The sequence below is a fragment of the Gossypium arboreum genome, chromosome 2 (assembly GCF_025698485.1).
Source record: "Gossypium arboreum isolate Shixiya-1 chromosome 2, ASM2569848v2, whole genome shotgun sequence".
Classification (NCBI taxonomy): domain Eukaryota; kingdom Viridiplantae; phylum Streptophyta; class Magnoliopsida; order Malvales; family Malvaceae; genus Gossypium; species Gossypium arboreum.
Window position 1 is genome coordinate 46,702,520 of NC_069071.1, and position 144,179 is coordinate 46,846,698.

The window sequence follows — 144,179 nt, forward strand, 5'->3', positions numbered from 1 at the left end:
CGCCATCATATTCGCTTTAAAGATATGGCGACATTACTTATTTGGTGAGAAGTGCCATGTGTATCCGGATCACAAAAGTCTCAAATATTTGATGACTCAAAGAGACTTAAATCTGCGACAAAGACGTTGGCTCGAAGTGTTAAAGGATTATGAGCTGGTCATTGACTATCACCCGGAAAGGCGAATGTGGTTGCGGATGCCTTAAGTCGTAAATCATTATTCGCTTACGAGTGATGAATGTACACTTGTCTGTTTCTACCCGACAATGTGTTAGTAGCTGAATTGAAAGCCAAACCATTATTGATACGTCAAATTCGTGAAGCTCGAGAAAGTCGACGATGAGTTGGTTGCAAAACGGGTGAGTGTGTTCGAACAAGGACTCGAATTTCAAATCGATGATGACGATTGTTTGAGGTTCAAAAGTCGTCTGTGTTCCAAAGAATTTGGAACTTATTTCGATAATTCTGAACGAAGCCCATTGTAGCCGAACGGCAATCCACCCGGGGAGTACGAAGATGGACAACGATTTGAAACGTCGGTTTTGGTGACATGGTATGAAACGAGACATCTCCGACTTTTTTTTGAGATGTTTAATATGTCAACAAGTGAAAGCGGAACATCAAGTGCCTTCAGGATTACTTCAGCCGACCACGATACCCGAGTGGAAATGGGATCGAGTCACAATAGACTTTGTATCCGGACCGCCATTGTCGCAAGTAAGAAGGATGCGATTTGGGTCGTGGTAGATAGATTGACTAAGTTGGCTCACTTTATCCCGACGCACGGATTTTTCAATGGACAAACTAGCCGAACTGTACGTTTCTCAGATTGTGAGATTACACGGGGTGCCTATTTCCATCGTGTCGGATAGAGATCCGAGATTTACCTCGCGATTTTGGAAGAAGTTGCAAGAAGCTTTGGGTACCAAGCTACATTTCAGCACCGCCTTTCACCCCCAAACCGATGGTCAATCCGAGCGGATAATTCAGATACTTGAGGATATGTTAAGATGTTGCATCCTCGAGTTTAGTGGTTCATGGGAACGATATTTGCCTTTGATTGAATTCGCTTACAACAATAGTTTTCAATCAAGTATTAAGATGGCACTCTACGAGGCTTTGTACGATCGTAAATGCCGTACACCATTGTTTTGGACTGAGCTCGGTGAAAGTAAAATTTTCGGGGTGGATTTAATTAGAGATGCTGAACAGAAAGTGAAAGTAATCCGTGAAAGTCTGAAGATAGCCTCCGATCGTCGAAGTCGATGCTGGTCTCGAAACGAAAAGACATCGAGTATCGTGGGAGATAAAGTGTTTCTCAAGGTTTCACCTTGGAAAAAGATACTCGATTCTACCGTAAGGGCAAGTTGAGCCCGAGGTTCATTGGGCCATATGAGATATCCGAAGCGAGTCGGTCCGGTGGCATATCATCCGATTTTGCCCCCGAACTCGAAAAGATTCACGATGTCTTTCATGTTTCGATGCTTCGACGCTATAGATCCGATCCATCGCACGTGATTAGTCCATCGAGGTTGAAATTCAAACCAATATGAGTTATGAGGAAGAACCGATTCGTATCCTATCACGTGAAGTGAAAGAGTTATGAAACAAGCGGGTTCCGCTAGTGAAAGTGTTATGGCTCAAACACGGGATAGAAGAAGCTACTTGGGAAACCGAGAACTCTACGAAAGAGCGATACCCAACCCTATTTACGGTAAGATTTTCTGGGACGAAAATTTCTTAAATGGGGAGAGTTGTGACACCCAAAATTGACCCTAGTCGGGAGGTGGTTTCGGGACCACAAAACCGAGGCATAAAAATAATTTATAATTTATTTTGATGCCTATAATATGTGTTAATTCATGTGTGACATTTTGATGTTTCGATTTAGAGTTATAAATGTGAATTTCATTAGAAAGGACCTAGTAGTAAACTTTGAAAGTATGATGGGGAAAGGTGTGATGACTAGTTGAACATGCATGCAAAAATAAGGATTTGCATGTCAATTTCCCCCAACATGAAGTGGCCGGCCATGGCAAGAGTGGATGGGCAAAACATGTCATGAAACATGTTTTGTTGGTGCATTAGGGTGAAATAATAAAATAAAGAGCATGGGCAAAGAAAGAAAAAAATGGTCTCACCCATGCTTCCCCCTTGGCCGTGAGTTGAGAGAAAGGAAAAGAAAAAATTTGGTTCATCCATTCTCATTTTCTTTGGGCTGAAAATTCTAAGAAGGAAGGAAATTTTGCTCCATTTTTAGTTTAGAAGAGATCTAGAAGGAGATTTGGCTATACTTGCATCAAGATTAAGGTATGTTGAGGTTGTGTCATGAGATTCATGCTTGTTTTGGTTGCTAACTTGATGTGCATGTTAGCCATGGTTCAAATCCTTGCTATGCCATGAAAAATGGTATTTGGCCAAGGTTGATATTGTGTTAAAGCCATTGCATGCTAAATGTGAAGCTTGTTGATGATGCATGTAATGATGGATTGACTACTCTTGAAATTTCTTTTAGTATTCTTGAGTAGGACATTGAATTCTTTGTTTAACCATGACCGAAGTTGAACGAGTATGGTTGTGATGTATTCGCCATGGTGCATTCATGAGCATGATTTATGCTTGTTACTTGATTGGTAAAAATTTGTGTTTGGATGGGTATGAACCCCTTGAGATTCGGCCTTGCACCTATATGTGTATACATGTTTGCACATGATGTATTGGCATGACATATATACTATTTCAAGGTATATATTTGCTTGTGATGATGTTCGGTTATGAAGTACATGAGAGATGTGTATTGAGCTACAATATGTAATCGTTAGTTAGTAAAATGCATGCTGTTTTTGTGTGGTATTAAGTGCATAATTGGCCTCAACATGGACATGCATATTCGGCCACATGAGGGGAAATTGGTGTGCATGCATTCGGTTAGAGGCAAGCATATTGATGCCTATTCTTGGCTTAGAAAATTCGGCTAAGAGGAATATTAACTAATGTGTTGAGTTCGATTCGTGATTTCGTACATATGCGACTTTGATGCCTAATGAGCATATATATTGGCTAGGTATCTTGAATTCCTCTTCGATGCTCAAATGATAAAACCAATTTATTTGTTAAATTAAGCTCAAGAGCAAAGGGAGCTAAATCCGATAAGGGAAGGAAAAAGTCGTCGAATAGCCGTCGAAATCGTTCGACCACGTCCGAGGTAAGTTTTGAGTATTGAAACTTAGATTTTGATTCGATTGAATGAAGTAATAAGCAATCGAAATTGTGCCTTTGTATGTGGCCATTGAGCCGAAATGATATTTTTGCTAAGTGAATTGTGCATAAAAGTTGTGTTATGAAATTGAAACAAAGATGTGTATGAATGTTCGAGTGATATCGGGCTAAGCCGAAGGCAATTGTGCGAAGTTATGATATCGGGCTAAGCCGAAGGCAATTAGGCGAGTTATGATATCCGGGCTAAGCCGAAGGCAATTGTGCAAATTGTGATATCCGGGTTATGTCCCGAAGGCCTTTGTGCGGGTTACCATAACCGGGCTATGTCCCGAAGGTGTTTGAGCAGTAGCTATATCCGGATAAACTCGAAGGTATGTGATTCGAGAACTTTGAACTTGCTGGAAAATTTTCAGTTAATGCACTTGTGAAATTCCCAACAACAAGGTATGTTTTGTGTGCTTAGCACACTATGAGTAAGTGCGTATGAATATTCGCTCTAATGATAAATGAGCTATCGGCATTAACTAGGCCGTTATTTGTGTATGAATATAAGAGTTGGGATTGTGAAGTAAGCATGTCTTTGAGAAATTGTGCATATGAATTATTGTTTAGCTACTTGAATGCTATGCTTTGGTTGTGTGTATATTATGGCTCGAAACTTACTAAGCATAAATTGCTTACTCCGTTTCTTTGTTTCTCTGTTTATAGATTTTGCTCGTTAGCGATCGGATTCAGGATCATAGAAGTTGAAGTCAACCACACTATCAAAGCCCTTTTCGGTACTCCTTTAGTTGAGTTTTGGATATGGCATGTATAGGACCACCCTCGGTTGTTTTTAAGTACTTTGTGATGTATATGTGTGCGGCCATGCGAAAATGGTTCGTAAAAGTGGAGTATGGAATTTGACCATATGTGGTTTGTAATTATATTTGGTTTCATGATGTGATTATGGTTTGGAATGAGAGTGTTGGTCACATGATCAGCCATTGGAATGGCTAAATATGATCATATGTGGACCTAAGTATGACTAGACTATAGTTGGTCCATGAGAACTACAATATAGGTAAAGCCTACCTTAAAAACAGAGGCTGCCAGCTGCAGTGACGTGGATGTGAAAAATCACCAAAATTTGTAGGAATGGTGTTAAATAGTGAATAAATTATGTGATCGAACCTTGACAAGTCTATTTTCATATGAAAGTAACGAAACGATCATATGAACAGTATACTGAGAGATATTAAAGTTCTCATGAGACAGGGCCAGAACGGTTTCTGGGTCCCCTGTCGCGACTTTGAAAATTTACCATAAATTATCCAGAATGAATTATAAGTCATGCCTTATATGTCCAGATTCCTTTTTGAGTCTAGTTTCATTAGAAACAAACGGCATCAGTATTGAAACCCTGTACAGAGAGATATTAAAGTTGTAACGCGCGAAGGTCAGTGTAGTCGACCCCTGTAACATGGGTGACTTTAACTAATAAACTGTACCAATTGGCCCGACCAAAAATTCTAGAAAAAAATCCATGGATGGATATATGAGTCTAAATTCAGGGAAAATTTACGGAATCAGTTTCCGAGTTCTGTAACTCGAGATATGCTTTTTAAGGCAACAGTGATGCAGTTTTCCAGCTTGCCTGGGAATGTCAAGTTGGTCGGTGCTATAAGTGGTTTTGGCCTGTTAACCCCTCGTGTCCGACACCTGCAACGGTCTTGGGTTCGGGGTGTTACATTTTTCTTCACCAAAGTGTTTTTAAAATTGCATTCATAAATAATTCTTTTCACAGTCCCTGTAGGTACGATAACTCAACATTTACTTGTCACTTTATTACTTGTTGTTGTGTACATTTGCACTGTAACACCCTGAATTTGGGCCTAGAAGTTTTGGGCCTTGAGCATTGGAGTGGTTGAAGGCAGCTTATAATATTTTTTTGTGCATGTAAATTTCGCTAATGAAGGCTTGTTTTAGTGGTTAAATATGTTGAGAAGTGTTGGAGAAGTCCCGGTTTAAACACGGACTCTAGCAAAAAAATTTTGGTTTAAGGTGAATCAAACCACGGTGTAGTAGGTAGGCCTTAAGAATATTGTTGGAGATATTGTGACACAAAAAGCCTTGTGGTCTAGTGGCAAAGTAGCGCCACATAAGAGGGAGGAAGGTTGCGTTATAGAGGTGGCAAGGAGGTCCAGGGTTCGAAACTCATGGCAAGCGAAGAGCATTTATTTTGCTAACAAGGGGTGGCAAGAGCTGGTGTTGAATTTAAACTCTGATAATGGAGGGATCCCACATCGGGAAGCTAACATAAGAGTGGATGTGAAGCTGGCTTTAAATAGAGGGAACCATGAGGAGAGTAAAGGCACCTTTCTTGGCTGATCCCTTTCGCTGTATGGCGTGCTCGTTTGGGTTGGGCGTCGGCTAAGAGTGCTCGGAGCGTGGATTAACTCCAGTCTCCTATCAGGTGTGTATTTCTTACTACTCTAGCTGTAGGATGGCTACTTCGGGCCGCGATGGGCCGAAAGGGGTCATGTGGGCCTAATGGGCCTACAGGCCCAATTGGATAAGTTATTTGATTGTGTAGTAAATATTGGGCTAGGCTAGGTGAATCTCATATTTGTGGCTAGATTTGGGCTAAAAGGGCCACACGAGCGTGTGGGCCCATTTGCGTCGAGAATAGGCTTTAGGCCCATTTGTATTGTTATCCATGTTTAGAATACTTTAGTTTACCAATTATTGAAATGCCCTCGACTTGTAAAATTACCATTTTACCCTCGATTCTGTAATTACCATTTTACCCTCGGTTCTGTAATTCTTGTTTTACCCTCGATTCTGTAATTCTGTTTTCCCTCGGTTCTAATTACTATTTTACCCTCGATTTATAGAATTACCGTTTTACCCTCAATTTACAGAATTACCGTTTTACCTTCAATTTACAGAATTACCAAAATACCCTTGGTTTATAAAATCGCCAAAATACCCCTGGTTTGTAAAATTACTAAAATACCCTTGGTTTACAAAATTACCAAAATACCCCGGTTTGTAAAATTACTAAAATACCCTTTGTGTATAAAATTAGAAATACCCTCAGTAGGGTAGAATTACCATTTTGCCCCTAGGGTGTTAAATGACTATTTTGCCCTTGTGGGCAAGTGAGTGACTTGGACAGTGTGATATAGACAACTTTGGAGGAGTAGCGAGGCTTGGAGTATCGACTTGGATAAGCTTGAATCGTATTATTGGACCCGTGAAGGTAAGCAACTTATGGTCAATAAGGGTTCTTTGGCCGAATAAGGTAGAGTGGATTTTGAGGTTGTTAAGCATAACTTGTATGCTAAAAATGGTGATGAATAATTGTAGGACATCGTAAGGGATCTCAAGAGCGCTTGTCGTCATGGCCGGTGTGTCTGAACACCCTTTCTTAGTTCAATTCGGTAAAAGCCGAAATGCTAAAATTCGGCATTTCATGGTCATGTGAGTATGCGAATGCTCTCAAGGCATAGAGTAATTGTTAGATCTGGCACCGCAAGGTGGTAAGCACGTTCCGCGTGACGTTTTGGCGTATTTGGAAAAAGGGCTCGATGGGCCAAAATTGGGCCCAATGGGCTTCTGAGACCAATATGGGTAAGAGATGGGCAAATTAGCCTGTTAGGTAGATGGTGGAATCAAACTGCATAAAACTGATAAAAATTACTGATTTAGCTTGTGTAGTAGCGTAGATCACGAAATTACCCCTAAAGAGCAAAATTACCGATATACCCCTAGGGTTTAAATTGGCTGAACTGCATGATTGATCAATGTTGTATTTTGCATGATATGCTTTTATTAATATCTGTTGCATGGGGTTGGGGTATTAATGGAGGAAGTATCTGAAAGTGGTTCATCCACGTCTTGGAGGCTTTGCCTCAATCGACCGAATTTTGAGTGTTCTGTTTAACTGTGGTGTGTAGGGTGGGTGGGTTGAGATATTCCCACAAGGTGTGTAGAAATTTGATGCAGGCGGTGTAGCGGTTGGTGGGTTGAGTAGTCTCCCGGATGGGCTTGCATTCATTATTCTTGTTGTTATTCATGTTCTTGAACTAGGCCTATGGGCCATCTTGTTATGTAAAAGGGGCTAAGGCCTTGCTATGTGATTCAAAAGGGCTTGACCCTCTGTACTATTATTTGAATAGGGCTTAGGCCCAATGGGCTCGAGCTGAATTGGGCTTTGGATGGGCTTCAGATACACTGAGTTTCCAAACTCACCCCCTTTCCTTAACCTTGCGGTGAGCCTTGATGTGGGGACTTGGTAGGAGAGGATTGAGTGGCCACGGTGATCATCTTTGGGCTTTTAAATAAGTGTTGGTTTTCATTTAATTTCCTTTAATTATTATTTATTTTTGGGTTGTAATAAGGCCAATTTTAACTTTCCTTTTATTTCTTTTCTAATTATTTTAATTTTAATAACTTTAAAAATTGGTTAATAATTATTCAAATGGGCTAGACTTATGACGTGTTTTCAAAATGATACTTGTTTTCAAAATATCTCAAGACCACGATTAATCGATTTATCAAAGACGCCCACTTAAACAAATTTAAACTCGATATAACAAAGTGTGGCTATGGTTGTGGGCATGTCTAGGATTGGATCCAATTAAAGAGCTTGGTACTTAAGCAGCCTTCATGGCTCACCTCCTCTGTCTCGGATACCTACCTGGTGCCCAGCTTCTATACACTTTGTTAACTCAACAAAATATATGGTTTTAAAACACTAAAATAGAACGTGGGTTTTCAACTCCAATGTGGCACGTCAGATTCGGTCATAACGTCTAGGCTGGGTTTGGGGTGTTACATTTAGTGGTATCAGAGCCAGGTTGCAACAACTCGGCTGTGGATCGGGTCCGAAAATCATTTAAAAAAAAAATCTTCAAAGATGTTCAAAGTTTTTCTATTGAACTAGGGTAAATCAATAGTTTTAAAATGAAAGTGTTTTCAAATGAAATCTTTTTATTTTCGGTAAACAAAAACATGGTTTTTAATTTTACATGGATGATAAGGAAGTGGCACATGAATCCCGGCACCAAGTCTGTAAGTGATCTTTTTCGCTTTAAATATTTATATAGAATTGTCTTGTAAATAATCTTGTAGATAGTCTTGAGCCTTAGAGATAGAGCTATTGATGATGTAGTATTAGGACTACAAGGTGGGAACCGTAGCTAAATTATGATTGCGCCAAATAACTCGAAACTTTATCTTTTCATAAGACATTTCGTAATAAATAGTGGAAACAGATAAACTAATGTCATAAAATTCGTAATCGATAAATCGTTATGAGTACAAGGGCTACTCGAGGAAGAGGCCGTGGTCGAGGCCGAGGTAGCACTCAAAGTGGATGTGCATCATCGAACACATGCCAGCTGGCGGGGCACGACCACCACCGGTTAATGAAAATGGGCAGTATGATTGGGTCGCAGGGGATGACGCTTTGTCTCAAGCGATGTTAAAGATTTTGGAAAGGGTTGCTGGAGCTAGCACCGGGATAGTGATAGTAGGATCGAGTGCTTGCAATGATAGCGTAGTGGGGTAGATGTTAGATGACTACCCTGTTAAATGGAAATTTCGAGGACGAAATTTCTTTAAGGGAGGTAGAGTTGTAACACCCTGAATTTGGGCCTAAAAGTTTTGGGCCTTGAGCATTGGAGTGGTTGAAGGCAGCTTATAATATTTTGTTGTGCATGTAAATTTCGCTAATGAAGGCTTGTTTTAGTGGTTAAATATGTTGAGAAGTGTTGGAGAAGTCCCGGTTTAAACACGGACTCTAGCAAAAAATTTTGGTTTAAGGTGAATCAAACCACAGGTGTAGTAGGTAGGCCTTAAGAATATTGTTGGAGATATTGTGACACAAAAAGCCTTGTGGTCTAGTGGCAAAGTAGCGCCACATAAGAGGGAGGAAGGTTGCGTTATAGAGGTGGCAAGGAGGTCCAGGGTTCGAAACTCATGGCAAGCGAAGAGCATTTATTTTGCTAACAAGGGGTGGCAAGAGCTGGTGTTGAATTTAAACTCTGATAATGGAGGGATCCCACATCGGGAAGCTAACATAAGAGTGGATGTGAAGTTGGCTTTAAATAGAGGGAACCATGAGGAGAGTAAAGGCACCTTTCTTGGCTGATCCCTTTCGCTGTATGGCGTGCTCGTTTGGGTTGGGCGTCGGCTAAGAGTGCTCAGAGCGTGGATTAACTCCAGTCTCCTATCAGGTGTGTATTCTTACTACTCTAGCTGTAGGATGGCTACTTGGCGCGATGGGCCGAAAGGGGTCATGTGGGCCTAATGGGCCTACAGGCCCAATTGGATAAGTTATTTGATTGTGTAGTAAATATTGGGCTAGGCTAGGTGAATCTCATATTTGTGGCTAGATTTGGGCTAAAAAGGCCACACGAGCGTGTGGGCCCATTTGGGTCGAGAATAGGCTTTAGGCCCATTTGTATTGTTATCCATGTTTAGAATACTTTAGTTTACCAATTATTGAAATGCCTCGACTTGTAAAATTACCATTTTACCCTCGATTCTGTAATTACCATTTTACCCTCGGTTCTGTAATTCTTGTTTTACCTCGATTTACGAATTACTGTTTTACCCTCGGTTCATGTAATTACTATTTTATCCTCGATTTACGTAATTCACTGTTTTCCCTCGGTTCTGTAATTACTATTTTACCCTCGATTTATAGAATTACCGTTTTACCCTCGGTTCTAATTACTGCTTTTACCTTCAATTTACTGAATTACCAAAATACCCTTGGTTTATAAAATCACCAAAATACCCCGGTTTGTAAAATTACTAAAATACCCTTGGTTTACAAAATTACCAAAATACCCCTGGTTTATAAAATTACTAAAATACCTTTTGTTTATAAAATTACCGAAATACCCCTGTAGGGTAGAATTACCATTTTGCCCCTAGGGTGTTAAATGACTATTTTGCCCTTGTAGGCAAGTGACTGACTTGGACAGTGTGATATAGACAACTTTGGAGGAGTAGCGAGGCTTGGAGTATCGACTTGGATAAGCTTGAATCGTATTATTGGACCCTGTGAAGGTAAGCAACTTATGGTCAATAAGGGTTCTTTGGCCGAATAAGGTAGGGTGGATTTTGAGTTTGTTAAGCATAACTTGTATGCTAAAAATGGTGATGAATAATTGTAGGACATCGTAAGGGATCTCAGTGCAGTCGTCGCGAAACAGGTGTGTACCAAACACCCTTTCTTAGTTCAATTCGGCAAAAGCCGAAATGCTGAAATTCTGGCATTTCATGGTCATGTGAGTATGCGAATGCTCTCAAGGCATAGAGTAATTGTTAGATCTGGCACCGCAAGGTGGTAAGCACGTTCGCGTGACGTTTTGGCGTATTTGGAAAAAGGGTCTCGATGGGCCAAAATTGGGCCCAATGGGCTTCTGCACCAATATGGGTAAGAGATGGGCAAATTAGCTCGTTAGGTAGATGGTGGAATCAAAGCGCATAAACCGATAAAATTCTCGATTTAGCTTGTGTAGTAGCGTAGATCACGAAATTACCCCTAAAGAGCAAAATTACCGATATACCCCTAGGGTTTAAATTGGTGAACTGCATGATTGATCAATGTTGTATTTTACATGATATGCTTTTATTAATATCTCATTGCATGGGGTTGGGGTATTAATGGAGGAAGTCTTGAAAGTGGTTCATCCACGTCTCGGAGGCTTTGCCTCAATCGATCGAATTTTGAGTGCCGTTGTCGCAACTGTGGTGTGTAGGGTGGGTGGGTTGAGATATTCCCACAAGGTGTGTAGGGTGGTGTGCAGGCGGTGTAGCGGTTGGTGGGTTGAGTGGTCTCCCAGATGGGCTTGCATTCATTATTACTGTTGTTATTCATGTTCTTGAACGGGCCTATGGGCCATCTTGTTATGTAAAAGGGCTAAGGCCTTGCTATCAGATTCGAAAAGGGCTTGACCTCTGTGTACTATTATCTGAATAGGGCTTAGGCCCAATAGGCTCGAGCTGAATTGGGCTTTGGATGGGCTTCAGATACACCGAGTTTCCAAACTCACCCCTTTCCTTAACCTTGCGGTGAGCCTTGATGTGGGGACTTGGGTAGGAGAGGATTGAGTGGCCACGGTGATCATCTTTGGGCTTTTAAATAAGTGTTGGTTTTCATTTAATTTCCTTTAATTATTATTTATTTTGGGTTGTAATAAGGCCAATTTTAACTTTCCTTTTATTTCTTTTGAATTATTTTAATTTTAATAACTTTAAAAATTGGTTAATAATTATTCAAATGGGCTAGACTTAGGACATGTTTTCAAAATGATACTTGTTTTCAAAATATCTCAAAGACCACGATTAATCGATTTATCAAAGACGTCCACTTAAACAAATTTAAACTCGATATAACAAAGTGTGGCTATGGTTGTGGGCATGTCTAGGATTGGATCCAATTAAAGAGCTTGGTACTTAGCGACCTTCATGGCTCACCTCCTCTGTCTCGGATACCTACCGGTGCCCGACTTCTATACACTTTGTTAACTCAACAAAATATATGGTTTTAAAACACTAAAACGGAACGTGGGTTTTCAACTCCAATGTGGCACGTCAGATTCGGTCATAACGTCTAGGCTGGGTTTGGGGTGTTACATGCACATTTTTGTCATTCCAGCGACATCGCAACCAGTATACTCAAATATCCAAAAATTTAGAGTGTGTCATGACATCAAACCCTGTTGTCGCAACAATTGTAAACTACAAGGGATGTCACGACATAGAACCCTTGTGTTATGACATCGCTATAATTTTTCTGCAGGTAACCCGACCTGACAAGCGCAACCCAACAGATAAAACCTTATTTTACCCTTCTCTTAACGATTAAAACACTTCATTCTTAACCCAATTTAACACTTATTAACCCTTAATCCTCTTAAATCTTTCAAAATTCCTTAAACCCTAAAGTTTCAAATCTAATCCTCTTCTTTTTATGTTACGTGAAATACTTCAACGGTTAAACTTCTTTAGTGTGGAAAAGGAGGGGACCAATCAAAGGAACGGTAACCTAATACGTACAATAAAGAACTCGAGGATTTTTTTGAGGTTAAGGGTTCCTAACTCAAGTTTGTTACTGTTTCATTGAATTTTACTTAACTTTTTGCTTGAATTATTAGTTAACTTTTTGCTTGAATTATTAGTTTAATCATGCCTCCTAGAAGGATTAGGTGAACTAATGAGCCGGAACCATCTATGAGTTAAAATCCCACTAGTTTTCCAAATCTGAATGTTGAAAAATATTTCAAAGAACTTCAAGGAAAGACATTCATTCAAGAAAGGGGATTTGAACCATCTATGGTTCTTTGTAAGGAAATATGGCCTTTAGTTAGATATCATAGGTGGGAACATTTCTGGACAATCCTAAAAGATAATGTTGTGGTCTCAGTCGTTCAAGAATTTTATGCGTTTTTATGGTACTGAGAGTCTAGAAACACTAAAGGCCGCATATGTGTAAACTCAAAATTATATAAGGTTTTTCTATATGTTTTTACCACCTTTTTACTTAATTATTATGTTTATCTCAAGTAATTATTATTGAAATAAGTGAATTTTACTTAAATAGTAATTTTAGACATGAAATTAGAAAGTATGTAATTACTTGATTTTCAGACATATTTTATATTAATTCATGTTAATTTATTAATGTGTTTATTTTTCCCTAAATAGGTAGGTATGGAGACATGAGGTACAATTTATCCATATGGACGAAAAGACCATGCAATTTGGGCATAGGAATTGACTATTTGACCTAGTAAAGAAAGGTGACAAAAGATGGACATGTCTGTTAAGTTTTGGACTGAAGAACTGTCCAACAAAGGGAGTTAAAAGCCTAGTTTTGACAATTGATATTGGCTACGCAAAAATTGTTTTTTGAATGTTTAAGTAAAGGTAATTGAAGTTGGAAAACAATCAAAATCCAGCCCAACAAGTTACCTGTTGAAACCATCCACTACATAGCTATCTTTAGTTTGAAATTCAAATTCAAAATGGAAGACTTGGTCGCCCCTTTTTCTTGATACATGGTTGGCCAAATGAGAGAGGGAAGGAAGGTAATTTTAAACTATTTTTAGTAAACTCAAACCCTACTCCTCACCTATAAATTCCTTACCATCCTTCACTTCTAACACATCCCTTATTCCTCATTTTCTTTACATTTCTCTCTCACTTTAGTTCTCTCAAATCCCTCTTTCTTTTTCCCTTGCATAGCCGTCCATCCCTTCTCCATCTTTAGCCACAAAAGCTTTGTCAAAAGCACTCTTTAGTGGCTACCTTTTAAACCCTTAGCAAAAGAAGCTTTAATTAGAACAGAGGAGCGCTTCAATCAGAATAGATCCAAAATGCTGCTGAATTGAATAGAGTTTACTCTTTCCTCTTGTTATTTATTTTAAACATGTTTGCTTTGAGTTTTATGCTTTTGACATCAACTATGGAGTTTTAAATCCTGTTTACTAGGATAATTATATTAAGTTAATGAGATTTATTTAATTCATGTTAACATGTTTTGTGCCTTATTCGATTATGTTTTCAATTAATATCATGTTGCATTTCATTCATACATGATTGGGTGTACTCGAATGAGCGATCCTAACCATACGACGACTAGTAAATGAATAATTGAAATGTGCAATGCTTAATTTAGGTTATTAAACCCGACTAAGTTAAGGTTCATAATATCTGTAGTTGGCTTTATTATCTTTCATGGTTTTTAGATTTTTGTAATTAAAATATTGCAAACATAAATGTTGTTGTGACCTTGCATAAATGTTAAGAAACCCTTAGTCTAAATGATCAGTAAAATGCATATTTAGCTAAGTGAAAGATCCAAGAGGACTTAATTTGGTTTCCAAACCCATAAGAGATCGAGTTGCCATGGATGTAATTTCGATCATGTTAGCATGATGAAAGTAATTGAATTAATTAATATAATTATCCTAGCTAATTTGAAGTTGATTATTTTTTATTGCTAAAGCCCTCATTCATACATTTAGGTAAAATTACATTTAGATTAGAAATTGCATAAGGACCACTCTTTGCATTTAATTTAATTTAATCATCACCATCCAAATTTATTGAGTTTTTTTTTAAAAAAATCAATTTGTTAATTATAATTTTACTATTGATTTGATTAAGCTGATACAATCCCTGTAGAGATGATAACTCGTTTTTACTTACTTATTACTTGAACGACTACATACACTTGCGTAAACACATTAAAAATTGTTACAAGTTTTTGGTGTCGTTGTTGGGGACTGTTGCTTTAATCATTTTTTTGTGAAATTATTTTTACAATTTGGTTTTTATATTTTATTTAATTATTTACCCTACTAATTTGTTCTTTATTCTTTATTTTTTGTGATTTATTCTCAAGTGTTTTATAAGCATAGATCAAATCATTGATCTATTACCCGTAGACCTTGAAACCGAGAAGACTTTTAAAAAAAGAAGACGCGAGAGATTTTCTGAAAGACAAGCCAAGATGGACCTTGGAAATTAAAATAATGGACAAGGTAATGGGGTCAATTAAGTGCACAACCCAATCCTTATTACTCATGATAGGGATCGTGCCATTAAACAATACGCTATACCACTCTTTAGTGAGTTAAATTCAAGAATTAGAAAGTCAAAATCAAGGCAACCCTATTCGAATTAAAACCAGTGATGTTTCAAATTCTCCAAACGGTGGGCCAGTTCAGTGGTATGCCCACAGAAGATCCACACTTACACTTTTGATTATTCATGGAGGTAAGTGATTGTAACAGTCCGTTTTTAGTCTAATCGAAATAGTGGTTTTAGAACCACAAATTTGAAGTTGAAATTATTATTTTATTATTATTTTAATATTTACGGCATGATAGTATGAATGTGTGAAAATTTCGTTAAGAAATTTTATCGTTTGGATGTTCAATTTGATAATAAGCACTAAATCGTGTAAAGTGTAAAACTTGTGGGCTATTAGTTAAATGTGTCTAATAGCTATGGTTTATTAAAGTGAAGGTCCTTAAGTGATAAATAATCCATTAATATGTTATTGGACTTTTATGATGATTGGTATTGTTGAAATTTGATTTATATTAAAAGGGTAATTAGGTAAATTAACAAATAAGTGATAAATAATTAAAGCAAAACATAAAATTTTGTTTCATTCATCTTCCTTAGCCGAATGAAGCATGAAGAAAATCCATTTTAGGGCTTAAATCTTTCGGTCACTTGCAATCTCAATTGTAACTTCGTTTTTGTCCCGTTTTTAATGATTTCTATGTTTTTGAGGTCGTTGCAACTAGGTCTACCTAGCCTAGGGACTAGTTTGAAAAATTGTTATAGATTTTGAATGTTTCCATTGATGAATAAGCATGAGTTTTGAAGTTTCTTGATAGTTATGAATGCTTGTTGATAGTTATACAAGTTTTGTAAAGTGATTTTTGAGAAAAATGCAAATTAGGGGCTAAATTGTGAAATGTATAAAATGTGTAGTAAAAATCTGAAATAATGAAAATTATGGGCTGTTATTGATATAGTGATAATTCAACTAGCTTAAGTGTAATTAAAATTTCAGGAAATTTCATTTTACGAGCTAAGGACTAAATTGTAAAAATGTTGAAATTTTAGGGGAAAAAGTATAAATGTGCTTTAATGTGTGTTTTGGATTAAATTGAACAGTGAGATAATCAAATGAGCTGAATTTGATTTATATAGATCAAGAAAAGCATAATTTGGAATTAGATCAGGGAAAAGAGAAAGTACTTGATTAGTCGACCAATTTCATTGTTTCTGAACCCGAGGTAAGTTCGTATATTATAAATTTTAATACAAATGTATTTCATATGCTTTGATATTGCATAAATTGTGAATACGAGACTATGGATATGATCGATAGTGAATCGACGACGATTCGACATTCAAAATCCCGGTTGAACCTTAGGAATAGTTTATGATACTAGTAACATGTCATTAGGGGATACTTTGAGTTGGCTTCGGGCCATGATATTAGTACTTCAAATATAAGCTACCTTGATTTGGCTTCGGGCTATGATATAGGTACTTAGTGTGCAAGACTCTTGAGTATCCAACTTCTATACCAAATGGTTCAATGAGTAAATGGAAGATGTGATTGAGTATGAGAATGATATGAGATGGTACAGGTACGCACGTGAAATGTATAAGCTTTGGTTCGAAAAAACTTGTGAACAATGTGATTGATATCATAATTGTGCATATGAAAGGTTTGTTAGCTAATATATGATAAATGTTGATTTATTCAAATTCTTGAATTACAATCTTGAGATTGAATTAAATTTATTGTATACAAGCTTACTAAGCTTTATAGCTTACTTTGTTTATTTTCCCGTGTTTTATAGTGTTATCAAGCTAGCTCAGATTCGAGGATTGTTGGAGATCGCGTCACACTATCCACCTATCACTTGGTACCTATGAACTTTGGTATTTTAATTATATGGCATTTGAGTCATTTTGGTATATGTAGCATGATTTTGGCCACTTGTGTTGGCTTATAAATATTAAATGTTTGGTTTAGTGTTAGCCATGTAAGTTGGCTTATTTTGGCAATTATGTTGTATGTATATATGTATTAATGCCTCTTAGTGATGCGGTTCATGATTGCTTAGTAATGGCTTGTTGAATGCAGCTTTCATGGTAACTAATGGTTGATGAATTGGGAATGTTTGTACTTGTGGTTTTAGGCTAAGAAATGCTTAGTTGAAAGGGTACATATGAATGCTTTGGAAATGTGAATTGGCATGATCTGAGTAGTTAAAATATGGTATTATAAGCGTGTTAGATGTTAGTATTGAAATGGTATTTATATTTTAGTCTTGGCTGTGGTTGTATTGGTTGCTTGTAAATGCTATGAATTGTAACACCCCAATCCCAGCCTAGACGTTATGGCCGAATCAGTGACATCACATTGGAGTGGCCTTTGAAAACATAGTCTTATTGAAAAGGTCCATTTGAATTAAACCTTGTTGTGATTTTTATGAAAAGCTAATTTATTTTTTTATTGCCAACTTACCAGTTCGTTTAGAAAAACATGACTCATACTAATCGTTATTACATTTTAAAACCATTGATCGTTGCTGAAGCTTTGAAAACAAGTTACGCAGGATGGTAGTTGAAAATCATTTACCCTCTTTTTAGAAAATCGAGTCCTATCATTATCAGATATAACCCAATTCAATAAGTCCCTAATTAAAGATAAAATTTAAAACGGCCTTTCCTGAGTCCCTTGTAGCATCGACCCACCTAAGGATTACCTACACAGATAAATAGTAGAGTGGGTTTATGAAAACTCAGTGTGTATAATCCTATTTATCGAACAGTAAGTTATGCAGTGTAAAACAGTCTGGGCCTAAGCCCATATCAGTCGCAATATCAATATGGGCCTTAGCCCCATACAGTAACAGTGTCAGACATGCATATATATAGATCCTACCTAACCATCCTCTACACTCCACTCCGTCCAGCCTTACACTCCATGTGGGGAATAAATCGACTTACCCATCCCTACACTCTAGAATAACGTACCATTTTCAGCACTATCAGTATTTGTAGTAGAGCTGCTAGAAATAGGCTTATTGTAACACCCCAAACCCGGCCCGAACGTTATGGTTAGATCTGGCGCATCACATTGAAGTGTTTTAGCGAAAACCTTGTTTTCATTGAAAACCCTTCCTTGAAAATAATATGAAACCTTAATAAACTTATTAAACTCTCTTTTCAATCACAAAAACCTGTTTATAACATGTGATTTTATGAAAACCTATGAAAACCTGTCATTTCGAAATTTAGTTGCGGAAACGTTGAAAACATACTATGATTTGGGAAGTCTATGTTCAATTTCTCGTAATTACAATGTAGAAAAATAATAATCCAAATAATAACAAAATGGAAGCCTTATTACATTTCGGTCTAAAAAGTACTTAATAAAATAGAAACTTATATGCCTTTAAAAGAAAAACAAGCCAAAGTTGTCTTGCTAGCTAGCCACCCAGAGTCCCTCCAAACATCGAACCTTCTACTGAACATCACCTGAAAATAAAATAAAAGAGGGAGTAAGTTTTCGCAAAACGAGTAACAAAGTTTTCGCAAAACGAGTAACAAGCATTCAAGAATCACCATACATCAAACATGCAATGTAATGCAGTGCAATCCCATCCCAATAATCCATCCGCTACACACCATCTCCGTCCCCCGTCATATCATGTAGGGATATAAATATCGACCCACCCAACCGACACATCAACAGTAGCCTGGTTGCGGAACTACCTTCATTTACGTATTGGGCTTAAAAGCAGTCAGTGGATCCATGATTGTCAAGCAACCATGCGATCCTCATATACTTCCTCCATTCCATACTTCCCAACCCATATGCAACCTAAGTAGAATATCATATGTATGCAGCAGATATGCGTGTTACATCCATAAAATTTACATTCAACACCTAGGGGTATTTTGGTCATTTTTGCCCTCAGGGGCATTTCAGTAATTTTCTCTTTAATACGGTTTCCACTTACCTCGGCCCGTTAACAAATCCCGTGAGCTAAGATGAATGAAGACTATGCACCAGGTAGGATTCCAGAGAAGAGGAGGTGAGTCATTAAAATCGCTTAAGTACCCAGCTCTCCCTAGATCCAATCCTAAACATGTATATACCCGTTGCCACACATTAACCCTATAACTTGTGCACGGTCTCAATAATTTAATTAAGTTTTATGTAGTCATCTTATACTAAGCCCAAAACCCCTACATACATGCATATAGCCCACTAGGCCCAATCTTATTTATATGGCCCATCCGGCTCAATTCACGTTCATGTGGCCCATCAGGTCCAATTCACATTCATATGGCCTATTAGGCCCAATCCCATATATATGGCCCATCCGGCCCAAATCACATTATATTCATGCTCACACACAAATTTTATATCACATATTATCACTTATCAAATTTTGCCTATTACAGGCCCAACAGCCCATCGGGCCCATTTAGCCCATTCTAGTGCATTTGGCCTATTCACAACCCAAGTCCATGGAATCACCCATGGGCCTCAGGCAACCTATTGGTTTCCTCCTCACGAGGTGTTTGCACACTCACCAGACTACTACAGCCAAACTTTTAGCTTTTTGGCATTTCGGCTTTTGCCGATCTACTAGTGTGTGCAGTGTATGTATGCACCTGGTAAGCAAGTGTGCTACGATTCCCTTAGTCACCAACCTGCAAACGATATCACCCTTCAATTAATTTCATGCTTAATACATATCTTTACTAAACCCGAAACCTCACCTTAACCTTACCTTGCACGATAAGTATAATAGCCCTTTCTTAAATCACTAACCACGATCAACTCCTAGATCTGCACCAATCTAAACCATTAAAGCCAAATAATAGGGGACTCGTATCCAACACAAGTCCCCTTACCTTAACTATGAACATTCGGTCACCTTAGCCAATGGGAGAGGAATACTTAGCAAAATAGAAAACACCTAAAGAGAAATTTCAGCAGAGAGCTAAGATCCAAGATCCGATACTAATTCCCTACCACGGTTGATTAGAAAGAGTGAGGAAAGAACAGGGTAATAAATTTTTAGCAAAACCGATTGGAAGAACAAACACTTACACTAGATTCAGTCGAAGAGTACTTGGCCCTTGGAAGATTTGGGTTTTCGGCATTCAAACTTAGTATAATGAATAAGGTTTATTTGGTACAGATTAAAGAAGAAGAGTAGAAGAAGGAATCGGCTAAGCAAAACAAAGAAAATTGTGTAGAGAAAGAATAGAAATCAGCACAAAGAAAAGATAGTAAACAAAAGGGTTTTCGGCTTTTAGGGAAAAGGGTTTCCGGGAACATGGTGAAGAAAATTCGGCATTAGCCTAGAAACCCTGCATTCGGCACTTATTTATAGCCCCTATAGCCGAATTGCCTGGCCCTCAATTCCCCATTCGGCTCCATCTCTTCCCCTTTCTCATCTCCTCGTTTTTCTCCCTGATAACCCCTTGATCCTTTCCTTCATTTTCTCTTCTGAACACTCCCCTTGGAGTCCATCTTCACTCCATTTCCAACCTTCTAGAAGGCAAAAATTAAACTTCTAAAAACACTAAGCTAGGATTCGAACCTTGGATCTCCTTGCTAGCTACTAACACCACCTCCCTACACTCTAAGTGGCATCACTTAGCCACTCTTCCACAAGGCTTTTTTATGCCATTTCACTTATCTTTATTTAAAATCCCAACTACTTGCCAACAAGGTCCTTTTAATTATTAAACTATAATTTCTTCTACCCCTAGATTCAAACTCAAACCTTGACCAAGACCTACTATCGTGTAATTAACACTTAACCGGAATTGCTAAGCACAAAAAGAAAAAAAATTCAAGATTTCGGGATTTTTGGCTACCCCTAAAAGAAATTTCGTCCTCGAAATTTTACCTGATTCAAATAGTTGAGAATATTGGTGTCGCATCACTTTCTCAGGTTCCCAAGTAGCCTCCTCAGCCTTGTGATTCCGCCAAAGCACTTTGACTAATGGAACGGACTTCCTTTCCAGTTCTTTGACATCTCGACCAATTATTTGTATGGGTTCTTCCTCGAAAGTTAAGTCCAGCCTGACCTCGATTTCGTCAACCACCACGACATGTGAAGGATCCGAACGATACCAACTCAGCATGGAAACATGGAACACATCGTGGATCTGGATCTGTTCAGGAGGTAATTCTAGCTAATAAGCGACTGGCCCAATCCGCCTTATAACCCGATATGGCCCAATGAACCTTGGGCTTAGCTTACCCTTCCGTCCAAACCTTAATACCTTCTTCCAAGGAGAGACCTTAAAGAAAAATAAGTCCCCCACTGCAAACTTTATTTCTCAACGCTTAAGGTCAGCATACGACTTCTGCCTATCTGAGGCCTCCTTCAACTGATCTCGGATCAATTTCACCTTATCCTCAGTATCGGCTACTAACTCAGGGCCCAAAACCCTTCTTCGCCCATACAGTGCTTCGTATGGAGCATCCCAATGCTTGCTTGATAGCTATTATTCTACGTGAATTCGGCTAACGGTAAATAGTCCTCACAGCTACCTCGGAACTCAATCACGCATCCCCTCAACATATCTTCCAATACTTGGATCACCCTTTCTGACTGTCCATCAGTTTGAGGGTGGAAAGCCGTACTAAAGTTCAACCTAGTATCCAACGCCTCATGCAGCTTCTTCCAAAATTACGAAGTGAAACATCGGTCCCTATCAGATATTATAGATACTGGCACTCCATGCAAGCTTACAATCTCTGCCACATACTGCCTAGCCAGCTATTGCAATGAGTAGTCGGTGCGAACCAGTATAAAATGGGCAGACTTGGTTAATCGATCCACTATAACCCATATTGAGTCTTTCCTAGCAGGCATCAAGGGTAGCCCGCTAACAAAGACCATAGTTATCCTTTCCCACTTCCAGAGTGGAATCTTTATTGGCTGAAGCAATGCTGAGGGAAACTGCTGTTCCGCCTTCACCTTTTGACAAACCAAGCATTTACCTACGAACTCCATAACCTCGCGCTTAAGTCCAGGCCACCAATAAAGCTCACAAAAATTCTGATACATCTTGTTTCCGCCAGGATGCATAGCATAGAGACCGCTATGTGCTTTCCGCAGAATGGACTCCCTTAGATCATCATCCTTTGGTATACACATTTTTCCACGGAAACACAATACTCTTCATTATTTATCCCAAAGTCTGATGTCTCCCCACACTCCACTTGTTGAAAACGAACACTTAAAGTCTCATCCACTAATTGCTTACTCCTTATCTACTCGACCCACACCGACTTTACTTGAAGCTTAGCTAACAAGCTACCATCATCCAACAAGCTTAAACGGGTGGGCATAGCTCTAAAGTCTGATTTAGCCCTAGAACTCAACGCGTCGACAACCATATTTGCTTTGCTAGGGTGGTATTCAATCGTACAATCATAATCCTTCAATAATTCCACCCACCTACGCTGCCTAAGGTTGAGCTCCTTTTGGGTAAGGAGGTACTTCAAACTCTTGTGGTATGAATAAATTACGCCTTTTTCCCTGTATAAGTAATGTCCCTATATCTTTAGTGCAAAAACCACTGCAGCTAGCTCCAAATCATGGGTTGGGTAATTCACCTTGTGAGACTTAAGTTGTCGTGACGCATACGCAACCACCTTTCCTTCTTGCATCAATACACAACCTAAGCCCACACGCGACGTGTCACTATAAATGGTAAACTACTTCCCAGGCACTAGCTGAATCAACACAGGGGCTTCTGTTAAAACTTTCTTGAGTTTTCCAAAACTCTCTTACTGCTTGTCCATCCAAACAAACGGTACCCCCTTCCTCAACAATTTAGTTAAGGGTGAAGCAATTACTGAAAAGCCCTCAACAAACCGCCTATAGTATCCTACCAAGCCTATATGTAACACCCCATACCCGAGTCCGTTACCGGAGTCAAACACAAGGTGCATACGGACTTAACTTAATTATTCCACAGTCCATTTAAAAATTTCCAGACTAGCTGGTTACTGCATCACTGTCGCCTTAAAAATCATATCTCGAGTTCCAAAACTCTAAAACTAATTCTGTAAATTTTTCCTGAAATTATACTCATATATCCATCTGTGGATTTATTTCTAGAATTTTTGGTCGGCCCAATTGGTACAGTTTATAAGTTAAAGTCTCCCCTGCTTCTGGGTTCGACTACTCTGACCTTCATGTCTTACTACTTGGATATCTCCCTGTACAGAGCTTCAATACTCATGCCGTTTGTTTCTAATGAAACTAGACTCAAAGGGGAATCTATAAATATAAGTCATGACTTCTAATTGTCTCTGGGTAATTTATGGTAAATTTTCAAAGTCGAAACAGGGGATCCAGAAACCGTTCTGGCCCTGTTTCACGAGAACTTTAATATCTCTTAATATACTATTCATATGATCATTTCGTTACTTTCATATGAAAATAGATTCATCAAGGTTCGATTACATATTTATTCACTATTTAATTCCATTTCTACAAATTTTAGTGATTTTTCAAATCCACACCACTGCTGCTGTCAGCATCTGTTTTCAAGGTAAACTTTACCTACTTCGTGGTTTCCATGGACCAACTAGAGTTTTGTCATACATAGGTCCACATATAATCATATTTAGCCATTCCAATGGCTGATCATTTTCCCAACACTTCCATTCCAGTCCATAGTCACATCATGAAACCATACATATATACATAAACACAAATGGTCTAATGCCATACTCCACTTTTACGAGCCATTTTCGCATGGCTGTACACACATACATCACAAAACGTACTTGAAAAACAGCAAAGGGTAGTCCTATACATGCCATATCCAGAGTTCAACTAAAAGAGTACCAAAAGGGCTTTGATAGTGTGGATGAATTCGACTTCGATGATCCCGAATCCGATAGCTAACGAGCAAAATCTATAAAACAGAGAGCCAAAGCAACGGGGTAAGCATTTTAATGCTTAGTAAGTCTCAAGTAATGAAATCAGCTTTGACTAAAGTATTACATTCACATAGCTAAATGAATCACTTTATTCATACACATTCTCATAATCATACTTACTTCACACTTCATCAACATATACACACACAAGGTATCAACCTATCTAAGAGCTGAAAGTTCGTTAATCGATTGAACGAATACTGTTTCAAACGAATCGACCTTTCCGATGCACATGCAAACATACCTTATCGTTTGGGTTTTTCGAGCGTATTAATTGAATTTATTGCAGCACAAAGCGCTCACCTTCAAACCAAGTTTCTTCGGAATTTAGCCGGATATAACCACAAGCACAATTGCCTTCGGGTCTTAACCCGGGTATAGCAACTCGCACAAATGCCTTCGGGTCTTAGCCCCAATATAACAACTCGCACAAATGCCTTCGGGTCTTAACCCAGATATAGCAACTTCGCACAAATGCCTTTGGTCTTAACCGGATATAATCACTAGCATAAATGCCTCCGGCTTAGCCCGGTATCATTCAATTGCTCACGCACACATATATCAATAATCACGACACATCCATATTTCATTTTCGTTACTAAGGCTCAAACACAAAACATTTATCAAACCTTTCCAATTTCGGCTCAATAGCCACACACAAAGAGTATGATTTCAATTGACTTTACAACGTAGTCCCTACGCACATTCGGCTATCCGCCATAATATGACAAATCATTTCAATATAATTCAAGTAGGATCATTACTCGAAGACTTACCTCGGACGTGGTCGAGCGATTTCGACGGCTATTCGATCACTTTTTCCTTCCCTTTATCCAACTGTGGTCCTCTAAGCTCTTGAGCTAATTCACACAAATTTAACTTATTAAAATCTTATTATGCTAGCTTATGGCCGAATATGACAAGGAGTTTAAATGGTCATATGGCCACCCTTTAGCTCGAATACCCAATGGTCATGCACATTTTTAATTACATCAAGCAATTCAATACAATTCATTCAAACATCAAAGAGAAGCTCAAGGTACTTGCCCATATATCCATTAGACATTAGAGTCACATGTGTACGAAATCACGAATCGAATTCAACATACTAGCTAATATTTCCCCCTTAGCCGAATTTTCTAAGTCAAGCTAAAGCCATCAATAGGCTACCTAAGGCCGAACATACACATCAACATATGTACTCATTCATGTGGCCGAACATACACATCTATGTTGAGGCCGATTGCAACACTTGATGCATTCTACAAGTATGGTCACTTGTATCGACTAAACACCATTTTGTTTCAAGTTCAAAACTAGGGTAATACACACATATACACTAGTAAATCAAACACTAACATTTGTACCTCACCTTACTACCATTTCTCATTCAAATAACATGAACAACGACCATAGTTTTCTTTTACTTCCTACCATGGCCGAATGCCATACAACACCATACCATTTCAATTTTGGTCATGGTTGAACAAGGAACATAATGCCTCACTCAAAAATGCTAAAAAGAATATTTAAGAGTCATCAATCCACCATCCCATGCATCATTACAAGCTTTACTTTTAGCATGCAAATGACATCCACAAATCCACCTTAGCCGAACATTATCTCCATGACATAGTGAAGATTTGAACCATGGGCTAGTTAGAACTCAAGCTAACTACTAAAACATGCTTGAATCTCATGGCACAACATCAAACTTACCTTAATAGTGACCTAGGATAGCGAATGCTTCACCCTTCTTCCCTTTTTTCCTTCAATTTTTCAGCCAAAGATGTTCAAAGATGAACACTTTTTTTTGTTTTCTTTCTTACCTTCACGGCAATGGGGAGGGGAGAAGCCATCACACACTTTTTTTTCCATACTCCTTATTTTATTTATTCCAACATAAACCACTTACAAAACATGTTTCATGACATGTTTTGCCCATCCCCCTTTGTCATGGCTGGCCACTAGTTCTTAAATGGGGAAATTTGACATGCAAACCCCTCATTTTTGCATGCATGATCAACTAGTCATCACACTTTTCCCCATCATACTTTCAAAGTTTACTACTAGGTCCTTTCTAGTGAAATTCACATTTATAACTCTAAATCAAAACATCAAAAATGTCACACATGAGTTAACACACATTATAGGCATCAAAATAAATTTTAAATTATTTTTATGCCTCGGTTTTGTGGTCCCAAAACCACGTTCCGACTAGGGTCGTTTTAAGGCTGTCACACTATAAAACTTTGAATTTTCGATACCGACTTGGGTGTTTTCCAGTCTAACACTGCTTTAATTTTTCAGGGATCCACCTTAATCCCTTCGGCTGACACCACATGTCCTACAAAAGTAACCTCCCTTAGCCAAAATTCACACTTACTGAGTTTGGCATGCAACTGCTTCTCCCTCAAAGTTTGCAACACAATCCTTAAGTGCGTATCATGCTTATCCTCATCCCTTGAGTACACCAAGATGTCATCTATAAAGATTACCATGAACCGATCCAAGTAGGGTTGGAAAACTCAATTCATGAGATCTATGAAAATGGCAGGTGCATTCGTCGGCCTGAATGGCATCACTAAGAACTCGTAGTGCCCATAACGAGTCCTGAAAGCTATCTTATGAACATCTGCCTCCTTAACCCTCAATTGGTGATACCCCGAACTCAAGTCGATCTTCGAGAAAACAGAAGCTCCCCTAAACTGATCAAAGATCATCGATTCTCGGTAGAGGGTACTTGTTTTTAATAGTTAACTTGTTTAACTGTCGATAGTCGATGCACATTCGTAAGGTTCCATCCTTCTTCTTCACGAATAACACCGGTGCTCCCCATGGAGACACACTTGGTCGTATGAATCCTCGATCCAACAATTCTTGAAACTGTGCCTTAAGTTCTACCAACTCCTTTGATGTCATCCGATAAGGAGCGATAGACACCAGAGCCGTCCCAGGTAACAACCCGATTCCAAATTCCACTTCTCTGCTGGGTGGCAACCTAGGTAGCTCCACGGGAAAAACATCTGAAAATTCCCTAACTGTTCTCAACTCCTTAACAGTAGGGCTCTTCGCTTCCATATTACTAATATAAGCCAAAAATGCTTCGCATCCCTTCGTACTAACTTTTTAGCCCTTAACGCAGAAATCACATTCGATAAATAGTTCCGGCATTCACCAATCACCACCACCTCCTTATCCTCCGCCATTCTTAACACCATTCACTTTGCAGTGCAATCCAAGGTGGCTCGGTGCTTCACCAACCAATCCATACCAAAGATTAAGTCAAACTCACTAAACGGTAACTCCATCAAATCCGCTAAAAAGGTAACCCCTTGCTTGGGCTACTAAGGGTACCTCTCTAAATAACTTATTCACTCCTATTGACTGCCTTAACGGACTTATCACAGTCATCTCATTCGTAGTAATTTCAAACATATCACCCAAAGATTCAGTCATATTGCACGCAACATATGGATGCGTTGATCCAATACTAATCAATGCTGTGTAAGGTAACTCATATATAAAGAACATACCCATTATCACATCTGGGGCATCCCCGTCTTCTCGGTGATGAACAGCTTAAACCAAAGCTGACTGTCTCACCTCAGCATGGCCTGCATTTTTACTTGGTGCTCCACGTCCTCGTCCATTATCGTTACCACCACTGGCCTGCCCACAACCCCTTGGTAGCAGCTGACCACCCCTTCGTGGCTGAGCACCACCTTGGCCCACTACTGGCTCTCGACCTAGCATTCGAGGGCAATCCTTGATCCTATGCTCCATAGACCCACAAGCGAAACAAGCTCCCATCCTCTTCCAACGCTCGCCTCTGTGCCTTCTCCCACAATCAGCACAAGGTGGTACCCCTGGATTAGCAGTAGGGGCCCTGTTCTAACTGGTCCAACAACCAGTGTCTCAGCCTCCCTCTTATTCTTACCCCATTCTTTCTCCCGATTTAAGCGCTCAGTGCACTTTACCTTATTCGCTATCTTTGCTTTCTCCACTAATTCTGAGAAAAATCGCTTCCTTTGTGGAGCTACTAATACCTTAAGGCTATCTCTCAGTCCGTCCTCAACCTAACGCAACGCTTATAGTCCGTTGCCACCATTACTCTTGCATACCTACTATGGCGTAGAAACTCTGCCTCATACTCCGCAACCGATTTGTTTCCTTGGGTCAAGTTCAGGAACTCTTTCCTTCTAGTATCCACATAGCTTGCACCCACATACTTCCCTTGGAATGCAGCTTTGAAGAACTCCCAAGTGACCTACTCAGTTGAGTGCCCTCTTTCACTGTCAGCCATCACTGGTAAGCTTCTTCCCTTAGCAGTGACAGTGCCCCTTTTAGCTTTTGTTTAGGTGAACAGTCCAGATCTTTCATTATCCTTTCCATGGCCTCCAACCAATATTCAGCCACGTTAGGAGCCACACCAGCCACGCCCTTAAAAATCTCAGCCATGTTTGATCGAAGTTGCTCCGGAATGGACCCCCGATTTCCCGTGCCATTATTGGGCACAGCGATCCTCTCTAAAATCCTTAGCATTGCCTACGATAATGCATCATCCCCCATGGCCCGATCGTACTGCCCAGTCCTAGCTACGGGTGAGGCCGAAGCCTCTTCTACTCCAATATTGGACACATGGCCCGATGCCGATGATTCAGCCCTAACACTTCCGCAACCTCGGCCACAGCCTCTCGCACCTATTCTAACACTCATCGCTGATGCACGTATTTTCTAGATTAAAAATTTTATGAAGTTTTAGTTAGCTCAATAATTAACCCGATGTTTTATGAAAGTGATTTAAGAGAAGATTGTTTTTTGAAAATCCTCTACAGTTTCAGGATCCTACAGGCTTCAGTTCCATTCTAACATAATCATCTAAAGTAGCCCTCTAACTATCTACTATATAACAATTTAAACAAACTTAATAATAAGTATACTTATTTGGTTCGATGTCAGAGACTTGGTGTGCCGCACAGCAAGATTTCCCTTTTTTTTTTCTAGATCGTTAGGATTCAAAATATTTTTAAAATCCAAGTAATAAGTAGAAAAAAGAAACAAAATAATAATAAGGCCCACTTCACAGCCTGAGTTTTGCAACCTGGCTCTAATACCACTAAATGTAACACCCTAAACCCGGCCCGAACGTTATGGTTGGATCTGGCACATCATATTGAAGTGTTTTAGCGAAGACCTTGTTTTCATTGAAAACCCTTCCTTGAAAAAAATATGAAACCTTAATAAACTTATTAAATCTCTTTTCAATCACAAAAACCTGTTTATAACATATGATTTTATGAAAACCTATGAAAACCTGTCATTTCAAAATTTAGTTGCGAAAACGTAGAAAACATACTACGACTACGATTTGGGAAGTCTATGTTCAATTTCTTGTAATTACAATGCAAAAAAATAATAAATCCAAATAATAAAAAAATGGAAGCCTTATTACATTCCGATCTGAAAAGTACTTAATAAAATAGAAACTTATATGCTTTTAAAAGAAAAACAAGCCAAAGTTGTCTTGCTAGCTGGCCACCCAGAGTCTTTCCAAACATCGAACCTTCTACTGAGCATCACCTGAAAATAAAATAAAAGTGGGGGTGAGTTTTCGCAAACTCAGTGTGCACAACCCTTGACGAGTAACAAGCATTCCATAATCACCATGCTTCAAACATTCAATGCAGTGCAGTGCAATCCCACCCCAATAATCCATCCGCTACACACCAACTCAATCCCCCGTCACATCATGTGGGGATATAAATATCGACCCACCCAACTGACACATCAATGGTAGCCCAGTTGCGGAACTACCTTCATTTACGTATTGGGCTTAAAAGCCATCGGTGGATCCACGATTGTCAAGCAACCATGCGATCCTTATATACTTCCTCCGTTCCATACTTCCCAACCTATATGCAACCAAAGCAGAATACCATATGTATCAGAAAATATGTGTGTTACATCCATAAAATTTACATTCAACACCTAAGGGTATCTTTGTCATTTTCGCCCTTAGGGGCATTTCGGTAATTTTTTCTTTAATACGGTTTCCACTTACCTCGGCCCGTTAACAAATCTCATGAGCTAAGATGAATGAATACTATGCACCAGGTAGGATTCCAGAGAAGAGGAGGTGAGTCATTAAGACCGCTTAAGTACCAAGCTCTCCCTAGATCCAATTGTAGACATGCATATACCCGTTGCCACACCTTAACCCTATGACTTGTTGACGGTCTCAACAATTTAATTAAGTTTTATGTAGTCATCTTATACTAAGCCCAAAACCCCTACATATATGCATATGGCCCACTAGGCCCAATCTTATTTATATGGCCCATCCGGCCCAATTCACATTCATATGGCCCTTCAAGCCCAATTCACATTCATATGGCCCATTAGGCCCAATATCATTTATATGGCCCATCTAGCCCAAATCACATTATATTCATGCTCACACACAAATTTTCTATCACATAGCATTACTTATCAAATTTTGCCTATTATGGGCCCAACAGTCTATCGGGCCCATTTAGCCCATTCCGGCCCATTTGGCCTATTCAAAACCCAAGTCCATGGAATCGCCCATGGGCCTCAGGAAACCTATCGATTTCCTCCTCACGAGTGTTCGCACACTCGTAAGACTACCGTGGCCAAATTATCGGCTTTTCGGCATTTCAGCTTTTCGACATTTCAGCTTTTGTCGATCTACTTGTGTGTGCAGTGTATGTACACACCTGGTAAGCAAGCGTGCTGCGATTCGCTTAGTCACCAACCTACTAACGATATCACCCTACAATTAATCGCATGCTTAATCCATATCTTTACTAAAACTAAAACCTCACATTAACCTTACCTTGGGCGATAAGTATAACAGCCCCTTTTTTAAATCACTAACCACAATCAACCCCTAGATCTGCACCAATATTAACCATTAAAGTCAGAATAATAGGTGACTCGTATCCAAGACAACTCCCTTTACCTTAACTATGAACATTCGGCCACCTTAGCCGATGGGAGAAGAATACTTACCAAAACCGCAAACACCTAAAGAGTAATTTCGGAAGAGAGCTAAGATCTGAGATCCGATACTAATTCCCTACCACATTTGAGTAGAAAGATTGAGGAAAGAATAGCGTAATAGATTCTTAGCAAAACCAATCAGAAGAATAAACACTTACACTGGATTTGGTCAAAGAGTATTTGGCCTTTGGAAGATTTGACTTTTTGACTTCCAAACTTAGTATGGTGAATAAGGTTTATTTGGTACAGATTAAAGAAGAAGAGTATAAGAGGGAATCGGCTAAGTGAAACAAAGAAAATTCTGTAGAGAAAGAATAGAAATCAGAACAAAGAAAAGAGAGTAAACAAAAGGGTTTTCGACTTTTAGGGAAAAAGGTTTCCGGTAACAGGGTGAAGGAAATTCAGCATTAGCCTGGAAACCCTGCATTCGACACTTATTTATAGACCCTATAGCCAAATTTCCTGGCCCTCAATTCCCCATTTGGCTCCATCTCTTCCCCCTTCTCATCTCCTTATTTTTCTCCCTGATAACCCCTTAATCATTTCCTTAATTTTCTCTTCTAAACACTCCCCTTGGAGTCCATCTTCACGCCACTTCAAACCTTCTAGAAGGCCAAAATTAAACTTATAAAAACACTAAGCTAGGATTCGAACCTTGGATCTCCTTGCTAGCTACTAACACCACCTCCCTACACTCTAAGTGGCGTCACATAGCCACTCTTCCACAAGGCTTTTTGATGCCATTTTCCCTTATCTTTATTTAAAAGCCCAAGTACTTGCCAACAAGGAACTTTTAATTATTAAATTATAATTTCTTCTACCCCTAGATTCGAACTCAAGACTTAACCAAAACCTACTATTGCATAATTAACACTTAACCGGAATTGCTAAGCACAAAAAGAAAAAAAATTTAAGATTTCGGGATTTTTGGGTTTCGGGATTTTTGGGGCATTACACTTATAGCCTCTCAGTACACTTCCTCCAATATCATATATCCCACTCCATGCAATGCAACAAAATATGGATGCACATACAATAATCATGGCATGCTCAAATAGTCATATATCATACAGGGGTATATCGGTCATTTACCTCATAGGGGTATAATAGTCATTTTAACAGGTTAGGATTAAGGTATATTCACCGACCCTATAGTAGGTCCACAGTTGTCTCGAGCGACCAGTGCAACTATAACAGTCAAACAGTAACAAATGGGTCCAAGCCCATAATACGAACCATGTGGGCCCACATTCTTGTATGGCCCAATAAGCCCTAATAATGGCCTTGGCCGTGCATACTACACAATCGGCCCAATAATCTCCACACATCTATACGGTTTGCCTGTACACGGCCCACAATCCCGTGGCCCCCACATGGCCCATCTCGGCCCAAGGTGGCCCAAACTGACCCATGCTCATGAGATCGCTCATGGTGGTCTCTACAGTCACATGCTCGCATTTATGCACTTAGATGACCACATGAACATGCGTTCACTCGTCTGGCATTGATGATAACAGTTTTTCAATTTTTGTTGTATAACGATCGAGGCAGTATGATTACACACCTAATAACGAAAACAGCACGAAACCACGAGCCCTCCCAACCTATTATATCAAAAGCTTTGGTTAGATGCCTAACATCCAAGTAGAAACAAGCCTTAATCAAATTCTTTATCATAAGATTACCTTTCAATTCCTAGATCAGTCGACTTAGCTTGTTTATCTTACTTTGTTCCAAAAGCCCTATCCTTACTCCTTAGGAATAACCTGCAAACCAATCGAGTCTTATCCATGATCCCCCAAAAGAATAGTCTAAAAATTTGACGGATGTCTACTTACCACAAACGCAGGAACCAGATTGGAAGGAAGTACAATCGGCTCTAACCCACACAAGTCAAAGGTACATGCAGACTAGAAGAAGCATCCCTAACAAAGTTCGGCAAAGGAAAGCAATGTCAGACAAACGATCCCCCTATAGAAAGAACTAGAGAGAGAGTGTGTGAATCATAAGTACTTACCAAAATCAAGAACACAGACAGAAGCCAAAACTGGAAGGGAATAGGTATGTACCGAAATGATTGTAGATTAGAATAGAAAAGAAAGACGAGAGGAAGAGAACCAATGGGAAAATCATCAAGTGAACAAGAGGGAAAAAGTGCGGTTGACCAAGAGAAGAAATTGGTTCAGAAAAGAGAGGAAGAAGGAGAGTTGATGAGACTTACCTAAGCCGAACCCAAAAGCAATAGGAAGGACCTCAAGAAGGGGATAGTATTCGGCATCCGCAAAGAACAATCACTACAAAGAACCAAGTGATCAAAACCAATTCCGACAATATAGAATCAAAGGGTATTTTCAAAACGAACACACAACTAGGCTTCAGAAACAAATGAAAAGAAACCCCAAATCACAAAAACCTGAAAGAAAGAAAGTAGGGAGAAAAGCACAAAGAAACAATCGGCTATCCCAAAATGGCTAGCACAAAATCAGCACTAGCAACCCTATTACCGAATTACCACAGTGGGGAATCCCACTTTCAGTCAACCACTAACACCACAACTCCCCATTTCCTTAATTCTCTCCTATTTTTCCTCTTCACCAATTCAAACTGATAACTCCCTCACCCACTCCCACAATTTTCTCTTCAAATTTGGCTATCTACTCTCACACAACCACTCCACTGTCAGAGTGTCAGCCAAACTCTACCACCTACCTTGGGAGAGAAACAATATTTTATTCTCTTGTGCCAAGGGTAGCTCGAACTCAAGACCCCTAGGCAAAAACCACACGCCACAAGCCACCTGACTAACAAGCCCTTCATGTCTTGCAACGCTCTTATTAATTTAAGAGTTCACTAGCCGTAAACAAGGGTTGTTCAATAAAAAGCCAAAATTTTGCTAAAGCCTAGGTTTGAACCTAGGACCTCCCACACTTCTCAAGACACCTAACCATTAACACAAGCAAGCCAATATGCGCAAAACACACAAATTAAATTACTAAAGATTTGGGGTGTTACAAGTCTACCCCCTAAAAGAAATTTCGGCCTCGAAATTTACCTGATCAAAATAGGTGAGGGTATTGTTTTCGCATCGCCTCTTTGTGTTCCCAGTAACTTCCTCGGAGCTGTGATTACGCCATAGCACCTTAACCGGTGGAACCCGAGTCCCTCGCAGCACCAATTCCCCTAAGGATTACCTGCGCAGATAAATAGTACAGTGAGATTATGAAAACTCAATATGTAATCCCTATTTATCGAACAGTAAGTCATGCAGTGTAAAATAGTCTCTGCCTAAGACCATATCAGTCGCAATATCAGTGTGGGTCTTAGCCCCATATAGTAACAGTATCAGACATGCCTACACTTCCTCCAATATTATATATCCTACCCAACCATCCTTTACACTCCACACCGTCCAGCCCTACAATCCATGTGGGGAATAAATCGACCCACCCATCCCTACACTCCAGAATAACGTACCGTTTTTGGCACTATTAGTATTTATAACAAAGTTGCCAGTGATAGGCTTATAGCCTCTCAGTACACTTCCTCCAATATTATATATCCCACCCTATCCAAGGCAACATAATATGGATGTACATACAATAATCATGGCATGCTCAAACAGTCATATATCATACAGGGGTGTATCGGTCATTTACCTCATAGAGGTATGACAGTCACTTTAACAGGTTAGGATCAAGGTATATTTATCGGCCCTACAGTAGGCCCACAGTGGTCTCGAGCAACCCATGCAACCCTAATAGTCAAACAGTGACAAATAGGCCTAAGTCCATAATACGGCCCATGTGGGCCCACACTCTTATGTGGCCCAATAGGCCCAAATAATGGCCTTGCCAGTGCATACTATAGAGCCGGCCCAACAATCTCCACACATCCATTCGGTTTGCCCTTGTGGGGCCCACAATCCTGTGGCCCCATACAGCCCATCTCGGCCTAAAGTGGCCCAAACTGACCCATGCTCACGAGATCGCTCGTGGTGATCTCTATAGTCACATTGTAACATCCTATTTTGGGCTTAGTCGAAACAGTGGTTTCGGGACCATAAATCTGATGAGAAAACGTTATTTTTATTATATTTTTATGGTCTACGATTTCACGAAATGATTTCGTGAAAATTTTGTTCGAAAATTTCAATGTTTGGGCACTCAATTTAGTAAAAATGACTAAATTGTAAAAAGTGAAAAAGTTGAGTTCTACTTGTTAGAGGTATCAAATTGTTATGAGATTTTAAATGGGAGGTCCTTAAATGATAATTAAACCATTTTATAACTTGTTGGACAAAACTGGCCTTGATTGGGTAAAATTTGAAAGAATAGTAAAAAGGGCATTTTGGTTATTTAGGGGTAAAATGAATTAAAAGACAAATTTTAAACTCCAAATGTGTCCCTTTCTTCTTGCTATAGCATAATGTACCAAGAGCAGCCATGGTTAGGGTTTGGCCAAGCTTCCAAGCTTAATAATCAAGGAAATCGAGATTTGGGCTTAAATGGGGAAAATACAAGGTTATGGACTAGAATGGTAAATTGTCATTTCTGGATCTGAGGTAAGTTTGTACATAAATAATTTATCGATTTTTTTATTTTATTATATTTTGTTATCATATGAAATGTGACTGCCTATAGAATGATTATTTGTTGTAAATTGCAAATCGGAAAAGGACTAAAAAAAAATTTGTAACATGTTGGAAAGTGAGGCATTTCCCAATTGAGCCTTCGGAATAGAAAATATAGAATGATCTATTGTGAGGTCACGTATGTAATACTAAGTGCAGGCTACTACGTGTACTGGATAATTGGTCGCATGTGCAGTACTAAGCGCAGGCTACTATGCGTACCCGATAACTTCGATCACATGTGTAGTATTAAGTGCAGGCTACTACGTGTATCAGATGGTTAGGTCATGTGTGTAGTACTAAGTGCAGGCTACTACGTGTACTAGATAATTGGTCGCATGTGTAGTACTAAGTATAGGCTACTATGCGTTCCAGATAGCTTTGGCTACAAGTGTGAAAATATGTGCAGGCAACTGAGTATCAGTTAATACTCTGAAGAGTTCAACGGGAAAAACGATTAAGTAAAAATACATGTGAACATGATTATATGATGAATAAGTGCATGTGTATGTTTAAGATAATTTTGAGCAATATGCTCGATATTTGAGTAAACTTCGATAAGACAAAATGGATTAAGTGAAATTATGTAAGAGTGAATTTTAGTAGTAAAACAGTGTTGGACAGCAGCAGTTGTGTGACTTTGAAAATTCACCAAAAATTGTGTAAGTTGAATTAAATTTCGAATGAATTAGGAATTAAATCTTGATGAGTCTATTTTCATACAAAGGAAACAGGGGGAGCAAAATAATCGTATATTATGTGATATTCTAATTTTTGTGAGACAGTGTCAGAATAAATTTGAGATCCCCTGTTCTGACTTGGGAAAATTTTTAAAAATTGTAGAAAAATAATTATGGGTTATAATTTATATTATTAGAATATTTTATGAGTATAATTTTAATAGAAACAAACAAGAACATTATCTGAGTCTCGTACTATGAGATAAATAAATTTTAGTGGAGAAAGGTCGAAGCTGTAAAACAACAAAATAGGGGAGATTTTGAATAATAAACTGTACTTATGTTCTTGACCAAAAATTCTGAAAATTTTATGGTGGAAAGATATATGAGCCTAGCTTCTGGAAAAATTTACGGATTTTAATTTAGAGTTCCGTAACTCTAGATATAAATGATTTAGTGACTGTGACTCAAGAAAGCAGCTTAACCAGAACATGTGTAAATGTACAATTGGGTTAGTTCTACTATGGAAAGCATGTTAGTAAATTGCTTATTATTATTTCATGCGAGCTTACTAAACATAAAGCTTACCCCTTCCTTTCCATTTCTTTTAGTGTTGTCAGGTTAGCTCAGGGTTGGAGATCGTCGGAGGTAGCATCACACTATCAAGCCAACACCTTGACAGTATAAACACATATGCTAGAATTATCAAGTGAGTGGCATGTATAGGGACCTAGTTTTATAACATGTGTTATTATAATTTGGCCAAATATATTGGTCTTTAGTGAGCTAATGATTTTGACTTATAAATCTAGCTATTTATGTTATGTTTGATATTGGTGATGTGCATATGCTTGTTTGCCATGCATGGTTGGTAATATGTTATGTGTTGTTGTGAATGTTTAAGTCCATTAATTCCTCGAACCCTATCTCGAAGTTGGATACAGGTGAGGGGTGTTACATTTTATGGTATCAGAGCTATGGTTTAGTCAGTTCTCAGACTAACCTATCATGTGTAAAAGTCCAACTATACATGTCACCGATCTGTGATAGTGTGATGTCTACCGACGTGTATGAGAGCCACTTTGTTTAGACAAAGGTACTTTCTAACCGAGATACACTGACCATGTTGAATGTGATACTAAAATATTCGAGTAAAGTATAGTCATGACGAACTGAAACTTGGAAAGGTATGAATGAGGATTCATGAAATGTGTACATGGTGAAATGAGCTTATGTATGATTATTAGATAATTCCATGATGTATATGATCGATTTATTTGAACAAATGCATGTCTTTGAGTAACTTATCAAAAATATTGATCAGATGAATATTCATGTATATTGGTTGGGATGATTATGATTGGTAAGCTCGTATAACTTAAGTAAATGTATTAAATTGCTTGGACTGATATATATGATTGTAATGATATGTATATGATGATGTGTAAGATGAAAGTTTAGACTGTGATATACTTATCCATGTTTGTTTGGCCCTTATATGATATTATGTGCTTGACTTGTCTGAATTAATGAATGGATAAGTAATATTATCTAGGAAACATTGAAATACATGTACAAGTACACTTGTTTAAATGAGATAACTAGAAAGTGAGTGTAAAATCAATATGAATGTTAGTTACACGAAATGAATGACATGATTGAAATAAGATTGCTATGATGAAAACTGTGTTACATGTATATGAGAGTTGAGTCAGAGGACCTACGACCCCCTCCCCCTTACCAAAGTGGTGTTTTATAAGGGAAATTCCTGAGATTTATGTTGAATGAGTTTCTAGGTGAGAAACCAAAGAGTTCAATGATGAAATGGTTATAAGCATGATTAGAGATTGAGAATGGGTTGATAAGTACAGACATGAGCTAGAAAGATATCGGATTGACCGAAAGATTGTTTAATTTTCGCAACATCGCAGTTAGCGAAAAAGGTTAATTTTGGTAAAACGATCTATCCTGGTATGATGTCGAGAAATGTATTGATTGAAATTCCATCATGAATTGGTTTTCTTAGTAAAGGGAATATTATGGAATTTGGGACGATAGAAATAGTTAAAGGAATAATGTTCGAAATATGAAATATTCAAGCATGGTAATTATAGTGAACAGTTTATGACTGTCTCTATTGAGATATTGTATGAGATTACCTGATACTGGAAATATTATTGGGGCTATCTAATCCCTGATGCATTCTTATATTATGAAAATGTTCCTTAATCTTAACGTTAGACGAATATATTGTCAGTCTGATTGGGTTATGATCTGCATGGTTCTGTTTTTTCTCTGGTATTTTGTTATATTCTGCCTATTGAGAATCGATGAGAAATTGTGTATGGTGGATTTCCTTTCTCAAGAAAGTTAATCAGAGTTAATCTATTCAGTTGAGGCATCAGTATTACTTATGTTAATGCATTTGTTAAGGTATTCGATTGGTATGATGAGTGAATTTGGAATGATACATGTTGAATCGTTCTATTGACTAGAAGAGAGAATTTCTTGAAATATCAATTATGGATGAATAAGGTCGACTTGATTGTTCAATCTGTATGGAGTATATGTCTAGAATTTAATGAGATGTGCATACTTGAGAATAAGATTTTATTTCTTCACGGGTAAAAAGACGAATAGTCTAATTAAGAAGTATATGTTTCCTAGAAGAATTATATACAATAAGAAGATCTGATATTGATAATGTGAATATAATCTGGGTATTAAAAAAATGCTGAAACGATCATTGTTTATCTTTGAGTACAAATTCTTGAAATGTTGAAAGTTTAAAGATGTATAGCAAGAATCATCAGAATTATTTTTTTCGTTTAGGAATTAGAATGGAAATAGAAAAGGTTAATATGGATTTTCTTGTCTGGATCATTCCTGTGAAGTGATATGTAGCATTGTTAAACGTATTGAGATGTGTAAATTATGTTAGTATACCCGAATGTCTGCTCACCAGATTCATAGAATTTCGTGTCTTTATGAATTTTGGATATCATGGAATTTTAATCTCCACTAATCGGATTAAGATTCGAGTTTCATATCATGATTTCTTTGGAAAGCCAGAAGAGGCTTGAAATAAAAAGTAGCTTAGCGTTGAATTGACAAATAATTGGACTGTGTGAAATTATAAAGATTATGAGGTTGAGATGAACTGACTAGTTTTACTATTCGAATCCAAATGGATTCGGGTGCGAATGTATATGTAACATGATGGTATGGATCTGACTTTTGAGTACATGAGCTTTTTAGTAGAGATTAAGTTTCAGTAAAAGTATTGTAAAGTGAATACCACTTATGATTTTTGTATGTAAAATTTAAAGAGACAGGTAGTAAAAGTTTAGCCTAAGTGAAAGCTCTTTGACATTGATTATAGGATTAAGGAATCCAAGTGAAAAACCAAAACCACTTTTTTGGTAAGATTTTTGGGGATGAAAATCCCTAAAGGGGGCAGAAACATCCTGATTTTGGGCTTAGTCGGAACAGTGTTTTTGGGACCACAAATTTGATGAGAAAATTTTCATTTTTGTTATATTTTTATGGTCTACGATTTCACGAAATGATTTCGTGAAAATTTCGTTCAAAAATTTCAACGTTTGGGCACTCAATTTAGTAAAAAGGACTAAATTGTAAGAAGTGCAAAAGTTGAGTTCTACATGTTAGAGGTATCAAATTGTTATGAAATCTTAAATGGGAGGTCCTTAAATGATAATTAAACCATTGTATAACTTGTTGGACAAAAATGGCCTTGATTGGGTAAAATTTGAAAAAATAGTAAAAAAGGCGTTTAGGTCATTTAGGGGTAAAATGAATTAAAAGACAAATTTTAAACTCCAAATGTGTCCCTTTCTTCTTGCTACAGCAGAATGTACCAAGAGCAGCCATGGTTAGGGTTTGGCCAAGCTTCCAAGCTTAATAATCAAGGAAATCGAGATTTGGGCTTAAATGGGGAAAATACAAGGTTATGGACTAGAATGGTAAATTGCCATTTCTGGATCCGAGGTAAGTTTGTACGTAAATAATTTATCGATTCTTTTTATTTTATTATATTTTGTTATCATATGAAATGTGGCTGCCTATAGAATGATTATTTGTTGTAAATTGCAAATTGGAAAAGGACTAAAAAGAAATTGTACCATGTTGGAAAGTGAGGCATTTCCTAGTTGAGCCTTCAGAATAGAAATGATACGAATGATCTATTATGAGGTCACATGTGTAGTACTAAGTGCAGGCTACTACGTGTACCGGATAATTGGTCGCGTGTATAGTACTAAGTGCAGGCTACTCTGCGTACCCGATAACTTCGATCACGTGTGTAGTACTAAGTGCAGCTACTACGTGTATCAGATGGTTAAGTCACGTGTGTAGTACTAAGTGCAGGCTACTACGTGTACCGGATAATTGGTCGCATGTGTAGTACTAAGTACAGGCTACTATGCATACCAGATAGCTTTGGCTACAAGTGTGAAAATATGTGCAGGCAATGAGTATCAGTTATTATTCTGAAGTGTTCAACGGGAAAATCGATTAAGTAAAAATACATGTGAACATGATTATATGATGAATAAGTGCAGGTATATGTTTAAGAAAATTTTGAGCAATATGCTCGATATTTGAGTGAACTTCGATAAGACAAAATGGATTAAGTGAAATTATGTAAGAGTGAATTTTAGTAGTAAAACAGTGTTGGACAGCAGCAGTTGTGTGACTTTGAAAATTCACCAAAAATTGTGTAAGTTGAATTAAATTTAGAATAAATTATAGAATTAAATATTAATGAGTCTATTTTCATATAAAGGAAACGGGGGGAGAAAAAGAGTTGTATATTATGTGATATTCTAATTTTTGTGAGATAGTGTCAGAATGAATTCGAGATCCCCTATTCTTACTTGGAAAAATTGTTAAAAATTGTAGAAAAATAATTATGCTATATAGTTTGTATTCTTAGAATCTATTACAAGTCTACTTTTAATAGAAACAGATGGAACATTATCCGAGTCTCGTACTATGAGATAAATAAATCTTTGTGAAGAAAGGTTGAAGCTGTCAAACAGTGAAACAGGGGAGACTTTGAATAATAAATTGTACTTTTTTTCTAGACCAAAAATTCTGAAAATTTTATGGTGGAAAGATATATGAGTCTAGCTTCTGGAAAAATTTACGGATATTAATTTGGAGTTTCTTAACTCTAGATATAAATGATTTAGTGACTATGACTCAAGAAAGCAGCTTAACCAGAACATGTGTAAATGTACAATTGGGTTAGTTTTACTATGGAAAGCATGTTAGTAAATTGCTTATTATTATTTCATGCGAGCTTTTTAAGCGTAAAGCTTACCCCCTCCTTTCCATTTCTTTTAGTGTTGTCAGGTTAGCTCAGGGTTGGAGATCGTCGGAGGCAGCATAACACTATCAAGCCAACACATTGACAGCATAAACGCATGCTAGAATTATTAAGTGAGTGGCATGTATAGGGACCTAGTTTTATAACATGTGTTATTATAATTTGGCCAAATATATTGGTCTTTAATGTGCTAATGATTCTGACTTATAAATCTAGCTATTTATGTTATGTTTGATATTGGTGATGTGCATATGCTTGTTAACCATGCATGGATGGTAATATGTTATGTATTGTTGTGATTGTTTAAGTCCATTAACGCCTCAAACCCTATCCCAACGTTGGATATGGGTGAGGGTGTTACACACATGCTCGCGTTAATGCGCTTAGATGACCACACAAACATGCGTTTGCTCGTCTGGCATTGATGATAACAGTTTTTTGGCTTTTGCCGTATAACGACTGAGGCAGTGTGATTACACACCTGATAGCGAAAACGCCAGGAAACCACGAGCACTCCCAACCTATTGCATTAAAAGCTTTGGTTAGATTCCTAACATCCTAGCAGAAAACAAACCTTAATCAAATTCTTTATCATAAGATTACCTTTCAATGCCTTGATCAGTTGACTTGGCTTGTTTATCTTACTTTGTTCCAAAAGCCCTACCCTTACTCCTTAGGAAAAACCTGCAAACCGACTGAGTCTTATCCATCATCCGCCAAGAGAATTGTCTAAAACTTTGACAGATGTCTACTTACCACAAACACAGGAACCAGATTGGAAGGAAGTACAATTGACTCTAACCCACACAAGTCAAGGGTACAAGCAGACTAGAAGAAGTGTCCCTAGCAAAGTTTGGCAAGGGAAAACAATGTCAAAAAAATGATCCCCCTATAGAAAGAAATAGAGAAAGAGAGAGAGTCATAAGTACTTACCAAAATCAAGAACACAGACAGAAGCTGAAACTGGAAGGGAATAGGTATGTGCTGAAACAGTTGTAGATTAAAATAGAAAAGAAAGATGAGAGGAGGAACCAATAGGGAAATCATCAAGTGAATAAGAGGGACAAAGTGCGGTTGTCCAAGAGAAGAAATCGGATCATAAAAGAAAGGAAAAAGGAGAGTTGATGAGACTTGTGCAAGCCGAACCCAAAAGCAATAGGAAGGACCTCAAGAAGGGGATAGTATTCGATAACCCCAAAGAACAATCACTTCAAAGAACCAAGTGATCAAAACCAATTCTGGTAATTTAGAACCTAAGAGTACTTACAAAACGAACACAGAACTAGGCTTTAGAAACAAGTGAAAAGAAACCCCAAATGACAAAAACCCAAAAGAAAAAAAATAGGGAAAAAAGCACAAAGAAACAATCGGCTATCCCAAAATGTCCAGTACAAAATCGGCACTAGCAACCCTACGATCGAATTAGCATAGTGGGGAATCCCACTTTCGATCAACCACTAACACCACAACTCCCCACTTCCTCGATTCTCTCCTATTTTTCTTCTTCACTAATTCAAATTGATAACTCCCTCACCCATTCCCACGATTCTCTCCTCAAATTCAGCTATCCACTCTCACTCAACCACTCCGCTCTCAAAGTTTCGGCCAAACTCTACTACCTACCTTGCAAGAGCAACAAAATATTATTCTCTTGTGCCAAGGGTAGCTCGAACTCAAGACCCCTAGGTACACACCACACGCCATAAGCCACCTAAGTAACAAGCCCTTCGTGTATTGCAACGCTCTCATTAATTTAACAGTCCACTAGCCATAAATAAGGGTTGTTCAATAAAAAGTCAAAATTTTGCTAAAGCCTAGTTTTGAACCCAGGACCTCCCACACTTCTTAGGACACCTAACCATTAATGCAAGCAAGCCAATATGCACAAAACACGCAAATTAAATTTCTGAAGATTTGGGGCATTACATGAATTCTGCAAATTAGTTTGATGTAGGTGTATGCCAATTTGGTTGGCAAAATGGCTTGGTAAATAGCCTATTTTTGTCAACACAGATAAAGACACGGGTGTGTGTCTCAACCATGTGTGACACAAAGTTATGTTATATGGCCATCTGTCCCCTAGTGTTAAAATCAAGTAAGTATGCTCCACACGACCTCGCACACAGGCGTGTGACTTGGCCGTGTGGCATAAGTTAGTATATCCTATAAGTTTGGCACGGCCTAGCACATAGCTTGGTACAATGGTGTGTATGGCCATTTTTAGGGCACACGGGCTAACCACACTGGCATGTGTGTTGGCCATGTGACCCGAGTCAGAGAGTTACACGGGGTCAGACACGGGCTGGGACATAGCCATGTGCTCCCATTTCGAATGTAACACTGGCGTGTCTGGTGGCCGTATGAGACACACAGGTGTGTCACACGGGCGTGTGTCCCCTGTTTTTGAGAAAATTTCTTAAGTGTGCAAAAAGTTTCCAAAATTATTGGTTTAGTCCCGAACTTTTCGCAATGTATGTTTAGGGCCTCGTAGGCTCGTATTAGGGACGAAATGTTTGGTTGAGAATGAATTGTATATGAATTGACTAAATGTATGTGAAATGGATGTTTTAAATGTGTCGTAAGTTCAGTTATGCTCTGTAACCCTATTCTAGCATTGAATACGGGTGTGGGGTGTTACAGTGATTCTTTCAAGATTGTTGGTGTGATTGAAGACACATTAAGGTTAAAACTATTTCCATACTCATTGAGAGATCAAGCACAAGCATGGTTAAATTCATTGCCGCTAAGTTCAATATCTACTTGGCAAGAATTCGCAGAAAGGTTTTTAGTAAAGTACTTTCCACTGAACAAAAATGCAAAGTTGTGAAATCAGATAACTACTTTCCAGCAATTGGATGACGAATCTTTCTATGAGGCATGGGAAAGATTCAAGGAATTACTTTATAAATGTCCTCATTACGAGATTCCTCAATGTATCCAACTGGAGACGTTTTATAATGGTGGCAACGCACATACAAGTTAATGGTAGATGCTTCTGCGAATGGTGCGATTCTGTCTAAGTCTTATAACGAGGCTTATGCGATCGTTGAAATGATTGCAAGCAATAACTACCCAGGACTGAAAAATTGAGCAGTTTCAGAAAGACGAGTAGCCAAAGTGCATGAAGTGGATGCACTGACCTCATTCTCTACTTAGGTATCTTCTATTTCCACTATGTTAAAACAATTTACCACTAATGGTTCGAATAATTTTGCAGCTCGATCACTAAGTCAATATGAAGTAGTTTCTTGTGTGTATTGTGGGAATGGTCATTATTTTGAGAAATTCCCTTCAAATACCAACTCAGTGTACTTTTCCTGGAGTAATCAATGAAATGGACTGAATAATAATCAAATGCAGTATAAACCCAACCAAACTGAACAAGTCTTAAAACCACTTCAAGCTGAATCATGAAACAGTTTGGAGGACTTGTTGAAGGTGTACATGGTGAAAAATTTCACCTTGATCCAAAGTCAAGCAGCAATGCTAAAAAATCTAGAAAACCAGATAGGGAAGTTAGTTATTGAGCTTCGTAGTAGACCACAAGGAGCCTTGCTGAGTGACATAGAAAATCTGAGAAATTTGGGTAAAGAGCATTGCAAGGTGGTCGAGTTATGAAATGGTAAGATTTTGGAACCTAAGACGGTTATGGTTGAAGATGAGCCTACTAAAAAAGAGGAAAGTCAACCAAAAATTGAAGTTCCTACAGTAGAAAAATTAGATGCTGAAAAATTTGACGAGGTAATCCCTAAACTAGTGAATTCTGAAAAGCTAACACCTACTTTTGCAGATATACCTCCTCAGAAAAGTTGTCCGTATCAACTTAGAGTTCCATATCCTTAAAGACTTCAATAGAACAAGCAGAAACAATAGGTAGAATTCAAGAAGTTCTTGGATGTTCTAAAGAAACTACATATTAACATTCCATTAGTAAAGGGTTTAGAACAAATGCCTAATTATATGAAGTTTAAGAAGGATATCTTGTGAAAAAAGAAACGACTGAGTGAGTATGAGATTATCGTTTTGACGAAATTGTGTAATACGTTCTTACAGAACAAACTACCTCCAAAACTGAAGGATCTTAGAAGCTTTACGATACCTTGCAACATTGGAGAATCATATTGCGGCAAAACTTTGTGTGAGTTAGGAGCAAGCATCAACTTAATGCCCAAATCTATTTTCAAACTATTAGGAATAGAAGAAGGAAATCCCACTACTGTATCACTTCAACTTGTGGATCGATCATTAGCATATCCCAAAGGAAAGGTCAAGTATGTTTTGGTAAGAGTTGATAAAATCATTTTTTCTGCTGATTTAATTGATTTGGATTTTGAAGCAGACAAGGCAGTTCTGATCATCCTGGGGAGACCTTTCCTAGCCACAGGAAGAACGTTGATAGATATGTAAAAAGGAAAAATCACGATGCGAGTTCAAGATGATAAGGTAACATTTAATGTTCTAAAAGTGATGAAGTTTCTCACTTCAAAGAAGTGTGTTCAGTAATGAAAGAATTAGAAACCTTAGTTTCTATGGAAAGCAATTTTGAAGAAGACTTGTTGGAGAACACTTTAGGGTTTGAACCATTTAAAGATGAAAAAGGTAATGAAGGTTTGGCTTTGATGAAAGCCAATTCGATAAGTTATATTCAACCACTGTGATTCAAACTGCTAGATTTAGAAGTTTGAGAAATTGTACAACCCAAGTCATCAATATAGAAACTACCTAAACTCGAACTAAAGGTAGTTCTATCTCACTTCTATCTCACTAAAAAGGTAACTAAATGGTTAGATGCAAGAATTATTTACCCCATTTCAAATAGTTCTTTGGTAAGTTTGGTGCAATACGTACCCAAGAAAGGTGTGATCATGATTGTCGAGGATGAGCAAAATGAGTTAATCTCGACGAGAACTATCATGGGTTGGAGAATTTGTATTGACTATAGAAAGCTAAACAAAGGCACTCGTAAGAATAATTTTCTTTTACCTTTAATGGATCAAATGCTAGATCGATAGGAAGGTAATAGATTTTATTGCTTTTTGGATGGATATGGGGGATACAATTGAATAGTTGTAGCCCCGGAACACCAACATAAAACTACTTTTACCTATCCATACAGTACATTTACTTTTAGCGAATGCCTTTCAGCTTATATAATGCACCTGCCACATTTCAGTGATGTAAGATGGCAATTTTCATTGATATGGTTGAAAATTATGTTAAGGTTTTCATGGATGATTTCTCTGTTTTTAGTAATACTTACAGTATTTTTTCTGAATAATTTGGCTCAGGTACTTAAAAGATGCAAGGAGACTAATCTTGTCCTTAACTAGGAGAAGTGCCATTTTATGGTTAAAGAGGGAATTGTCTTAGGGCCCAAAATTTCCAAGAGAATCAAAGTGGATAAAACAAAGGTGGACGTAATTGAAAGATTAGCACCTTTAGTTAATGTGAAAGGAGTTAGAAGCTTTTTAGGCCATGCTGGTTTATTTATATATGCTTTTAGAAAAATATGTTTTTTATTTTAACAAAGCATGTTTAGAAGCTATTGAAAAATTGAAAAACAAGTTAATTTTAGCCCCAATAATTATCACATCTGATTGGAACATGTGTTTTGAGTTGATAAGTGGTGCAAGCGATTTCACTGTCGAAGGTGTGATGGACCAAAGAAGGAACAAAGCCTTTCATCCTATCTATATGCAAGCAGAACTTTGATAGGGGCCATATGAATTATACGGTAATTGAAAAAGAACTTTTTTCTATAATTTTTACTTTTGACAAGTTCCGTTCAAATCTTATAGGTACCAAAGTTACAGTATTTACCTAATATGTTGCCTCTAAGTATTTACTCAAAAAGGAAAGATGTTAAACTGAGGCTAATTCGATGGATACTTTTACTCCAAGAATTTGACCTTGAGATCCAAGAAAGAAAATGTGTTGAAAATCAAGTAGCCGATCATCTATCGAGGTTGGAACAAAATGAGGTAACTTCTTCACTTGTTCTAATTAATAAGAATTTCCCTGATGAGTATATCTTTGAGGTAAGACAAATCTATGGAACACTTTGTTTTGCTGATTTTGCCAATTACTTAGCACATGGAATAATTCCTCGAGAAATGACGTACCAATAAAGGAAGAAATTCCTTCATGATAGTTGGTACTAATTTTAGGAGAACCCATTTTTGTTTAAACAATATGCAGATAACATAATTAGGAAATGCATAGTTGGGAGTGAGATTAACGAAATTTTGTACCACTTTCATTCATATCCGAGCAGGGGACACTTTGGTGGTTCACGAACAGTAGCAAAGATTTTACAAGCTGAGTTCTTTTGGCCTACATTGTTCAAGAATGCTTATGCATATGTGAGAAACTACGGTAGATGCTAAAGATCTAGGAACATATTAAGGAGGAACGAGATGCCCTTGACAAAAATTTTGGAGATAGAACTTTTCGATGTATGGAGCATTGATTTCTTAGGTCTGTTTCCTTTTTCGTATGGTAACAAGTATATTTTAGTAGCTGTGGACTATGTATCCAAGTAGGTTGAAGATGAGGCATACCCAACTAATGACACTAAAGTAGTAATGCGATTCTTACATAAGCATGTATTTACACTATTTGAGACTCCTAGAGCTATAATTAGTGATGAAGGATTTCACTTTGTAAATTAATGGCTTAACTGGTTGCTTGACAAGTATGATGTGAAGCATAAGATTGCTATTGCCTATCACCAACAATCAAATGGGCAAGTTGAAAGGGTAAATCGAGAAATCAAAGGTATACTTGAAAGAGTAGTGTGCCCTAATAGAACAGATTGGTCTCGAAGGCTCAATGATGCACTATGGGCCTATTAAAATGCTTTTAAGACACCGTTATGATTCCCTATCGACTAGTTTTTTGAAAGGTGTGTCATTTGCCACTTGAATTGGAGAATAAAACTCACTGGGCTTTAAACAATTGAATTTTGATCTTAAGCAAGCTAGTGAGAGAAGGATGTTACAACTCGATGAGTTGGAGGAGTTGAGGTTATTTTTATACGAGAATATCAAGATGTGTAAGGAAAAATATAAGAAATGGCAGGATAGATGTATTCAGCCTCGTGAGTTCAAAAAAGGTGAAAAAGTGTTTTTGTTTAATTCGAGGCTAAGGTTATTTCTTGGAAAGCTCAAATCAGGGTGGAAATGACCTTATACCATTCACAAAGTTTATGCATATGGAACTGTAGAATCGTACGACAACTATGGAGTCCAATTTTTAAATAAATTTTGGGCTCAAGGCTAAAATAGCAAAGAGAAAAAATTTAACCCATGTTGTCCATAGGACTTTTGTCACCATATTTCCCTCCATCTCACTTGTCGCCTGGTAACTAAAAATTAGCTAAATTTTAGCTAGAAGACTACCTTGCCGTCCAAGTATCTTAAATTAACTAAATTTTAGCTACAAAATTATCCTAATTCATCACTATATAAATCCCTTTATACCTTTATAATTTTCACAAGCCTTCAAGCTATTAGCTCAAAACCTAGCCACCCATTCTTTTTCCTCTTAGTCATCAGCCTAAATCCTGAAATTTCTCCCTAAAATTTCTTCTTTGTCGCAAGCCCCTAGTATTGCCGTCGTACGACCGTTGCTGGAGTAGCTCATTCAATACTGCATCCTATCGTCGTAGCAAGCTTCACGCCACCGCAAGTCCGTCGCTACCACAAGTCGATTGCTGCCACAACACCTTGCTCCTATACTTTCATGATTTATTTATCCATTTTTTTGCCAATTTTTTTCTTATTCTTCGAGAAAAATGTCTACATCTCGCAAAAGGACTAGATCTTCCAAGACCTCTGCTGAAAATCCCATTGTGATTCAAGATGAAGAAGTGAAAGAGATGTTTGATTCAATCTTTAAGAATCAACCTATGATGCCGAAAAAAAGGTTTCAACCTGGAGAGCAATGATAATATAGTTGTGGCCTTACCTATTTGAAAGAATATTAATGCCCTCAATTGGAATTTTTTTTGTAATGCACGATCATTGCTGGAAGAAGAGTTAGTTCAAGAGTTCTATGCAAATTTCACTAATCCAGATGCTACTGAAGTTCTTGTTCACAAGAAAATGGTACCCCTAACTTCTAAATCCATAACTGATTTGTTTAACTTACCTGATGTTGAAGAAGATAGGTACTTTGCCATGATGACAAACATTAGTTGGGATTTTCTTCAACAAGTTCTTAATTTTGTGACAAATTCAGGATCCCAATGGATTATAAGGAAGTATGGTAGTCATTCTTGTTGAAGGGAATATTTAAAGCCATTGGCTAATGTATCATTTTACTTTTCTCAATGGAGCAAATTCTTTTGTTGTATGCAATTATGACAGAAAAATCTATTAATGTTGGGAAGATCATTCTTAAGGAGATCCATGATTGTACCAAAAAGAAGACCGGAAGTGCTTACTTCCTATCATTGATCACTTCACTTTGCTTAAGGGCCCAAGTTAAGACAAAAGCAAACTTGAAGGGCCCATATGTTTAAGGTTGCATTACAACCCATGATCTTGAAAGGTTAGTGGAGCATATCCATGAACTAAACCCAACTGAACCAAATGAGTTGATAGAACCAAAAACAGATGAGTTATCGAACAAGTCTAAAACTGAAGCTAACTCAGTTACTAAAATAGAAGAGGCAGAATTAGAGGAAGAACTGAATGATACTGAACCAATAAAGGAACCAGAAACTTCTAAACCAAAAGATGAGCCAAATTATAATGAGCCGGTTGAACCAAGTATTGATCCTGAGTTGACTATTCCTGTAACACCCTTACCCGTATCCGTCGCTGGAACAGGGTACGAGGTATTAACAAATCATAGTACATACTATTTAATAAAGCCGAGACAAAAATATGGCGTGCAATTAGATCATGAATCATTATAACATATGCCTTTAACAATACTAGCCAATTTCAAAGGCTTCATACAAAATAATCGGTCAGATACTATAATTAATATTTTAAACCTAGACAATTATGACACTTAACAAAATAACTAAGTCTGCTATACATGCCATAATTCAAAATGTTCAGTTCAAATACCCAAAAGTATTGATAGTGTAGGCGAGATCTTCAACGATCCTTGACTCTGTGCAAGTCGGGCGACACTATAAGACAAAAGAGAGAAAAGAAAGTAAGCTTATAGCTTAGTAAGCAAGTATGTAAATAATGAATAAAGAATTTAATATGTTTACACAATAACTCAAGATTATCTACTTTTTAATTTTACTATTTACTCCACTTAGGTCAAGTTGTCTCTCCTGCGTCATATTCACTAAATAAATCATAACTCGAGTTACAAAACTCGAAATTCAAATCCGTAAAATTTTCCTCAAACTAGACTAAAATTACTTCTTACTAAAATTTTTCTAGAATTTTTGGTACAGCCAATTAGTACAGTTTATTAGTTAAAGTTTCCCTTGTTATACAGCTCAACTGATCTGACCTCTGTCCACTACGAATTGAATTTCTCCCAGTACACAATTAAAATATCCATGAAATCTGTTTCATTTAAACTAGACTCAATAAGGAATTTATAAATATAAACTATATTTCTTAATTTGTTTTGTACAATTTTTACTGATTTTTTAAAGTTAGAGCAGGGGATCACATAGTCATTCTGAGCGAGTCACACACAAATATAAATATCTCAAAATATAGAGTTCCTTTACTTGCTTTGTTTCTTTTACATGGGAATAGACTAATTAAGCTTTAATTTCATATCTCATTCAGCCTCTAATTAAATTCCTAATATTTTTGGTGATTTTTCAAATTCACGTCACTGTGACTATCCAAAATAGTATTATTGCTAATTCACTCTTTCACACTTTCTTTGTATTAATCTCATTTTAACATGCATATCACAATTCATTTTCACCACATTTCATACATCACAAGTATAGGTCCCTGATTACAATGTCACCTTAAAACCATCCGTTGAACAATTTGGATCAATCCTCGATACTTGATGGTTTCAACACACAGCCCCACCATCATATTTCATATAATTTGGCTCTCTTGTACACATGGTGAACACTTAGTACCACCCATGTGACCTAGCCAATTTATCTCATAGCTCTCTTGTCTACATGGTGTCCTTCACTTGGAATCACACATGCGACCTAGCTATATTTATCTCTCCTGTAGCTCTCTTGTCTACATGGGATACATCCCGTATCACACATGTGACCTAGCTACTACATAGTATCTCGTAGCTCTCTTGTACACATGATGTGCACTCAGCACCATACATCTGACCTAGCTACGCTCCATCTATATTATTCAATCTTTCCGAATGTTCAACCGGGATTTTTCTCTCTATTACTTATTTCCATTCTTCCAATAGTCGATTTATGCTAAAAAAATCAGCTAAATATATATAATAGGCTGAAATATAAAAATGTAAATGAATTTAATGTATTATTTACATACAAACTTACCTCGGTGCAAAATATGGAAATTTTGCAATTTAGTCCAAAACATTTTCCTTCCCCTGTTCGAGGTCGATTCCATGCCTTTCTTGGTCTATAACAACACATTTACCTCATTTAATACTCATACTATTTATTTCAATCCAAAAATCATATTATTGAAAAATTACATTTTTGCCCCCCAACTTTTACAAAATTACAATTTTTCCCCTAGGCTCAAAAATTTAATTTCAGCCCTTATTCTTATGTTTTATGACATGCTGATCATTTTTATCTTCTATGACAACATCAAATTCTCACTCTAACATGCACTTATGAGCATTAGGTATTTTTACCAATTACACCGTTTTGCTCGTTTTCGCTAAAAATCGCTTAGAAAAGATCATTCTCCTAACCTCAAACATTCATATTCTACCATCAAACATCAAAATACATGCATATCATTCATGGGTAAATTTTTAAACATAAACCCTAACTCGAAATAATGGTAGAAATAGGTAAACCGAGCTACGAGGATTTCAAAAATGTAAAGAACATTAAAAATGGGGCTTGAATGCACTTACTATTGAGCTTGAAAGCTTGAAACAAACCTTAGCTATGGAGAACATGCAAGTTTTGGCCAAGCTAAATGAAGATGAACACATTTTTGTATTATTTTTCCCATTTTATTTCATTTATTATGCAAATGACCAAAATGCCCTTACTACTAAACTTTCTAAAAATTCCATCCATGTCCAAATTTTTGTCCATATAAAGTATAATGGTCTAATTGCCATTTAAGAACCTCTACTTAAAACCCCCATTTCAATCAAGTACTTTATGAACAAGAACACACATATTTTTCACCTATTTCAATTTAGTCCTAAATGTCAAATTAAACACCCAATCGATAAAATTTCGCAACGAAATTTTCACACGATTATGCAATCATAATATAAAAACTAAAACTTAATCAAAATAATTTTTTTTTCAACCTTGAATTCGTGGTTTCGAAACCACTGTTCCATTTTGGCCCTAAATCGGGCTGTTACAATTCCAGTACCCACTTCTTCAAACACTGTGAAGAAATTAGAATTATCAACTATGATGGATATGATGAAATTTCTGCATAACCAACAACAAGCTTGTGACAGCCCAAAATTGACCCTAGTCGGAATGTGGTTTCGGGACCACAAAACCGAGGCATAAAAATAATTTAAAATTTATTTTGATGCCTATAATATGTGTATGCTCATGTATGACATTTTTTGATGATTGATTTAGTGTTATAAAGGTGAATTCCACTAGAAAGGACTTAGTAGTGAACTTTGAAAGTACGATAGGGAAATGTGTGATGACTAATTAAAGCATGCATGCAAAATAATGGACTTGCATGTCAAATTCCCCCTTTTATAGGTGGTGGCCGGCCATGACATGGGTTATGGGCAAAGAAAACATGTTGAAACATGTTTTGTTAATGGAGCATGAAAGAAATGATTAATAATTAGATGTGGGAAGAGAAACAAAAAAAAAAATGTGTGTGAGAGTGTAGCATTCCCCCCCCATTGCAGTGTAACTAAGAAGGAAAACAAAAATTTTTGTTCATCCTTGTTCTCTCCTTTTGGCCGAAAATGCTAAGGGAAGAAGAGATTTTTGCTTCATTTTATTTGTTTAGAAGAGATCTAGAAGGAGATTTGGCTAAACTTGCACCAAGATTAAGGTATGTATGAGGTTGTGTCATGAGATTCATGCATGTTTTAGTTGCCAACTTGATGTTCATGTTAGCCATGGTTCAAATCCTTGTTATGCCATGGAAGTGGTATTTGGTCAAAGTTGATATTGTGATAAAGCCATTGCATGCTAAGTGTGAAGCTTGATGATGATGCATGCAATGATGGATTGTCTACTCTTGAAATTTCTTTGTAGCCATCTTGAGTAAGACATTGAGTTTTCTTTTGTTTAACCATGATTGAAGTTGAAAGGGCATGATTGTGATGTATTCGCCATGATGCATTCATGAGCATGGTTCATGCTTCTTGCATGTTAGTTAAAATTTGTGTTTTGGATGGCTAGGGACACCTTGAAATTGCCATGCACATATATGTATATATATGTTTGCACATGATGTTTTGGTTATGAAGTAAGTGATGAATATGTTTGTTTAAAGAAGAAAATGTTGAAGAATGCTTGTGAAATTGCAAGTACATTCGGCCTAGTACATATATGATGTGGAAATCTTGGAATTTATTGTTGAATTGGTGCAAGTATGACTAAGTATATTCGGCCTTAGGTAGCCTATTGATGGCCTTAGCTTTTCCTTGATGCTTGAATGAATTGTATTGAATTGCTTGATGTAGTATAAAATGTGCATGACCATTGTGTATTCAAGCTAAAGGGTGGCCATATGACCATTTAAACTCCTTGTCATATTCGGCCATAAGCTAGCATAATGAGGTTTTAATAAATTGAATTTGTTTGAATTAGCTCAAGAGCTTAGAGGGCCACAATTGGACAAGGGGAAGGAAAAAGTGATCGAATAGTCGTAAAAGCCGTTCGACGACATCCGAGGTAAGTCCTCAAGAAGTGACCCTACTTGAATTATGTGAAATGAAATATGGATGTGTAATGATTATTGATTTATGTGTGTATGAGTATTTGAATGATACCCGGGCTAAGTCCCGAAGGCGATTATGCTAGTGATTACATTTGTGTTTGAGCCTTAGTAACGAAAATGAAACATGAATGTCTAATGATTATTGATGTATGTGTGCATGAGCAATTGAATGATATCCGGCTAAGTCCCGACGACATTTATGCTAGAAATTATATCCGGTTAAGACCAAGGCAATTGTGCTAGTGGCTATATCCGGCTAAGACCAAGGCATTCGTGCGAGTCGTTCTATCCGAGCTAAGACCCGAAGGCATTCGTGCACGTGGTTATATCCGGTTGTATTCCGAAGAAGCTTGGGCTGGAGGTGAGTGTTGGCTGCTGTAATAAATTCCATTAGTACGCTCGAAAAGCCCGAAGGTATGATTATATGTGCATTGGAAAAGTCGACATGCTTGAGCAACATTCGCTCAATCGACTAACAATTTCAGCTATTGAATTGGTTGATACCTTGTGAAAGTATATAATGATGAAGTGTGAAGTAAGAATGATCATGTGAATGTGTATTAATGAAATGATGCATTTGGCTATGTGAATGTATTGCTTTAATTAAAGCTGATTTTATTCCTTGAGACTTACTAAGCATAAAAATGCTTACCCCTGCTGCTTTGGCTCTCTGTTTTATAGATTTTGCTCGATAGCAATCAGATTCGGGATCATTAAAGTCAAGTCATCTACACTATCAAAGCCTCCATTTTGGTATAAATTTTGGTTGAACTTTGAAATGGCATGTATAGGACTACCCCTTGTTGGTTCAAATATGTTGTGATGTATATGTGTACGGCCATGCGAAAATGGCTCGTAAAAGTGAAGTACGAACTTAGACTATTTGCGGTTTGTATATATATGGTGTCATGATGTGATTATGGATTGGAAATGGGAGTGTTGGTCACATGATCAGCCATTGGTATGGTTAAAATGATCATATGTGAACCTATGTATGGCAAGACTAGTTGGTTCATGGAGACTACAAAATAGGTAAGACCTACCTTAAAAACAGATGCTGCCAGCTGCAGTGACGTGAATGTGAAAAATCACCAAAATTGGTAGGAATGGTATTAAATAGTGAATAAGATATGTAAATGAACCTTGATGAGTCTACTTTCATATGGAAGAAATGAAACGGTCATAGGAGTCACATGTTAAGAGATATTAAAGCTATTGTGAGACAGGGCCAGAACGGTTTCTGGGTCCCCTGTTGCAACTTTAAAAATTTACTATAAATTATCCAGAAATAATTAGGAGTCATGCCTTATATGTACAGATTCCATTTTGAGTCTAGTTTCATTAGAAATAAACGGCACCAGTATTAAAGCCCTGTACAGAGAGATATTCAAGTTGTAACGCGTGGAGGTCAGAGCAGTCGATCCCTGTAACATGGGTGACTTTAACTAATAAACTGTACCAATTGGCCCGACCAAAAATTCTAGAAATAAATCCATGGATGGATATATGAGTCTAAATTCAGGGAAAATTTACGAAACCAGTTTCCGAGTTTTGAAACTCAAGATATGATTTTTAAGGCGACGGTGACGCAGTTTTTCAGCCTGACTGGAAATGTCAATTGGTGGGCGAAATATGTGGATTTGGCTTGTTAACCCCTCGTGTTCGACACCGGCGATGGTCTCGGGTTCGGGGTGTTACAAAGCTTATTAGAAATATGCAAAAGTTAGAGATGATTATCTAAGGAATACTTTTAAAAATATCTCTAACAATTTCATTCATAAGTTCCCAGATTATATCTTTGAGTTATGGAAGGAAGATGATAAAGAAGGCGAGGATGAAACATAAAAGGAGGAAGACGAGGAGGATAAGTCAAATAAATAAAAGGGGGAATTTATTATATTTAGTTTTTATTTCTTTTTAGGTGTTTATTTTTATTTCCTGGTTAGAATTTTTTTTTCACATAATAAAATAACAAGCATGAATAAAATAAGCTCAATGCCTCTCTATAGAAAATAAAGTGATGTGGTAATAAGAATGAGCATGTCTAGGATTGGATTGTGAGAAAGACTTGATACTTAAGCAGTCTTTATGACTCATCTCTCTTTTCTTGCAACCTTACCTAGTGTTCAGTTTTCATTCATTACTTTGTTTTCGCAATGAGGACATTGCTTGTAACACCCTCACCCGTATTCAATGCCAGAATAGGGTTACGGAGTATAACCAAAATTGTAAAACATTTAAACAGTCAATTCACATATAATTTCACATTTCATGCAAACATTATTCGAACTCAAGCAAAATGTCCCTATAACGAGCCTACAAGGCCCTAAACATACTTTGGGAAAGGTTAGGAACTAAACCGATAGCTCAAGAATTTTTTACGAAACGTAGAAAATTTTCTCAAAACAAAAGACACACGCCTGTGTGGCCAGGCTGTGTCTCTCACATAGACAACAGACACGCCCGTATCACAGGCCGTGTGGACATTTGAAATGGGAGTATATGGCCGTGTCCCAGCCTATTTCCTACCCCGTGTAACTCTCTAACTTTGGTCACACAACCAACACACACGCCCATGTGGCTAACCCGTGTGCCCTAAAAATGGCCATACATGACCGTGTTCCAGGCCATGTGCTAAGCCGTGCCAAACCTATAGGGTATGTTGACTTATGCCATACGGCCAAGGCACACGCCCGTGTGTGAGGCCGTGTAGGGTATACTAACTTGGTTTTTCATTCAACACCAGGGGACACACATGACCGTGTGTCGTACACAGCTGAGACACGTGTCTCTGTCTCTACCCGTGTGGACAAAAATATGCTATTTACCAAGCCATTTTGCCACTCAATTTGGTACACACCTACATCAAACCAATTGGCTCCAACACAAGGCATAAATAAGCATCTTATTAACATTTTTCAAGCATAATTCATACCATCTCAACACCAACCAATACAAACACATCAAAACCACAATATACCATTCAATTTCATACCAAAACTCACTTGAACAACACATCTACATGCACTATTCCATCTAAACATTCTTTTGCCTAGAACCACAAGCATACCAATCTCAAATTCAACCATTAACTACTCAAACTAATAATCCACAATCAACCTTTCACCAAGCAATATAAACCATATCACAAAATGGCATTAGCTCACACATATATATATCACCAACTAAGCCAAATAGGTTAATTTACATGGCCATATACATAACATTTAAAAGCCAACAGAAAAATGGCCAAATGCATAACAACACATATTCCAAAATGACCAAAGTCCCTATACATGCCATATACTTGAAATACCAAAGTTCATAGGTACCGAGTGATAGGTGGATAATGTAAAACGATCTCCGACGATCCCCAAATTTGAGCTAGCTTTGATAACACTATAAAACATGGGAAAAATAAACAAAGTAAGCTATAAAGCTTAGTAAGCTAGTATGAAATAAACTCAATATAATCATAACTACATAATTCAACAATTGATTATAGATACATAAATTCACATCAACTAACAAACCTTTGAATTACTCATTCACAAAACTATATTCTTTCTTCACCATTTCTTCAATTCAAAGCTAACATGGTTTATGCAAATACCTGTACCATATTGTACCAATTTCATTCTTAACCACATCATTCATTTACCCATTGAACTATTCAAAATAATATTCGGTTACTCAGGAATCTTACACGATAAGTACCTATACCATGGCCCAAAGCCAAATCAAGGTAACTTCTATCCGAAGTACTAATATCATGGCCTGAAGCCAAATTAGCCGATATTCATGGCCCAAAGCCAAATCGATATAACTTGCACCCAAAGTGCTAATATCATGGCCCGAAGCCAACTCAATGTATCCCCTAGTGACATGTCACTAGTATCCTAAACTATTCCTAAGGTTCAACTGGGATTTCAAATGTTGAATTACCATCGAGTCAGTGTCGAACTTATCTGAAATCTTGGATTTACAACTTGTACAATATCAAGGCATTTAAAATATGCTTATAATGAAATTTATCACATATGAACTTACCTCGGATGTGAAAATGATGAAATAGGTCGATTAGTCGATAACTTTAGTTTTTGTAACGCCCCAAATCTTACGTATTTATTTTTGTATGTTTGTATTGCGTAAATTCATGCTTGCTTCAATGGTTAAGTGTCCTGAGAAGTGTCTGAGTAGTCCTAAGTTCAAGCCTTGGCTTAGGCAAAAATTTTGTTTTAATAGATAAACCTTTGTCTTTAGTCAGTAGACTTTTAAATGAAAATGGGTAAAACATGATAGAAAGGGCCTGCTGGTCTAGGGGATAAGCGGCGTATGGTAGTTACTTAAGGTCTGAGGTTCAAATCCTCGTGGGCATAGTGGAGTGTTTTCTTTTTCTTCCGTGCCATGGGAGTGTTGTGGTTTGACCGAAATACTAAAGTGGTTGAGGGGAAATTGAATTGAGTAGTTGAGGGATCAGTTTGAGTGATTTGAAGAGAGATTTTAGGAGACATTATGGGGATTTGAGTTGGGAGAGAGTTGGTGCCAAAATGGTAATCTGCCCACTCAGAATTCGGCTTTGGGTTGGTGAATTGCTCTCCATTTCAGTGACTAGTAACATTTTGGTTCTTTTCTCTCTACTTGGAAGCTAAATAGTGTCTAAGGTTCTTTCGGGTATCTCTTTTTTTTACTTTATACGAATTTGTTCTCCCTCTCTTTTCCTCTCAACACTTTCGAGTTTGGCAAGTTCCTCTCAGTTTTTTGGTTCTTTTTGTGGTCTTTCTTTGACAGATTATCTCGGCTTCTCCCCTCCCTCAATTGATTCTTGGCTGGCCGATTCTCTTCTTCTTCTTCCCTCTCTCTCAATCAGCTTCTTCTTGATCGATTGCTTCTCTTTCTCTGGCTCTATCAAATGGTTGTACTTGACCGAATACTACTGCTTCTCATACCCTCTCTGTGCCAATTTTTCCTTCATTGCTATCTATTGTTTCTGTAGTCATTCCTATTCATTGGTTTTGCATTTTGGTAAGTCTGACTTTTCAGTATGGGTGCGATTCTTTATCTTTCTCCCACTTTTCCATATTAGTATTGCACCTAACATCTTCCTGTGCTACCGTTCTCTAATAGGGGTGCAATTGTTCCATTTTGCCTTTATCATATTGTGTACTTTCGGCTCTTATGTGGGTGTAGGCCGATTATTCCTTTCTTCTAATCTTGACTTTGCATTTTTTGTAAGTGACAATTCATCTAGTTCAAACTGTTCATTTGATTAATGGCTGATAAGGTTCAGTTGGAATGCAGGTAACCCTTAAGGCCTAGTGATTAGTCTCTTGTAACGGATTAAGTGTGCAAGCCTTTATCGACCGATCTAAACAAGTGATAGGTAATCTTTTGGATAAGTGTTTTGGTTAGGATTTTTGTTAATTCGATTAGTAAGCGATTAACCGAAGCTTGTGATTGAATATAGGTTAGAGTGCTCGTGGACTATTTGCACACTTTCACAAACAAGATGTGTAAACACTATCTAATCTATGGAAATCGGCAAAAGCTAGAATGAGCAAACGATGATGCTACACGGGCGTGCACTTGCTTGTGTGGTGGTCAGTGTGACTAAACATGGGCGTTTGATCGATGAGTCCAGCCATGAGTGATTTCATGGGCCAAGGTCATCTTGGGCCATTTAGGGTTGAATTGGGCCATATGGGCTCCACGGGCACATGGGCCCAGCACGGGTGAACCACACAAGCATGTGGAGAATATTAAGCCAGGCTATGTAATCCACACGACCAAGGCCATTTTTGGGCTATGTAGGCCACACGGGCATGTGGGCCTACATGGGTCGCAATATGGGCCGTGAGCCCATTTTCACTGTCTAACTGTTAAAGTTGCACAGGTCGCCCAAGACGACTGTGGACCTACTGTTGGGTCAGTAAGTGTACCTAGATCCCCTAATTGATAAAATGACAAAAATGCCCCTACAGGGTAAAATGACTGATATGCCTCTATGAGATGTATGATTATGTTTGAACATGCCATTTTATATTGATACATGTCTGATATTATGACATGATGCATGATATGTTGCATGGGGATGGGATTTATTGTGATTGGAGGAAGCGTACTGTACTGCCAGCTCTGCTACAAATACTGATTAGTGCTGCAACCGGTACTACTTGGAGTATAGGGATGGGTGGGTTGATTTTATCCCTACATGAAGTGTAGGGTTGGACAAAGATGGAGTGTAGAGGCTGGTTGGGTATGATTTATTGATTGCATATCTGGACTGTACTGTTATTGAGATGGGCTTAGGCCCACACTGATACTGATACTGTAATGGGCTAAGGCCCTGGCTAAAACTGAACCTTGACTGAATTGGGCTTAGGCCCAGACTATATATGCTCTCTGATTGATTATCTGACATGGGATTACACACTAAGTTTTCATAACTCACCCATCTGTTTATCTATACAAGTAATCCCCAGGCCTGGCAGGTCGGTGCTGCAAGGGACTCGAAGGTGGCCACACAACTGCATGAACTTTCTTATTGAGTTTTAAATTACAAATAGTTTTATTTTGGGTGTTTTTAATGTAATAAGGCCTCTATAAGTTTTAATCTTTAAGTTTGGGGTTTTATTTATTTTAATTTATATCTGCTAGTAGTACGATGCGAGTTTTCAAAAAGATAAATGTTTTTCCAAATCAACATGTTTACGCAACATGTTTTTAGAAGCTTCCGCAAGAAATCATATTTTAAAATTAATAACAAATTTAATATAGGTAACTTTTGTCAAACGACTTAAGCTTTGAAAATAAACGAGATATCCTTAAATCTTCACTAAGATCACAAAGAGGTTAAATATAGAACGGGTTTTTCAATGATATTATACTTTGCGGAAAACACTTCAACGTGACATCGCCAGATTCGGCTATAACATCTAGGCCAGGTTTGGGGTGTATCTGAATTCTGCTTTGCTTGAACAATTAAGCTCCAAAGTGATCGAACCCTAAAATAAAAAAAATAGTTTTCTTCTTCTTCAATATTCGATTAATGAAGATGATAGTGGAGCTTTAATTTGGTTTTGTTTTATTTATTTTAAGTTAAATTACCAAATTACAACTATAACCGTAATAATAAACCGTTTAAAACATCCATTCTATGCCCATAAATGTCTACTCACAAATAAAATGGTCTAATTACCACTTAAGGGCCTTAACTTTAAGGTTCTATAACTATTAAACATTTTTAACTATTAGAACTCAAGTTTTATGCTTTACCCAATTTAGTCCTTTTTATCAAATTAAGCACTCAAATGATAAAATTTCTTAATACAAAATTTCACACAATCATATTTTCATGCTATAGACATTAAAATAATAATAAAATAATTAATTTCACATCAAATTTGTGGTCTTGAAACCACTATTTTGATTTGACTAAAAACGGGCTGTTACAACTCTCCCCCTTTAGGGATTTTCATCCCTGAAAATCTTACCAGTGAATAGGTTAGGGTACTGTTTTCTCATAGCTTCATCAGGTTCCCATGTAACCTCTTCAACATCGTGTCGTTGCTAAGGTATTATCACTAGAACTATGCCTTTATTTCTCAACTGTTTAACCTCACGTGCTAGAATTCTAATCGGTTCTTTGTTGAATGTCATATCAAGTTGAATTGTAATTTCTTTCAGAGAACTTACGTGTGAAGGATCCGATCTATATCGACGCGACATTGACACATGAAACACATTATGGATCTTTTCTAACTTAGTCGGTAAAACTAGCCGGTATGCCACTAGACCTATTCTTTCAATGATCTCATACGGTCTGATGAAACGTGCACTCAACTTGCATTTGCAACCAAATTTAAGTATTTTCTTCCATAGAGATACTTTCATAAACACTTTATCACCAATCTGAAATTCAATGTCTTTTCGTTTCAAATCCGTGTATGATTTTTGTCGATCTGAAGCTACTTTTAGACTGTCGCAAATTACTTTCACTTTTTCTTCAATCTCTCAGATCAAATCAACCCTGTGAATCTTTTTCTCACTAAGTTCAGTCTAGTACAACGGAGTTCTGCATCTACGACCATACAAAGCTTTGTACGGTGCCATCTGTGTGCTCGATTGAAACCTGTTGTTATACGCAGATTCAACCAATGGAAAAAATTTCTCCTAATTACTTTCAAACTCTAAAACACAACGTCGGAGCATATCTTTGAGAACCTGAATTACCCTTTCAAATTGTCTGTCAGTTTGTGGATAAAAAGCTATACTAAAATTTAATCTCGTACCCAAAGCTTCTTGTAATTTCTTCCAAAATCGCGATGTAAATCTCGGATCTCTATCCGAAATAATGGAAACAACACCCCGTGCAATCAAACTATTTTAAAAAGGTACAATTCAGCCAATCTATCAAGTGAATAATCAGTAAATACCTGAATGAAATGCACCGAGTTTGTTAATCGATCAACGACAACCCAAACAACATCTTTCTTTTTCAGAGTCAAGGGTAATCTCGATATGAAATCCATCGTAACTCTATCCCATTTCCACTCAGGTATCATTATTGGTTGTAGAAGACCTGAAGGCACTTGATGTTCGGCTTTCACTTGCTGACAGATTAAACATCTCGATACAAACTCTGAAATATCTCGTTTCATGCTTGACCACCACTATAACTGTTTCAGATCATTATACATATTAGTACTTCCAGGATGAACGGATAAACAATGACTATGTGCCTCTTGTAAAATTTTCATAATCAACTCTAGATTTTTCTGCACACAGACTCTATCTCGGAACATTAAAAAATCATCAGATCTGATTTGGTACTCTGAATCACTAGTCAACTCGCATTGCTCTCTTATAGCCTGCAATTAACTATCACATTTCTGAACTTTGCAAATTTGCTGAAGAAATACTAGTTTAGCCTTTAACTCAACTAAAATCGAATCATCATCAGATAATATCAACTTTATATTCATTGTTCTCAAGGCAAACAATAATTTTCTACTCAAAGCATCTGCGACTACATTAGCTTTCCCCGGATGATAATCGATTACTAATTCATAGTCTTTTAGTAGCTCAAGCCATCTTTGTTGTCATAAATTCAAATCTTTCCGAGTCATTAAATACTTCGAACTCTTGTGATCAATAAAGATGTGACATTTTTCAATGTATAAATGATGATGCCAAATTTTCAATGCAAAAACAATAGCAGCTAACTCTAAATCGTGCGTCGGATAGTTCTTTTCATGTGGCTTCAACTGTCTCGAGGCATAAGCTCTCACTTTACCTTCCTGCATCAAAACACAACCCAAACCATTCAGTGACATATCATTGAAAATCACAAACTTTTTACCCGACTCAGGTTGAACCAACACTGGAGCCTTAGTTAACAATGCTTTCAACTACTCAAAACTTTGTTGACATTTCTCGGACTATTCAAATTTTACATCTTTCTTTAACAACCTGGTCATTAGTGTATGTAACACCCCGTACCCGAGTCCGTTACCGGAGTCGAACACAAGGTGCACACAGACTTAACTTAATTATTTTCACAGTCCATTTAGAAATTTCCAGACAAGCTGGTTACTGCATCACTGTCGCCTTAAAAATCATATCTTGAGTATCAAAGCTCGAAAATCAGTTTCGAAATTTTTCCCTGAAACTAGACTCATATGTCCATCTACATATTGTTTTCTAGAATTTTTGGTCAGGCCAATTAGTACAGTTTATTAGTTAAAGTCTCCCCTGTTACAGGGATCAACTACACTGACCTTGGCGTATTACGACTTGGATATCTCCCTGTACAGGGCTTTAATACTGATTCCGTTTGTTTCTATAGAAACTAGACTCAAATAGGAATCTATACATATATGGCATGACTCCTAATTATCTCTGGTTAATTTACAATGAATTTTCAAAGTCGGAACAGGGGACCCAGAAACCGTTCTGGCCCTGTTTCATGAGAACTTTAATATCTCTTAACATATAACTCATATGGCCGTTTCGTTTCTTCCATATGAGAGTAGATTCATCAAGGTTCATTTACATAATTTATTCACTATTTAATTCCATTCCTACAAATTTTAGTGATTTTTCAAATCCACACCACTGCTGCTGTCAGCATCTGTTTTCAAGGTAAACTTTACCTATTTCGTGGTTTCCATGGACCAACTAGAGTTTTGTCATACATAGGTCCACATATAATCATATTTAGCCATTCCAATGGCTGATCATTTGCCCAACACTTCCATTCCAGTCCATAGTCACATCATGAAACCATACATATATACATAAACACAAATGGTCTAATGCCATACTCCACTTCTATGAGCCATTTTCGCATGGCTGTACACACATACATCACAAAACGTACTTGAAAAACAACAAAGGGTAGTCCTATACATGCCATTTCAAACCTCAACCAAAATTGTACCAAAAGGGGGCTTTGATAGTGTGGGAGACTTCGACTTCCAAAAATCCCGAGTCCGATAGCTGACGAGCCAAAATCTATAAAACAGAGAACAAAGAAACGGAGTAAGCAATTTATGCTTAGTAAGTTTTGAGCAAGGGACTCCAGCACACCAAAAGCATAGCATTCATATAGCTAAACGGATAATTTCATATGTACACATTCTCAATATCATACTTACTTCACACTACCAACCCTTATGTTCATACACAAAGATCAACTTAGCTAAAGGCGGTAGCTCGCTTATCAACCGGCGAATACTTATTTGTAAGGGCTCAACTAATTCAAAGCACATACGAACATACCTCATTGCTGGAATTTTTGCAAGCGTATTAACTGAAATTTTTACAGCAAGATTGCTCATTCCCGAATCACGTACCTTCGAAATTTAACCGGATATAGCGACTCGCTCGATTGTCTTCGGGACATAGCCCGATTATAGCGATTCGCACAATTGCCTTCGGGAATTAGCCCGGATTTAGTAACTAGCACAAATGCCTTCAGGACTTAACCCGGTTTTGGTAACTCGCACAAATGCCTTTGGGAATTGACCCGGATTTAGTCACTTAGCACAAAAGCCTTCGGGACTTAGCCCGGATACCATTCGAATAACCAAGCACATATATCAACAAATCATAACACATTCTTATTACATTCTCATTACCAAAGCTCAAACACAAGACACTTATCATATTTACAATTTCGGCTCAATAGCCACACACAAAGAGCATGATTTCGATTTGCTCAAAACATGATCTAATCAAATCATAATTTAAGCTCTATTACTCAAGAACTTACCTCGGATGTTGTCGAACGATTTCGATAGCTATTCGACCACCTTTTCCTTCCCTTTATCGGATTTAGATCCCCTTTGCTCTTGAGCTTAATTAAATAAATAAATCGATTTAATCATTTGAGCATCGAAAAGAGGAACACAAGGCACTTAGCCCACACTTATACATTAGACATTAAAGTCACATACATGTGAAATCATGCATCAAACTCAACACATTAGTTAGTACTCTCCTTAGCCGAATTTTCTAGGTCGAGATAAAGCCTTCAACATGCTTACTTATGGCTGAACAACACATCAACCTATGTACTCATTCATGTGGCCGATTATGCATGTTGATGTTGAGACCAATTACATGTTTAATACCACACATGAACGGCATACATTTTACTAACTAATGCATTACATATTGTAGTTCAATACACATCTATCATTTACTTCATAACCGAAACATCATCATAAGTAAATATATACCTTGAGATAGTATATATGTCATACCAATACATCATGTGCAAACATATATACATATAGGTGCAAAGGCCGAATCTCAAGTTGATTATAACCAAATATAAACATATATCCAAAACACAAATCTTACCTACCATGCAATAAGCATAAATCATTCTTATGGATATACCATTGCCGAATACTTCACAACACCATACCATTTCAAGTTTGGTCATGGTTAAACAAAGAACTTAATGTCTCACTCAAAAATGCTAAAAAGAAAATCCAAGAGTCATCAACCCACCATCACATATCATCAACAAGCTTCATATTTAGCATGCAATGGCATTAACACAAAATCCACCTTGGCCGAATATCATCCCCATGACATAGCAAGGATTTGAACCATGGGCTAATAAGAACATCAAGCTAGCAACTAAAAACATGCATGAATCTCATGGCACAACCTCAAACATACCTTAATCTAGACACAAGTATGGCCAAACCTCCTCCTAATCCTCTTCCAAACCAAGCATGAAGCAAGAACTCCCTCCTTCTTCCTTAGAATTATAGGCCAAGAGAAGCAAAAATGATGAACATTTTTTTTTCTTTCTCTCCCTCAACTCACGGTAATGGGGGGGGATCACACCTTCTCTCTTTTCTTTTCTTTTTTTCCATTTCTTTATTCCTAACCTTAGTTTATTGTTTTTCCATAATGCACCAACAAAACATGTCTATGACATGTTTTGCCCATCCTCCCTTGTCATGGCCGACCACCACTTATAAAAAGAGGGGTATTTGACATGCAAAACCATTGTTTTGCATGCATGATTCAATTAGTCATCACACATTTCCCCATCCTACTTTCAAAGTTTACTACTAGGTCCTTTTTAGTGAAATTCACATTTATAACCCTAAATCAAAACATCAAAAATGTCACACAAGAATTAACACATATTATAGACATCAAAATGAATATTAAATTATTTTTATGCCTCGGTTTTGTGGTCCCAAAACCACATTCCGACTAGGGTCGTTTTAAGGCTGTCACAGTGTAGCAATCAACAAGAACCCTTTTACAAAACTTCGATAGTAGCCAGCAACCCTAGAAAGCTTTTGACTTTAGATACATTTATGGGTGATTTCCAATCAATAACTATCGAAATCTTACTTGGATCAACTCTTATACCTTCCGTTGAAACAATATGTCCCAAAAATTTGACTTCTCGGAGCCAAAAATCACATTTACTGAATTTAGCATTCAGTTGCTTATCTCTCAAAGTTTGCAACACAATTCTCAAATGCTCAGCATGCTCAAATTCATCACATGAATAGATCAGAATGTCGTCAATGAACACAACAAAAAATCTGTCTCAATACGGTCTAAATATTCGGTTCATCAAATCCATAAAAAGGGTAGGAGCATTAGTTAAACCAAAAGGCATAACAAGGAATTCATAATGCATGTACCTCGTTCTGAAAGCAGTTTTTGGCACATCCGAATCTTGAACTCAAAAATGATAATAACCAGACCCCAAATCAATCTTCGAAACACTATTGTAACGGATACTTGCTCTTTATCGTAACTTTGTTGAGCTGTCAATAGTCAATACACATTCTCATTGACCCGTCTTTCTTCTTTACAAACAATACTGGCATACCCCAGGGTGAAAAACTAGGTCGTGCAAAACTTCCATCTGTTAATTCTTGTAATTGAGATTTCAATTCTTTTAATTCTGTCGAAGCTGTACAGAGCTATCAATATTGGTGAAGTTCTCGGTACTAACTCAATAGCAAACTCAACCTCTCTGACCTTTGGCAACCCAAACAACTCTTCTGGAAACACATCTGACAACTCACATACTATCCGCACTAAGCAGATAAGATCACTACAGGTAATCCACTTGAGTCATCTGATTCAATTCGAAGGATTTCACCATTCTGACATTTCAGTTCAATAATTCATACCCAAAATCCCATCAAACTCATCAAATGGTAAAAGCATCAAGTCAGCTGGAAAACAGTAACCCTGAGTCATTAAAGGACAGTTCTTGCAAACTTTATCAACTAGAACATACTTGCCCAATGGATTTGATAGTTTAACCATAAACTCAGTAAATTCAATAGGAAATTTCTTAATAGACACTAAATTCTCACAAACATATGAATGCATCAATCCAGGATCAATTAAAGCAATGACATTAGTGTCGTAAAGAGGGAATGTACTGGTGATAACATCTGGTGATGATGTATCTTTGCAAACGCGAATAGCGTAAGCTCTGGCTAGTGCTCTAGCCTCGGATCTCACAACTGAATCCCTAGTTCCACTGTTGCCACTAGACACATTCCCTTTATTTTGTGGTGGTCTCCCTCTCACAGTCGTATTGCTCGATCTTGCGTTCTGAAATTTATCTTTCTCAGATAACTCTAGGCAATCTCGAATAAAATGATCTAGCGAGCTACATTTGAAACAAGCTTTATAACTCTTATTCCAACACTCTCCAAAATGTCGTCTCCCACACTATTGACACTCGGGTTTATTGTTTCTCACACTACCAATGCTTGAGATAGAAGTTGCTTGAGCTTTAGGACTCACATGTTGATTTCCACGATCTCTATTCTAGTATCCCATTGATGCATTTGATCGGCTATACGAATCTCGAGATTTCTTTGATGAAGAATGATAAGGTTTATTCATCAATCTTTTTCTCGAATCTCTAGCCTTTGAATTAGGTTTCCTATTTTCTCAGCTAAAGTCTTTGGCTTTACAAGCTCAGTCAACTAATACAACAAATTCTTTCAAATCTAAGATCCCGACCAAAAGTTTAATGTCTTCATTCAAACAATTAACAAACCGCTTGCACATGATCTCCTCAGTAGAAACATACTCTTAAGCATATTTGCTCAACCGCACAAATTCTCTCTCGTACTCAGTTATGGTCATACGGCCCTATTTCAATTCTAAAAACTCTTTGTGCTTTTAACCCAGAAACTGTTGACTTATGTATTTCTACCTGGAATCAGATTCAAAGAATTCCCAAGTGACCTGTTCTCTAGGTACCACAGATACTAGAGTATTCCACCACTGGTATGTGGTGCCTCTCAATAATGAAATGGCACACTTTAAACTCTCAGCTGGAGTACACGACAGTTCATCACATACCCGAATAGTGCTTTCAAGCCAAAATTTAGCTCTCTCGGGATCGTCATCAACAATAGCTCTGAACTCTTCGGCCCCGTACTTATGGATTTTATCAACCGGAGGCTTATTTAGTTGTTAGACTTACACAACTTGAGGGGCTACAGGGATCAGTTGAGGATTTGCTAGGGTTGGAGGTTGTTGAGCAGCCGAATTTGTCCGAACATACTACGTGAAACATTCATTCATCATTTGGAAGAAGGCTTCTCGAGCCTCTCTTCCCTGGCTACCCGATATGGGTCTAGATTCAGAAGGCACTGTCCCTTGAATGGGAGCTAGTGCATTACTTTCAATCTCATCAGCTACAACTCGATTGCGATTCATTTACTATATGAAAACACATTTTAAAATGTCAGGAGTCATCACACTATCACAATTTATATATGGCATGTCTAGCTAGACTCTCACACACGCTACGTTAGTCCTAAAATCGATTAAATCATAGCTCTGATAAAATTGACTAAACCGTAGCTCTGATACCAATAAATGTAACACCCCTCACCCGTATTCAATGGCAAAATAGGGATACAGAGTATTATCGAACTTATAAAACATTTAAACAGTCAATTCACATATAATTTCACATTTCATGCAAACATTATTCAAACTCAAGCATAATGTCCCTATAACAAGCCTACGAGCCCTAAACATACTTTGGGAGTGGTTTGAGACTAAACCATAGCTCAAGAAATTTTTACGAAACTTAGAAAATTTTCTCAAAATAGAGGACACACACCCGTATAGCCAGGCCGTGTCACTCGCACGACTAACAGACACACCCGTGCCATAGGCCGTGTGGGCATTCAAAATGGGAGCACATGGTCGTGTCCCACCCTGTGTAACTCTCTGACTTGGATCACACGATTAACACACATGTCCATGTGGCTAACCCGTGTGCCCTAAAAATTTCCATACATGCCCGTGAGCTAGACCGTATGCTAGGCCGTGCCAAACTTATAGGGTATACTGACTTATGTCATACGGCCAAGTCACACGCCCGTGTGTGAGGCCGTGGGACGTATACTAACTTGGTTTTTAATTCAACACGAGGGGACACACGACCATGTAACATGACCATGTGTCACACAGGGCTGAGACACATGCCCGTGTCTCTACCCATGTGGACAAAAATATGCTATTTACCAAGCCATTTTTCTACCCAATTTGGTACACACCTACATCAAATCAATTAGCACCAAAACAAGGCATAAATAAGTATTCTATTAACATTTTTCAAGCATAATTCATACCATCTCTATAACATCCCTAACCAGTATCCATCGTTGGAATAGGGCTACGAGGTATTTTTGGTCAATTACAATATGCAACATACATTTCTCATACATGAATTTATTATCTCATAAACATTAATCAAACATAATCATATTGTCCCTTATAAGGCTCTACGAGGCCATAAAACATGTTTGGAAAAGGTTTGAGACTAAGCTGATAACATTTAAAAACTTTAGGAAACTTAGAAAATTTTCATGCATACAGGGTTCACATGCCCTTGTGAACATGTCGTGTGCCTCACATGGCCACCAGACACGCCCATGTCACAGGCCGTGTCGAAACAGGGCATACATACTTACTTGCATCACACAACCGAAGACACGCTCGTGTGCCATGACCGTGTGAAATCTGGAGGATATACTAACTTGGGTCATACGACCGACCACACACCCATATGCCAGCCCGTGTGCCACACACGGTTAGTAGACACGGCCGTGTGTCTAAGCCGTGTAACTCCCTAACTTGTTTAACTAAGTTACACCAGGCACATGGTTGAGACACACGCCCGTGTGGTCAACCATGTGGGGCGAAATTAGGCTTGGTTTAAGTGACATTTCTCATCCTCCTCAAGCTTACCTATACCACATCATTTCATACCATTTTAATACATTCAAAAACAATCAAAGCATGCTATTTCATACACATTTCATGTCATCTATAAACAATCCATTCAACCCTTAAAATCATAACCAAAAACTTACCACATCAATATGTCATAACCAACATTTTTCACCTAACTTCCTTATAGATATTCTCACCTTATTATCAACTAATTCATGCCACAAAACATACCATTTCATCATCTTAAAACTAAACCACAACATGCCATTTCTCAACCATGATACATCATTGACAATTAGCCAAATCAATTAACTATCTAGCCGACACATAAACCATAACAAACTTGCCAAAACATAAGGCATTATATGCATCATATATCCCTTATCAAATTCATAAATTAAACCAACTCAAATGGCTAAATAAACACCCACATTACATCATTTCACAAGCCAATACACATGGCTAATATCATAACTCAAAACTTATCATCATCTTACTAGCCTATACATGCCATATACCAAATTTACAAAGCATCCAAAAATACCAACAAGTAGTTGATAGTGTGATGACGATTCCCGATGATCCCCAATGTCTGAGCTAGCTTCGATAATTTATAAAACAGGGAAAGAACACACAAGGTAAGCTTTAAAAGCTTAGTAAGCCATATACAAATAAAATTACCACATGAATTAACACCATTTCCATCAAATAGGCAAACTATGAATAAACACATATGAAAAGGCACATATAAGTTCACAAACCTTTCCTAATGCATATATATTCAATATCACATGTGAATTCATCAAACACTTCCCTTTTCAATACTCATAAGAATCTCGCACGTACCTGAGTCACTTAACTCGTTCACACATTCTTTCTTGACTTGACTTTGCTAGTTGAATCTTTCAGAATAATTAAGGATACTCAGAAATCACATATAGCTCGTACAATGCCATATCCCAGATATAGTCTTACATGTTATCACTTGTTGATGCCAATGTCCCAGACATGGTCTTACACGAAACCATATAACGATACCATTATCCCAGACATGGTCTTACACGTAATCACAATACAATGCCAATGTCCCAAACATGGTCTTACAGGTAATCACATCTCGGTAATCCTAATGTCATGACATTTGTATCCTATACTATTCCTAAGGTTCGTACGAGACTTTTGGATATCATAACTTTGTCGATTCTTGCTCGTATTTGCTCATTCAACATTCATAGCAATTCAATGAGAAATAAACATTTATAAACCAATTTAAAGGTATTTATTTGCATATAAACTTACCTCGTATATACGATGAACGGATCGGATTGACTACTCGACAACTTTCAATTTCCTCTGATCTAAATCTGATTTCTTTCTTTCTTGATCTATATACATTCATAATTTACTCATTTATTCATCAAATCATTCAATTTGGTCCACAAACACATATTTTGGCATTTTTACACATTAGCCCCAAAGTTCCACATTTTTACAATTTAGTCCCTATTTCACAAATACACAAAATTCATGCAATTTAATACCTTCCCAAGCTAGCCGAATTTTCCTTGTGCACATATCAACCCATATTTATCATTTATTCACACATTAGCCCACACATTTTCACAATTAAATCCCTAATAGTCATTTTTACTCAAAATCACTTAACAAAATATGATAATCTATCAACAAATATCCAATTTTCATCATCAACTATCACAAAACTCATGGATTCATCAATGGCATTTCACAAAATCACCAACAATTTAAAAATTAAGGTACGGGCATGATCTCAAAAACATATAAATCATTAAAAATTAAGCAAAAACAAACTTACAATTAGCAAAAGCAATGGCCGAATCTTCAAGCCCTAACAATGGTGTTTTTCACCTCTTGTTTTCGGCTAGAAGAAGAAAGATGGACTAAATCTCTTTTTGTTTCTCATTTAATTAACCTTAATAACTAAGTTATTATTTTAACCTTAATTAAAACCATTTAAAAACATTCATTTAATGCCCATTTATGTCAAATTCCACTATCAATGATCTAATATCAACATAAGGACCTTCCATTTAATAAATCATATCAATTAAGCATTTTAAACAGGTAGAATGCAACTTTTGCATTTTACGCGATTTAGACCTTTTTCTCAAATTGAGCTATTAAACGATAAAATTAACTCATGAAATTTTCACATATATTTAATCACTTGCTGTAAACACATAAAATAGTATTAAAAAATTTTTTTGACCTCAGATTTGTGGTTCTGAAACCAGTGTTTTGATTTAGCTAAAATCTGGTTGTTACAATCTCAACACCAACCAATACAAACACATTAGTACCACAATATACCATTCAATTTCATACCAAAAATGTGACAGCCCTAAATTGACCCTATTCGGAAAGTGGTTTCGGGACCGCTAAACCGAGTCACCGAAGTATTTGAATGTGATATTTATTGTCTAGAATATGTGAATATGAATGTGTGAAAGTTTTAAGCTTTGATTTAGTCGATTGCATGTGAATTTAGTTAATAGGACTTATGTGAGAAAATTTAGAAATGTGCTAGGCAAATGTAAGTGGCCTATTAATGCATGTTATAAAGATGATGGGTTTGCATGTCAAATTACCCAAAATTTGAACTAGTGGCCGGCCATGCTATGGGTTAAAACCTATTATAAACATGTTGTGCTAATGTTTTATGTTAGAAATAATAAAATAAAAAGGCTTAGTAATAAAATAATGAAAATTGGGGCGGTGATGAAAAAAAAAAGAAAAGAAAAAAAGTTCTCATTTTGTTCTTCTTGACCGAAAAATCAAAGGAAAGAAAGGAAGAAAGGTTGAAGAGGTTCGGCCATGCTTGTAACTAGGCTAAGGTATGTTTGATGTTGTTCCATGAGATTCATGCATATTTTTAGTTGTTAGCTTGAGTTCTACCTAGCCCATGGTTTAAATCTTTGCTATGTCTTTGGAGATGATACTCGGCCATGGGTGTTGTCTTCTTGGTTGGTGTTTGATGTTATGGTGATGAGGCATGAAGATGATTGAATTTGAGTGCTTAATAAAAGGATTGAATGTGAGTGTGTGTGAGAATTTGAAAAGGATGGGTCTTAACAACTTCATGAAGTATTCGACCATGGTGCTAAAATGTTGTATTGTGTTTAAACTTAGAATTTTAGTCATATGGATGTGTCTTGTTGTATGAGTGCTTGAACAAACTATGATTAAATGGATGCATAGATTCAAAGTGGGAAGAATTGGCTATTATGCTTGATACTAATGCCGAATATGAGAATGTTGTACTTGAAAAAAAAAAAGAAAATGTAGGTGAACATGACAAGTATATTCGGCTTAGGGCATAAGGATATGAAAATTTTGGGTATTTATTTTTGATTGTGTGTGCATGACTATGGATAGTTGGCTGCCAAAAATATTATGAATACGTGGTGTATGTTAAATTTATTAAGCTACAAAACATTATACATGTTCGGCCAAAGTAAATTATTTGAGTAAAGTATATCTTGGTGGTACATTTCGGCTAGTATAAAATGTTTATGGATGTCGTATGACTATGTTTGATTTGGGAAGTAAATTGTTTGATTTAGCTCAAGAGCCTAGAGGATCAAAGTTGGATAAGGGGAAGGAAAAAGTGATCGAATAGCCGTCAAAATCGTTCGACAACATCCGAGGTAAGTCTTTGAGTAATGGAACTTAGTTTATGATTTGATTAAGTTATGACGTATAAGCATAACAAATAAACAGTGATATAATGATTTTACTTGAATTATATGTCGAGATAATTAGTTATACCTATGACGGGTAGTCGAATGTGCATAGAGATCATGTCATAAAGCAAATCAATTTATGCTCTTTGTATGTGGCTATTGAGCCGAAAATGGGAATGATTGATAAGTGTCTTGTGTTTGAGTTCTAGTGATGAAAATGAAATATAGATGTGATATGATTTATTGATATACGTGCATGAATATTCGGATGATAACCGGGCTAAGTCCCGAAGGCATTTGTGCGAGTTACTATATCCGGGCTAAGTCCCAAAGGCAGTTGAGCGAGTAGCTATATCCGGCTAAATCCCGAAGGTACTTGGTTTGGGAATGAGCGATCTTGCTGTAATAATTTCAATTAATACGCTCGTAAAATCCCAACGATGAGGTATGCTTCGTATATGCATTGGACTAGTTGATTCCTTTTAAATAGTATTCGTCATCGATTAATAAGCTTAGGCCTTTGGTTAAGTTGATCCCTTATGTATGAATATAAGGGTTGGAAATGTGAAGTAGGTATGATTTTGAGAATATGTGTATATGAAATTATCCGTTTAGTCATATGAATGCTATACTTCAGTTGTGCCTAATTTCATTGCTCAAAACTTACTAAGCATTAAATGATTATTCCGTTTCTTTGATTCTCTGTTTTATAGATTTTGGTTCGTCAGCTATCGGACTCGGGAGTGTCAAAGTCGAAGTCACCCACACTATCAAAGCCCTTTTGGTACTGTTTTAGTTAAACTCTGATAATGGCATGTATAGGGCTGCCCTTTTGTTGTTAGTCAAGTACCTAGGTATTGTAGATATTTGGATAGCCATGCAAAAATGGCTTAAATATTTTGAGCATAACATTATAATCATTTTGTATATATATGGTTATTGAGAGGTGTGGAAATGCTTGGAAATGATTAGCCATTGGAATGGTTAATCACGATCATATTTTCGTGCTATGTATGTTAAAGGGCTAGTTGAATCATGGAAATTATGAAATAGGTAAAGTCTACCTTAAAAAACAGATGCCGACAGCAGCAGTGATGTGAATTTGAAAAATCACTAAAAATAGTAGGAATAGAATTAAATATTGAATAAATTATGTAATCGAACCTTGATGAGTCTATTTTCATATGAAAGTAACGAAACGATCATATGAGCCGTATTTTATGAGATGTTTAAGTTTTCGTGAAACAGGGCCAGAGCGATTTCTGGATCCCCTATTCCGACTTTGGAAATTCATTATAAATTAACCAGAGATAATTAGAAGTTATTCCATATACGTATAGATTCCTTTTCGAGTCTAGTTTCTTTAGAAACAAACGGCATAAGCATTGAAGCCCTGTACAGGGAGATATCCAAGTCGTAATGCATGAAGGTCAGAATGGTCGAACCCTATAACAGGGGATACTTTAACTAATAAACTGTACTAATTGGCCCGACCAAAAATTCTAGAAAAAATTTTTGGATAGATATACGAGTCTAGTTTCAGGGAAAATTTACGAAATCAGTTTTCGAGTTTTGGAACTCGAGATATGATTTTTAAAGTGACTGTGATGCAGTTAACCAGCTTGTCTGGAATTTTATAATGAACTATGTTAATAAATGGAATAAGTCTGTTAACACCTCGTGTTCGACTCCGGCAACGGTCTTGGGTACGGGGTGTTACAATTTTATTGGTATCAGAGCTACGATTTAGTCGATTCTAGGACTACCGTAATACGTTTGGGTCTAGCTATACATGCCATTATGTGATTATTTGATAGTGTGGTGATTTCTGACAATTGAAAATGTGTTTATTTATAGTAATGGATCCCGATCCCAACTGAGCGGTTGCTGATGATCTTGAGAGTGTAGCGCCTGCTCCCGCACAAGGGACAATGCCGGCGGACTCTCAACCTATTGCTAGTAATCCGAATGATGAAGCTAGACAAGCTTTTTATAGCGTGATGAATGATTGGTTCAACCAATACATTCGAACTAATACTACTGTTCCAAAACCCCATTCCGACTAATACAACCCCTTTTGCAATACCTCCGAGAATCGACCAAATAAGGTCAAATAAGCCCCGGTTGTGAATCCGAAAACACGGGCTCTTGAATTTAAAGCTACGGATAGCGACGATGCCGAGCAAGTGAATTTAGGTTGGACAACACTATTCGGTACTTGATGAACTATCTTGTACACGATGAATGCCTAAAGTGTACTATCTCCTTGCTACGTGATTCTGCCTACTATTGGTGGAATACGTTGATTTCTGTTGTGCCCAGAGAGCAAGTAACTTGGGAGTTTTTCCAAACCAAGTTTCGGAAAAAGTATATCAGTCAAAGATTCATTAATCAAAAACGGAAGGAATTTCTTGAACTTAAACAAGATTCCATGTCGGTTACTGATTATGAACGAAAGTTTGTAAGGCTTAGCCGGTACGCTCGAGAATGCATTTCTTTTGAAGCCGTGATGTGTAAACGTTTCGAGGATGGACTAAACGATGATATAAAGCTGTATGTTGGCATTTTAGAAATCCGAGAATTTGTGGTACTTGTCGAACGAGCTTGCAAAGCCGAAGAGCTCAGTAAGGAGAAAAGAAAAGCTGATATGGGAGCAAAGGAGTTTCGTAAGAGATCTTCGGGAAAGCTCGTTCAACAGTCATCGAAGAAATTTAGAGATGACTTAGGCCGGTCTAGAGACACTTCGGGTTTTTCTAGACGAGATCGTGATCGACCCCCTGTGAGTACACGAGTCACTTCGGTCGCCAGTGTTGGAAATGATCGTCGAGACAGAACGGAGTGCCAGTATTGTGGTAAATGGCATTCGGGGAGTTGTAGATTCCATGACCGCTCCTGTTACAAGTGCGGATCAGTTGACCACTTTATTAAAGATTGCCCGAGATTGTCTGAACAGAATGTAAATCAGAGTGGGAAACCGGGTGCTACCACTACTCGGGGTAGACCATCTAGGAATACGGGCAATGCTAGTGGCGGTCAGAGAGGATCTAGAGATGCTACAACCAGATCTGAGGCTCGTGCTCCTGCTAGAGCTTATGCTATACGCGCACGCGAGGATGCTTCCTCGCCAGATGTTATTACCGGTACTTTTACTCTCTTTGATACTAATGTGATTGCTTTGATTGACCCTGGTTCTACTCATTCTTATATATGTGAAACCTTAGCATCCAGTAAGACTTTACCTGTTGAGTCTACTGAGTTTGTAATTCGGGTGTCAAATCCCTTGGGTCGTTACGTGCTTGTCGACAAAGTGTGTAAGAAATGTCCCCTAGTAATCCGAGATTCCTGTTTTCCGGCCGATTTGATGCTTTTACCGTTTGATGAATTTGATGTTATCCTCGGTATGGATTGGTTGACCGTACTTGATGCAATTGTAAATTGCAAAAGAAAAACCATCGATTTGAGGTGTGTAAATAACGAGATAATCCGAGTTGAGTCTACTGACTTAAATAGGTTGCCACCGTAATATCATCGATGTTGGCTCGTAAATATGTAAGAAAGGGTGTGAAGCATACCTTGCGTATGTACTTGATGACAAAGAGTTAGAAAAGAAGCTGAATCTGTGCGGTGGTTTGTGAATATCTAGATGTTTTTCCGAAGAATTCTCGGGTTTACCACTGCTCGGGAGGTAGAGTTTGGCATCGAGCTTGTACAGGACTACACCGATTTCGATAGCTCCGTGATCGTATGGCACCAATGTAATTAAAGGAATTGAAAGCTCAGTTGCAAGAGTTGATGGATAGAGGTTGCACTCGACCAAGTTTCTCACCTTGGGGTGCACCAGTATTGTTTGTGAAAAAGAAGGACGGAACCATGAGGTTGTGCATCGACTATCGTCAGCTGAATAAGGTGACAATAAAGAATAAATATACGATATCGCGCATTGACGATTTGTTTGATCAACTAAAGGGAGCCTCGGTGTTTTCAAAGATAGATTTGAGATCGGGTTATTATCAGTTGCGAATTTGAGATTCGGATATACCCAAAACTACTTTCAGAACGAGATACGGTCACTACGAATTCTTAGTGATGTCGTTTGGGCTCACTAATGCCCCCGCGGTATTTATGGATCTGATGAATCGAATCTTTAGACCGTATTTAGATCGGTTTGTAGTTGTGTTTATCGATGATATTTTGGTCTATTCGAGAAATGAAACCGATCATGCTGAACACCTGGGATTAGTGTTGCAAATTTTACGGGATAAGCAGTTGTATGCTAAGTTCAGTAAGTGTGAGTTCTGGTTAAGAGAGGTTAGCTTCTTGGGACATGTGGTATCTGCATCGGATATTCGAGTTGATCCGAGCAAAATTTCAGCCATACTTAACTGGAAGCCTCCGAGAAATATTACTGAAGTTCGGAGCTTTTTGGGACTTGCCGATTATTACTGACGGTTTGTAAAAGGTTTTTTGATGATAGCCACACCAATGACGAAACTACTTGTAAAGATGTTAAGTTTGAATGGACGTAAAAGTGTCGAAAAGTTTCGATCAATTGAAAACTCATTTGACGGAAGCTCCAAGATTAGTGCGCCCGAATCGGGCAAGGAGTTCGTCATTTACAGTGATGCATCCTTACTTGGGTTGGGTTGTGTATTGATGCAAGAAGGTCGAGTTGTAGCTTATGCGTCGAGACAATTGAAACCACATGAGAAAAATTATCCAACCCATGATCTCGAATTAGCTGCCATCGTATTCGCTTTGAAAATATGGCGACATTACTTATTTGGTGAGAAGTGCCATGTATTTTCGGATCACAAAAGTATCAAATATTTGATGACTCAAAGAGACTTGAATCTGCGACAAAGACGTTGGCTCGAGTTGTTAAAAGATTATGAGCTTGTCATTGACTATCATCCAGGAAAGGCTAATGTGGTTGCAGATGCTTTGAGTCGTAAATCACTGTTTGCTTTACGAGCGATGAATGTACACTTGTCTGTTCTATCCGACAATGTGTTAGTAGCGGAATTAAAGGCTAGACCATTGTTGATTCATCAAATTCGTGAAGCTCGTAAAGTCGATGATGAATTAGTTGCAAAACGGGCTGAATGTGTTTCGAATATGGAATCGAGTTTCAAATTGATGATGACGATTGTTTGAGGTTCGAAGTCGTTTGTGTGTTCCAAGAAATTCGAACTTATTTCGATGATTCGAACGAAGCTCATTGTAGCCGAATGTCAATTCACCCGGGAGTACGAAAATGTACAACGATCCGAGACGTCGGTTTTGGTGGCGGTATGAAACAAGACATTTTCGATTTTGTTTCAAGTGTTTAATATGCCAACAAGTGAAAGCGGAACATCAAGTGCCTCTGAGTTTACTTCACCGATCATGATACCGAATGGAAATGGGAATGAATCACGATGGATTTTGTATCTGGGTTACCATTGTCGGCGAGTAAGAAAGATGCGATTTGGGTTATTGTTGATAGACTGACTAAGTCGGCTCATTTTATTCCCGTACGTACGGATTATTCATTGGATAAACTAGCTAAATTGTATGTTTCTCAGATTGTGAGATTACATGGGGTACCCATTTCTATTGTGTCGGATAGAGATCCGAGATTCACCTCGCGATTTTGGAAGAAATTGCAAGAAGCTTTGGGTACCAAGTTGCATTTTAGCACAGCTTTTCATCCCCAAACCGATGGTCAATCCGAGCGGATAATTCAGATACTCGAGGATATGTTGAGATGTTGCATCCTTGAGTTTAGTGGTTCATGGGAACAGTATCTATCTTTGATTGAATTCGCTTACAACAATAGTTTTCAATCAAGTATTAAGATGGCACCTTACGAGGCTTTGTACGGTCGTAAATGCCGTACACCATTGTTTTGGACCGAGCTCGGTGAAAGTAAAATTTTCGGAGTTGATTTGATTAAAGATGCTGAGCGGAAAGTAAAAATAATTCGTGAAAGTTTGAAGGCAGCATCGGATCGTCAGAAGTCGTACGCGGATTTGAAATGAAAAGACATTGAGTATCAGGTGGGAGATAAAGTGTTTCTTAAAGTTTCGCCTCGGAAAAAGATACTCAGATTTGGGCGTAAGGGCAAATTGAGTCCGACGTTCATCGGGCCATATGAAATATCCGAACGAGTCGGTCCAGGTGCGTATAGATTGATTTTACCCCCTGAACTTGAAAAGATTCACGACGTCTTTCATGTTTCGATGCTTCGACGTTATAGATCTGATCCATCGCACATAATTAATCCATCAGAGGTTGAAATTCAATCCGATATGAGTTATGAAGAAGAACCGATTCGTATCCTAGCTCGTGAAGTGAAAGAGTTACGAAACAAAAAGGTTCCTTTAGTAAAAGTGTTATGGCTCAAACACGGGATGGAAGAAGCTACTTGGGAACCCGAGAACTCTATGAAAGAACGATACCCAAACCTATTTACCGATAAGATTTTCGGGGACGAAAATTTCTTAAAGTGGGGGAGAGTTGTGACAGCCCTAAATTGACCCTAGTCAGGAAGTGGTTTCGGGACCGCTAAACCGAGTCACCGAAGTATTTGAATGTGATATTTATTATCTAGAATATGTGAATATGAATGTGTGAAAGTTTTAAGCTTCGATTTAGTCGATTGCATGTGAATTTAGTTAATAGGACTTATGTGAGAAAATTTAGAAATGTGCTAGGCAAATGTAAGTGGCCTATTAATGCATGTTATAAAGATGATGGGTTTGCATGTCAAATTACCCAAAATTTGAACTAGTGGCCGGCCATGCTATGGGTTAAAACCTATTATAAACATGTTGTGCTAATGCTTTATGTTAGAAATAATAAAATAAAAAGGGTTAGTAATAAAATAATGGAAATTGGGGGGGTGATGAAAAAAAAAAGAAAAAAGGTTCTCATTTTGTTCTTCTTGACCGAAAAATCAAAGGAAAGAAAGGAAGAAAGATTGAAGAGGTTCGGCCATGCTTGTAACTAGGCTAAGGTATGTTTGATGTTTTTCCATGAGATTCATGCATATTTTTAGTTGTTAGCTTGAGTTCTACCTAGCCCATGGTTTAAATCTTTGCTATGTGATGGAGATGATACTCGGCCATGGGTGTTGTCTTCTTGGTTGGTGTTTGATGTTATGGTGATGAGGCATGAAGATGATTGAATTTGAGTGCTTAATAAAAAGGATTGAATGTGAGTGTGTGTGAGAATTTGAAAAGGATGGGTCTTAACAACTTCATGAAGTATTCAACCATGGTGCTAAAATGTTGTATTGTGTTTAAACTTAGAATTTTTAGTCATATGGATGTGTCTTGTTGTATGAGTGCTTGAACAAACTATGATTAAATGGATGCATAGATTCAAAGTGGGGAAAATTGGCTATTATGCTTGATACTAATGCCGAATATGAGAATGTTGTACTTGAAAAAAAAAAAGAAAATGTAGGTGAACATGACAAGTATATTCGGCATAGGGCATAAGGATATGAAAATTTTGGGTATTTATTTTTGATTGTGTGTGCATGACTATGGATAGTTGGCTGCCAAAAATATTATAAATACATGGTGTATGTTAAATTTATTAAGCTACAAAACATTATACATGTTCGGCCAAAGTAAATTATTTGAGTAAAGTATATCTTGGTGGTACATTTCGGCTAGTATAAAATGTATATGGATGTCGTATGACTATGTTTGATTTGGGAAGTAAATTGTTTGATTTAGCTCAAGAGCCTAGAGGATCAAAGTTGGATAAGGGGAAGGAAAAAGTGATCGAATAGCCGTCGAAATCGTTCGACAACATCCGAGGTAAGTCTTTGAGTAATGGAACTTAGTTTATGATTTGATTAAGTTATGACGTATAAGCATAACAAATAAACAGTGATATAATGATTTTACTTGAATTATATGTCGAGATAATTAGTTATACCTATGACGGGTAGTCGAATGTGCATAGAGATCATGTCATAAAGCAAATCAATTTATGCTCTTTGTATGTGGCTATTGAGCCGAAAATGGGAATGATTGATAAGTGTCTTGTGTTTGAGTTCTAGTGATGAAAATGAAATATAGATGTGATATGATTTATTGATATACGTGCATGAATATTCGGATGATAACTGGGCTAAGTCCCGAAGGCATTTGTGTGAGTTACTATATCCGGGCTAACTCCCGAAGGCATTTGTGCGAGTCACTATATCCGGGCTAAGTCCCGAAGGCATTTGTGCGTCATGAAGTTACTATATCCTGCTAAGTCCCGAAGGCAGTTGAGCGAGTAGCTATATCCGGCTAAATCCCGAAGGTACTTGGTTTGGGAATGAGCGATCTTGCTGTAATAATTTCAATTAATACGCTCGTAAAATCCCAACGATGAGGTATGTTTCGTATATGCATTGGAATAGTTGATTCCTTTTAAATAGTATTCGCTCAGTCGATTAATAAGCTTCCGGCCTTTGGTTAAGTTGATCCCTTATGTATGAATATAAGGGTTGGAAATGTGAAGTAGGTATGATTTTGAGAATATGTGTATATGAAATTATCCGTTTAGTCATATGAATGCTATACTTCAGTTGTGCCTAATTTCATTGCTCAAAACTTACTAAGCATTAAATGCTTATTCCGTTTCTTTGATTCTCTGTTTTATAGATTTTGGTTCATCAGCTATCGGACTCGGGAGTGTCAAAGTCGAAGTCTCCCACACTATCAAAGCCCTTTTGGTACTCTTTTAGTTGAACTCTGATAATGGCATGTATAGGGCTGCCCTTTTGTTGTTAGTCAAGTACCTTGGTATTGTATATATTTGGATAGCTATGTGAAAATGGCTTAAATATTTTGAGCATAGCATTATAATCATTTTGTATATATATGGTTATTGAGAGGTGTGGAAATGCTTGGCAATGATTAGCCATTGGAATGGTTAATCACGATCATATTTTCGTGCTATGTATTTTAAAGGGCTAGTTGAATCATGGAAATTATGAAATAGGTAAAGTCTACCTTAAAAAACAGATGCCGACAGCAGCAGTGATGTGAATTTGAAAAATCACTAAAAATAGTAGGAATGGAATTAAATTTTGAATAAATTATGTAATCTAACCTTGATGAGTCTATTTTCATATGAAAGTAACGAAACGATAATATGAGCCGTATTTTATGAGATGTTTAAGTTTTCGTGAAACAGGGCCAGAGCGATTTCTGGATCCCCTGTTCCGACTTTGGAAATTCATTATAAATTAACCAGAAATAATTAGAAGTCATTCCATATATATATAGATTCCTTTTCGAGTCTAGTTTCTTTAGAAACAAACGGCATAAGTATTGAATCCCTGTACAGGGAGATATCCAAGTCGTAATGCATCAAGCTCAGAATGGTCGAACCCTGTAACAGGGGAGACTTTAACTAATAAACTGTACTAATTGGCCCGACCAAAAATTCTAGAAAAAAAGTTGTGGATGGATATATGAGTCTAGTTTCAGGGAAAATTTACGGAATCAGTTTTTGAGTTTTGGAACTCGAGATATGATTTTTAAAGTGACTGTGATGCAGTTAACCAGCTTGTCTGGAATTTTAAAATGAACTGTGTTAATAAATGGAATAAGTCTGTTAACACCTCGTGTTCGACTCCGGCAATGGTCTTGGGTACGGGGTGTTACAAAAAATCACTTGCACAACACATCTAGATGCACTATTCCATCTAAACATTCCTTTGCCTAGAACCACAAGCATACCAATCTCAAATTCAACCATTAACTACTCAAACTAATAATCCACAATCAACCTGTCACCAAGCAATATAAACCATATCACAAAAACATTGTCTTAGACATATATATATATCACCAATTAAGCCAAATAGGTTAATTTACATGGCCAAATACAATATTATATACATAACATTTATAAGCCAACACAAATGGCCAAATTCATAACAACACATATTCCAAAATGACCAAAGTCCCTATACATGCCATATACTTAAAATACCAAAGTTCATAGGTATCGAGTGATAGGTGGATAGTGTGAAGCGATCTCCAACGATCCTCGAATTTGAGTAGCTTGATAACACTATAAAACAAGGAAAAAATAAACAAAGTAAGCTATAAAGCTTAGTAAGCTCGTATGAAATAAACTCGATATAATCATAACCACATAATTCAACAATTGATTTTAGATATATGAATTCGCATCAACTAACAAACTTTCCAATTACTCATTCAGAAAACTATATACTTTCTTCACCATTTCTTCGATTCAAAGCTAATATGATTTATGCACATACCTGTACCATCTTGTACCAATTTCATTCTCAACCACATCATTCATTTACCCGTTGAACCATTTGGAATAGAAGTCGGATACTCAGGAGTCTTACATGATAATTACCTATACCATGGCCCAAAGCCAAATTAAGGTAACTTATACCTTAAGTACTGATATCATGGCCCGAAGCCAAATTAGCCGATATTCATGACCCTAAGCCAAATCGGTATAACTCGCACCTGGAGTACTAATATCATGGCCCAAAGCCAACTCAATGTATCCCCTAATAACATGTCACTAGTATCCTAAATTATTCATAAGGTTCAACCGGGATTTCAATTGCCGAATTACCATCGAATTATTGTCGAAATTATCCGAAATCTCGTATTCACAACTTATATAATATCAAAGCATTTAAAATACACTTATAATGAAATTTATCACATACGAACTTACCTCAGATGTGAAATTGATGAAATAGGTTGATTAGTCAATAACTTTAGTTTTCCTCCGAACTAGATCTAAATTTTGCTTTTCTTGATCAATTAAGCTCCAAGTGATCGAACCCTAAAATGAACAAAATAGTTTCTTTCTTCTTCAATATCTGGTTAATGAAGATGATAATTGAGCTTTAATTGGTTTTGTTTTATTTATTTTAAGTTAAATTACCAAATTACCATTATAACCTTAATAATAAACCATTTAAATGATCCATTCTATACCCATAAATGTACACTCACAAATAAAATGGTCTAATTACAACTTAAGGGCTTTAACTTTAAGGTTCTATATCTATTAAACACCTTTAGCTATTAGAACTCAAGTTTTACGCTTTACGCGATTTAGTTCTTTTTATGAAATTAAGCACTCAAATGATAAAATTTCTTAACAAAAAATTTCACAAAATCATATTTTCATGCTGTAGACATTAAAATAATAATAAAATAATTATTTTGATATTAGATTTAGGGTCTCGAAACCACTATTCTGATTTGACTAAAAACGGGCTGTTACATTGCTTCTTTTTTTAAATTACTTTTTGATAAGGTATAATTATCCTAGCTCATTTAAGGTTGATTGTTTTTTATTGCTAAAGCCCTCATTCATACATTTAGGTAAAATTGCATTTAGAGAAATTGCATAAGGATCACTCTTTGCATTTAATTTAATTAAATCGTCACCATCCAAATTTATTGACTTTTTTTATATCAAATTGTTAATTATAAGTTTGCAATTCAATTGATTAAGCTTATACAGTCCTTTTGGAGACGATAACTCATTTTTACTTACTTATTACTTGAACGACTACGTACACTTGCGTAAACACGTTACAAATCGTTACAATATGGTATACAGTACTTGTGCAGGGGAAAAAGGTGTGTGTAACCCCTCGAGTTAAATGCTACTTTTATAATGCTCCATACTATGAAAATGATTTTATTTATGAAACTGATTTAGAATATTTTTGGGACATAGATATGGATAATATTATAAACTTTTTAACTGAAAGGAGGGGCGAATAGAAATATCACTCAGATAGCAGTATTCAAGCGTCCTTTCATCAAGCTATTATGTTTCTAGAGGCTAAAATGTGGATTCAATTTTTGTGCACGTGAATAGTTCCTGCTTTAAATGTTTTTAATGTTAATACCTTTCGATCAGTTTTACTATATGCAATATTGTAGGAAAACCAGATGTGTATTGGCAAATGGATCTACCAGAACATGAAGAGATGCATTAGTGGCCAAAAGGTGGGAGTTTTCTTCCACCATATAATGATAAAGGTGGGTGTATCTATGACAACCACTGAGCAGTCACTGAAACCTTCCTGAAGTATTATCGAGGACACCTTATTCCAAAAGTACATTGAGCTATGAGCCAAACAAATAGAAGATTAGAACAAGCAATAAAAAGGCATGAAGGCTACACCAGTTTCGTCAAAGAGGTAAACACAAGCTCAAAAAGAAATTGGTGAAAGTAGTCATCCAAAGAAAGATTGGATGATACAATGGATGCAAGAATCGAGGCCAATTTTCCAAGAATTTACTAGGCAGAACAACATCTGAATCCCCAATTATACACCTGTATTTTCGGGCCAACAAATCTAGAATGAGAAGAAGAGGTGCATGAAAGCGAAGAGGGAGGAGAGGATAAAGAGGATGATGGAAGTGAGGAAATGGATTTTGAGGTGGGAGATTGAACAATTTTAATTTTTTTTTAAAAATACGTTTATTAATTTTTGGATAATTTTGATTTAGACTCTGTAATAGTGAAATTAATAGTAGATTTTTAGTTATATTGCATATTGTTTTCTATGTAGGATCTTGATACGAAGGAGACACAAACAATTTGAGTTTTACACGATCAAAGGAGAAAGCACCCATAATTAGCAATTGGAGTGACCATGATAATTCAAGTAACTTCTTTCCTCATTATGGGCTGCACATTGAGGACAATGTATCAACTCAAGTGTGTGTAGGGGGTAACATAGAAATTTTTTTATTTGTTTTCAATTTCTACATTTTTCTTTGATTTTTCTTGTCTTTAGTGTCCTTGAGCTTGTAGAAATTCAAGTGATTGGTTAGGAGCATGTACATAGGTTGTTTATGTTTGCAAATAAAATTGGCTTGATGATAGGTGATTTTAAATTTTTTATTGTTAGACTACTAAGTTTTATATGCTATACTATAAATAGGCATTAAGCAATCAACTGTACCAAAGGATATAAAAAATACAAGGAAAGAAGCATGCTAGTATGAATTATAAATGGCTGAATTTCAGTTTGTTTGGTTGATTAAATTTATGCATCTTGAGATATTAAGGGATGAACTAAGGCATTGTTTGGAACACATCTAGAGCAAAAAAGTTGACCTACTCAATTCAACTTTAATACCAATTTTTGAGCCTATTGACACTTTTTGATGAACCTAATTACAAACCCCGAGCCTAAAAATGTTAATTTGTATATGCCATTTTTCTTCAGTCCTACACTGCTCGACTATAGACATTTGGCCATACGTATTGAGGGTTAAGTAGATACATTACAGTGGAGTTTGTAAAAACAGAGTGAATAGGAAAGATTGGTGTGATATGGGAGCTATAGGTTAGCTTGAAAGTGCACAACAAAAGAAAATTTCAAAAAGCAAAAGTAGTACGACTAGAAAAATTCTTGAAACAGTTAAAAGGCACTCATAAGTGAGATGCATTGAAAAATATAAAAGTGACAAAGTCACGTGCATAAGAAAAACCCGTTCATTAATGCATAGAAGCTCATAGGCTAGCCATAATTAATATGTTATGCTATGATTTCCTATATGGAGAAACAAAGAAGGTGAGAGATTGAGAAATAAGGTGGTAAGTGGGTAAGGGTCTCTAAGGGGGAAAAAATAGGGGTTGATATGATGTGCCAAACTATTTTTGTGTTTGTAAAACTCTTAATGCTTACCTTTTTTAACTTCATACCTGTCCTGTAACTGTCCATTTTTCAGTGAAATCGGAACAGTGGTTTCGGTACCACAAATCTGATCCGAAAATAATGTTTATTTTTATTTTATAATATGGTTCGTATTATGATAGACATGTCGTGTGACAATTTTGATATAAAAATTTTATCGATTAAGTGCTTAATTAAGAGAAGGACTAAATCACATAAAATGTGAAAGCTGAATTCTAGTAATTATAAGGATTAAATAGCTATGGAATTCAAATCTAGAGGTTCTTATATGGTAATTAGACCATTAAAGAAAAGTATGTAGATTTTTGGTGACTCAGCCGTGGGAAAATTAGAAAAGACTAGGGACTAAATTGGAAATTGAAATAATTTAATTAATTAAAAGATGATAAAAAGAAATATCATCTTATTTTGTCATCTTCAACCCCAAATTAATAGAAACCCTAGGAGAGAGAAAAACTTTCAAGCCTTAATTGGGTAAGTTTTCTTGTCCCATTTTTAGTAAATTTGATATTTTTTAAGTTGGGATAGCTTAATCTATCTATTTGGGGGATTAATTTGAAAATTTATCAAGGTATGAAATTTGGGTCATGGATGAAGATACTGAAAATTAGAAATTTGTAGTAGAAAATGAAATGTTGTTGATAGATAAACAACTTTTACAAAGTGATTTTTTATGAAACATTATTTAGGGACTAAAATGTAAAGTTGTGAAATTTGATAAAAAATTCTGAATTTTTATGAATACATGTGCTATAAATTTTGTAATGAGGTTTTGGTTAGGCTTGGAATAGGGAGTAAATTGCAAAATTTTCATTTCCCGAGCCTAGGGACGAAATTGGAATTTATGGAAAAGTTAGAAGCAAAATGGTAATTTTGACCAGAACATAAATTGAGACCAAATGAGTATGAAATATGAAAAATTGATGATTAAAGCTATTTATATAGATCTAGACAACTCACATTCGAGGTTAGATTAAGGAAAAGAAAAAGTTTTGGATTAGTAGATTATTTACGGGAACACGTGTCGAGGTAAGTTCGTCTAACTTAATCAAGTGTGTAATTATGTTAATTGAATGTTTTGCGTGTATGTAATATGACTTATATTGGAATGCATTACTTGAATGCTATAATGGACGATTTAACGCATGCTTGAAATGGTGAAAAGGGGGTTAAATTCCGATTGAATATTGAATTCTGGTGAATATATGTGTTTTCTCGAGATGGATGAGGTCTTGCATTTGTTGAAGACGGGATTTAGCTCAGATGAATAATCCTATTGACCTAATTATAGAAAGGATTTAGCCTGAATTGGTAATCCTGATACAATACCTCTCGAGTATATGTTATGATTAGGGTTTAGTCTGGATTGGTAATCCTAATTGAGCCCTTTTGAACATACGTTATATAAAAAATTTAGCCTGGACTGGTAATCTTGTTATACAATATGTGGCTCAAGAGCGTGTTCCTTGGTTTAATGCCCTAATGGGTACCCTTGGATAAGAAATTCACAGAATATTGAATCGAACACCTCGAGTGTACTACTTGAGCATCCATTAGAATTTCAATAATTCAACAGACACAACTCTTGACATGGTATGAGAATTTTGAGATGAAATGATAATGACTTGAAAGAATATTGCATGATGAGCTCATCTATGTTTATTTGATTGATATGAAGGTTTTGGTGACTAACATGTTTGATTGAATGCATGTGTTTAGGCAGTTTTCCTAATGGATGGAAAAATATGATATTGTATGCTTAGATTCCATAAATGGGATTAGTAAGTTTAGTTTTTTTTTACGAACTTACTAAGCATGTAATGCTTACTCCGTTTTATTTTCCCTGTTTTATAGTGCTCGGAAGCTCGAAAAGTTTGGAGATCATTGGAGAATCGTCACACTATCAACTTTATTTTGGGGTATACATATAGTAGAATTATTTTGGTATAATGGCATGTATAAGACAACTTGACCGAAAATGATGTTTGTAATCTAGCCATTGGAGTGGCTAGTAATGGTTATTCTGATATACTTGTAATGTCATGCTATGGTAGCTAAATATATATGTTTAGTGGTTGTTCAAATTTTGCCTAACATATGGAATATACCAAGGTAAGATTATAAACATATATGCATGTAATGATATGCCTTTTTGAATGATGGAATTTGCTTAATTTGAATGCTTGAATTGGTTGGTATTTGGATGTGTGTTTTAGTGCAGGAAAGTGGTAAATTTGGGTGACAAATGAGGCTAGGTAATGGCTTTATTTTGTCCACAAAGGCAGACACACAGGCGTGGGTCTAGACCTTATGTGACACATGGCCTGGTAACATGGGCGTATATTTAGACCATGTGTCTCCTCCACCTTAATTTTGAGAAACAGAATGCCCAGAATTGAGCACACATGCAAAGACAAGGGCGTGTGTCTCAGCCGTGTGTGCTACATGGCCTAGCACACGAGAATATGGTATGGTCGTGTGTAACACCCCAAACCCGGCCCGGACGCTATGGCCGTATCCGGCGCGTCACATTGAAGTGTTTTAGTAGAAACCTTGTTTTTATTGTAACCCTTCCTCAAGATATGAAACCCTAGTTAACTTATGAAAACTCTCTTTTCAGTTACGAAAACTTTGTTTATTTGATTTAAGAAAACTTATCATTTAAAAATCTAGTTGCGGAAATGTAGAATAACATGCTATAATTTAAGAAACCATGTTTAACCTCTCATCATTACATCGCATAAAAATAATGACCCAATAATAATAAAAAGGAAGCCTTATTACAATCCGGACTGAAAAGTACTTCAAAAATAGAATCTCGTATGCTTTATAAAAAAAACATAACACAAGTCCATGTTGTCTTGCTAGCTGGCCATCTAGAGTCCCTTCAACATCGAACCTTCTAATGAGCATCACCTGAAAATAAAATAAAAGAAGGGGGTGAGTTTTCGCAAACTCAGTGTGTACAACCCTCGACGAGCAACAAGCATTCCATAAACACCATACATCAAACATATAATGCAATGCAATGCGACGTGATCCCATCCCAATAATCCATCCGCTACACACCGGCTCCGTCCCCTGACACATCATGTAGGGATATAAATATAGACCCACCCAACCGATACACATCCATGGTAGCCGGGTTACGGAACTACCTTCATTCACATATTGGGCTTAAAAGCTGCCTGTGGATCTACGATTGTCAAGAAACCATGCGATCCTCATATACTTCCTCTGTTCCATATTCCTTATCCCATATGCAACCTAAGCAGAATTTCATATGTATGCAGCAGATATGCATGTCTCATTCATAAAACTTACATTCAACACATAGGGGTATTTTGATCATTTTTGCCCTTAGGGGCATTTCAGTAATTTTTCCCTTATTATGGTTTTCACTTACCTTGGCCCGTTAACAAATCCCGTGAGCTAAGATGAACGAATACTATGCACCAGGTAGGATTCCAGATAAGAGGAGGTGGGTCATTAAGACCGCTTAAGTACCAAGCTCTCCTTAGATCCAATCCTAGACATGCATATACCCATTGCCACATCTTAACCCTATGACTTATCCACGGTCTCAACAATTTAATTAAGTTTTATGTAGTCATCATATACTAAGCCCAAAACCCCTACATACATGCATATGGCCCACTAGGCCCAATCTCATTTATATGGCCCATCCGGCCCAATTCACGTTCATATGGCCCATTAGGCCCAATTCACATTCTTATGGCCCATTAGGCCCAATCTCATTTATCTGGCCCATCCGACCCAAATCACATTATATTCATGCTCTCACACAAATTTTCTATCACATAGCATCACTTATCAAATTTTGCCTATTATTGGCTCAATAGCCCATCGGGCCCATTCAGCCCGTTCCGGCCCATTTGGCCTATTCACAACCCAACTCCATGGAATCTCCCATGGGCCTTAGGAAACGTATCGGTTTCCCCCTTACGAGTGTTCGGACACTCGTAAGACTATCGTAGCCAAACTTTCAGCTTTTCAGCATTTTGACTTTTCGGCATTTCGGCTTTTACCGATCTACTTGTGTGTGCAGTGTAAGTACACACCTGGTAAGCAAATGTGCTACGATCTCCTGATACCCAAACCTACAATCGATATCACCCTTCAATTAATCGCATGTTTAATACATATTTTTACTAAAAACCAAAACCTCACATTAACCTTACCTTGAACACCAATCCCTAATAGCTTTTCTTTTATCACGTACTCCCTAGATCTGCATTAATATTACTTATTAAAACCCAAATACTCGGGGACTCGCATCCAACATAATTCACCCACTTATTTCACTTAAGACCATTCGGCCAACTTTAGGCAATAAGAGAGAAATACTTACCAAAACCGCAAAACACCTAAGGAGCAATTTGGCAGAAGCTAAAACCCAAGATTCGATACTAATTCCCTACCAAAGTTGATTAGAAAACGTGAGGGAAGATTAGCGTAATAGATTCTTAGCAAAACTGATTGAGAGAACAAACACTTACACTAGATTTGATCGAAGTAAAAGGAGTAGTAGTTGCACCAAGGGTACTTGGCCAAAGAGGTGTTCAGCCCTTTGCGATTTTGTATGAAAAAAGAGGGTTATTCGGCTCCAAGGAAAAAGAAAGAAAATTCGGCAATGAAGTAGAGGAAGAATGGAAATTGGCACAGGGAAGAAAAAAAAGAAATAGAGGGTTTTTGACTTTTAGGGAAGAGGGTTTTCGGTAAGAGGGTGAAGGGAAATTCGGCATTAGCCTGACAACCTCCCACTCAGCACCTATTTATAGTCCCTATAGCCAAGTTCCTCAAGCCCAAGTTCCCAATTCAGCTCCACTTGCTCCTTACTTCTCATCTCCTTGTTTTTCTCTCTGATAACCTTTTGGTCCTTCCCTCAAATTTCTCTACTGAACACTCCCCTTGGAGTCTATTTTCACGCCACTTCCAACCTTCTAGAAGGCCCAAAATTTAACTCCTAAAAATACTAAACTAGGATTCGAACCTTGGATCCCTTGCTAGCCACTAATGCCACCTCCTTACACCCTAAGTGGCGTCATTTAGCCACTCCTCCACAAAGCTTTTTGATGCTATTTTCCCCAATCTTTATTTAAAAGCCCAAGTACTTGCCAACAAGGTCCTTTTAACTATTAACGGAAAATATTCTTTTCCGATAAGTTCGAACTTAAGCTTTGGCCAAGACCTACTATTACCTGCTTAACCAAAAATACCCAACACATTTTTATCAGAACCGAAAAAAAGAAAATTTAGGATTTCGGGATTTTTGGGGCGTTACAACTCTACCCCCTAAAGGAAATTTCGTCCTCGAAATTGTGCCTAATTCAAATAGTTGAGGATCATCGCATCACTTCCTTAGGTTCCCAAGTAGGCTCATCAGCCTTGTGATTACGCCAAAGCACTTTGACTAATGCAATAGACTTCTTTCTTAGTACCTTAACATCACGTCCAGTTATTTGTATGGGCTCTTCCTCAAAATTTAGGTCTGGCCTGACCTCGATTTCCTCAACTGCTGCGACATGTGAAGGATCTAAGCGATACCGCCTCAGCATGGACACATGAAACATGTCATGGATCTGGCTTAGTTCAGGAGGTAACTCCAACTAGTAAGCGACTGGCCCAATCTGCCTTACAACCCGATATGGCCCAATGAACCTTGGGCTTAGCATCCCTTTCTATCCAAACCTTAATACCTTCTTCCACGGAGAGATCGTAAGAAAAACTAAGTCTCCCACTGCATACTCTATCTCACGTTGTTTAAGGTCAGCATACGACTTCTGCTTATCCGAGGCCTCCTTTAACTGATCCCGAATCAATTTTACCTTATCCTCAGTATTGGCTACTAACTCAGGGCCCAAAACTCTTTGTTCGCCCAATTCCATCCAACATGTTGGAGTTCGACACCTTCGCCCATACAGTGCCTCGTATGGAGCCATCCCAATGCTTGCTTGATAGCTATTATTGTACACGAATTTTGCTAACAGTAAATAGTCTTCCCAGCTTCCTCGAAACTCAATCACACATCACCTCAACATATCTTCCAATACTTGGATCACCCTTTTTGACTGTCTATCAGTTTGAGGGTGGAATGCCATACTGAAGTTCAACCTAGTACCCAACGCCTAATGCAGCTTCGTCCAAAATCGTGAAGTGAAACGTGGGTCCCTATCAGATATTATGGAGACTGGCACTCTATGCAATCTCACAATCTCTGCCACATACAACCTTGCCAGCTTTTGTAACGAGTAATCAGTGCGAACTGGTACAAAATGGGCAGACTTGGTTAACCGATCCACTATAACCCATATCAAGTCTTTCTTAGTAAGCGTCAAGGGTATCCCATTAACAAAGTCCATAGTGATCCTTTCCCACTTCTAGAGTGGAATCTTCACTGGCTGAAGCAATCCCAAAGGCAACTGATGTTCCACCTTCACCTTTTGACAGACCAAACACTTTCTTACAAACTCCATAACCTCGCGCTTAAGTCCAGGCAACCAGTAAAGCTCCAGCAAATTTCAATACATCTTGTTCCCACCAGGATGCATAGCATAGAGGCTGCTATGTGCTTTCCGTAGAATAGACTGTCTTAGATCATTGTCCTTAAGTATACACATTCTCCCACGGAAACACAACACCCATTCACTATTTATCCCAAAGTCCAATGTCTTCTCATTCTCTACTTGTCTAAGACGATCACCCAAGGTCTCATCCACCAATTGCTTACACTTATCTGCTCGACCCACACTGACTTTACTTGAAGCTCAGCTAACAAGCTACCATCATCCAACAAGCTTAAACGGGCAAGCATAGCCCTCAAGTCTGACTTAGCCCTACGACTCAATGATTCGGCTACCACATTCGCTTTGCCAGGGTGGTATTCAATCGTACAATCATAATCCTTCAATAATTCCACCCACCTACGTTGTCTAAGGTTTAGCTCCTTTTGGGTAAGGAGGTACTTCAAACTCTTGCGGTCTGAATAAATTATACACTTCTCCCTATATAAGTAATGCCTCCATATCTTTAGTGAGAAAACCACCGCAGCTAGCTCCAAATCATGGGTTGGGTAATTCACCTCGTGAGTCTTAACTTGTCGTGACGCATACTCAACCACCTTTCCTTCTTGTATCAATACACATCCTAAGCCCACATGCGACGCGTCACTATAAACCGTAAACTCCTTCCCAGGCACTGGTTGAATCAACACAGGGGCCTCAGTTAAAACTTTCTTAAGTTTTCCAAAACTCTCCTACTATTTGTCCATCCAAACAAACAGTACCCCCTTCCTCAACAACTTAGTTCAGGGTGCAGTAATTATTGAAAAGCCCTCAACGAACCACCTATAGTATCCTACCAAGCCCAGAAAACTTCAGATTTTTGATATTGACTTGAGTGCTTTCTAATCTAACACCGCTTCAATTTTTTGAGGATCCACCTTAATCCCTTCGGCTGACACCACATGTCCTAGAAAAGTAACCTCCCTTAGCCAAAATTCACACTTACTGAATTTGGCATACAACTGTTTCTCCCTCAAAGTCTGCAACACAATCTTTAAGTGTGCATCATGCTGATCCTCATCTTTTGAGTACACCAAAATGTCATCTATAAAGACTACCACTAACCAATCCAAGTAGGGTTGGAAGACCAAATTCATGAGGTCTATGAAAGTAGCAGGTGCGTTCGTCAACCCGAATGGCATCACCAAGAACTTGTAGTGTCCATAACGAGTCCTAAAAGCTGTCTTGTGAACATCTGCCTCCTTAACCCTCAATTGGTCATATCTTGAACGCAGGTCAATCTTCAAGAAAATAGAAGCTCCCCTAAACTGATCAAAGAGATAATTGATTCTCGGCAGAGGGTACTTGTTTTTAATAGTTAACTTGTTTAACTGTCAATAGTCGATGCATATTCACAATGACCCATCCTTATTCTTTAAGAATAACACCGGTGCTCCCCATGGGGACACACTTGGTCGTATGAATCCTTGATCCAACAATTCTTGAATCTGTACCTTAAGTTCTACCAACTCCTTTAGTGCCATCCAATAAGGAGTGATGGACACCGGAGCCGTACCAGGTAACAACTCGATTCAAAATTCTACTTCTCTGCTGGGTGGCAACCCAGACAACTCCTCAAGAAAGACATCAGAAAATTCCCTAATTGTTCTCAACTCCTTAACAGTAGGGCTCTTAGCCTTCGTATCACTAATATAAGCTAAAAAGGCTTCGCATCCCTTTCGTACTAACTTCTCAGCCTTCAACACCGAAATCACATTCAACAGGTAATTCCGGCATTCACCCATCACCACCACCTCCTTATCCTCCGCCGTTCTTAACACCATTCACTTTGTAGCGCAATCCAAGGTGGCTCAGTGCTTCAGCAGCCAATCCATACCTAAGATTAAGTCGAATTCGCTAAATGGTAGCTCCATCAAATCCGCTAAAAAGGTAACCCCTTGGACTAATTAGGGTACCTTCCTAAACAACTTATTCACTTCTACTGACTGCCCTAACAGACTTATCACAGTCATCTCGTTCGAAGTATTTTCAAACATATCACCCGAAGGTTCAGTCCTATTACATGCAACATATGAATGCGTCGATCCAATATCAATCAATACAGTATAAGGTGACTCATATATAAAGAACATACCCATTATCACATCTGGGGCATCCCCGTCTTCTCGGCGATGAGCAGCATAAACCAAAGCTGGCTGTCTCGCCTCAGCATGGCCTGTATTTCCACCTATAGCTACTCGTCCATGTCCATTGCCGTTACCATTTCTGGCCTGCCCATGACCCCTTGGCAGCAGCTGACCACCCCTTGGTGCTTAAGCACCACCTTGACCCACTACTAACACTCAACCTAGCATTCGGGGGCAATCCTTGATCCTGTGCTCCATAGACCGACAAGTGAAATAAGCTCCCATTCTCTTCCAACACTCGCCTCTATGGCTTCTCCCACAATCAGCACAAGGTTGCACCCTGGGATTAGCAGCAGGGGGCCCTGCTCTAACTAGCCCATTAACTTTGGCCCTAGCCTTAGGCCTCTGTCCAACATCAGGAGTCTCAGCCTCCTTTTTATTTCTACCCCTTTCTTTTTCCCGATTTAAGCGCTCAGTGCGCTTAACCTCCTCCGCTATCTTTGCCTTCTCCACTAACTCTGAGAAAACTCACTCCCTTTGTGGAACTATCAGTACCCTGAGGCTATCTCTAAGTCCATCCTCAAGCCTAACGCAACGCTCATAGTCTGTTGCCACCATTACTCTTGCATACCTACTAAGGCGTAGAAACTCCACTTCATACTCCGCCACCAATTTGTTTCCTTAGGTCAAGTTCAAGAACTCCTTCCTTCTTGCATCCACATAACTTGCACCCACATACTTCCCTTGGGATGCAGCTTTGAAAAACTCCCAAGTGACCCGCTCCGGTTGGGTGCCCTCTTTCACTGTCAACCACCACTGATAGGCTTCTTCCCTAAGTAGTGACACTGCTCCTTTTAGCTTTTATTCTGGTGAACAGTATAGGTCCTCTATTATCCTTTTCGTAGCCTCCAACCAATATCCAGCCATGTTACGAGCCACACCAGCCACGCCCTTAAAGACCTTAGCCCCGTTCGATCGAAGTGGCTCTAGAATCGACCCTCGATTTCCAATGCCATTATTGGGCCCAGCGACCCTTTCCAAAATTCTCAGATTACTTGCAACAATGCATCTTCTCCCGCAGCCCGATCATACAGCCCATTCCCAGCCACAGGTGAGGCAGGAGCCTCTTCTACTCCAACATCAGACATATGGCCTGATGCCGACGATTCAGCCGTAACACTTCTGCATCCTCGGCAACGGCCTCTCGCACCTCTTCTAGCACTCATCGTCGATCCACGTATTTTCTGGATTAAAAATTTTATGAAGTTTTAGTTAGTTCCATAATTAACTCGATGTTTTATGAAAGTATTTAGAGAGAAGATTGTTTTCGAAAATCCTCTACAGTTTCAAGATCCTATGGGCTTTAGTTTCATTCTACATAATCGTCTAGAGTAGCCCTCTAACTATCTACTGTATGACAGTTTAAACAAGTTAAAGAATAAGAGAAATTACTTGGTTCGATGCCGAAGACTCGGTGTACTACTCAGCAAGACTTCCCTTTTTCCAAAATATTATAATTCAATCAAATATATTTTTTTAAACACAAAAAGAAATCAAGAAATAAGGCCCACTTCACAGCCCAAGTTTTGTAACTTGGGCTCTAATACCACTAAATGTAACACCCCAAACTCGGCCCGAATGCTATGGCCGTATCTAGCGCGTCACATTGAAGGGCTTTAGCGAAAACCTTGTTTTCATTGTAAACCCTTCCTCAAGATATGAAACCCTAGTTAACTTATGAAAACTCTGTTTTCAGTTGCGAAAGCTTTGTTTATTTGATTTAAAAAAACTTATCATTTAAAAATCTAGTTGCGAAAACGTAGAATAACATGCTATAATTTAAGAAACCATGTTTATCCTTTCATAATTACATCGCATAAAAATAATGACCCAATAATAATAAAAAGGAAGCCTTATTACAATCTAGACTGAAAAGTACTTTAATAAAATAGAATCTCGTATGTTTTTTTAAAAAAACAGAACACAAGTCCATGTTGTCTTGCTAACTGGCCATTTAGAGTCCCTCCAACGTCAAACCTTCTACGAAGCATCACGTGAAAATAAAATAAAAGAGGGGGATGAGTTTTCGTAAACTCAGTGTGTACAACCCTCGACAAGTAACAAGTATTCCATAAACACCACACATCAAACATACAATGCAATGCAATGCGATGCGATCCCATCCCAATAATCCATCCGCTACACACCAGCTTCGTCCCCCGACACATCATGTGGGGATATAAATATCGACCTACCCAACCGATAGACATCTATGGTAACCCGATTGCGGAACTACCTTCATTCACATATTGGGCTTAAAAGCTACTGGTGGATCCACGATTGTCAAGCAACCATGCGATCCTCATATACTTCCTCTATTCCATATTCCCCATCCTATATGCAACCTAAGCAGAATTTCATATGTATGCAGCAGATATGCATGTCTCATTCATAAAACTTACATTCAACACATAGGGGTATTTTGATCATTTTTTCCGTTAAGGGCATTTCAGTAATTTTTCCCTTATTACGGTTTTCACTTACCTTGGCCGGTTAACAAATCCCGTGAGCTAAGATGAATGAATACTATGCACCAGGTAAGATTCTAGAGAAGAGGAGGTGGGTCATTAAGACCACTTAAGTACCAAGCTCTCCCTAGATCCAATTCTAGACATGCATATATCCGTTGCCACACCTTAATCCTATGACTTGTCCACGGTCTCAACAATTTAATTAAGTTTTATGTAGTCATCATAGACTAAGCCCAAAACCTCTATATGCATGCATATGGTCCATTAGGCCCAATCTCATTTATATGGCCTATCCAGCCCAATTCACGTTCATATAGTCCACAGGCCCAATTCACGTTCTTATGGCCCATTAGGCCCAATCTTATTTATCTGGCCCATCCAACCCAAACCACATTATATTCATGCTCACACACAAATTTTCTATCACATAGCATCGCTTATCAAATTTTGCCTAATATGGGCCCAACAGACCATCGGGCCCATTCAGCCCGTTCCGGCCCATTTGGCCTATTCACAATCCAACTGCATGGAATCTCCCATGGGCCTCAGGTAACCTATTGGTTTCCCCCTTACGAGTGTTCGCGCACTCGCAAGACTACCGTAGCTAAACTTTCAGCTTTTCGGTATTTTGACTTTTGCCGATCTCCTTGTGTGTGCAGCGTAAGTACACACCTGGTAAGCAAGCCTACTGCAATCTCTTTAGCCCCAAACCTACAATTGATATCACCCTTCGATTAATCGCATGTTTAATACATATCTTTACTAAAAACCAAAACCTCACCTTAACCTTATCTTGAACACTAATCCCTAATAGCTTTTCCTTGATCACGTACTCCCTAGATCTGCATTAATCTTACTTATTAAAACCCAAATACTAGGGGACTCGCATCCAACATAATTCACCCCCTTATTTCACTTAAGACCATTCGGCCAACCTTAGCTAATAAGAGAGAAATACTTACCAAACCGCAAAACACCTAAGGAGAAATCTAGTAGAGAGCTAAAACCCGAGACCCGATACTAATTCCTTACCAAAGTTGATTAGAAAAAGTGAGGGAAGAACAGCGTAATAGATTCTTACCAAAACGGATTGGGAGAACGAACACCTATACTAGATTTGACCGAAGTAAAATGAGTAGTAATTGCACCAAGGGTATTCGGCCAAAGAGGTGTTCGGCCCTTTGCGATTTTATATGGAAAAAAAGGGTTATTCGACTCCAAAGGAAAAGAAAGAAAAGTCGACAATGAAGTAGAGGAAGAATGGAAATCAGAACAGGGAAGAACAAAAAGAAACAAAGCGTTTTTGGCTTGTAGGGAAGAGGGTTTCCTGTAATAGGGTGAAGGGAAATTCAGCATTAGCATGACAACCTCTCACACGGCACCTATATATAGCTCTATAGCCAAATTCCTCAAGCCCAAGTTGTGACAGCCCTAAAGTGACCCTAGTCGGAAAGCGGTTTCGGGACCGCTAAACCGAGTCACCAAATTATTTGAATATGATATTTATTGTCTAAAATATGTGATTATGAATGTGTGAAAGTTTTAAGCTTCGATTTAGTAAATTGCATGTGAATTTAGTCAATAGGACTTATATGTGACACTTTTGAAATGTGATAGGTTAATCTATAAGGATCTATTAGTGCATGTAATCAAAGGGGTGGACTTGCATGTCAATTTCCCCCATTTAATTACTAGTGGCCGGCCATGACAAAGGGTGATGGGCAAAACATGTCATAAAACATGTTGTGTTAATGGTTTATGTCAAAGTCGGGATTTTTGAAGTCAAAGTCGCCCAGACTATCAAAGCTCCTTTTGGTATACTTTTGGTTGAACTTTGAAATGGCATGTATAGGACTACCCTTTTGTTGTTGGTCATGTACCCTTCGGTTTTGTGTAAATTTGGATAGCCATGCGAAAATGGCTTAAATATACTTTGATCATAGCATTATAATCGTTTTGTATGTTGTCCGTCGAGAGGTATGGAAATGTTGGTAACGGTTAGCCATGGGAATGGTTATTCATGATCACTTTTGGTATATGTATGACAAACTTTAGTTGATCTATGGAGGATCATGAAATAGGTAAAGTTTACCTTAAAAATAGATGCTGGCAGCAGCAGTGATATGGATGTGAAAAATCACTAAAAATAGTAGGAATGGAATTAAATAGTGAATAAATTATGTAATCGAACCTTGATGAATCTATTTTCATAGGAAAGTAACGAAACGTTCATATGAACAGTATATTATGAGATGTTAAAGTTTTTGTGAGACAGGGCCAGAACAGTTTCTGGATCCCCTGATCTGACTTTGGAAATTTATTATAAATTAACCAGAGACATTTAGAAGTCATTCCATATATGTATAGATTCCTTTTTGAGTCTAGTTTCTATAGAAACAAACAGCATCAGTATTGAAGCCCTGTACAGGGAGATATCCAAGTCGTAATGCATCAAGGTCAGTGTAGTCGCACCCTGTAATAGGGGAGAATTTAACTAATAAACTGTACGAATTGGCCCGACCAAAAATTCTAGAAAAAATTTTTGGATGGATATATGATTCTAGTTTCAGGGAAAAATTACGAAACTGATTTTTGAGTTTTGGAACTCAAGATATGATTTTTAAGATGTGACGCAGCTTAGCCAACCGCCTGAAATTTTAAAATGGATTTGTGAAAGCAAGTGATTTAAGTCTGCAAACCCCTCGTGTCCGACTCCGGCAACGGTCTCGGGTACAGGGTGTTACACAAGTTCCCAATTCAGCTCCACTTGCTCCTCACTTCTCATCTCCTCATTTTTCTCCCTGATAACCCCTTGATCCTTTCTTCAAATTTCTCTACTGAACACTCCCCTTGGAGTCCATCTTCATGCCACTTCCAACCTTCTAGAAAGCCTAAAATTAAACTCCTAAAAATACTAAGCTAGGATTCGAACCTTGGATCCCTTGCTAGCCACTAATGCCACCTCCCTACACCCTAAGTGGCGTCGCTTAGCCACTCCTCCATAAGGCTTTTTGATGCCATTTTCCCCTATCTTTATTTAAAAGCCCAACTAGCTGCCAACAAGGTCATTTTACCTACTAACACATAATTTTCTTTTCCTCTAAGTTCGAACTTAATCCTTATCCAAGACCTACTATTACTTGCTTAACTGAAAATACCCAGCACATTTTTATCAGAACAGAAAAAAAAAAGAAAATTCAGGATTTCAGGATTTTTAGGGCATTACACCGTGTGCACAAGTTAGAAAGTTACACGGGGTCAAACACGGCCTGTAGCAAGGGCGTGTCTCAGGGTCACACGGGCGTGTCCCTTGGACCACACAAGCGTGTGAGCCCTTCACCTTGGAAATTTTTTGTAATTCTGCGAAAAATTCTTAGAGCTCCCGATTAAGTCCCAACTTGATTCTACTGCTCGTATTGGGCCTTGAGGGTCCAATTAAGGGACGTTTTGTATGATCTCGATTAATAAATAATAATTTACATAAATTATTTAAAAAATGTTTTGAAAGTTTCGGTAATGCTCTAAAACCCTGTCCTGATGATAGATACGGGTTAGAAGTGTTACATGTCCTAAGCCTTAGAATGTTACAAGCTAAAAAGTCCTATGTGACCTAAATATCCTCATGCATGATTGTAATTTATATTGAACAATCGCATAAATGACCATTTGTATTTTGATCTGGTAATCAAAGTACTTGTATGATTTATTGATGGATCCATACAGGTGGGACCGTTAATGTTTGTATTCATTGTAATTTACTGAACTTAGATGTTGTGGTCAAAATTGGTAACTCAGTTATTCATCATGTCAAAGTTATTTGTGAATATGAAATACTTAGTCATGTGCTCCAAAGCCAATACTTGTATGATATTTACTCAAGGGACGTCTTTTCTATTTCTTATTTTTGTTTATGTTGTTTGAGGATAATCAATGACTTAAGTGTAGGGAAGTTTGATCTGCCGTATTTCGGTGTAGTAAATTAAACTAATTTCTGCGCTTTAGAAGCTTGAAAGAAAACATTTTCATTAGGTATTGATTATGTTTTTCTAAGTTTTTGTTAAGTTAATAAAATGTGAAGATTGAATCTTTTAGGGTGATCTACCATAACTCAGTGCAGGAGATTAAACTACTTTTCACATTTAAAGAGCTTGAATACAAGCATTTTCATTATGTTTTAATTTAGTTTCTTTAGTTTTATTTACATTCAATAAAATGTGTACATCGAGTCTTTTATTAACCTTAAAGGCCGAATGAGGCCTAAAAGGGAGCTAGCGTACTTTGTGAGTGTGCAGGAGACTATTAAAGGGCATTTTGGGTCAATACTGGATGTTATATCACAACATGGGGAATCCGATGTTGCAACATAGAGAGATGAATAGAGAAAGTGAGAAGTTGCCTTCAATGTCATGACACAGGCTAAAGGTGTCGGGACATACCCTTAAAGATGGCTACAGAGGGACATGCTGGTTGCTTCGTCACGACATAGGTCCTAGTGTGTCGCGACATCGACTTTGTAACAAGATTAAAACACAAAGTAGGGGTGTTTTGGTCTGTACAATTGAACCTAAAGCTCAAGAATGTCAGGTACCCTAGTGCTATGGACGATGACTACTTGAAAGCTATAAATAGACGTCTTTGGCACACATTATGGACACCATTCAATTAGCTTAGATTCTTTCATTAAGTTTAGATTTGTTCTCTTTCTTTCTTAGGATTTTATAATTTCAATTTATTTGTTTTCTTTAAGAGATCTGATTGTAAAGGAGATCAATTTATGTGGATTTGCTCTATTCATCAATATCAATCATACTTTCTTAAACTCTCTATTTTAGTTCATTCCCTATGATTAATTCTTCCATTCTTTTCATGCTGTTTATGAAAGCCATGAGGAACTAGTCCTTCTATGTAGGATTAGTGAGTGGAGGCATGATCTCTTAACTGTTTTGTAGGGGTACTCAATGGATCAACTATTTGGAAAAGGGAGAACGTGAAATAAATCATAGGCTCGATAATCCTGGGAAGTTGTCAAGGTGGGAATTAACCAAAAATTGGTATTTCCCATTCGTGAACCTCTTTACCCCAAGACAGTTTGGACTGTAAGGTTAGAAGATAAGTAGTTCTTGCTGACTCATTATGTTAGTTAAAGATCAGAAGATCCTGCTAGAGTAGCAACTAGTTGGTTGATGAGGAACCTGAGACGACAGTTAATTGTGATTGTCGAAGCAAGCTAATCACCCATCCTCAGATTGGATTCACTTTATCTATCTCTATCTCTTGAAACTTTTATTCTTTTTATTTTATGTTAGTTTATTCTATTATTTTACAAACCCTAAACATATTTCTTATTTTACTCTTGTCCTATAACTAACTTAAAGTATTAATTAGATCTTTAATTATTTAGGTTAAGATTGATTTAGTCCTCGCCTCCCTAGGGTATGATCCTCAAAGTACTCACCTATTTCATTGTAAAATTTATACCACAACTCGACCCATATACTTGTGGATACCACCTTATAACTCTCTATTTTATTGTAGTATTCACACTATGGATGTTAGTACTTCTGTAGGTAGTCAAATTGTTGGCTTTTTTGTCGGTGAGGCAACACCACTAAGTTAGTTATAATTTTTGGATTTTAAAGATTAATAGGGAAAATTTTAAGTTGTAGATACAATTTGTTCTAACAATGTGTCACATTAACATTATTCAGGTTTTAGGGATGTTATTCGACACAACTTGGTTGCAACCTAACATATATCGACCTACTATTCACAATACCCATTTTGAACTAAATCCAACTTTATTAACCTGGATCACTTGTAATGTCAGATTTTTCGATTATACTAATAAAGATCCTATATCATTCTTGAGGAAATTTGTTCATATATGCTACACTGTTAGCTATGCAAGAATTCCACCAGAAACTATCAAATTGCTGCTGATTCCGTTTGCGCTAGAGGGGGAGGAAAAATTGTGGATGGAAACACTCCCTCTAAGCACTATTACTACCTAGGCCGATTTTGAGCAACTATTCCTTCTTCGAGCATTGCCAATGAATAAAGTATTAAGTATTTATATACAATTATTTTATTTTCAGCAAGGTATTACTAAAATCTTAGTGCAAGCAATGGATAGATTCAAAACAATCTTTAGATCTATACTAGATGCATACATTTTACAGTTCAGCTTCAACATTTCGATTACGGTTTGGATAGTCAAAATAAATGAAAATTTTATATTGTGACTAGGGGAAGTATTTGTGTAACACCCCTTACCCGTGCCCGAGATCGAGACAAGGTACAGGGCATTACTGTGCACGAACATGACATTTTTGAAAAATTTTCAGGCTATAAAATTTTATTCCAAATTAAAACCAATCAATCATATTTATAATATCCCTAGTATGGACCTACGAGGCCAAAAACATACATTAAGAATGGTCCAGGACTAAACCGAGAACTTAAGAAAGGTTTTGGAAAATTTCCTAAGTTAAGCCTCACACGCCCGTGTGGAGGCAATGCACACGCCCGTGTGCTTTGGGAAATGCCCGTGTGCTTTGGGACACGCCCGTGTCCCTTACTCGTATGGAATTAATTGAATTTATTTCTCATTTCGAACCTATAGGGGTTTTCACACGGCCGAGCACACGCCCGTGTCCCTGACCTGTGTACTTCACATGGCCTAGACACTCCCATGCTGTCACCCGTGCCCAAAAACTTGAACATGCTGTTTATGACATCATCATGCATTAAGGGTCACACAGCCAGGACACACGCCCGTGTGCTAAGCCGTGTCCTCCACACGGTTGAGACACACGCTTGTGTCTCTACCCGTGTGTTTACTACCATGCATTCTAACCTAAAAATTTTAGGTGCAGGGGACACATGGCCATACCACACGCCCGTGGGGCTGATCGTATGTCACACACGGCCTAGACACACGCCCGTGTGTCTATCTGTGTGGACCCTTTTGGAGGCTACAAATCTAAGCCCATGGTCACCCTTAATAACCACTCATATTAGTGAATCTCAATGAAGATTAACATGGTCTAAATATGCCCAAGTACTACCATAAATTGTCTATTGCATGTTAACCTCATCTTATCGGTTATGTACATGCTAATTTATCCTCTTTGTATTTTGGATTTACATCTTATTCAAGAACACATTTAGACTTGGCTCATTGTTATAACTCATTACCAATTATGACCTAGCCATCCAAAGTGATTTGGCCACCTTTCCATTTATAAGATACCACATTTGATCATCACTAGAACATTTATCCATAAAAGAACATAATTAGTAGGTCATAGCCTACATCAAAATGAGCCATGTCTTATGGCCATATACAAAAAATAAATAAATAAATATGTTCAATATTTAAGCCCTTACATAGGCCAACCAATAACACATATCACAAAATAACCAAAACCTATACATGCCATTGAAACAAAATAAAGTATCTATATACCAAAGCAAAACAAGTTGATAGTGTTGACAATGCTCCAATCGTCTTCCAATCTTCATGAGTCCACGAGATCTGTAATACAGGGAAAGAAGAGGGGGTATGCATTAACATGCTTAGTAAGTCTAGATAACGGAAAAGTAAATTTACCAGTATTTAACATGAAATCATACAAGACATTCAGGCCAAACTTTCATATTAAAATTTCCTATCACATGTACTTAACCATCAAGTTAGTCTCATGCCAGTACAAAGTAACATCTTTCATAGATGAGCTCATCAATTCACACATGTCTATTCCCATTTAACATTTTAATCCCATCGAATTTCTTGGAATATCGATGGATATCTCATTTACCATCAAATCACCAAGTGATCCTTTAAATACACACTCCTGTGAACCTCACTTTTATGGCAAGATTACCAGTACAGGCTAAATCTCCCACAACATAACTCACAGAGTAATGTCAGGATTACCAGTCCAGGCTAAATCCCTTACAATGACATGTACTCTTACGAGTTCATGTCTGAATTACCAGTCCAGGCTAAATTCAGATCCTATTCGGATTACCCATTTGGGCTAAATCCGTCAAAGCACGCATATTCTTCAGAATGCTAGATCACTATAGGATCGTCCGTCCGGGCTAGATCCTTTATACCATTATTTTGTTTTCGAGTAATCCACCAGACATCCCCTTTTATTCAACTGGGACATTTCATCATAACATTAATAGTTCATGAGTTGTCATACAAAAATTCATACATGTACATACATCTTTAATGTATTTTAAAGATAGTTTACATTCGAGTTACACGAACTTACTTGGTAATTGCTTAGGTTTTGTATTTCAGTTATTCCGAAACTGTCTGTTTTCCATGATCGATCTCTGAAATCGGTTTCTCAAGTCTATGTCAATGAAAATAAATTATTAATACCTCATGTTATTTATTTCGACCTAAAATTCACCCCGGGAAAAATGACCATTTTGCCCCTAACATTTCAAAATTTTACAACTTCGTCCCTAAGCTTGTAAAATGAAATACATGCAATTCCTTAGTTCCCCGAGCCTAGAAAAACATATTATAAACTCATACTAGTCCACATTTTCCTCTATTTCGCATTTCTACCACATATTTTGTACCTTTTGCAAAAAGGTCCTTTTAGGGGCTTTTCATGAAAATCACTTAGGAAAAGATGTTTAACACACAGCTAACTTTCATTTCCCCCCATAAATCATAAAAAAACAAACATGTCACACATCGATCATTTTGCATAGGTAGAAATGGAGAGAACATGTTACAAGGATCTCAAAAATATAAAGAACATTAAAAACGGGGCTATGAGTCACTTACTATTGAGCTTGGAAAGTGAAGAAACCCCAGCTATGGTGTCCTTTGAAATTTCGGCAGCAAGAGGGAGAAGAATGGCTGATTTTTTCCTTCATTTTCCCTTTTTATTGATTTTATTGTCAAAAGACCAAAATGCCCTTCCTTACTAAATTCCAGAATTTTCCATGCATGCCCATTTTTGTCCAAAAACTTAGAAATTGGGAAAATTACTCTTTAAGACCTTCTAATTAATAATCTAAAGAAATTTCATGCAAATTGCTTCTAGAATCCACTTTTTGTAATTTATTCAATTTGGTCCCTAATTTCCAATTGGACACCTTACACTAAGAATTTCTTCATGAAACTTTAACACGTGCTTACTTTCATATTCTAGGCCTCATAATAATCATAAAATAAATATTTTTACATCGGATTTGTGGTCCAAAAACCACTGTTCCGACTAGACCCAATTTTGGGATGTTACATTTCTCCCCTCTTAGGGACTTTCATCCTCGAAAGTCTTACCAGTAAACAGGTTCGAATATTGACTTCTCATAGATTCTTCAGGTTCCCATGTGGCTTCTTCCGCTCTGTTTCTGTGCCATAGAACTTTTACCAATGCTATATTCTTATTCCTTATTTGTTTGACTTCTCGAGCCAAAATTTTGACCGGTTCTTCACCGTAGGTCATGTCCGGTCTAATCTCAACTTCCGACGGCTAAATAACATGTGAGGGATCTAATATATATCTCACACATAGACACATGGAAAACATCATGAATCTTTTCCATTTCGGGTGGCAAGGCTAACCGGTATGCTAAAGGCCCAACTCGTTCAGTAATCTCGTATGGTCCAATAAACCACAGGCTCAATTTGCCTTTCTAGCCAAATCTCAAAACCTTTTTCTAGGGAGACACTTTTAAGAATACTTTATCTCTGACTTGAAACTCAATGTCTTTCCTTTTTAAATCGGCATATGACTTTTTCCTATCCGATCCCACTTTTAAACAATTACGGATCACTTTAACCTTTTCTTCGGTTTCCTTGATCAAATCAACCCCGTGGATCTAGTTTTCCTTGAGTTTCGTCTAATACAATGGAATCCGACACTTCCGGCCATATAACACCTCATAAGGTGCCATCTTTAAACTCATCTAGAAACTTTTATTGTAGGCGAACTCTAACAATGGTAAATATTTTTCCCAACTACCCTGAAATTCAAGAACGCAGCATCGTAACATATCCTCAAGGGTCTAAATCATCTGCTCAGACTGACCATCGGTCTGTGGGTGGAACACCGTACTAAAACTCAACTTTGTACCCAAGGCTTCTTGTAGTTTCTTCTAAAATCTCAAAGTGAATCTCGGGTCTCTATCTGAAATGATTGACAATGGTACTCTGTGTAACCTCACAATCTCAGATATGTATAAGTCAGCCAATCTATCAAGAGAGTAATCTGTTTGTACAGGAATAAAGTGAGCCGACTTCGTTAGTCTATCCACTACAACCCAAACAACATCTTTCTTTTTCGGGGTTAATGATAGCCCAGTCACAAAATCCATGGTGATCCTATCCCATTTCTATTCAGGAACATCATAGGCTGTAATAAACCAGAAGGCACTTGGTGTTCAACCTTGACTTGCTGGCATACCAAGCATTTCGACACAAATTCAGAGATATCTCTTTTCATACCATTCCACTAGTACATGGTCTTTAAATCATTGTACATCTTGGTACTTCTCGGGTGAATTGACAGATGACTATCATGTGCTTCTTGCAAAATTTTCTAAATAAGCTCATATCTTTGGGTACATGGACCCTATCTCGAAACATTACACAACCATTGGAATCAATCCGAAAATCTAATTCGACTCCCGTTTCATATTGTGCTCTTTTGACTTGCAAGTCACTATCATTGATCTGATCTGTGCAAACCTCTTGGAGAAATATCGGTCTGGCTCTCAACTCTGTCAAAACTAAACCATCATCAGATAACACCAAATGCGTGTTCATAACCTTCAGAGCAAGCAAGGACTTTCTGCTCAATGCGTAGGCAACTATATTCGCCTTACCGGGATGGTAATCAATTACAAGCTCATAATCCTTAATCAATTCTAGCCACTTTCGCTGTCTCAGATTCAATTGTTTTTGAGTCATCAAGTATTTTAGACTCTTGTGATTAGTGAATACACAGCAAGTTTCATCATACAAATAGTGTCTCCAAATTTTTAAGGCAAATATAATAGTAGCTAGCTCTAAGTCATGAGTCGAATAATTTTTCTAGTATGGTTTCAATTGCCTCGAGGCATAAGCTATCACTTTTCCCTCTTGCATAAGTACACAACCAATTCCATTTAAGGATGCATCGCTGTACATCACAAATTCTTTTCCCGATTCAGGTTGTACCAAAATTAGAGTTTCTGTCAGTAATGTCTTTAATTTATCGAAACTTTGTTGACATTTTTTCGACCATTCAAACTTAACATCTTTTTGCAGTAACCTTGTCAATGGAGTTATGTTCATTGAAAATCCTTTCACAAAGCATCGGTAATAATCTGCTAAACCCAAAAGGCTTCTAACCTCTGTTACGTTCTTTGGCTGCTTCCACTCAACAATAGCAGAAATTTTATTCGGATCAACTCGGATGCCATCACCTGACACAATATGACCGAGAAATCTGACTTCTTGAAGCCAAAACTCACTCTTGCTAAACTTAGCATAGAGTTGCCTATCCCGTAAAGTCTGTAAAATAGTCCTTAAATGTTTAGCATGTTCGGACTCATTCCGGGAATAGATCAAAATATCATCTATGAATACTACTACAAACTTCTCCAAGTACGGTCGGAATACACAATTCATTAAATCCATAAACGCAGCTGGGGCGATTGCTAGACCAAAAGGAATGACAAGGAACTCGTAGTGGTCGTACCTTGTCCTGAAGCCAGCCTCAGGCACATCTACCTCCTTAACTCGTAACTGGTAGTAACTGGATCTCAAATTTATTTTTAAAAATACGGTAGCTCCCATCAACTGATCGAACAAGTTGTCAATCCTTGGCAAGGGATACTTATTCTTAATAGTCACCTTATTGAGCTGCCGATAGTCTATGCACAACCTCATCGATCCATCTTTCTTTTTCACGAATAAAACGGGAGCACCCCAAGGTGAAGAGCTCGGTCTTCCAAAACCCTTGTCAGTCAATTCTTGTAACTGTGATTTTAACTCCTTCAACTTAGTAGGGGCCATTTTATACGGAGCAATAGAAATGGGCACCGTTCTGGTACTAGCTCAAGACTGAATTCCACCTCTCTAACAGGAGATAACCCTGGTAACTCTTTTGGGAACACAGACTATCTGTACTGACTCAATCTTCAATTCAGATTCTTTAGTATTCAATATGAACGAAAGGTAAGCTTCATATCTTTTCCTCATATACCTTTGAGCCATCATTGAAGTAATCACAGTCGGCAGTGTGTTCAACTCATTCGAATCAACCTAGAGAATGTCACCATCTGAACATTTTAGTTCCATGTACTTGCTACCGCAGATCACGGACTATTAACCAATCCATACCAAGTATTACATCAAATTCGTCAAATGGAAAAAGCATAAGATTTGCTGAAAACAATGTCCTTGAATCATCAAAGGACAATTCTTACAAACTTTATCTACTAATACTGACTTGCCTAGAGGGTTTGACACCTTAATTACAAACTTCGTTGATTCCACAAACATGTTCATACTAGATGCATATGTAGGAACGGGTTGATCCCGGATCAATTAAGGCAATGACATGAGTATTATGAAGTGAAAATGTACCCGTAATGACATCGAGAGTTGAAGCTTCCTCTTTAGCACGTATCGCATAAGTCCTTGTCGGGGCCTCAAATTTTGCAGTCGTATCATTGACAGCATTTTAACTACCACTTGCACTTCCAGGATGTCGTGGTTGTAACACCCCGTACCAGAGTCCGTTACCGGAGTCGAACACAAGGTGCACACAGACTTAACTTAATTGTTTTCACAGTCCATAAAAAAATTTTTCCAGACTAGCTGGTTACTGCATCACTGTCGCCTTAAAAATCATATCTTGAGTTTTAAAACTCAAAATCAGTTTCGTAATTTTTCCTGAAACTAGACTCATAATTCCATCAACATATTTTTTCTAGAATTTTGGTCAAGCCAATTAGTACAGTTTATTAGTTAAAGTCTCCCTGTTGCGTGGATCGACTACACTGACCTTTGTGAGTTACGAATTGGATATCTCCCTGTACAGGGCTTCAATACTGATGCCGTTTGTTTCTATACAAACTAGACTCAGAGAGGAATCTATACATATATGGCATGACTCCTAATCATCTCTGGTTAATTTACAATGAATTTCCAAAATCGAAACAGGGATCCGAAACCGTTCGCCCCGCTTCACGAGAACTTTAATATCTCTTAACATATAACTCATATGACCGTTTCGTTTCTTCCATATGAAAGTAGATTCATCAAGGTTAATTTACATAATTTATTCACTTGTCATGTTCACCTACATTTTTCAAGTACAACATTCTCATTTTCGGCATTAGTATCAAGCATAATAGCTAATTCTTCCCACCACTTCATCAATGCAATCATACCATCACAAATCAACTTAAAATAACCATATCTAATAATCAAATACCTATAGCATTGCACATTTCTCACATAGCAAGTACAACTAAATTCATTATTAATATATATATATATATATATCTAAACACTTAACTACAAGATTTAATCACCATTATCAAATCATAAAACGACTTATAACCATCATCTATATTTACTTCACATAAACCGAAATAACCATTACATCATCTTTAAAACACTTAGCATTTTACCCATTTAATCAAGCCAACTCTCAAGACCATTCCATCACACAAATTATACCATAAATCATACTTACAATTTCAGTTAATGCATGACCGAAACTCACCATCACTAACATCATTATCAAACCAAAACCAAAACACATCTATGGATGAGTAGAGTTTGAACTAATCGTCTCAAACATGCATAGATTTTCAAGAATCATTCAATACATACCTCATTCTAGCCATCTTCTAAGCCAAAATCAAAGCAACCAAACTTTCCTCTCCCTCCCTTTAGGCTACGGCAATGGAGGACAAAGATCAACCAATTTTGATTCAATTTTTCTATGACCCAATGCACATACCTTGGATTTTAGCTTGCTATCTTGCTGAAATTCTCAAAGAATATTTCTTCTTTCTTTCTCCAACATTCGGCAAGAACAAGGTGGGAATGTATGGCTTTCTTTTATTTTTTTTCTAATACTTATTTCCTATTATAAAACCATGTAGTCATTATAATATTAACACAAAATGCATGTTTTTTGTATCCCATACCATCATGGCCGCCACTTCCTCTAGAGTGGGGAATTTGACATGCAAGTACAATTATTTTGCAACATGCATAAATAGGCCACTTACATTTGCCTAGCACATTTCTAAATTCTTTCACATAAGTCCTATTTAATAAAATTCACTCACAATTAACAAAATTCGAACATGAAATATTCACACATACAAATTCCACATACAATAAGCACAGAATATAACATCTAATTATTTTTGTGACTCGTTTTTGTGGTCCCGAAACCACTTTCCGACTAGGGTCACATTAGGGGTGTCACAACTCTCCCCCACTTAAGAAATTTTCGTCCCCGAAAATTTCTACCGATGCATAGTTTAGAATAACGTCCTCTTATTGAATTATATTCATATAAACACTAGCTCATCGATAGCAATTGTAATTCATTATTGATATCACATCGATCTATAAAATCATTTTCTTATCTCAAAACAAATGCATAAACATTTCTACAAGTATGCACATATATCTCATTTCCTTGATTTCATAAGCAATAATCACTTAATTTAATTCACAATTGCATTTCAAACACATATCAAGCACATACTAACATGTATAATTCACATCATCAACCCTGATTTGTAACCCACATTTTCATCTATGTATAAGTCAGTAACTCGCCGAAAATACACATATACTCAAACATCCCAATAAATATCCTTTAAAACTCCATCGTATCTCAATATTCAACTTCCACACACGAACATTTAATTCTTTCAAAGACATACGAACATACCTCTTTGCTGGAATTTTTGCAAGCGTATTAACTGAAAATTTTACAGCAAGATTGCTCATCTCCGAATCACGTACCTTCGGGATTTAACCGGATATAGTGACTCACTCGATTGTCTTCGGGACATAGTCCGGTTATAGTGATTCGCACAATTGCCTTCGGGAATTAGCCCGGATTTAGTCACTTAGCACAAAAGCCTTCGGGACTTAGCCCGGATACCATTTGAATAACCAAGCAAATATATCAACAAATCAATACACATTCTTATTACATTCTCATTACCAAAGCTCAAACACAAGACACTTATCATATTTACAATTTCGGCTCAATAGCCACACACCAAGAGCATGATTTCGATTTGCTTAAAACATGATCTAATCAAATCATAATTTAAGCTCTATTTACTCAAGAACTTACTTCACATTACCAACCCTTATGTTCATACACAAAGATCAACTTAGCCAAAGGCCTAGTAGCTCGTTTATCAACCGAGTGAATACTTACTTGTAAGGGCTCAACTAATTCAAGCACATACAGCTCTTACAATGCCATATCCTAGATATGGTCTTACATATTCTCACATATCGAGCCGATGCCATGTCCCAGACATGGTCTTACACACTATCTCAAATCAATGCTTTCGTCCCTGCACGAGGTCTTACTTGAATTCCATTTCACACACTTAGTGCCCATCGACCGATCTCGCACTCATAGTGCTCGGTTAAAGGATTTACACACACAGTGCCTCCAATCATTCACACACATAGTGCTCTTATTCATTCGTTATTACATATTGAAATGACTTATCCAAGTCGATAAACATCATGTATGTACACTTTTAAACATATCATCTCATTTAAATTTGAATTAGTATAGTAATGAACACTTAAACTTTGCTCAAATTACAAGACGAAGCCTACTAGGCACGAAGGCCGAATACACGTCACCAAACATAATTGCTCTTGGGACCTAGCCGGATACATCACTAGCACGAATGCTCTTGAACTTAGCGAATACATCACTAGCATGAATGCTCTTGGGACTTAGCCGGATACATCACTAGCATGAATGCTCTTGGGACTTAGCCGGATCATCGTCGAGACCTTTAGCTCGGATGAGATCTCCACACAAAGCCAGTAATTTTAATCCGGACATAATCTCTCGTACATAGCCATCGGTCTTTACCTGCACATAATTTCTTCATATAGTCAGCAGGTCTTTAAACTCTGATTCACATCATGAGTCTCATACATATTTATTCACATGTTATCATGTTTCACATGGCACAAATCACATTTATAATTTAATCAATTCATTCACATGTAAACATATAACATGATTCTTGACTTTAAGTCGTAAATATCATTCAAATCAAATACATGTATGCTTCTTTTACTAAACTTTCAGCTCAATAAGCAATCACACAAAAGCATATATCCCCAATCTCTTCCTTTGTTCATTTCTCTAATAACCTTATTATGATAAGGACAATGGGACATCATTCATCTATCATACATGTATTTCATGGCATTTTAAATTAAATACCAACTTCAATTACTCAAAACTTACTTATGTTATACCCTTCTCAATATTGACACACCATAAGCATGTCTCAGTCTTCTCAATACCATCTGCTACAACTCGATCGGGATCGGAATTCATTACAATAAATAAACACATTTTCAATTGTCAGAAGTCACCACACTATCAAATAATCACATAATGGCATGTATAGCTAGACCCAAACGTATTACGGTAGTCCTAGAATCGACTAAACCGTAGCTCTGATACCAATAAAATTGTAACACCCCGTGCACCGAGTCCGTCCGCACGAGTCGAACACAAGGTGCACAGAGACTTAACTAAATTGTTTTCACAAATCCATAAAAAAATTTTTCAGACTAGTGGTTCTTGCATCATTGTCGCCTTAAAAATCATATCTTGAGTTTTAAAACTCGAAAATCAGTTTCGTAATTTTTCTCTGAAACTAGACTCATAATTCCATCAACATATTTTTTTCTAGAATTTTTGGTCGAGCCAATTAGTACAGTTTATTAGTTAAAGTCTCTCCTGTTGCGGGATCGACTACACCGACCTTCGTATGCGTTTTAATTGGATATCTCCCTCTGCAGGCTTCAATCTGATTCCGTTTGTTTCTATAGAAACTAGACTCAGAGAGGAATCTATACATATATGGCATGAATCATCTCTGGCTAATTTACAATGAATTTCCAAACTCAAACAGGGGATCCGAAACCGTTTCGCCCCGCTTCACGAGAACTTTAATATCTCTTAACATATAACTCATATGACTGTTTCGTTTCTTCCATATGAAAGTAGATTCATCAAGATTAATTTACATAATTTATTCACTATTTAATACCATTCCTACTATTTTTAGTGATTTTTCACATTCACATCATCTTCTGCTGTCAAGATCCGCCTTTAAGGTAGGCTTTACCTATTTCATGATTTCCATGGTTCAATTGGCCCTTTTTGCATACATAGCACAAAGTGTGATCATGATTAACCATTCCAATGGCTAATTGTTTCAAAACAATTCCATACCTCATAGTGATCAACATACAAACGATTATAGTACTATGCTAAAAACGTATATAAGCCATTTTCGCATGGCTATCCAAGTTTACACAAAACCGAAAGGTACATGACCTACAACAAAAGGGTAGTCCTATACATGCCATTTCAAAGTTCAACCAAATTTGTACCAAAATGGGGCTTTGATAGTGTGGATGACTTCGACTTGATGATCCCGAATCCGATAGCTAACGAGCAAAATCTATAAAACAGAGAACAAAGAAACGGAGTAAGCAATTTATGCTTAGTAAGTTTTAAGCAAAACAAAGTGTTCTCAATCACTATCATTGGTCATTCATTTCAACTGTTCGATGAAGTTAATCTAGAGCTTCATCTCGATCTATAATGTCATTAAATGCAACACTTGGCGCCACATATATACTTCGAATAATAATGACCTAGATGGTCAAATATTTCCAAAGCACATGCTTCATCGATTATCGACTTTCAATAATCCTTTCCACTTGTTCATAATCACATCCATACTTAAGCTTACAAATCATAATCCTTACCTCTTTGATAATCGATAATTCACCTCGAAATCACTCCACCGATGAGTAAGTGATACGTGCACTGAACATCTTAAATACATAATACTTATTTGATGATAACTTAATGCAGATACTCAATATCAAAGTCTTACTTGAATCCTAGCATTTAGTCGCGGGTCTTTAAAGCTCGGACATAGTACGAGCACGAAGCCTCTGGACATTAATCAGATAATATTCTCGCATAAAGCTGCGGGGTTTTAACCCGGATATAGTACTGACACAAATGCCCTTCGGGACTTATCACATTTATACACTTTCACATTCATCACATCGGCCATTAGGCCTTATCACATATATATACACTTTCACATTCATCACATCGACCATTAGGCCTTATCACATATATACACACTTTCACATTCTTCACGTCTACCATTAGGCCTTATCACATATATACACACTTTCACATTCATCACGTCGGCCATTAGGCCTTATCACATATATACACACTTTCACATTCATCACATCGGCCATTAGGCCTTATCACATATATACACACTTTCACATTCATCACATCTACCATTAGGCCTTATCACATATATACACACTTTCACATTCTTCACATCGGCCATTAGGCCTTATCACATATATATATCTCATACAAATTTCATATTTTTCTTGTACATCAATTTCAGCAATAGCCTATAAGCAACTCAAATAGTTTCATCAAGTTTACAACAACATCACATATTCACTACAAGCAGTTTTCCTGAACAACAGTCACTAAGTTGTTTATAACTGGAGCTACAAAACTCAAAACCAATTGCCGTTAATTTTCCCCGAATGTAGACTCATGTATCTTCCACCCATAAAATTTTCAGAATTTTAGGTTTGGCCAATCAATACCAGATTTTTCTTAAAGTTTCCCTGTTTCACTGTTTGACTAATCTGACCACCCTTCACTACTGAATCAAATTTTTCATTGTACGGAATTCATAATGTGTTCTATTTGGTTCCATTTGAAACTAGACTCATTAAGGAGTCTAAGAATATAAATCTTATCTTATAACCATTTTTGTACAAATTATAATGATTTTCCAAAAACAGAATAGGGAATTTCGGAGTCATTCCGACACTGTCCCGCACAACTTTAAATATCTCTTTATAGGAAATTTCTTTGCTCACACGGCCTCTTTTATAAGGAACTAGACTAATTAAGCTTTGATTACATACTTTATTCAGCCTATAATTCCACACCAACAATTTATGGTGATTTTCTAAAATCACGTTACTGCTGTTGTCCTAAGCAAAATATTACAATTTGCTCTTAAATTTCCAAGTCCAAACACTTATGAACTTACCATTTGAGTTTTAAACATATCATGACCACAACATATCTTATTAAATCAACTCATTATGTCCTATTTTGATTGAATTTACTCAACGTTTGATCACTTAAAACTTACCTCGGATGTTGCCGAACGATTACGACGGCTATTCGATCACCTCTTTCTTTCCCTTATCCAACTTTGATCCTCTAGGCTCTTGAGCTAGATCAAACAATTTACTTCCCAAATTAAACATAGTCATACGACATCCATATACATTTCATACTAGCCGAAATGTATCATCAAGATATACTTTACTCAAATAATTTACATTAGCCGATCATGTATAATGTTTTGTAACTTAATAAACTTATCATACATTATGTATTCATAATATTTGTGCAGCCAATTATCCATGGTCATACACACACAATCAAAAATAAATACCAATTTTTCATATCCTCTAGGCCCTAAGCCGAATACACTTTTCATGTTCACCTACATTTTTCAAGTACAACATTCTCATTTTCGGCATTAGTAACAAGCATAATAGCTAATTCTTCCCACCACTTCATCAATGCAATCATACCATCACAAATCAACTTAAAATAACCATATCTAATAATCAAATACCTATAGCATTGCACATTTCTCACATAGCAAGTACAACTAAATTCATTATTAATATATATATATATATATCTAAACACTTAACTACAAGATTTAATCACCATTATCAAATCATAAAACGACTTATAACCATCATCGATATTTACTTCACATAAACCGAAATAACCATTACATCATCTTTAAAACACTTAGCATTTTACCCATTTAATCAAGCCAACTCTCAAGACCATTCCATCACACAAATTATACCATAAATCATACTTACAATTTCAGTTAATGCATGACCGAAACTCACCATCACTAACATCATTATCAAACCAAAACCAAAACACATCTATGGGATGAGTAGAGTTTGAACTAATCGTCTCAAACATGCATAGATTTTCAAGAATCATTCAATACATACCTCATTCTAGCCATCTTCTAAGCCAAAATCAAAGCAACCAAACTTTCCTCTCCCTCCCTTTAGGCTACGCAATGGAGGACAAAGATCAACCAATTTTTGATTCAATTTTCTCTATGACCCAATGCACATACCTTGGATTTTTAGCTTGCTATCTTGCTGAAATTCTCAAAGAATATTTCTTCTTTCTTTCTCCAACATTCGGCAAGAACAAGGTGGGAATGTATGGCTTTCTTTTATTTTTTTTCTAATACTTATTTCCTATTATAAAACCATGTAGTCATTATAATATTAACACAAAATGCATGTTTTTTTGTATCCCATACCATCATGGCCGGCCACTTCCTCTAGAGTGGGGAATTTGACATGCAAGTACAATTATTTTGCAACATGCATAAATAGGCCACTTACATTTGCCTAGCACATTTCTAAATTCTTTCACATAAGTCCTATTTAATAAAATTCACTCACAATTAACAAAATTCGAACATGAAATATTCACACATACAAATTCCACATACAATAAGCACAGAATATAACATCTAATTATTTTTGTGACTCGTTTTTGTGGTCCCGAAACCACTTTCCGACTAGGGTCACATTAGGGGTGTCACAGTGGTGGTCTACCTTGAGGATTAGGAACATTAGGCTTTGGGGCTAAATCCACCTCTTTATCGACTCATTCCGGGCACTCTTTAAGGAAGTGGTCAAGGAAACCACATCTAAAACATGCCCTACTCTTCATTCGACATTCCTCAAAATGAAACTTGTTGCAGCTTTTACATCTCAACTTTTGATCATGTATACTCCCCACACTAGTTACCTTAGAGGAGGAAGACATTGGGTTGTGTCATTTAAAGCTTCTTGTTTTTCCCTAATATCCCACCGATGCAGTGGAGCATTCTTGTTGACTTTTCAATTTCTTCGTAGGAAAGGAGTGCGTTTTGTCGCTAGATCTCTTACTCGAAGCTCTAGCTTCTCTCTTTACTCACTTTCTTTCATTATTCAATTCCTTAGCCTTCTTGGCTCGATCGACTAACGTAGCCAACTCCCTTATTTCAAGAATCTCGATTAACAGTTTGATTTCTTCATTCAGAACTTCTTCGAAGCGATTACACATTTTCTCCTTTGATTAGACCCACTCACTTGCATACTGACTTAGTCTCACGAACTCTCTTTCATATTCTGACACGGTTTTGTTTCCTTGTTTGAGTTCTAGGAACTCCTTCCACTTCTGGTCCAAGAACCTTTGGTTGATATACTTCTTCCTAAATTCTACTTAGAATAATTCTCATGTGATACTCTCTCTCGGTGCTACTAAGGATATGGTCTTCCACCAATGGTTTGTAGTGTCCTTCAATAGAGACACCACACATTTCAAACTTTCCTCAGGAGTACGTGACAGTTCATCGAGAGCTCTCATGGTATTCTCAAGCCAAAATTCGACACGTTCCGGATCGTCATCAATTGTGGCCCTAAATCTTCGGTTTCGTATTTCCTAAGTTTGTCCACAATGGACTTACCAATTCTCACGGGTACCGCACCTTGTGGAACTTTTCCTTCATTCGAGCAAGGGGTTGAGGAGGTCGTGGTATATTGGGGCAGTTTCTCAAATAATCCCTAAACCATTCATCCATCATCTCAAAGAAGGCAGCTCCTTCTCAACCTTCAGACATAGGCCTTCTACTACTACAAGCAGTAGCTTATTAAACGGAAGTTGGAGCATGGCTCTTGGCTCCCTCAGACTCATCTTTAGCTTGATTGGAAGACATTTACTATATTCAAATGCAATTAAAAATGGTTAGGAGATGTCACACTATCATAACTTGTATAATGGCATGCATAGATATACTCGACATATGCTATGTTAGTCCTAGAACTGACTAAACCATAGCTTTGATACCACTAAATGTAACACCCCTTACCCGTACCCGAGACCGGGACAAAGTATAGGCATTACTGTGCACGATATAACAGCCCGATTTAGACTCTAATCGAAACGGCAGTTTTGGGACCACGAATTTGAGTTAGAAAAATATTTAAAAATTATATTGTATGTTTTTTTTGTGTGAATTTATGTCTGAGAAGTTTTCGTGATTTAATTTTGTCGTTTAGGTGTCCGATTAAATAAAAGGACTTAATCGCGCAAATTGAAAATTTGATAGTTTAAAGTATAAGGGCCAAATAGTTAGTGGCTTTCTAAGTTGGGGCATTTATGTTGTAAATATCCCATAAAATATTAGTGGGACAGTTTAAGACTTATATTATTTGGTTTTTATGTTAAACCATTAAGGATATAAAAGTAATTTAAATATTAAACTTAATATATGTTATAATAACATAAAATAAACTATGTTTTATCATTCTCTCTTGATCGAAACTAGATAAAAAGAAAAATAAATAACAAAGGTTAGGGTTCAGCCATCTTTAAAGCTTAATCCAGGTAAGGGTTCAACTCAGTTTTGATAATTTCTACGTTTTTGAGATCGTTGCTTCGAGTACTACAAAACCCATGCTTGAATTTTTTATTTTGATGAATATTTTCAGTTGTGCCATTGTCGATAGCTTGTGGTTTTTGTTGTTTGATGATGAAAATGGAAGATACGTTTTAGATTAGCATGTTTTGTATTGGAATTTTTGATGATTTTGAGTAATTAGGACTTAATTGCAAAAATAATAATTTGAGGGACTAAAATGTGAAATAAATTAAACATGTGGACTTATTTGAGAGTGGGTAAAATTCAGCCCAACATAAGTATAGGGAAATTTTGTGTATCTTGTGTTTTGTGCAATAGAGACTAAATTGTAAAAATTGTAAATGTCAGGGGTAAAATGGTATTTTTCTCATTTATGTGTTTTTGGACTAAATTGAATGAAAATATGTTTGAATGAGATTAATTTGAATATGTTTAGATCAAGAACCAAAGAAATCGGATTTGGATCGGGGAAAAACGAAAGTTGTCGACTAGCTATCTGATTCTGTTTTGTATCATCCGAGGTAAGTTTATAAGCAAATAGACGTGTTTATTGGTAATTTAATGTTATATTTTTATGCTGTTATGAAATGTTGGAATTTAAATATACTATGGTTGAATATGATTAAATGTGGCTACTACATTTCCGAGATTGATTCGACCGAGATACGACATTCGAAAGCCTCGTATGAACCTTAGGAATAGCTAGGATACGTATGTCATGACATAGGATTCTGATATATGTGTGCGAGTAAGTCCATGGCATTGATTTGTGATTCTGGTATATGTTTACGAGTAAGAACCTGTCTGGGACAGTGGCATCGATATGTGGCTACATGTAAGACCACGTCTGGGACGTTAGCATTGTATGATTTAAGTGATTATCCGAGTGTCCTATCCAATTCTGAATGGTTTATAAGGCAAAGGTAAATCATGTATGGATTGTTTAATACGATTTAAATGGTTAGGTATGAGTTAACTTGATATCTACTTAAGATAAGGTAAGGAAGTACTATAGTTATGTGCTGTAAATCATGTACAAAGCAAATAAAGAATCCATGTATATTTGGTATGTGTATTCGGCTTGTGAATGAATAATTTGTGTAATATTGAAATGTTACTTAATATGTGTATATATAATTTGTGTATTCGGCTACTTAGGTATTAATTATACATAAGATGTCATTTGATGATTCTTAAGTTGTATAAAAGAGTAAATGGATGTGTAGTTTATTATGTCTACTTTGTTGGAAGTTGATTTATAAGGTGTTGAATAATTACATGTGTATTCGGCTTAGGTGGATAATAGCCTATGAGAAATGTATTGTATATAGAATTTATAAGTTTGAGGTCAAGCATGAAAATGTTAATGCATTTCGTTTAGTTAATATGAGTCAATTATGATATTGAGTTGTTTATTTGCTTATAACTTACTAAGCTTTGATAGCTTACTCTGTTTGCTTTGTTTACTTTGTTTTATAGATTTTGAGGTCAAGCTACAAGCTCGGGGATTGTCAGCCAAGTTCATCACACTGTCTACTGCTTTGGTACCTTTAAGCTAAATTTAAATTATGGCATGTATAGGCTAGTTTTGGGGTTAGTTATTTTGGAAATGAATGTATATTGGCCATGCGAAAATGGCTTAACTACCTTGCTTGAAATCGATTATGCTTAATTATGGTTTGTGTTCATTTTAATTATAATACTAGGTGCTATGGTTGAATGTTATTAGTGATATATATTTTTTTGTGCGTTGAAATTGATTTGTGGGCTGGTGGTAGTGCGAATGATTTAGCCATGACACATTGGTAAGTATAAAAATATATTTGATATGTTACCTTTGGTTGAAATGCTACGATTATGACTTGTAATGATAGTAATAACCTCTTTTGGTTGGCATGTATTTTGGTTAAATGATAGCTGGAGGTATTAAGTATAAATGATTATTAGATCGGCACATATACATATATTTTTTTATGTGAATTGTTGCAGTTTATATTGATAATGGATGTGTTGTTATTTGGTCTAAGATTAAACTCATGTTAAGATTATATTCACTTTATAAAATGTTTATTAAGTTGTTATATATCTCGCTAATAATATATGATGGTTGTTAATTGTACCAAGTATATCACCTACTAGTTAGATGACAAGTAAGAGACATGCAAATGGTTTATTCGGTAATCCCATATGGTTTGGAATAATGATATGTACAAATTATAATTTGTTTATCATGGCAAAAGATAAATGTTAATTTAATTAGATATGCTTTGTTAGTTGAACTTATATATGTATATGTATAGATGCACTTATACTATGGTTGATATATGAGTAAAGTAGAATAATATTTGTTATTATGTTTCGTTTGTCTTGGGGTGCATATGCATTTGTCATGCATATATGATCTGTAAAATAGATACAATTGATTAAATTAAATATTGAATACGTGTTGAGTATGTATTGATAGTAAAGTGGTTATTTAATAAATAATATATACAATAATATTTGTATACGAGATGTACATTTGATAAATTTTTGTAACTTAAATTAAATGATGGAATTGTTATTACTTAAATGTTTAATGAAATATTATTGAATATTGATAAACCATAATTTATACATGTTTTTATCTCATGCTTAGCACATTTATGGATGGTTTCTCCTTAGATTTGGTGAATTTGATGCTCCTAATTCTTTAATTTCATGTTTTATACTTAAGTGAGCATAGGAGAGTAAAAAGAGTGAGAAACGGGCTGAAAACAGAGAAAATGGACCCACATGGGAAATCAACACGGCATGGGCTTCCTCACACGGGTGTGTCCCAAGGCCATGTCCCTTTGGCAAGATCAAAGCATGACTTACACGAGTAGACTACACGTCCGTGCCTATTCAACAGCCTTGACCACAGCCTGGAGTAATCGCACACGGGTGTGTCACACGGGCGTGTCCTTGCCAAGCCCAAGTATAACCCTATTCGAAAAAGGCCAATTTTGAGGGCTCTTAGGAATTATAAAGCCTATTTAAACACCTGAGGAGACACTTAGGAAGAGGACGCGGAGTAGGAAGTAGGGAATTACTCAAGCAAAGCCAATTGATCCATCTAAGAAGCCAGATTCATCATCAAGACTGAAGATCTCCCTTCAAGTTCCTTCAGGAGTTTTGGGTTTTCTTATGTTTTGTTATCTTTATGCTTTTGAGATGTTTTCTTTCATAAGTATGAACTAAACCCCTTAAATATCTAAGGGGAATGAAACCTAAGACAGATCTTGTTATTATTATCTGAATTGTATGATAAATATTTGACTTGTTCTTAATATGTGTTCTTAATTCTTGTTTTAATATTCCAGGATATTGATTTGAGTTAATGCTCTTATTCAGAGGAGGAATAGACCCTATCTAAGAGTAAATTTGTCATAATTAAGTGGAGTTGATTGCACGCCTGGAAATAAGGTGATAAGATTTTGCCGGATTAGGGTGAAACCTAATAAGGGGATCCATAGATCGAGTTAATGCAACACTAGGGCGTTAATTAGAAAGAGATTTCAATTAATCAACCTAGGGTTAAACGTTATTAGTTTCGAGAGATTTAATAATATAACATAGGGATTTCTATGGATCAAGTCAAGATAATAATATAACATAGGGATTTCTACAGATCAAGTCAAATGAATAAATTGTCTGATTCAAAGTCAAATAACAAGTGAAGTCTAGGTGGATTTTTCCTTAGGTATTGTCTTAATCAATCGAATTTTCCCAAAAGCTTTTCCCCAATTTCTCTCTGTGCACTCTTAGTTTAGTAATTAGTTTAGATAACCAAATCCCTTAATTTTTAGGCTAGATAATAAAAATAAGGTAATTACTAGTACTCTTGGTTCCTTTGGGTTCAACAATCCGGTCTTGCTAAAGCTATACTACTGTTCGATAGGTACACTTACCTTCATCTTGATAATAGTTAGTTTCAAGAACGATTAATTATAAATATTTAAAACCTGTCGCGAATATCACGTATCAAGTTTTTGGCACCATTGCTGGGGAACTAGGATATTAGGAACACTCGATTTTTATTACTCTAGCCATTTTACTTTTATTGCAATTTAAATTTTTATTTTCTTTTCTAATTATTCATTTATTCTCTTCTGACAGGTTTTTCTAGTTTATGACCAGAAGAAACCCGTCAGGACCATTACTTTTTGATAATGAGATCGATTGCACAGTTTGCAGAAACCCAAGAGAAATAAGGCAAAGCTTACGATACACAGAGGAAGAGCAAGATGACGTTACTTCTACCACAACCGAGGAGATGGCTGAAAACCAAGAAAATCTGCTACCTTATGTGATTGCTGTTAATCAGAATCCTGCTCCGCGCACTATGTATGATTATGATAAACCTTCTTTAACAGGAACTGAATCGAGCATAGTTAGGCCTACTGTTGGTGCAAATAATTTTGAACTGAAACCTAACACAATTCAAATGATCCAACAGTTTGTTCAGTTTTATGGTTTACAGGACGAGGATCCCAACGCTCACTTGGAAAATTTCTTAGAGTTTTGTGACACTTTTAAAATCAATGGCGTTTCTGATGACGCCATTCGCGTTTGGTTGTTTCCCTTTTCATTGAGAAATAAGGCTAAAGAATGGTTGAACTTGTTACCACGAGGATCAATCACTACTTAGGAACAAATGACGGAAAAGTTTTTATTAAAATATTTTTCGCCGGCTAAAATAGTCAAATTACGCAATGATATCTCTTCTTTTGTGCAGATGGATTTAGAAACACTCTACGATGCATGGGAGAGATACAAGGACCTTTTAACCTCACCATGGGTTACTACTTTGGCTATAGGTTCAAACGTTTCATAATGGCCTGAATCCTTCGACTCGACAGATGATCAATGCAGCCATGGGTGGAACCATCAATAATAAAACACCTGAAGATGCTTATGAATTTATAGAAGAGATGTCACTGAATAATTATCAGTGGCAAGTCATGAGGACAAAGCCAACAAAAGCAGCCGGCATTTATAACGTCGATTCGGTCACCATGCTCTCTAATCAGGTAGAACTCTTGAATAAGAAAATTGATGGTTTTCTTAGTTCTTCACAGGTTCACCCAGTAATGCAGTGCGAAGCAAGTGGAGGTGGATCAAGCAATTCAGAATACCCACCCTATGGCCACAACATGGAGAACGAGCAGTTAAATTACATGGGTAATAATCCTCGATTTCAAAATAATTCTTATAGTAATACTTACAATGCAGGTTGGAGGAACCACCCAAATTTCTCATGGGGAGGCCAAAGGAATCAGAGACCACCACCTCTAGGCTACCAACAACCACCCTTTCAACAAGAGAAAAATCCAAACCTTGAGGAGATGCTAACAAAATTCATCTCGGTGTTAGAAACTCATTTCCAGAATACCGAGACAACCCTTAACAATTAACAAGCGCCAATCCAAGGGCTCGAAACTCAGATAGGCTAACTTGCTGAACTCGAAAAGATTCACGACGTCTTTCATGTTTCGATGCTTCGACGCTATAGATCTGATCCATCGCACGTAGTTAGTCCATCAGAGGTTGAAATTCAAGCCAATATGAGTTATGAAGAAGAACAGATTCGTATCCTAGCACGTGAAGTGAAAGAGTTGCGAAACAAAAGGGTTCCGCTAGTGAAAGTGTTATGGCTCAAACACGGGATAGAAGAAGCTACTTGGGAACCCGAGGACTCTATGAAAGAGCGATACCCAAACCTATTTACGGTAAGATTTTCGGGACGAAAATTTCTTAAGTGGGGGAGAGTTGTGACAGCCTTAAAACGACCCTAGTCGGAATGTGGTTTTGGGACCACAAAATCGAGGCATAAAAATAATTTAATATTCATTTTGATGCCTATGATATGTGTTAATTCGTGTGTGACATTTTGATGATTTGATTTAGGGTTATAAATGTGAATTTCACTAAAAGGACCTAGTAGTAAACTTTGAAAGTAGGATAGGAAATGTGTGATGACTAATTGAAGCATGCATGCAAAACAATGGTTTTGCATGTCAAATACCCTCTTTTTATAAGTGGTGGCGGCCATGACAAAGGAGAATGGGCAAAACATGTCATAGACATGTTTTGTTGGTGCAATATGGGAGGAAACATTAAACTAAGGTGAGGAATAAAGAAATGAAAAAAAAAGGAAAGAAGTGTGTGATCCCCCATTGCCGTGAGTTGAAGAAAAAAGAAAAAAAAAATTTTGTTCATCCTTTCTTTGAGCCAAAACTAGGAAGAAAAAGAAAAAAAAGAGAAAAGTAAAGCTTCATCCTTTGGTTCTTCTTGGCCGGTTTGAAAGGAGAAAGGTTGAAGATATTCGGCCATATTTGCATCTAAGTTAAGCTCAAGAGCAAAGGGGGACTAAATCCGATAAGGGGAAGGAAAAAGTGAGCGAATAGCCGTCGAAATCGTTCGACAACATCCGAGGTAAGTCTTCGAGTAACGACCCTACTTGAATTATATTGAAATGATTTGTCATATTATGGCGGATAGCCGAATGTGCGTGGGGACTACGCTGTAATGTCAATTGAAATCATGCTCTTTGTGTGTGGCTATTGAGCCGAAATTGGAAAGGTTTGATAAATGTTTTGTGGTTGAGCCTTAATAACGAAAATGAAATATGGATGTGTCGTGATTATTGATATATGTGTACATGAGCATTTGAATGATACCCGGGCTAAGTCCCGAAGGCATTTATGCTAGTGATTATATCCGGGCTAAGACCCGAAGGCATTCGTGCGAGTTGTTATATCCGGGCTAAGACCCGAAGGCATTTGTGCAAGTTACCAAATCCGGGTTAAGACCCGAAGGCAATTGTGCTTGTGGTTATATCAGGCTAAATTCCGAATAAACTCGGTTTGAAGGTGAACGTTTTGGTGCTGTAATAAATTCAATTAATACGCTCGAAAAACCCATACGATAAGGTATGTTTACATGTGCATCGGAAAAGTCGATTCGTTTGAAATAGTGTTCGTTCAATCGACTAACGAACTTTCGGCTCTTAGATAGGTTGATACCTTGTGTGTGTATATGTTGATGAAGTGTGAAGTAAGTATGATTATGAGAATGTGTATTAATAAAGTGATTCATTTAGCTATGTGAACGTAATACTTTAGTCAAAGCCGATTTCATTGCTTGAAACTTACTAAGCATTAAATTGCTTACCCCTTTGCTTTGGCTCTTTGTTTTCTAGATTTTGTTCGTTAGCTATCGGATTCGGGATCATCGAAGTCGAAGTCATCCACACTATCAAAGCCCTTTGGTACTCTTTTAGTTGAACTCTGGATATGGCATGTATAGGACTACCCTTTGTTGTTTTTCAAATACTTTTGTGATGTATGTGTGTGTACGACCATGCGAAAATGGCTCATAGAAGTGGAGTATGGCATTAGACCATTTGTGTTTATGTATATGTATATGGTTTCATGATGTGGATATGGATTGGAATGGAAGTGTTGGGCAATGATCAGCCCTTGGAATGGCTAAATATGATCATATATGGACCTATGTATGACAAAACTCTAGTTGGTCTATGGAAATCACGAAATAGGTAAAGTTTACCTTGAAAACAGATGTTGACAGCTGCAGTGATGTGGATGTGAAAAATCACTAAAAATAGTAGGAATGGAATTAAATAGTGAATAAATTGTGTAAATGAACCTTGATGAATCTATTTTCCTAGGATAGTAATGAAACAATCATATGAACAGTATGTTAAGAGATATTAAAGTTTTCGCGAGACAGGGCCAGAACGGTTTCTGGATTCCCTATTCCGACTTTGGAAATTCATTGTAAATTAACCAGAGACAATTAGGAGTCATTCCATATATTTATAGATTCCTTTTTGAGTCTAGTTTCTATAGAAACAAACGGCATCAGTATTGAAGCCCTTCACAGGGAGATATCCAAGTTGTAATGCGCGAAGGTCAGTGCAGTCAATCCCTGTAACATGGGAGACTTTAACTAATAAACTGTACTAATTGGCCTGACCAAAAATTCTAGAAAAAAATATGTAGATGTACATATGAGTCTAGTTTCAGGAAAAATTTACGAAACTGATTTCCGAGTTTTGAAACTCAAGATATGAATTTTAAGGCGACAGTGACGCAGAAACCAGCTAGTCTGGAAATTTTTGAAGGGACTGTGGAAATAATTAAGTTAAGTCTGTTAGCACCTCGTATTCGACTCCGGCCACGGTCGCGGGTACGGGGTGTTACAAACTTGCCAAACTAATTTCTGAATGACCACAAGGTAGTTTTCCAAGTAACACGGAATCTAACCCAGGGGAACAACTCAATGTGATTACCACTCATGACAAGGAAGGGTTAGTTGAGCCAGTATCAGAACTGAGGCAAGGCATTGTGGTAAGTCAAGATAAAGGTGAGGTAGTCCAGAGTGAGCAAAAAACAGTAAGTAAAGAGTACAAACCAGGGGTGTCATACCCCAATGCGACAAGGAAAGACCGTACAGATAAACAATTCAGTAAATTCCTTAAACTATTAAAGAAATTATATATTAACTTACCGTTTATCGAAGCTCTCTCGCAGATGCCAAACGCAGTCAAATATTTAAGAGAGGTTCTAGCAAACAAACGAAAGTTGGATGAGGCATCGCATGTGGAGTTGAATGTAGTTTGCTCAGCCATATTACAGAATAAGCTACCCAAGAAAATTGAAAGATCCAGGGAGTTTTACTATTCCTTGTTTAATTGGTAGTTTAGATGTTCATAATGCATTGGCTGACTTAGAGGCAAGCATTAATGTTATGCCTTATAAAATGTTTAAACAGCTAGGTCTTGGGAAACCCAAACAAACTAGGATGAGCATTCAATTGGTTGATAAAACCATTAGATTTCCTAGGGGTATCATTGAAGATGTTCTTGTTAAGATCGATAAATTTATATACCCAGTAGACTTTGTTGTTCTAGACATGGAAGAGGATAGTAACGCACCTTTGATTTTAGGACGACCCTTTTTAGTGACTGCTAGAACATTATTGATGCTGGTACAGGTGAACTCACACTTTGTGTGGAAGACGAAACAATCACCCTTCAAGCTCGTAATTCGAGTAACACATCAAAAATCGAAGGTGGTTGTATAAATCATTCTACTAGTACTGATCATGTGGTGAAACCCTCTATGCAAGAAACAGTTTCGAAGAACACATATGAGTCGTGTTCAAACAACAACAAAGGACCAATCCATGAAGAACGAAGGCTACAAATTGAGGAACTGGATAAATGGCAGACACATAGACCGAGGACACACGATAAACCAAAACCACGCCATGACGAGGTCAATGACGCACCAAATCAACTTAAGGTTAGAGACAAAGTACTACTAGATGCAACAGGCCCTCGCATTGCCATTTTTGAACCTAATGAAGAAATTCCTCTCACAGTACTCAATATTTTTTCATATGGTACAGTCGAGGTAATTCATCCCAAATTTGTCACTTTTAAGGTAAACAATACGCATCTTAAACCTTATATTGATGAAGTTGATAGCAGGGATGAGGAGTGTAAACTCCTCGAGCCACCATGATCACACACCAGAGAGGTAAGTCAAGCTTAGACTATAAATAAACACTTCTCAGGAGGCAACCCGAGCACTAACAGTAATGATTTATTTGAATTCTAGTTTTTCACATCTAACTGACCAACTGAGTCCTGAAACACAGGGTTTTCCCATCCACACGGCTAGGTACACGGGCGTGCCTACGGTCGTGTGAAAACAGGACAAAAGTTTTTCTCTAACACGGGATGCGATAAGTTGTCACGGCCGTGCGACATGGCCGTGGGCGAAACTGCCAAAACAACACGGGCGTGAGACATGCCCGTGTCATTCACCCATGGTTGACACTGTCAAAAAGAACATGGGCTATCATATACGGGCGTGGGGTGAATGTTAGACACGCCTAAATTTAAAAATCGTGAAACACACGGGCGTGCCCCACGGCCATGTGCCCCAAAGTCTATATAAACCCCTCACTATTCATCATCTCCCTCCCCAGAAATCCCTAATCCTAGCCTCTGCGACTCCACACGCCCTACCTGCCATGCCCGTGCGCCGCCTACAACACTGTTCCGACGACCTAAACTTCTCCCTTTTGCGTTTGTTTACTCTTTTCTCTCTATTTTCTTTAAATATTTTGTCTATTTCATGTTTTCTCTGATCCATTTGACTATCTTAAGTGAACATTCATAGTAGAATAATAGAAATACTCATGCTTATTATTAAAGGATTTTTCCATTTTTCATATTACATTCATCTATCTTTCTTGTTTCCATAGATTTTATGCTTACCCACATGCATTCATACATTAGATATGCCCGTCTTATTATTCTCATAGCCCCATTTTAATAACTTGATATATTTTCTTTAATTGTTTTAGATTAGTTCTCTTCATCTAATACGCAAGTCTCATGAAATATTCCTATTTAGTTTTGTTTTTCCATGCTATTCTTGGGACATATTGGTTGAGCTTCAACTTTTCAATGTAGATATACAATGTCATCCTCGAAGAAGAGGAAAGAAACCCAATAAGGGGATCCATAGATCGAGTTAATGCAACACTAGGGCGTTAATTAGAAAGAGATTTCAATTAATCAACCTAGGGTTAGACGTTATTAGTCTCGAGAGAGATAGTAATATAACTTAGGGATTTCTACAGATCAAGTCAAAAGAATAAATCGTCTGATTCAGAGTCAAATAACAAGTGAAGTCTAGGTGGATCTTTCCTTAGGAATTGTCTTAATCAATCGAATTTTCCCAAAAGCTTTTCCCCAATTTCTCTCTGTGCACTCTTAGTTTAGTAATTAGTTTAGAGAACCAAATCCCTTAATTTTTAGGCTGGATAATAGAAAGAAGGTAATTACTAGTACTCTTGGTTCCTTTGGGTTAGACAATCTAGTCTTGCTAAAGCTATACTACTGTTCGATAGGTACACTTGCCTTCATCGTGATAATAGTTGATAATAGTTAGTTTCAAGAATGATTAATTATAAATATTTAAAACCTGTCGCGAATACCACGTATCAAATATTTGTGAATTGACTATGCCATGTATGCTAAAGGACATAATGCCCTGTAATATGACTTAGTTGGTTAAACCTGCACCTGTATTGAATTAAGAAATAAAATCTTTAATTTTTACTATAGCATTCGATTATCATTGAAGTGATTAACCTATGATTTGTAAATGTAATATATTTACATTTATTTAGTCATATACTTTTCTTGTATATAGGAATATGACCTGTGATAATATGAGAATGTTCGGAACTGTGTTTATGTTCAATAATGCCTTGTGACCCTAGTCCGGCGACGAACACGGATTAGGGGTGTTACACACGAACATGACACTTTCGGCAAATTTTTGGGCTATAAAATTTCATTCCAAATTAAAACCAATCAATCATATTTATAATATCCCTATTATGGACCTACGAGGCCCAAAACATACATTGAGAATGGTCCGAGACTAAACCGAGAACTTAAGAAAGTTTTTGGAAAATTTCCCAGGTTAAGCCTCACACGCCCGTGTGGAGGCAATGCACGCGCCCGTGTGCTTTGGGACATGCCCGTGTCCTTTACCCGTGTGGAATTAATTGAATTTATTTCTCATTTAGAACCTATAGGGGTTTTCACACGGTCGAGCACACTCCCGTGTCACTGGCCTGCGTACTTTACATGGCTTAGACACGCCCGTGTTGTCACCTGTGCCCAAAAACTCGAGCATTCTGTTTATGACGTCATCATGCATTTAGAGTCACATAGCCAGGACACACGCCCGTGTGCTAAGCCGTGTCCTCCACATGGTTGAGACACATGCTCGTGTCTCTACCCGTGTGTTTACTACCATGCATTCTAACCTAAAAATTTTAGGTGCAGGGGACACACGGCCATACCACATGCCTGTGGGGCTGACCTTATGTCACACACGGCCTAGACATACGCCCGTATGTCTATCCGTATGGACCTTTTTGGAGGCTACAAATCTAAGCCAATGGTCTCCCTCAATAACCACTCATATTAGTGAATCTCAATAAAGATTAACATGGCCTAAATATGCCCAAGTACTACCATAAATGGTCTATTGCAGGTTAACCTCATCTCATCGGTTATGTACATACTAATTTATCCTCTTTGTATTTGGGATTTACATCTCATTCAAGAACACATTTAGACTTGGCTCATTGTTATAACTCATTTCCAATTATGACCTAACCATCACAAGTGATTTGGCAACCTTTCATATATCCATTTATAATATACCACATTTGATCATCACCAGAACATTTAACCACAAACAAGCATAATTAGTAGGTCATAGCCTACATCAAAATGAGCCATGTCCTATGGCCATATACAAAAAGAATAAGTTTAATATTTAAGTCCTTACATAGGCCAACCAATGACACATATCACAAAATAACCAAAACCTATACATGCCATTGAAACAAAATAAAGTATCTATATACCAAAGCAAAACAAGTTGATAGTGTTGACAATGCTCCAATCATCATCCAATCTTCACTAGTCCACGAGCTCAGTAAAACAGGGAAAGGAGAGGGGGTAAGCATTAACATGCTTAGTAAGTCTAGATAACAGGAAAGTAAACTTACAAGGTATTTAACATGCAATCATACAAGACATTCAGCCCAAACTTTCATACTAAAATTTCCTATCACATGTACTCAACCATCAAGTTAGTCTCATGCCAGTACAATGTAACATCTTTCATAGATGAGCTCATCAATTCACACATGTTTATTTCCATTTAACATTTTAATCCCGTCAAATTTCTTGGAATCTCGATGGATATCTCGTTTAGCATCAAATCATGCAAGTGATCCTTTAAATACGCACTCTTGTGAACCTCACTTTTATGGCAGGATTACCAGTCTAGACTAAAACCCCCATAGCATAACTCACAAAGTAATGTCAGGATTACCAATCTAAGCTAAATCCCTTACAATGACATATACTCCTACAAGCTCATGTTTGAATTACCAGTCTAGGCTAAATTTAGATCCTATTAGGATTACCCATCTGGGCTATTTCCGTAAAAGCACACATATTCTTCGGGATGCTAGTTCACTACAGGATCACCCGTCTGGGCTAGATCCTTTATACCATTATTTCATTTTCGAGTAATCCATCAGACATCCCCTTTTATTCAACTGGACATTTCATCATAACATTAATATTTCATGAGTTTTCATATAGTAAATATTACTATTATAATTCATACATGTACATACATCTTTAATGTATTTTAAAGATAGTTTACATTCGAGTTAGATGAACTTACTTCGTAATTGCTTAGGTTTCGTATTTTAGTTATTCTGAAACCTTCCGTTTTCCACGATCGATCTTCAGAATCGATTCTTCGGGTCTATATCAATAAAAATAAATTATTAATACCTCATGTTATTTATTTCGGACCTAAAATTCACCCTGGGAAAAATGACCATTTTGCCCCTAACATTTCAAAATTTTACAACTTAGTCCCTAGGCTTGTAAAATAAAATACATGCAATTCCTTGGTTACCCGAGCCTAGCCAAATGTATTATAAACTCATACTAGCCCACATTTTCCTCTATTTTACATTTCTACCACATATTTTTTACCTTTTGCAAAAAGGTCCTTTTAGGGGTTTTTCATGAAAATCACTTAGGAAAAGATGTTTAACACACATCTAACTTTCATTTTCCCCCATAAATCATCAAAGAACAAACATGTTACACATGGGTCATTTTGCATACATGAACCCTACCTTAAAATATGGGTAGAAATGGAGAGAACATGTTACAAGGATCTCAAAAATACAAAGAACATTAAAAACGGGGCTAGGATTCACTTACTATTGAGCTTGGAAAGTGAAGAAACCCTAGCTATGGAGTCCTTTGAAATTTCGGCAGCAAGAGGGAGAAGAATGGCTGATAATGCAGACTATGAAACTAAGGAAGAAAGGATAATGCAGAACAAGAGAATAATCATATGGTCACCTAACAAGATTAGTGGAGACAAAGTGTAACATCCCGAAATAGGGCCTAAACGGAATAGTGGTTGCGAAACCACAAATTTGAGGCCAAAAAAATTTATTCCGATTAATTTTTAAGGTTTATTCATTGATCGAATAATTGCCTAAAAATTTCGTGAAGAAATTTTATGTATAAGTGCCTAATTTGATATTAGGACTAAATTGTAAAATTAGAAAAATTTGTGTTCTAGATAATAAAGGGGATTTAATGTAACACCCCTTACCCGTATCCAAGGCCGGAACAGAGTACGAGGCATTACCAGACTTAACAATACACATAGACGAAAACGGGGCCATAAAATTTCATTTAATTCAAAACTTTTCGAACACATGCATAACAAACAAAGCTAACTATATCATCACATCAAAACGTAGGACATGGCACGATTAATTAAACTTATAAACCATAAAGGATAAGGACCACATCTCATGATCATATATGATAACTCAATGCAGACTAATACGTAAGGTCAAAATCATAATAAAAATACATATCCCAAACCAACTTCCTATACATGCCACTCACTTGATATTTCTAATATTTGAATTAATTTTCCCAAAAATGATAGTTTGATAGTGTGATTTTTCCTCCGACGATCTCCAACCCTGAACCGACCTGCCAATACTAAAGAAATGGAGAGGATGGGTAAGCTTTACGCTTATTAAGTTCATATGAAAATAATAAGCAATTACTACCATGCTTTTCAAGATAAAACACTATAATTGTACAATTGCACATATTCAGGTTAAGATGTGTTATCGAGTTACAGTTACTCTCAAAATTTAGTTTTGTTAATTTTCCTTGAAACTAGATTCATATATATTTCTCCCATAAAATTTATATAATTTTTGGTTTAGCCAATTAGTACAGTTTATTAGTTAAAGTCTCCCCTATTTCAGAGTACGACTACTCTGACCTCTGTGCACTACGAACCAAATTTCTCCCTATACAGAATTCCAACGACCATGCAGTTTGTTTCCCTTAAAAATAGACTCAATAAGGAATCCATCCATATAAGGTATGACTCTTAATAATTTTTTTAAAATTTATGGTGAATTTATAAATTCAGAACAGGGAATCTCAAATTCATTCAGACCCTGTTTCACAAGAATTCAAATATCACACAATATAGAATTCTTTTGCTTCCCCAGTTTCTTTCATGTGAAAATAAACTCATTAAGCTTTATTTTCATATATCATTTGCATTTTTATTCAACTTCCAAAATTTTTAGTGAATTTTCAAAGTCATGCAACTGCTGCTATCCAACACTGTTTTACCACTAAAATTCATTCTTACATAATTCCACTTAATCCATTTTGTCTTATCGAAATTCACCCAATTATCGAGCACATTGCTCATAATTTTTCATAAACATATACCTACACTTATTCCTCATTTAATCATGTTCAATTGTATTTTTACTTAATCGATTTTCCCGTTGAACTCTTCGGATTAATAACTGATACTCAATTGTCTGCACATATTTTCACACTTGTAGCCAAAGCTATCTAGTACGCATAGTAGCCTGCACATAGTACTACACATGCGACCAATTATCCAGTACACGTAGTAGCCTGCACTTAGTACTACACACGTGACCAATTATCCGGTACACGTAGTAGCCTGCACTTAATACTACACACGTGACCTAACCATCTGATACACGTAGTAGCCTGCACTTAGTACTACACACGTGATCACAGTTTTTGGGTACGCATAGTAGCCTGCACTTAGTACTACACATGCTACCTCTCAATAGATCATTCGTATCGTTTTTATTCCGAAGGTTCAATCGGGAAATTTCTCACTTTTCAACATTTTACTAAATTGTCCGTAATCAATTTAAATTCATAATTTACATCAAATAACCATTTGATAGGCAACCACATTTCATATGATATCAAAATATAATAACATAAAAAGAATCGATAGATTATTTATGTACGAATTTACTCGAAGTGTCAATCTCACTATCCATAGTACCAATTGTCCATTCATAGTATAATAAGACACGACTCAAATATCAAATCAGCTTTTAAGAATTTACATAAAATATATCACATATTTCATATATCACTTGTCATGTATCTTCATTTTCTTGCATTTCATGTAACATTCTTTCATGTCATATTTCCACATCATAAACACCATTCCATCAACTTTTCCAATATATTAAATCATAAAATTTATGCAATAATAGTAAGAAATATAATTCAAACATAACATTGCATTATTATTATCATACGAACTTACCTTGATCCAGAAACAACAATTTACCATTTTAGTCCATAACCTTGTATTTTCTCGATTTAAGCTCGAATCTCGATTTCCTTCATCTATAATATCACATTTAGCCTAATAATTAGTCACACTATTCATACGGGTCCAAAAATCATATTTCTAAAAATTTTCATTTTGACCCCTAAACTTTTGCATATTTTCACTTTTGCCCCAAGGTTGGAAAATTAAACTTCATCCTATTTTCCTATGTTTTATGACATGCTGATCATTTTCCCTTCTATGGCAACATCAAATTCTCACTCTAACATGTACTTATGACTATTATGTATTTTTACCGATTAAGCCCTTTTGCTCGTTTTCACTTAAAACCAAGTAGCACAAGTTGTCTAACATAATTTAAAACTCATATTCTATCATAAAACACCAAAATACATAAATTTCACCTATGGGTATTTTTCCAAATATGAACCCTAGGTTGAATTATTGCTAGCATAAGCTAAATCAAGTTACCGGGACTCCAAAAACGTAAAAATCATTAAAAACGAGGCTAGAATGGACTTACAATCGAGCTTGGAAGCTTGGAAACCCTAGCCATGGAGTCTCCCTTGGAATACACGTCCATGGTGAAGAAGATGAGCAAAATTGGCTTTTAATTTTGTATTTTAATTCATTTTACCCCTAAATGACCAAAATGCCCTTACTACTAAACTTTCCAAAAATTCCATTCATGTCCAATATTTTGTCCATAAACTTTGAAATTGGTAAAATTGCTATTTAAGACCTCCTAATTAATATTTCAAAGCAATTTCATACTAGAAGCTTCTAGAATGCAAGTTTTGCAACTTATTCAATTTAGTCCCCAACTTCAAATTAAGCACTTTATACGTAGAATTTCTTCACGAAATTTTCACACAATCATACAATCATATCATAGACCTCAAAATAATCATAAAATAATTATTTTTATCTCAAATTTGTGGTCACAAAACCACTATTCTGATTAGGCCCTAATTCGGGATATTACAATTCTCCCCCCTTTAGGGATTTTCGTCCCCAAAAATCTTACCAGAAAAGTGGTCTTCACTTAGATTCCTCAATTTCATATTCAGTGTTGAAGAACTTTCACTCAGGCGGTGCCTCCAATATATCTCTTTAATTTCTCATATATTCTAAAATTCATTATCAGAAGTCGATCCTCACTGTACTCTTTTAGTTTGCTACTCACTATCACATTTTCCTCTTTCCGCTACGGAAATAATTCTGATATAACCTCGAAAATAATCCTTTCTTCTAGTTACAAAATAATTCATCATGCCATCCTTTACTATTCATTCATTACGTTAATCAAAACCGTCTCAAGTGCATTAGCTCAAGTACCAAAATATCTCAATTGAAGACATTAACTATAATTGACTTACTTGAGAGAAGTAATCCACCATACCGATTGAAACTCGCACTTTTATCACTTATACCTTTACTGTTGTCAAACTTTACACGAAAATTAGAAAATTCCCAATATTGAAATCACCACATCACCCAAATCAAATCAGAAGTATAGCCATACTTGACATGATTATCACGAGCTGAAGAATGCACTCCGAACATGAGTCATAGTTGACAAATTACGGAATAAAGATAACAAGGAAACTGAATAAAGAAATCCGAGATAGAGAAACCCAGAATAAAGAAACCCAGAGTAAAGAAACCCAAGGTACGATACTATGCCGAAAAATCGAAAACCAAACTCATAGGAAAATATAGAAGATCCTGATAATTCCTCAGAGAAAACAAATCTAGTAGAAAACATCATTTAATCTCACTGGAATCAAATGCAACAAGAACAATGTATCTTCCCATATATATACATATCAAATGGAGTATCAAGTAGAAGAAACAGAATCATAGTATCATACATATTCTCTCACCAATTTTTTTATTAGGCAGAATATAATGGAATGCCCGAAGGAATAGAGTAATACAAATTATAAACCAGTCAGGCTACCAATGTTTTCGTCTAACATCAGGATTAGAAAACATCCCCATATAACAAAAATTTCTTCAAAAGATCAATAACCATAGAAATATTTCTGGGAACGGATAAACACATAGAACATCTTAGAAGAAACTACTAAAATCTGTCTAGCCGTAACTGTCACACTCAGATATTACACATTTCAGATATCATTTCCCCAACTATTTCTGCCATCACAAATTTCATATTACTTTTCACTAAAGAAGACTAGTTCTGAATAAATTTTGATTTACACTTTTCTCGACCTTGTATCTGAGTAATTCAATTTTCCAAAGTAAATTCATTCTTTAACTGGGACAGTGCATAGCTCCAATAATCCTTATGCCAATCTAATACTTTTCTAGCTTTAACTTTACTTACCAACTCATTCTTCAATCTCTAATCATATTTATAATTATTCTAGCACTGAACTCTTTGGTTTCTCAATCGAAAACTTATTCAGTACAAATCTCATGAAATTCCATTATAAAACACCACTTTGGTAAGGGGAAGGGTCGTAGGGCCTCGACTCACTCTCATATACATATACATGTAACACGCTTTTCATCATAGCAATCATATCTCAATCATGTCATTCATTTCGAGTAACTAACATTCATATTGGTTTAATGCCCACTTTCTAGTTATCTCATTTAGTCAAGTATAATTATGCATGCATCCTATGTTTCTCGGATAGCTTGACTTATCCATTCATCTACTCGAACAAATCATACTCATGACATCATATAAGGGTTAAACAAACATAGATATTTGCATCACAATCGCAACTTTCATTTCGTGCATCATCATATACATATCATTACAATCAATAATTCAGTCCAAATAATTTAACATAGATAAATTCATTTCATTATAATCATTTATCTCATAAAAAATATCATTGACATTCATCAACATTCAACGTTCAATCAAGGCAATGACATTTTAATTCATATCATTATATTAGGAACTTTTACTCATACTTCTACGAATTTCTCTTTATCCCGTTCATCTTATCGAGTAAGCCAAGTGCACTACATCATATGAGCATCAAGCAAGTATGGATATTTATCACAACATGACCTTTCATCTCACGTGTTATCACTTATATATATATATCATAAATTTTTATTAATACTTTTCTAAATTGAGACTCATCATAATCGTAATTTTATTCAAACACCTTCACATCACATTGAACATTGTCAGTGCAGCTCGGTTGGAGAGTACCTCTGTCTAAGCAAGACGGTGCTCATACGCGTCGGAAGACATCACACTATCACGGATCAGTGGCATGAATAGCTGGACTTTTACACGTGCTAGGTTAATCCGAGAACCGACAAGCCATAGCTCTGATACCACTAAATGTCACACCCCTTACCTGTATCCAAGGCCGGAACAGAGTACGAGGCATTACCAGACTTAACAATACACATAGACGAAAATGGGGCCATAAAATTTCATTTAATTCAAAACTTTTCAAACACATACATAACAAACAAAGCTAACTATATCATCACATCAAAACGTAGGACATGGCACGATTAATTAAACTTATAAACCATAATGGATACGGACCACATCTCATGATCATATACGATAACTTAATGCAGACTGATACGTAAGGTCAAAATCATAATAAAAATACATATCACAAACCAACTTCCTATACATGCCACTCACTTGATAGTTCTAATATTTGAATTAATTTTCCCAAAAATGATAGTTTGATAGTGTGATTTTGCCTCCGACGATCTCCAACCCCGAACCGACCTGCCAATACTGAAGAAATGGAGAGGATGGGTAAGCTTTACCCTTAGTAAGTTCATAAGAAAATAATAAGCAATTACTACCATGCTTTTCAAGATAAAACACTATAATTGTACAATTACACATATTCAGGTTAAGATGTGTTATCGAGTTACAGTTACTAAATCATTCATATCTGAAGCTACAAAACTCCAAATTTAGTTTTGTTAATTTTACTTGAAACTATATTCATATATATTTCTCCCATAAAATTTTCAGATTTTTTGGTTTAGCCAATTAGTACAGTTTATTAGTTAAAGTCTCCCCTGTTTCAGAGTACAACTACTCTGACCTCTGTGTACTACAAACCAAATTTCTCCCTGTACAGGATTCCAACAACCATGCAGTTTGTTTCCCTTAAAAATAAACTCAATAAGGAATCCATCCACGTAAGGTATGACTCTTAATAATTTATTTACAATTTATGGTGAATTTATAAAGTCAGAACAGGGAATCTCGAATTCATTCAGACCCTGTTTTACAAGAATTCAAATATCACACAATATAGAATTCTTTTGCTTCCCCTGTTTCTTTCATGTGAAAATAGACTCATTAGGCTTTATTTTCATATATCATTTACATTTTTATTCAACTTCCACAATTTTTAGTGAATTTTCAAAGTCATGCAACTGCTGCTGTCCAACACTATTTTACCACTAAAATTCATTCTTACATAATTCCACTTAATCCATTTTGTCTTATCGAAATTCACCCAATTATCGAGCACATTGCTCATAATTTTTCATAAACATATACCTAGACTTATTCCTCATATAATCATGTTCAATTGTATTTTTACTTAATCGATTTTCCCGTTGAACTCTTCGGAATAATAACTGATACTCAATTGCCTGCACATATTTTCACACTTGTAGCCAAAGCTATCTGGTACGCATAGTAGCCTGCACATAGTACTACACATGCGACCAATTATCCGGTACACGTAGTAGCCTGCACTTAGTACTACACACGTGACCAATTATCCGGTACACGTAGTAGCCTGCACTTAATACTACACACGTGACCTAACCATCTGATACACGTAGTAGCCTGCACTTAGTACTACACACGTGATCACAGTTTTCGAGTACGCATAGTAGCCTGCACTTAGTACTACACATGTGACCTCACAATAGATCATTCGTATCGTTTTTATTCCGAATATTCAATCGGGAAATTCCTCACTTTTCAACATTTTACTAAATTTTCCGTAATCAATTTAAATTCATAATTTACATCAAATAACCATT

The 144,179-nt window shown here is 37.0% G+C and overlaps 1 non-coding gene across 1 annotated transcript; it reads right to left on the reverse strand.

Moving 5' to 3' along the window:
* Positions 1-44,261: 44,261 nt before the first annotated feature.
* Positions 44,262-44,368, reverse strand: LOC128289608 (small nucleolar RNA R71). Its single transcript, XR_008279253.1, has one exon. It is a non-coding gene; the product is annotated as a small nucleolar RNA R71 (small nucleolar RNA).
* Positions 44,369-144,179: the final 99,811 nt, after the last annotated feature.